Here is a 144,179-nt window from a genome sequence, read left to right as displayed (position 1 = left end):
TGTGGCATAGCTCTCTGAATCTGAGATCTGTGGCATGGCTCTCTGAGTCTGAGATCTGTGGCATGGCTCTCTGAGTCTGAGATCTGTGGCATGGCTCTCTGAGTCTTAGATCTGTGGCATAGCCCTCTGAGTCTGATATCTGTGGCATTGGTCTCTGAGTCTGAGATTTGTGGCATGGCTCTCTGAGTCTGAGATCTGTGACATGGCTCTCTGAGTCTGAGATTTGTGGCATGGCTCTCTGAGTCTGATATCTGTGGCATGGCCCTCTGAGTCTGATATCTGTGCCATGGCTCTCTGAGTCTGAGATCTGTGGCATGGCTCTCTGAGTCTGAGATCTGTGGCATGGCCCTCTGAGTTTGAGATCTGTGGCATGGCCATCTGAGTCTGAGATCTGTGGCATGGCCCTCTGAGTCTAAGATCTGTGCCATGGCCCTCTGAGTCTGAGATCTGTGGCATGGCCCTCTGAGTCTGAGATCTGTGGCATGACCCTCTGAGTCTGAGATCTGTGCCATGGCTCTCTGAGTCTGAGATCTGTGGCATAGCTCTCTGAGTCTGAGATCTGTGGCATGGCTCTCTGAGACTGAGATCTGTGGCATAGCTCTCTGAGTCTGATATCTGTGGCATGGTCCTCTGAGTCTGAGATCTGTGACATGGCCCTCTGAGTCTGATTTCTGTGCCATGGCTCTCTGAGTCTGAGATCTGTGGCATGGCTCTCTGAGTCTGAGATCTGTGGCATGGCCCTCTGAGTCTGAGATCTGTGGCATGGCCCTATGAGTCTGAGATCTGTGCCATGGCCCTCTGAGTCTGAGATCTGTGACATGGCTCTCTGAGTCTGATATCTGTGGCATGGCCCTCTGAGTCTGAGATCTGTGGCATGGCCCTCTGAGTCTGAGATCTGTGACATGGCCCTCTGAGTCTGATATCTGTGCCATGGCTCTCTGAGTGTGAGATCTGTGGCATGGCTCTCTGAGTCTGATATCTGTGGCATGGCACTCTGAGTCTGAAATCTGTGTCATGGCTCTCTGAGTCTGAGATCTGTTGCATAGCTCTCTGAATTTGACATCTGTGGCATGGCTCTCTGAGTCTGAGATCTGTGGCATGGCTCTCTGAGTCTGAGATCTGTGACATGGCGCTCTGAGTCTGAGATTTGTGGCATGGCTCTCTGAGTCTGATATCTGTGGCATGGCCCTCTGAATCTGAGATCTGTGACATGGCCCCTGAGTCTGATATCTGTGCCATGGCTCTCTGAGTCTGAGATCTGTGGCATGGCTCTCTGAGTCTGAGATCTGTGGCATGGCTCTCTGAGTCTGAGATCTGTGGCATTGCTCTCTGAGTCGGAGATCTGTGGCATGGCCCTCTGAGTCTGAGATCTGTGGCATGGCCCTCTGAGTCTGAGATCTGTGACATGGCTCTCTGAGTCTGAGATCTGTGGCATGGCCCTCTGAGTCTGAGATCTGTGGCATGGCCCTCTGAGTCTGAGATCTGTGGCATGGTCCTCTGAGTCTGAGATCTGTGCCATGGCTCTCTGAGTCTGAGATCTGTGGCATAGCTCTCTGAATCTGAGATCTGTGTCATGGCTCTCTGAGTCTGAGATCTGTGGCATGGCTCTCTGAGTCTGAGATCTGTGGCATGGCTCTCTGAGTCTTAGATCTGTGGCATAGCCCTCTGAGTCTGATATCTGTGGCATTGGTCTCTGAGTCTGAGATTTGTGGCATGGCTCTCTGAGTCTGAGATCTGTGACATGGCTCTCTGAGTCTGAGATTTGTGGCATGGCTCTCTGAGTCTGATATCTGTGGCATGGCCCTCTGAGTCTGATATCTGTGCCATGGCTCTCTGAGTCTGAGATCTGTGGCATGGCTCTCTGAGTCTGAGATCTGTGGCATGGCCCTCTGAGTTTGAGATCTGTGGCATGGCCATCTGAGTCTGAGATCTGTGGCATGGCCCTCTGAGTCTAAGATCTGTGCCATGGCCCTCTGAGTCTGAGATCTGTGGCATGGCCCTCTGAGTCTGAGATCTGTGGCATGACCCTCTGAGTCTGAGATCTGTCCCATGGCTCTCTGAGTCTGAGATCTGTGGCATAGCTCTCTGAGTCTGAGATCTGTGGCATGGCTCTCTGAGTCTGAGATCTGTGGCATAGCTCTCTGAGTCTGATATCTGTGGCATGGCCCTCTGAATCTGAGATCTGTGACATGGCCCCTGAGTCTGATATCTGTGCCATGGCTCTCTGAGTCTGAGATCTGTGGCATGGCTCTCTGAGTCTGAGATCTGTGGCATGGCTCTCTGAGTCTGAGATCTGTGGCATGGCTCTCTGAGTCGGAGATCTGTGGCATGGCCCTCTGAGTCTGAGATCTGTGGCATGGCCCTCTGAGTCTGAGATCTGTGACATGGCTCTCTGAGTCTGAGATCTGTGGCATGGCCCTCTGAGTCTGAGATCTGTGGCATGGCCCTCTGAGTCTGAGATCTGTGGCATGGTCCTCTGAGTCTGAGATCTGTGCCATGGCTCTCTGAGTCTGAGATCTGTGGCATAGCTCTCTGAATCTGAGATCTGTGGCATGGCTCTCTGAGTCTGAGATCTGTGGCATGGCTCTCTGAGTCTTAGATCTGTGGCATGGCTCTCTGAGTCTGAGGTCTGTGCCATGGCCCTCTGAGTCTGAGATCTGTGCCATGGCCCTCTGAGTCTGAGATCTGTGGCATGGCCCTCTGAGTCTGAGATCTGTGGCATGGCTCTATGAGTCTGAGATCTTTGGCATGGCTCTCTGAGATCTTTGGCATGGCTCTCTGAGTCTGATATTTGTGGCATGGCCCTCTGAGTCTGAGATCTGTGGCATGGCTCTCTGAGTCTGAGATCTGTGCCATGGCCCTCTGAATCTGAGATCTGTGCCATGGCCCTCTGAGTCTGAGATCTGTGGCATGGCCCTCTGATTCTGAGATCTGTGGCATGGCTCTCTGAGTCTGAGATCTGTGGCATGGCTCTCTGAGTCCGAGATCTGTGGCATGGCTCTCTGAGTCTGAGATCTGTGGCATGGCTCTCTGAGTCTGATATCTGTGGCATGGCCCTCTGAGTCTGAGATCTGTGACATGGCCCTCTGAGTCTGATTTCTGTGCCATGGCTCTCTGAGTCTGAGATCTGTGGCATGGCTCTCTGAGTCTGAGATCTGTGGCATGGCCCTCTGAGTCTGAGATCTGTGGCATGGCCCTATGAGTCTGAGATCTGTGCCATGGCCCTCTGAGTCTGAGATCTGTGACATGGCTCTCTGAGTCTGATATCTGTGGCATGGCCCTCTGAGTCTGAGATCTGTGGCATGGCCCTCTGAGTCTGAGATCTGTGACATGGCCCTCTGAGTCTGATATCTGTGCCATGGCTCTCTGAGTCTGATATCTGTGGCATGGCCCTCTGAGTCTGAAATCTGTGTCATGGCTCTCTGAGTCTGAGATCTGTGGCATAGCTCTCTGAATTTGACATCTGTGGCATGGCCCTCTGAGTCTGAGATCTGTGGCATGGCTCTCTGAGTCTGAGATCTGTGACATGGCTCTCTGAGTCTGAGATTTGTGGCATGGCTCTCTGAGTCTGAGATCTGTGACATGGCTCTCTGAGTCTGAGATTTGTGGCATACCTCTCTGAGTCTGATATCTGTGGCATGGCCCTCTGAGTCTGATATCTGTGCCATGGCTCTCTGAGTCTGAGATCTGTGGCATGGCTCTCTGAGTCTGAGATCTGTGGCATGGCTCTCTGAGTCTGAGATCTGTGGCATGGCTCTCTGAGTCTGATATCTGTGGCATGGCCCTCTGAGTCTGAGATCTGTGACATGGCCCACTGAGTCTGATTTCTGTGCCATGGCTCTCTGAGTCTGAGATCTGTGGCATGGCTCTCTGAGTCTGAGATCTGTGGCATGGCCCTCTGAGTCTGAGATCTGTGGCATGGCCCTATGAGTCTGAGATCTGTGCCATGGCCCTCTGAGTCTGAGATCTGTGACATGGCTCTCTGAGTCTGATATCTGTGGCATGGCCCTCTGAGTCTGAGATCTGTGGCATGGCCCTCTGAGTCTGAGATCTGTGACATGGCCCTCTGAGTCTGATATCTGTGCCATGGCTCTCTGAGTCTGAGGTCTGTGGCATGGCTCTCTGAGTCTGATATCTGTGGCATGGCCCTCTGAGTCTGAAATCTGTGTCATGGCTCTCTGAGTCTGAGATCTGTGGCATAGCTCTCTGAATTTGACATCTGTGGCATGGCTCTCTGAGTCTGAGATCTGTGGCATGGCTCTCTGAGTCTGAGATCTGTGACATGGCTCTCTGAGTCTGAGATTTGTGGCTTGGCTCTCTGAGTCTGATATCTGTGGCATGGCCCTCTGAATCTGAGATCTGTGACATGGCCCCTGAGTCTGATATCTGTGCCATGGCTCTCTGAGTCTGAGATCTGTGGCATGGCTCTCTGAGTCTGAGATCTGTGGCATGGCTCTCTGAGTCTGAGATCTGTGGCATGGCTCTCTGAGTCGGAGATCTGTGGCATGGCCCTCTGAGTCTGAGATCTGTGGCATGGCCCTCTGAGTCTGAGATCTGTGACATGGCTCTCTGAGTCTGAGATCTGTGGCATGGCCCTCTGAGTCTGAGATCTGTGGCATGGCCCTCTGAGTTTGAGATCTGTGGCATGGTCCTCTGAGTCTGAGATCTGTGCCATGGCTGTCTGAGTCTGAGATCTGTGGCATAGCTCTCTGAATCTGAGATCTGTGGCATGGCTCTCTGAGTCTGAGATCTGTGGCATGGCTCTCTGAGTCTGAGATCTGTGGCATGGCTCTCTGAGTCTTAGATCTGTGGCATAGCTCTCTGAGTCTGATATCTGTGGCATGGCTCTCTGAGTCTGAGATCTGTGGCATGGCTCTCTGAGTCTGAGATCTGTGACATGGCTCTCTGAGTCTGAGATTTGTGGCATGGCTCTCTGAGTCTGATATCTGTGGCATGGCCCTCTGAGTCTGATATCTGTGCCATGGCTCTCTGAGTCTGAGATCTGTGGCATGGCTCTCTGAGTCTGAGATCTGTGGCATGGCCCTCTGAGTCTGAGATCTGTGGCATGGCCATCTGAGTCTGAGATCTGTGGCATGGCCCTCTGAGTCTGAGATCTGTGGCATGACCCTCTGAGTCTGAGATCTGTGCCATGGCTCTCTGAGTCTGAGATCTGTGGCATAGCTCTCTGAGTCTGAGATCTGTGGCATGGCTCTCTGAGTCTGAGATCTGTGGCATAGCTCTCTGAGTCTGATATCTGTGGCAAGGCTCTCTGAGTCTGAGATCTGTGGCATGGCTCTCTGAGTCTGAGATCTGTGGCATGGCCCTCTGAGTCTGAGATCTGTGGCATGGCCCTCTGAGTCTGAGATCTGTGGCATGGCCCTCTGAGTCTGAGATCTGTGCCATGGCCCTCTGAGTCTGAGATCTGTGGCATGGCCCTCTGAGTCTGAGATCTGTGGCATGACCCTCTGAGTCTGAGATCTGTGCCATGGCCCTCTGAGTCTGAGATCTGTGGCATGGCTCTCTGAGTCTGAGATCTGTGCCATGGCCCTCTGAGTCTGAGATCTGTGGACTGGTCTCTGAGTCTTAGATCTGTGGCATGGCTCTCTGAGTCTGAGGTCTGTGCCATGGCCCTCTGAGTCTGAGATCTGTGCCATGGCCCTCTGAGTCTGAGATCTGTGGCATGGCCCTCTGAGTCTGAGATCTGTGGCATGGTTCTATGAGTCTGAGATCTTTGGCATGGCTCTCTGAGATCTTTGGCATGGCTCTCTGAGTCTGATATTTGTGGCATGGCCCTCTGAGTCTGAGATCTGTGGCATGGCTCTCTGAGTCTGAGATCTGTGCCATGGCCCTCTGAATCTGAGATCTGTGCCATGGCCCTCTGAGTCTGAGATCTGTGGCATGGCCCTCTGAGTCTGAGATCTGTGGCATGGCTCTCTGAGTCTGAGATCTGTGCCATGGCCCTCTGAGTCTGAGATCTGTGGACTGGCTCTCTGAGTCTTAGATCTGTGGCATGGCTCTCTGAGTCTGAGGTCTGTGGCATGGCCCTCTGAGTCTAAGATCTGTGCCATGGCCCTCTGAGTCTGAGATCTGTGGCATGGCCCTCTGAGTCTGAGATTTGTGGCATGACCCTCTGAGTCTGAGATCTGTGCCATGGCCCTCTGAGTCTGAGATCTGTGGCATGGCTCTCTGAGTCTGAGATCTGTGGCATGGCTCTCTGAGTCTTAGATCTGTGCCATGGCCCTCTGAGTCTGAGATCTGTGGACTGGCTCTCTGAGTCTTAGATCTGTGGCATGGCTCTCTGAGTCTGAGGTCTGTGCCATGGCCCTCTGAGTCTGAGATCTGTGCCATGGCCCTCTGAGTCTGAGATCTGTGGCATGGCCCTCTGAGTCTGAGATCTGTGGCATGGCTCTCTGAGTCTGAGATCTTTGGCATGGCTCTCTGAGTCTGATATCTGTGGCATGGCTCTCTGAGTCTGATATTTGTGGCATGGCCCTCTGAGTCTGAGATCGTTGGCATGGCTCTCTGAGTCTGAGATCTGTGCCATGGCCCTCTGAATCTGAGATCTGTGCCATGGCCCTCTGAGTCTGAGATCTGTGGCATGGCCCTCTGATTCTGAGATCTGTGGCATGGCTCTCTGAGTCTGAGATCTGTGGCATGGCCATCTGAGTCTGAGATCTGTGGCATGGCCCTCTGAGTCTAAGATCTGTGCCATGGCCCTCTGAGTCTGAGATCTGTGGCATGGCCCTCTGAGTCTGAGATCTGTGGCATGGCCATCTGAGTCTGAGATCTGTGGCATGGCCCTCTGAGTCTAAGATCTGTGCCATGGCCCTCTGAGTCTGAGATCTGTGGCATGGCCATCTGAGTCTGAGATCTGTGGCATGGCCCTCTGAGTCTAAGATCTGTGCCATGGCCCTCTGAGTCTGAGATCTGTGGCATGGCCCTCTGAGTCTGAGATCTGTGGCATGACCCTCTGAGTCTGAGATCTGTGCCATGGCTCTCTGAGTCTGAGATCTGTGGCATAGCTCTCTGAGTCTGAGATCTGTGGCATGGCTCTCTGAGTCTGAGATCTGTGGCATAGCTCTCTGAGTCTGATATCTGTGGCAAGGCTCTCTGAGTCTGAGATCTGTGGCATGGCTCTCTGAGTCTGAGATCTGTGGCATGGCCCTCTGAGTCTGAGATCTGTGGCATGGCCCTCTGAGTCTGAGATCTGTGGCATGGCCCTCTGAGTCTGAGATCTGTGCCATGGCCCTCTGAGTCTGAGATCTGTGGCATGGCCCTCTGAGTCTGAGATCTGTGGCATGACCCTCTGAGTCTGAGATCTGTGCCATGGCCCTCTGAGTCTGAGATCTGTGGCATGGCTCTCTGAGTCTGAGATCTGTGCCATGGCCCTCTGAGTCTGAGATCTGTGAACTGGTCTCTGAGTCTTAGATCTGTGGCATGGCTCTCTGAGTCTGAGGTCTGTGCCATGGCCCTCTGAGTCTGAGATCTGTGCCATGGCCCTCTGAGTCTGAGATCTGTGGCATGGCCCTCTGAGTCTGAGATCTGTGGCATGGTTCTATGAGTCTGAGATCTTTGGCATGGCTCTCTGAGATCTTTGGCATGGCTCTCTGAGTCTGATATTTGTGGCATGGCCCTCTGAGTCTGAGATCTGTGGCATGGCTCTCTGAGTCTGAGATCTGTGCCATGGCCCTCTGAGTCTTAGATCTGTGGACTGGCTCTCTGAGTCTTAGATCTGTGGCATGGCTCTCTGAGTCTGAGGTCTGTGGCATGGCCCTCTGAGTCTAAGATCTGTGCCATGGCCCTCTGAGTCTGAGATCTGTGGCATGGCCCTCTGAGTCTGAGATCTGTGGCATGACCCTCTGAGTCTGAGATCTGTGCCATGGCCCTCTGAGTCTGAGATCTGTGGCATGGCTCTCTGAGTCTGAGATCTGTGGCATGGCTCTCTGAGTCTTAGATCTGTGCCATGGCCCTCTGAGTCTGAGATCTGTGGACTGGCTCTCTGAGTCTTAGATCTGTGGCATGGCTCTCTGAGTCTGAGGTCTGTGCCATGGCCCTCTGAGTCTGAGATCTGTGCCATGGCCCTCTGAGTCTGAGATCTGTGGCATGGCCCTCTGAGTCTGAGATCTGTGGCATGGCTCTCTGAGTCTGAGATCTTTGGCATGGCTCTCTGAGTCTGATATCTGTGGCATGGCTCTCTGAGTCTGATATTTGTGGCATGGCCCTCTGAGTCTGAGATCGTTGGCATGGCTCTCTGAGTCTGAGATCTGTGCCATGGCCCTCTGAATCTGAGATCTGTGCCATGGCCCTCTGAGTCTGAGATCTGTGGCATGGCCCTCTGATTCTGAGATCTGTGGCATGGCTCTCTGAGTCTGAGATCTGTGGCATGGCCCTCTGAGTCTGAGATCTGTGGCATGGCCCTCTGAGTCTAAGATCTGTGCCATGGCCCTCTGAGTCTGAGATCTGTGGCATGGCCCTCTGAGTCTGAGATCTGTGGCATGGCCATCTGAGTCTGAGATCTGTGGCATGGCCCTCTGAGTCTAAGATCTGTGCCATGGCCCTCTGAGTCTGAGATCTGTGGCATGGCCATCTGAGTCTGAGATCTGTGGCATGGCCCTCTGAGTCTAAGATCTGTGCCATGGCCCTCTGAGTCTGAGATCTGTGGCATGGCCCTCTGAGTCTGAGATCTGTGGCATGACCCTCTGAGTCTGAGATCTGTGCCATGGCTCTCTGAGTCTGAGATCTGTGGCATAGCTCTCTGAGTCTGAGATCTGTGGCATGGCTCTCTGAGTCTGAGATCTGTGGCATAGCTCTCTGAGTCTGATATCTGTGGCAAGGCTCTCTGAGTCTGAGATCTGTGGCATGGCTCTCTGAGTCTGAGATCTGTGGCATGGCCCTCTGAGTCTGAGATCTGTGGCATGGCCCTCTGAGTCTGAGATCTGTGGCATGGCCCTCTGAGTCTGAGATCTGTGCCATGGCCCTCTGAGTCTGAGATCTGTGGCATGGCCCTCTGAGTCTGAGATCTGTGGCATGACCCTCTGAGTCTGAGATCTGTGCCATGGCCCTCTGAGTCTGAGATCTGTGGCATGGCTCTCTGAGTCTGAGATCTGTGCCATGGCCCTCTGAGTCTGAGATCTGTGGACTGGTCTCTGAGTCTTAGATCTGTGGCATGGCTCTCTGAGTCTGAGGTCTGTGCCATGGCCCTCTGAGTCTGAGATCTGTGCCATGGCCCTCTGAGTCTGAGATCTGTGGCATGGCCCTCTGAGTCTGAGATCTGTGGCATGGTTCTATGAGTCTGAGATCTTTGGCATGGCTCTCTGAGATCTTTGGCATGGCTCTCTGAGTCTGATATTTGTGGCATGGCCCTCTGAGTCTGAGATCTGTGGCATGGCTCTCTGAGTCTGAGATCTGTGCCATGGCCCTCTGAATCTGAGATCTGTGCCATGGCCCTCTGAGTCTGAGATCTGTGGCATGGCCCTCTGAGTCTGAGATCTGTGGCATGGCTCTCTGAGTCTGAGATCTGTGCCATGGCCCTCTGAGTCTGAGATCTGTGGACTGGCTCTCTGAGTCTTAGATCTGTGGCATGGCTCTCTGAGTCTGAGGTCTGTGGCATGGCCCTCTGAGTCTAAGATCTGTGCCATGGCCCTCTGAGTCTGAGATCTGTGGCATGGCCCTCTGAGTCTGAGATCTGTGGCATGACCCTCTGAGTCTGAGATCTGTGCCATGGCCCTCTGAGTCTGAGATCTGTGGCATGGCTCTCTGAGTCTGAGATCTGTGGCATGGCTCTCTGAGTCTTAGATCTGTGCCATGGCCCTCTGAGTCTGAGATCTGTGGACTGGCTCTCTGAGTCTTAGATCTGTGGCATGGCTCTCTGAGTCTGAGGTCTGTGCCATGGCCCTCTGAGTCTGAGATCTGTGCCATGGCCCTCTGAGTCTGAGATCTGTGGCATGGCCCTCTGAGTCTGAGATCTGTGGCATGGCTCTCTGAGTCTGAGATCTTTGGCATGGCTCTCTGAGTCTGATATCTGTGGCATGGCTCTCTGAGTCTGATATTTGTGGCATGGCCCTCTGATTCTGAGATCTGTGGCATGGCTCTCTGAGTCTGAGATCTGTGGCATGGCCCTCTGAGTCTGAGATCTGTCACATGGCTCTCTGAGTCTGAGATCTGTGGCATGGCCCTCTGAGTCTGAGATCTGTGGCATGGCCCTCTGAGTCTGATATCTGTGCCATGGCTCTCTGAGTCTGAGATCTGTGGCATGGCTCTCTGAGTCTGAGATCTGTGGCATGGCCCTCTGAGTCTGAGATCTGTGGCATGGCCATCTGAGTCTGAGATCTGTGGCATGGCCCTCTGAGTCTAAGATCTGTGCCATGGCCCTCTGAGTCTGAGATCTGTGGCATGGCCCTCTGAGTCTGAGATCTGTGACATGACCCTCTGAGTCTGAGATCTGTGCCATGGCCCTCTGAGTCTGAGATCTGTGGCATGGCTCTCTGAGTCTGAGATCTGTGGCATGGCTCTCTGAGTCTGAGATCTGTGCCATGGCCCTCTGAGTCTGAGATCTGTGGACTGGCTCTCTGAGTCTTAGATCTGTGGCATGGCTCTCTGAGTCTGAGGTCTGTGCCATGGCCCTCTGAGTCTGAGATCTGTGCCATGGCCCTCTGAGTCTGAGATCTGTGGCATGGCCCTCTGAGTCTGAGATCTGTGGCATGGCTCTCTGAGTCTGAGATCTTTGGCATGGCTCTCTGAGTCTGATATCTGTGGCATGGCTCTCTGAGTCTGATATTTGTGGCATGGCCCTCTGAGTCTGAGATCGTTGGCATGGCTCTCTGAGTCTGAGATCTGTGCCATGGCCCTCTGAATCTGAGATCTGTGCCATGGCCCTCTGAGTCTGAGATCTGTGGCATGGCCCTCTGATTCTGAGATCTGTGGCATGGCTCTCTGAGTCTGAGATCTGTGGCATGGCCCTCTGAGTCTGAGATCTGTGACATGGCTCTCTGAGTCTGAGATCTGTGGCATGGCCCTCTGAGTCTGAGATCTGTGGCATGGCCCTCTGAGTCTAAGATCTGTGCCATGGCCCTCTGAGTCTGAGATCTGTGGCATGGCCCTCTGAGTCTGAGATCTGTGGCATGACCCTCTGAGTCTGAGATCTGTGCCATGGCCCTCTGAGTCTGAGATCTGTGGCATGGCTCTCTGAGTCTGAGATCTGTGGCATGGCTCTCTGAGTCTGAGATCTGTGCCATGGCCCTCTGAGTCTGAGATCTGTGGACTGGCTCTCTGAGTCTTAGATCTGTGGCATGGCTCTCTGAGTCTGAGGTCTGTGCCATGGCCCTCTGAGTCTGAGATCTGTGCCATGGCCCTCTGAGTCTGAGATCTGTGGCATGGCCCTCTGAGTCTGAGATCTGTGGCATGGCTCTCTGAGTCTGAGATCTTTGGCATGGCTCTCTGAGTCTGATATCTGTGGCATGGCTCTCTGAGTCTGAGATCTGTGGCATGGCTCTCTGAGTCTGAGATCTGTGACATGGCTCTCTGAGTCTGAGATTTGTGGCATGGCTCTCTGAGTCTGATATCTGTGGCATGGCCCTCTGAGTCTGATATCTGTGCCATGGCTCTCTGAGTCTGAGATCTGTGGCATGGCTCTCTGAGTCTGAGATCTGTGGCATGGCCCTCTGAGTCTGAGATCTGTGGCATGGCCATCTGAGTCTGAGATCTGTGGCATGGCCCTCTGAGTCTAAGATCTGTGCCATGGCCCTCTGAGTCTGAGATCTGTGGCATGGCCCTCTGAGTCTGAGATCTGTGGCATGACCCTCTGAGTCTGAGATCTGTGCCATGGCCCTCTGAGTCTGAGATCTGTGGCATGGCTCTCTGAGTCTGAGATCTGTGGCATGGCTCTCTGAGTCTGAGATCTGTGCCATGGCCCTCTGAGTCTGAGATCTGTGGACTGGCTCTCTGAGTCTTAGATCTGTGGCATGGCTCTCTGAGTCTGAGGTCTGTGCCATGGCCCTCTGAGTCTGAGATCTGTGACATGGCTCTCTGAGTCTGAGATCTGTGGCATGGCCCTCTGAGTCTGAGATCTGTGGCATGGCCCTCTGAGTCTAAGATCTGTGCCATGGCCCTCTGAGTCTGAGATCTGTGGCATGGCCCTATGAGTCTGAGATCTGTGGCATGACCCTCTGAGTCTGAGATCTGTGCCATGGCCCTCTGAGTCTGAGATCTGTGGCATGGCTCTCTGAGTCTGAGATCTGTGGCATGGCTCTCTGAGTCTGAGATCTGTGCCATGGCCCTCTGAGTCTGAGATCTGTGGACTGGCTCTCTGAGTCTTAGATCTGTGGCATGGCTCTCTGAGTCTGAGGTCTGTGCCATGGCCCTCTGAGTCTGAGATCTGTGCCATGGCCCTCTGAGTCTGAGATCTGTGGCATGGCCCTCTGAGTCTGAGATCTGTGGCATGGCTCTCTGAGTCTGAGATCTTTGGCATGGCTCTCTGAGTCTGATATCTGTGGCATGGCTCTCTGAGTCTGATATTTGTGGCATGGCCCTCTGAGTCTGAGATCGTTGGCATGGCTCTCTGAGTCTGAGATCTGTGCCATGGCCCTCTGAATCTGAGATCTGTGCCATGGCCCTCTGAGTCTGAGATCTGTGGCATGGCCCTCTGATTCTGAGATCTGTGGCATGGCTCTCTGAGTCTGAGATCTGTGGCATGGCTCTCTTAGTCTGAGATTTGTGGCATACCTCTCTGAGTCTGATATCTGTGGCATGGCCCTCTGAGTCTGATGTCTGTGTCATGGCTCTCTGAGTCTGAGATCTGTGGCATGGCTCTCTGAGTCTGAGATCTGTGGCATGGCCCTCTGAGTCTGAGATCTGTGGCATGGCCCTCTGAGTCTGAGATCTGTGGCATGGCCCTCTGAGTCTGAGATCTGTGCCATGGCCCTCTGGGTCTGAGAACTGTGGCATGGCCCTCTGAGTCTGAGATCTGTGGCATGACCCTCTGAGTCTGAGATCTGTGCCATGGCCCTCTGAGTCTGAGATCTGTGGCATGGCTTTCTGAGTCTGAGATCTGTGGCATGGCTCTCTGAGTCTGAGATCTGTGCCATGGCCCTCTGAGTCTGAGATCTGTGCCATGGCCCTCTGAGTCTGAGATTTGTGGCATGGCCCTCTGAGTCTGAGATCTGTGGCATGGCTCTCTGAGTCTGAGATCTGGGACATGGCCCTCTGAATCTGAGATCTGTGCCATGGCCCTCTGAGTCTGAGATCTGTGGCATGGCCCTCTGATTCTGAGATCTGTGGCATGGCTCTCTGAGTCTGAGATCTGTGGCATGGCTCTCTGAGTCTGAGATCTGTGGCATGGCTCTCTCAGTCTGAGATCTGTGGCATGGTTCTCTGAGTCTGAGATCTGTGACATGGCTCTCTGAGTCTGAGATCTGTGGCATGGCTCTCTGAGTCTGATATCTGTGGCATGGCCCTCTGAGTCTGAGATCTGTGACATGGCCCTCTGAGTCTGATATCCTTGCCATGGCTCTGTGAGTCTGGGATCTGTGGCATGGCTCTCTGAGTCTGAGATCTGTGGCATGGCTCTCTGAGTCTGAGATCTGTGGCATGGCCCTCTGAGTCTGAGATCTGTGGCATGGCCCTCTGAGTCTGAGATCTGTGGCATGGCCCTCTGAGTCTGAGATCTGTGGCATGACCCTCTGAGTCTGAGATCTGTGCCATGGCCCTCTGAGTCTGAGATCTGTGGCATGGCTCTCTGAGTCTGAGATCTTTGGCATGGCTCTCTGAGTCTGATATCTGTGGCATGGCTCTCTGAGTCTGAGATCTGTGGCATGGCTCTCTGAGTCTGAGATCTGTGACATGGCTCTCTGAGTCTGAGATTTGTGGCATGGCTCTCTGAGTCTGATATCTGTGGCATGGCCCTCTGAGTCTGATATCTGTGGCATGGCTCTCTGAGTCTGATATTTGTGGCATGGCCCTCTGATTCTGAGATCTGTGGCATGGCTCTCTGAGTCTGAGATCTGTGGCATGGCCCTCTGAGTCTGAGATCTGTCACATGGCTCTCTGAGTCTGAGATCTGTGGCATGGCCCTCTGAGTCTGAGATCTGTGGCATGGCCCTCTGAGTCTGATATCTGTGCCATGGCTCTCTGAGTCTGAGATCTGTGGCATGGCTCTCTGAGTCTGAGATCTGTGGCATGGCCCTCTGAGTCTGAGATCTGTGGCATGGCCATCTGAGTCTGAGATCTGTGGCATGGCCCTCTGAGTCTAAGATCTGTGCCATGGCCCTCTGAGTCTGAGATCTGTGGCATGGCCCTCTGAGTCTGAGATCTGTGACATGACCCTCTGAGTCTGAGATCTGTGCCATGGCCCTCTGAGTCTGAGATCTGTGGCATGGCTCTCTGAGTCTGAGATCTGTGGCATGGCTCTCTGAGTCTGAGATCTGTGCCATGGCCCTCTGAGTCTGAGATCTGTGGACTGGCTCTCTGAGTCTTAGATCTGTGGCATGGCTCTCTGAGTCTGAGGTCTGTGCCATGGCCCTCTGAGTCTGAGATCTGTGCCATGGCCCTCTGAGTCTGAGATCTGTGGCATGGCCCTCTGAGTCTGAGATCTGTGGCATGGCTCTCTGAGTCTGAGATCTTTGGCATGGCTCTCTGAGTCTGATATCTGTGGCATGGCTCTCTGAGTCTGATATTTGTGGCATGGCCCTCTGAGTCTGAGATCGTTGGCATGGCTCTCTGAGTCTGAGATCTGTGCCATGGCCCTCTGAATCTGAGATCTGTGCCATGGCCCTCTGAGTCTGAGATCTGTGGCATGGCCCTCTGATTCTGAGATCTGTGGCATGGCTCTCTGAGTCTGAGATCTGTGGCATGGCCCTCTGAGTCTGAGATCTGTGACATGGCTCTCTGAGTCTGAGATCTGTGGCATGGCCCTCTGAGTCTGAGATCTGTGGCATGGCCCTCTGAGTCTAAGATCTGTGCCATGGCCCTCTGAGTCTGAGATCTGTGGCATGGCCCTCTGAGTCTGAGATCTGTGGCATGACCCTCTGATTCTGAGATCTGTGCCATGGCCCTCTGAGTCTGAGATCTGTGGCATGGCTCTCTGAGTCTGAGATCTGTGGCATGGCTCTCTGAGTCTGAGATCTGTGCCATGGCCCTCTGAGTCTGAGATCTGTGGACTGGCTCTCTGAGTCTTAGATCTGTGGCATGGCTCTCTGAGTCTGAGGTCTGTGCCATGGCCCTCTGAGTCTGAGATCTGTGCCATGGCCCTCTGAGTCTGAGATCTGTGGCATGGCCCTCTGAGTCTGAGATCTGTGGCATGGCTCTCTGAGTCTGAGATCTTTGGCATGGCTCTCTGAGTCTGATATCTGTGGCATGGCTCTCTGAGTCTGAGATCTGTGGCATGGCTCTCTGAGTCTGAGATCTGTGACATGGCTCTCTGAGTCTGAGATTTGTGGCATAGCTCTCTGAGTCTGATATCTGTGGCATGGCCCTCTGAGTCTGATATCTGTGCCATGGCTCTCTGAGTCTGAGATCTGTGGCATGGCTCTCTGAGTCTGAGATCTGTGGCATGGCCCTCTGAGTCTGAGATCTGTGGCATGGCCATCTGAGTCTGAGATCTGTGGCATGGCCCTCTGAGTCTAAGATCTGTGGCATGGCCCTCTGAGTCTGAGATCTGTGGCATGGCCCTCTGAGTCTGAGATCTGTGGCATGACCCTCTGAGTCTGAGATCTGTGCCATGGCCCTCTGAGTCTGAGATCTGTGGCATGGCTCTCTGAGTCTGAGATCTGTGGCATGGCTCTCTGAGTCTGAGATCTGTGCCATGGCCCTCTGAGTATGAGATCTGTGGACTGGCTCTCTGAGTCTTAGATCTGTGGCATGGCTCTCTGAGTCTGAGGTCTGTGCCATGGCCCTCTGAGTCTGAGATCTGTGCCATGGCCCTCTGAGTCTGAGATCTGTGGCATGGCCCTCTGAGTCTGAGATCTGTGGCATGGCTCTCTGAGTCTGAGATCTTTGGCATGGCTCTCTGAGTCTGAGATCTGTGCCATGGCCCTCTGAGTCTGAGATCTGTGGACTGGCTCTCTGAGTCTTAGATCTGTGGCATGGCTCTCTGAGTCTGAGGTCTGTGCCATGGCCCTCTGAGTCTGAGATCTGTGCCATGGCCCTCTGAGTCTGAGATCTGTGGCATGGCCCTCTGAGTCTGAGATCTGTGGCATGGCTCTCTGAGTCTGAGATCTTTGGCATGGCTCTCTGAGTCTGATATCTGTGGCATGGCTCTCTGAGTCTGATATTTGTGGCATGGCCCTCTGAGTCTGATATCTGTGCCATGGCTCTCTGAGTCTGAGATCTGTGGCATGGCTCTCTGAGTCTGAGATCTGTGGCATGGCCCTCTGAGTCTGAGATCTGTGGCATGGCCATCTGAGTCTGAGATCTGTGGCATGGCCCTCTGAGTCTAAGATCTGTGGCATGGCCCTCTGAGTCTGAGATCTGTGGCATGGCCCTCTGAGTCTGAGATCTGTGGCATGACCCTCTGAGTCTGAGATCTGTGCCATGGCCCTCTGAGTCTGAGATCTGTGGCATGGCTCTCTGAGTCTGAGATCTGTGGCATGGCTCTCTGAGTCTGAGATCTGTGCCATGGCCCTCTGAGTATGAGATCTGTGGACTGGCTCTCTGAGTCTTAGATCTGTGGCATGGCTCTCTGAGTCTGAGGTCTGTGCCATGGCCCTCTGAGTCTGAGATCTGTGCCATGGCCCTCTGAGTCTGAGATCTGTGGCATGGCCCTCTGAGTCTGAGATCTGTGGCATGGCCATCTGAGTCTGAGATCTGTGGCATGGCCCTCTGAGTCTAAGATCTGTGGCATGGCCCTCTGAGTCTGAGATCTGTGGCATGGCCCTCTGAGTCTGAGATCTGTGGCATGACCCTCTGAGTCTGAGATCTGTGCCATGGCCCTCTGAGTCTGAGATCTGTGGCATGGCTCTCTGAGTCTGAGATCTGTGGCATGGCTCTCTGAGTCTGAGATCTGTGCCATGGCCCTCTGAGTATGAGATCTGTGGACTGGCTCTCTGAGTCTTAGATCTGTGGCATGGCTCTCTGAGTCTGAGGTCTGTGCCATGGCCCTCTGAGTCTGAGATCTGTGCCATGGCCCTCTGAGTCTGAGATCTGTGGCATGGCCCTCTGAGTCTGAGATCTGTGGCATGGCTCTCTGAGTCTGAGATCTTTGGCATGGCTCTCTGAGTCTGAGATCTGTGCCATGGCCCTCTGAGTCTGAGATCTGTGGACTGGCTCTCTGAGTCTTAGATCTGTGGCATGGCTCTCTGAGTCTGAGGTCTGTGCCATGGCCCTCTGAGTCTGAGATCTGTGCCATGGCCCTCTGAGTCTGAGATCTGTGGCATGGCCCTCTGAGTCTGAGATCTGTGGCATGGCTCTCTGAGTCTGAGATCTTTGGCATGGCTCTCTGAGTCTGATATCTGTGGCATGGCTCTCTGAGTCTGATATTTGTGGCATGGCCCTCTGAGTCTGATATCTGTGCCATGGCTCTCTGAGTCTGAGATCTGTGGCATGGCTCTCTGAGTCTGAGATCTGTGGCATGGCCCTCTGAGTCTGAGATCTGTGGCATGGCCATCTGAGTCTGAGATCTGTGGCATGGCCCTCTGAGTCTAAGATCTGTGGCATGGCCCTCTGAGTCTGAGATCTGTGGCATGGCCCTCTGAGTCTGAGATCTGTGGCATGACCCTCTGAGTCTGAGATCTGTGCCATGGCCCTCTGAGTCTGAGATCTGTGGCATGGCTCTCTGAGTCTGAGATCTGTGGCATGGCTCTCTGAGTCTGAGATCTGTGCCATGGCCCTCTGAGTATGAGATCTGTGGACTGGCTCTCTGAGTCTTAGATCTGTGGCATGGCTCTCTGAGTCTGAGGTCTGTGCCATGGCCCTCTGAGTCTGAGATCTGTGCCATGGCCCTCTGAGTCTGAGATCTGTGGCATGGCCCTCTGAGTCTGAGATCTGTGGCATGGCTCTCTGAGTCTGAGATCTTTGGCATGGCTCTCTGAGTCTGAGATCTGTGCCATGGCCCTCTGAGTCTGAGATCTGTGGACTGGCTCTCTGAGTCTTAGATCTGTGGCATGGCTCTCTGAGTCTGAGGTCTGTGCCATGGCCCTCTGAGTCTGAGATCTGTGCCATGGCCCTCTGAGTCTGAGATCTGTGGCATGGCCCTCTGAGTCTGAGATCTGTGGCATGGCTCTCTGAGTCTGAGATCTTTGGCATGGCTCTCTGAGTCTGAGATCTGTGGCATGGCTCTCTGAGTCTGAGATCTGTGCCATGGCCCTCTGAGTCTGAGATCTGTGGACTGGCTCTCTGAGTCTTAGATCTGTGGCATGGCTCTCTGAGTCTGAGGTCTGTGCCATGGCCCTCTGAGTCTGAGATCTGTGCCATGGCCCTCTGAGTCTGAGATCTGTGGCATGGCCCTCTGAGTCTGAGATCTGTGGCATGGCTCTCTGAGTCTGAGATCTTTGGCATGGCTCTCTGAGTCTGATATCTGTGGCATGGCTCTCTGAGTCTGATATTTGTGGCATGGCCCTCTGAGTCTGAGATCGTTGGCATGGCTCTCTGAGTCTGAGATCTGTGCCATGGCCCTCTGAATCTGAGATCTGTGCCATGGCCCTCTGAGTCTGAGATCTGTGGCATGGCCCTCTGATTCTGAGATCTGTGGCATGGCTCTCTGAGTCTGAGATCTGTGGCATGGCCCTCTGAGTCTGAGATCTGTGACATGGCTCTCTGAGTCTGAGATCTGTGGCATGGCCCTCTGAGTCTGAGATCTGTGGCATGGCCCTCTGAGTCTAAGATCTGTGCCATGGCCCTCTGAGTCTGAGATCTGTGGCATGGCCCTCTGAGTCTGAGATCTGTGGCATGACCCTCTGATTCTGAGATCTGTGCCATGGCCCTCTGAGTCTGAGATCTGTGGCATGGCTCTCTGAGTCTGAGATCTGTGGCATGGCTCTCTGAGTCTGAGATCTGTGCCATGGCCCTCTGAGTCTGAGATCTGTGGACTGGCTCTCTGAGTCTTAGATCTGTGGCATGGCTCTCTGAGTCTGAGGTCTGTGCCATGGCCCTCTGAGTCTGAGATCTGTGCCATGGCCCTCTGAGTCTGAGATCTGTGGCATGGCCCTCTGAGTCTGAGATCTGTGGCATGGCTCTCTGAGTCTGAGATCTTTGGCATGGCTCTCTGAGTCTGATATCTGTGGCATGGCTCTCTGAGTCTGAGATCTGTGGCATGGCTCTCTGAGTCTGAGATCTGTGACATGGCTCTCTGAGTCTGAGATTTGTGGCATAGCTCTCTGAGTCTGATATCTGTGGCATGGCCCTCTGAGTCTGATATCTGTGCCATGGCTCTCTGAGTCTGAGATCTGTGGCATGGCTCTCTGAGTCTGAGATCTGTGGCATGGCCCTCTGAGTCTGAGATCTGTGGCATGGCCATCTGAGTCTGAGATCTGTGGCATGGCCCTCTGAGTCTAAGATCTGTGGCATGGCCCTCTGAGTCTGAGATCTGTGGCATGGCCCTCTGAGTCTGAGATCTGTGGCATGACCCTCTGAGTCTGAGATCTGTGCCATGGCCCTCTGAGTCTGAGATCTGTGGCATGGCTCTCTGAGTCTGAGATCTGTGGCATGGCTCTCTGAGTCTGAGATCTGTGCCATGGCCCTCTGAGTATGAGATCTGTGGACTGGCTCTCTGAGTCTTAGATCTGTGGCATGGCTCTCTGAGTCTGAGGTCTGTGCCATGGCCCTCTGAGTCTGAGATCTGTGCCATGGCCCTCTGAGTCTGAGATCTGTGGCATGGCCCTCTGAGTCTGAGATCTGTGGCATGGCTCTCTGAGTCTGAGATCTTTGGCATGGCTCTCTGAGTCTGAGATCTGTGCCATGGCCCTCTGAGTCTGAGATCTGTGGACTGGCTCTCTGAGTCTTAGATCTGTGGCATGGCTCTCTGAGTCTGAGGTCTGTGCCATGGCCCTCTGAGTCTGAGATCTGTGCCATGGCCCTCTGAGTCTGAGATCTGTGGCATGGCCCTCTGAGTCTGAGATCTGTGGCATGGCTCTCTGAGTCTGAGATCTTTGGCATGGCTCTCTGAGTCTGATATCTGTGGCATGGCTCTCTGAGTCTGATATTTGTGGCATGGCCCTCTGAGTCTGATATCTGTGCCATGGCTCTCTGAGTCTGAGATCTGTGGCATGGCTCTCTGAGTCTGAGATCTGTGGCATGGCCCTCTGAGTCTGAGATCTGTGGCATGGCCATCTGAGTCTGAGATCTGTGGCATGGCCCTCTGAGTCTAAGATCTGTGGCATGGCCCTCTGAGTCTGAGATCTGTGGCATGGCCCTCTGAGTCTGAGATCTGTGGCATGACCCTCTGAGTCTGAGATCTGTGCCATGGCCCTCTGAGTCTGAGATCTGTGGCATGGCTCTCTGAGTCTGAGATCTGTGGCATGGCTCTCTGAGTCTGAGATCTGTGCCATGGCCCTCTGAGTATGAGATCTGTGGACTGGCTCTCTGAGTCTTAGATCTGTGGCATGGCTCTCTGAGTCTGAGGTCTGTGCCATGGCCCTCTGAGTCTGAGATCTGTGCCATGGCCCTCTGAGTCTGAGATCTGTGGCATGGCCCTCTGAGTCTGAGATCTGTGGCATGGCTCTCTGAGTCTGAGATCTTTGGCATGGCTCTCTGAGTCTGAGATCTGTGCCATGGCCCTCTGAGTCTGAGATCTGTGGACTGGCTCTCTGAGTCTTAGATCTGTGGCATGGCTCTCTGAGTCTGAGGTCTGTGCCATGGCCCTCTGAGTCTGAGATCTGTGCCATGGCCCTCTGAGTCTGAGATCTGTGGCATGGCCCTCTGAGTCTGAGATCTGTGGCATGGCTCTCTGAGTCTGAGATCTTTGGCATGGCTCTCTGAGTCTGATATCTGTGGCATGGCTCTCTGAGTCTGATATTTGTGGCATGGCCCTCTGAGTCTGAGATCGTTGGCATGGCTCTCTGAGTCTGAGATCTGTGCCATGGCCCTCTGAATCTGAGATCTGTGCCATGGCCCTCTGAGTCTGAGATCTGTGGCATGGCCCTCTGATTCTGAGATCTGTGGCATGGCTCTCTGAGTCTGAGATCTGTGGCTTGGCCCTCTGAGTCTGAGATCTGTGACATGGCTCTCTGAGTCTGAGATCTGTGGCATGGCCCTCTGAGTCTGAGATCTGTGGCATGGCCCTCTGAGTCTAAGATCTGTGCCATGGCCCTCTGAGTCTGAGATCTGTGGCATGGCCCTCTGAGTCTGAGATCTGTGGCATGACCCTCTGAGTCTGAGATCTGTGCCATGGCCCTCTGAGTCTGAGATCTGTGGCATGGCTCTCTGAGTCTGAGATCTGTGGCATGGCTCTCTGAGTCTGAGATCTGTGCCATGGCCCTCTGAGTCTGAGATCTGTGGACTGGCTCTCTGAGTCTTAGATCTGTGGCATGGCTCTCTGAGTCTGAGGTCTGTGCCATGGCCCTCTGAGTCTGAGATCTGTGCCATGGCCCTCTGAGTCTGAGATCTGTGGCATGGCCCTCTGAGTCTGAGATCTGTGGCATGGCTCTCTGAGTCTGAGATCTTTGGCATGGCTCTCTGAGTCTGATATCTGTGGCATGGCTCTCTGAGTCTGATATTTGTGGCATGGCCCTCTGAGTCTGAGATCGTTGGCATGGCTCTCTGAGTCTGAGATCTGTGCCATGGCCCTCTGAATCTGAGATCTGTGCCATGGCCCTCTGAGTCTGAGATCTGTGGCATGGCCCTCTGATTCTGAGATCTGTGGCATGGCTCTCTGAGTCTGAGATCTGTGGCATGGCTCTCTTAGTCTGAGATTTGTGGCATACCTCTCTGAGTCTGATATCTGTGGCATGGCCCTCTGAGTCTGATGTCTGTGTCATGGCTCTCTGAGTCTGAGATCTGTGGCATGGCTCTCTGAGTCTGAGATCTGTGGGATGGCCCTCTGAGTCTGAGATCTGTGGCATGGCCCTCTGAGTCTGAGATCTGTGGCATGGCCCTCTGAGTCTGAGATCTGTGCCATGGCCCTCTGGGTCTGAGAACTGTGGCATGGCCCTCTGAGTCTGAGATCTGTGGCATGACCCTCTGAGTCTGAGATCTGTGCCATGGCCCTCTGAGTCTGAGATCTGTGGCATGGCTTTCTGAGTCTGAGATCTGTGGCATGGCTCTCTGAGTCTGAGATCTGTGCCATGGCCCTCTGAGTCTGAGATCTGTGCCATGGCCCTCTGAGTCTGAGATCTGTGGCATGGCCCTCTGAGTCTGAGATCTGTGGCATGGCTCTCTGAGTCTGAGATCTTTGGCATTGCTCACTGAGTATGAGATCTGTGGCATGGCTCTCTGAGTCTGATATTTGTGGCATGGCCCTCTGAGTCTGAGATCTGTGGCATGGCTCTCTGAGTCTGAGATCTGGGACATGGCCCTCTGAATCTGAGATCTGTGCCATGGCCCTCTGAGTCTGAGATCTGTGGCATGGCCCTCTGATTCTGAGATCTGTGGCATGGCTCTCTGAGTCTGAGATCTGTGGCATGGCTCTCTGAGTCTGAGATCTGTGGCATGGCTCTCTCAGTCTGAGATCTGTGGCATGGTTCTCTGAGTCTGAGATCTGTGACATGGCTCTCTGAGTCTGAGATCTGTGGCATGGCTCTCTGAGTCTGATATCTGTGGCATGGCCCTCTGAGTCTGAGATCTGTGACATGGCCCTCTGAGTCTGATATCCTTGCCATGGCTCTGTGAGTCTGGGATCTGTGGCATGGCTCTCTGAGTCTGAGATCTGTGGCATGGCTCTCTGAGTCTGAGATCTGTGGCATGGCCCTCTGAGTCTGAGATCTGTGGCATGGCCCTCTGAGTCTGAGATCTGTGGCATGGCCCTCTGAGTCTGAGATCTGTGGCATGACCCTCTGAGTCTGAGATCTGTGCCATGGCCCTCTGAGTCTGAGATCTGTGGCATGGCTCTCTGAGTCTGAGATCTGTGGCATGGCTCTCTGAGTCTGAGATCTGTGCCATGGCCCTCTGAGTCTGAGATCTGTGGACTGGCTCTCTGAGTCTTAGATCTGTGGCATGGCTCTCTGAGTCTGAGGTCTGTGCCATGGCCCTCTGAGTCTGAGATCTGTGCCATGGCCCTCTGAGTCTGAGATCTGTGGCATGGCCCTCTGAGTCTGAGATCTGTGGCATGGCTCTCTGAGTCTGAGATCTTTGGCATGGCTCTCTGAGTCTGATATCTGTGGCATGGCTCTCTGAGTCTGAGATCTGTGGCATGGCTCTCTGAGTCTGAGATCTGTGACATGGCTCTCTGAGTCTGAGATTTGTGGCATGGCTCTCTGAGTCTGATATCTGTGGCATGGCCCTCTGAGTCTGATATCTGTGCCATGGCTCTCTGAGTCTGAGATCTGTGGCATGGCTCTCTGAGTCTGAGATCTGTGGCATGGCCCTCTGAGTCTGAGATCTGTGGCATGGCCATCTGAGTCTGAGATCTGTGGCATGGCCCTCTGAGTCTAAGATCTGTGCCATGGCCCTCTCAGTCTGAGATCTGTGGCATGGCCCTCTGAGTCTGAGATCTGTGGCATGACCCTCTGAGTCTGAGATCTGTGCCATGGCCCTCTGAGTCTGAGATCTGTGGCATGGCTCTCTGAGTCTGAGATCTGTGGCATGGCTCTCTGAGTCTGAGATCTGTGCCATGGCCCTCTGAGTCTGAGATCTGTGGACTGGCTCTCTGAGTCTTAGATCTGTGGCATGGCTCTCTGAGTCTGAGGTCTGTGCCATGGCCCTCTGAGTCTGAGATCTGTGCCATGGCCCTCTGAGTCTGAGATCTGTGGCATGGCCCTCTGAGTCTGAGATCTGTGGCATGGCTCTCTGAGTCTGAGATCTTTGGCATGGCTCTCTGAGTCTGAGATCTGTGCCATGGCCCTCTGAGTCTGAGATCTGTGGACTGGCTCTCTGAGTCTTAGATCTGTGGCATGGCTCTCTGAGTCTGAGGTCTGTGCCATGGCCCTCTGAGTCTGAGATCTGTGCCATGGCCCTCTGAGTCTGAGATCTGTGGCATGGCCCTCTGAGTCTGAGATCTGTGGCATGGCTCTCTGAGTCTGAGATCTTTGGCATGGCTCTCTGAGTCTGATATCTGTGGCATGGCTCTCTGAGTCTGATATTTGTGGCATGGCCCTCTGAGTCTGAGATCGTTGGCATGGCTCTCTGAGTCTGAGATCTGTGCCATGGCCCTCTGAATCTGAGATCTGTGCCATGGCCCTCTGAGTCTGAGATCTGTGGCATGGCCCTCTGATTCTGAGATCTGTGGCATGGCTCTCTGAGTCTGAGATCTGTGGCTTGGCCCTCTGAGTCTGAGATCTGTGCCATGGCCCTCTGAGTCTGAGATCTGTGGACTGGCTCTCTGAGTCTTAGATCTGTGGCATGGCTCTCTGAGTCTGAGGTCTGTGCCATGGCCCTCTGAGTCTGAGATCTGTGCCATGGCCCTCTGAGTCTGAGATCTGTGGCATGGCCCTCTGAGTCTGAGATCTGTGGCATGGCTCTCTGAGTCTGAGATCTTTGGCATGGCTCTCTGAGTCTGATATCTGTGGCATGGCTCTCTGAGTCTGATATTTGTGGCATGGCCCTCTGAGTCTGAGATCGTTGGCATGGCTCTCTGAGTCTGAGATCTGTGCCATGGCCCTCTGAATCTGAGATCTGTGCCATGGCCCTCTGAGTCTGAGATCTGTGGCATGGCCCTCTGATTCTGAGATCTGTGGCATGGCTCTCTGAGTCTGAGATCTGTGGCATGGCCCTCTGAGTCTGAGATCTGTGACATGGCTCTCTGAGTCTGAGATCTGTGGCATGGCCCTCTGAGTCTGAGATCTGTGGCATGGCCCTCTGAGTCTAAGATCTGTGCCATGGCCCTCTGAGTCTGAGATCTGTGGCATGGCCCTCTGAGTCTGAGATCTGTGGCATGACCCTCTGAGTCTGAGATCTGTGCCATGGCCCTCTGAGTCTGAGATCTGTGGCATGGCTCTCTGAGTCTGAGATCTGTGGCATGGCTCTCTGAGTCTGAGATCTGTGCCATGGCCCTCTGAGTCTGAGATCTGTGGACTGGCTCTCTGAGTCTTAGATCTGTGGCATGGCTCTCTGAGTCTGAGGTCTGTGCCATGGCCCTCTGAGTCTGAGATCTGTGCCATGGCCCTCTGAGTCTGAGATCTGTGGCATGGCCCTCTGAGTCTGAGATCTGTGGCATGGCTCTCTGAGTCTGAGATCTTTGGCATGGCTCTCTGAGTCTGATATCTGTGGCATGGCTCTCTGAGTCTGAGATCTGTGGCATGGCTCTCTGAGTCTGAGATCTGTGACATGGCTCTCTGAGTCTGAGATTTGTGGCATGGCTCTCTGAGTCTGATATCTGTGGCATGGCCCTCTGAGTCTGATATCTGTGCCATGGCTCTCTGAGTCTGAGATCTGTGGCATGGCTCTCTGAGTCTGAGATCTGTGGCATGGCCCTCTGAGTCTGAGATCTGTGGCATGGCTCTCTGAGTCTGATATTTTTGGCATGGCCCTCTGAGTCTGAGATCTGTGACATGGCCCTCTGAGTCTGATATCTGTGCCATGGCTCTCTGAGTCTGAGATCTGTGGCATGGCTCTCTGAGTCTGAGATCTGTGGCATGGCCCTCTGAGTCTGAGATCTGTGGCATGGCCCTCTGAGTCCGAGATATGTGCCATGGCCCTCTGAGTCTGAGATCTGTGACATGGCTCTCTTGAGTCTGATATCTGTGCCATGGCCCTTTGAGTCTGAGATCTGTGACATGGCCCTCTGAGTCTGAGATCGGTGGCATGGCCCTCTGAGTCTGAGATCTGTGGCATGGCTCTCTGAGTCTGAGATCTGTGGCATGGCTCTCTGAGTCTGAGATCTGTGGCATGGCTCTCTGAGTCTGAGATCTGTGGCATGGCTCTCTGAGTCTGAGATCTGTGACATGGCTCTCTGAGTCTGAGATCTGTGGCATGGCTCTCTGAGTCTGATATCTATTGCATGGCCCTCTGAGTCTGAGATCTGTGCCATGGTCCTCTGACTCTGAGATCTGTGACATGGCTCTCTGAGTCTGATATCTGTGGCATGGCCCTCTGAGTCTGAGATCTGTGCCATGGCCCTCTGACTCTGAGATCTGTGACATGGCTCTCTGAGTCTGAGATCTGTGGCATGGCCCTCTGAATCTGAGATCTGTGGCATGGCCCTCTGAGTCTGAGATCTGTGACATGGCCCTCTGAGTCTGATATCTGTGCCATGGCTCTCTGAGTCTGAGATCTGTGCCATGGCCCTCTGAGTCTGAGATCTGTGACATGGCTCTCTGAGTCTGATATCTGTGGCATGGCCCTCTGAGTCTGAGATCTGTGGCATGGCCCTCTGAGTCTGAGATCTGTGACATGGCTCTCTGAGTCTGAGATCTGTGGCATGGCCCTCTGAGTCTGAGATCTGTGCCATGGCTCTCTGAGTCTGAGATCTGTGGCATGGCTCTCTGAGTCTGAGATCTGTGGCATGGCTCTCTGAGTCTTAGATCTGTGGCATGGCTCTCTGAGTCTGAGATCTGTGGCATGGCCCTCTGAGTCTGAGATCTGCGGCATGGCCCTCTGAGTCTAAGATCTGTGGCATGGCTCTCTGAGTCTGAGATATGTGGCATGGCTCTCTGAGTCTGATATCTGTGGCATGGCCCTCTGAGTCTGAGATCTGTGGCATGGCCCTCTGAGTCTGAGATCTGTGGAATGGCTCTCTGAGTCTGAGATCTGTGGCATGGCCCTCTGAGTCTGAGATCTGTGGCATGGCCCTCTGAGTCTGAGATCTGTGGCATGGCTCTCTGAGTCTGAGATCTGTGCCATGGCTCTCTGAGTCTGAGATCTGTGACATGGCCTTCTGAGTATGAGATCTGTGGCATGGCTCTCTGAGTCTGAGATCTGTGGCATGGCCCTCTGAGTCTGAGATCTGTGGCATGGCCCTCTGAGTCTGAGATATGTGGCATGGCCCTCTGAGTCTGAGATCTTTGGCATGGCTCTTTGAGTCTGATATCTGTGGCATGGCCCTCTGAGTCTGAGATCTTTGGCATGGCTCTCTGAGTCTGATATCTGTGGCATGGCCCTCTGAGTCTGAGATCTGTGGCATGGCCCTCTGAGTCTGAGATCTGTGGCATGGCCCTCTGAGTCTGAGATCTGTGGCATGGCCCTCTGAGTCTGAGATCTGTGGCATGGCTCTCTGAGTCTGAGATCTGTGCCATTGCTCTCTGAGTCTGAGATCTGTGACATGGCCTTCTGAGTCTGAGATCTGTGGCATGGCTCTCTGAGTCTGAGATCTGTGGCATGGCCCTCTGAGTCTGAGATCTGTGGCATGGCCCTCTGAGTCTGAGATCTGTAGCATGGCCGTCTGAGTCTGAGATCTGTGGCATGGCCCTCTGAGTCTGAGATCTGTGGCATGGCCGTCTGAGTCTGAGATCTGTGGCATGGCTCTCTGAGTCTGATATCTGTGGCATGGCCCTCTGAGTCTGAGATCTTTGGCATGGCTCTCTGAGTCTGATATCTGTGGCATGGCCCTCTGAGTCTGAGATCTGTGGCATGGCCCTCTGAGTCTGAGATCTGTGGCATGGCCCTCTGAGTCTGAGATCTGTGGCATGGCTCTCTGAGTCTGAGATCTGTGGCATGGCTCTCTGAGTCTGAGATCTGTGCCATGGCCCTCTGAGTCTGAGATCTGTGCCATGGCTCTCTGAGTCTGAGATCTGTGGCATGGCCATCTGTGTCTGAGATCTGTGGCGTTTTACCAAATGAACCCCACTCTCGCAGGTTTGGGCTATTGGAGGGTGTCTTACTCAAACAATACAGCTGTCATTTCAATTTCATCCCCAAGCAAAGCACGTTTTTTTGCCTAACCAAGCAGTTTTGTTTACAGTACACCGAACGCTTGTGTAGTAACACCAGTGTTAATTTAGTTTTTAAATTATTTATCATTTACTTTAAAAAAAAAATCGTAGTCCTCAGTCTTTGTCGAGGTGGCAGGTTTGTGTCAATTGTCAGTTGAAGTATGTGGTTTCACACAGCCATTCTCGTAACCAAATCAAATAAAGCAGTCATAAATGCAATGCACTCTTAGTTAAGTTGCTACCTCTCTTGCCTGTCCGTGTGCCGTGCAGAAGGGCCATTGCCCAACACATCTCTGATTGTACAGGTGTTTTTTTTTTCTTTTTGAGACCACACACAGCGGTGTTTGCATCCACACACCGCTGCCAACGCAGCACGAGCAGCTAAGCAAATGTGTTCACCCTCACACCAATATAACACTATGTAACACAATTTTTCTTCCTGGGTAGTAAGTGTTATTTCGTAATTGCTTATGCCCAAAAACTATATAAAATGGCTATTATTCCCCACAAACTTTGCTTTTGTGACCAGGACAGTGATATTTTGAAATTGAGCTATTTTCAGTGAGAAAACGGGCGAATTTGTGTCTTTTCGTTCACATAAAGTCAGAACAAAACAACGACAAGATATGAATCAAAATGAACATGCATTCATACAAAAAGAACATAAAATGACTACAAAAGATTTAGAAGTTAGTAGTTTTTCGAGATTTATGAAGATACTCTCATCATGTTCTCGTTATACTGTCCTTGGTTGCGGCACCTTGCTCTTCCGAGTACGCTCCCATGTTCTTGAATTTATCAAGATGAGCATCAAGGATATGGACTTTGAGGGACATCCTATAGCCCATTGTGCCGTAGTTCTTCACCAGAGTCTCAACCAGCTCCACGTCGTTTTCGATCTTGTGATTGTCCAGGAAGCCACGAGCCACTGCGACAAAGCTGTCCCAAGCCGCTTTCTCCTTACTAGTGAGCTTCTTGGTGAATTCATTGCACTCGAGGATCTTCTTTATCTGTGGTCCGACGAAGACACCGGCTTTGACCTTTGCCTCAGACAGCTTAGGGAAGAAGTCTAGAAGATACTTGAAGGCTGCCGACTCCTTATCTACAGCTCTGACAAATTGTTTCATGAGGCCCAATTTGATGTGCAGTGGTGGCATCAGCACCTTCTGGGGGTCCACCAGTGGCTCCCACTTGACGTTGTTCCTCCCCACAGAGACCTCGGTCCGCTGTGGCCAGTCCCGCCTGTGGTAGTGCAATGCGCCTTGGTGTATAAATCTTTTTTAGTACATTTTGTATTACTTTAGTATAAATACATGTTCATTTTGATTCATATGTTGTTTTCTGATTTTATGTGAACGAAAAGACACAAATTCGCCCGTTTTCTCATTGAAAATAGGTAAATTTTTAAATATCACTGTCCTGGTCACAAAAGCAAAGTTTGTGGGGAATAATGGCAATTTTATGTACTTTTGAGGCATCAGCAATTAAGAAATAACATTACTACCCAGGAACAAAAACATTTTTATTACACAGTGTAATCAGGTCAACCAATCGGTGAAACGCAATACATATTTTCGATGTCCTTATAAAGGCAATTATTGTGTTTGTTCTTCAGTCGATCACGCTCTCTTCTCTGGTGAGCGGCAGTCTTTAGTCATCATCGTGCTCAATGATTGCATCCGCTCACAGTCACCGCTGACGAAAATAAAATAAGCAAACCCCACTGCTGGCGAATTTGGTGAGTGATTTGTCAACAACATGAACGCTGCTGCATAACAGCAGCGATGTGTTGGGATTCGCGAGACGAGTCCGTTTTGTGACGAAAGCGTTGTTTTGACATTACAAATGTTGAGGAAAGCAGGCGTGGTGAGTTTAATAAAAACAAAAAATAGCATGATATTAAAACGGGTTTTTTTGAAGAATGACACATTTTGTGTTCCCATTTCTATTCTCTATCCTACCCCCAAATGATCGTCAAATGATTTCCACTTACATCATGTCGTCAGTCTCACGGAATCTCCATTCCCAACTCACACAGTGAGCAGGGTAACACGGCGTGATAGAGAAGACGCCTGTGTCATACACACGACTTCTACACTGGCCACAATGAACACACACACACATCGGCACAGCCACCGTTTATATGCCCCACAAAGAGTGTCGGTTGCAGGTACATCAAACCAAATTGTTGTTTTTTTTCTTATTAATCTTGTTTACCCAGGAAAGGCTTACTCAGCTATTTTTCAGTGTGTTCCTGTCAAGTCTTCTGAGCAGAGCGATAAGATTGCTACGTCCATTACAATTGAGTAATTTGAACAAATTGCAGGCAATTGTTTTTAACATTTCTGAAATTTGCACCATTCATGCCAGCACACAATGACCTACTCCTTGCAAATTACATAACGGGATCTTTAACGTCTACTGCTTTTAAAGACAATAAGCCTGTGTTATTAACCAAGGGCGGCTGCTGGAATCGAACCGCGAGCTTCTGCAAACAAGCGGTGCACCCACTACTACGGCTAACCCATGACTCTGCCACAAATTAATTCGCATAACTTTAAATAAGCCGAATTCACTGAAAAGATAACTTTATAACGATTGTGTATTTTTGCAAGCAGTAAATGGTTATCAGTGCTGAGACTATCTACACTTAACAAGTCAAAGCAAGTATATTTTATTTTTGCTTTAACACGTGGCGTCTTCCTGGCACCAACCCGCCACTCAAAGCCTCTTCAATCGCAGGTGGCTGAGACCTGGACGCAAACCCAGGTAACTCAGTCGTGCTGGCACATTGCTCTCTGAATTGGCGTGAGCCACCTGCGGAAGTCGAACAACCGCACCGGCAGGAACCGCAGCGTAATGCCCTCTCTGCGTGTGTACGAAAACATCAAACTGATGGCAAAATATTTGCATATCGGAGCCAGTACAGAAAGCAGGTTTCTGGCCCGTCTTGTACATAGTATGATAATTCTCTCCTCCGATGAGCAGAGAAGGTGTTTTGTTCTCGGATTTCTGTTTTCCTCAAGGAAATCAAATTGAGCCTTACTGGGGGGGGGGGGGGGGGGTTTGTGGGGCATACCCTGGGTAAAAAAAAAATCAGGAATTGTAGAACGTTAACACTATTATAAAATAAATGTGAAAATGGAGGTGGTCATTCTAAAGGAATCATGCAAATTGTACGAGCCTTCACATGTGTGGAGTTTATGTTTGTAAACACAGTTGGCAACGGAAATAAATAATGGTAGTTGCTATAGTTTTGTAACCTGCTGCAGGTTAGTCACCTTTAAACAGCCAGTGGATGAACCTGTAGAGTGGCATAGATGTCGTTTTGATATGGTGTATGGATTATATGAGGGAAGTTTATCAATGTCTCAATCACTCTTACGTATGATTGTTATATATATATGTTTTATTACGAGCAACTCGTGTTGTGTAACTTTGGTGGTGGTGGGATTAAATTGAACCAAATGTTGGAGTGTTGTTTCAAAGCACTCTGGTTATGCAAGGATGCAATGCACACGATGACCTTAATTAAATTCTGCAAAGTGCCCTGTTTGTGCTGAAGTTGAAACCTGTGGAGGTGCACAGGACGATGAATGTCCTCGCATGGATATCAGGGGACACCGACGGTGCTGTCCGTCGCCTCCTGTTCGCTCGAGCGTCCCGTGAATAATGTTCCCATTCGGAAATGGATTGGCTCTCAATATATATGTATGTTTAGTGAGCGACTTCCGAGACACGACGTGCAGAGGGCTCCTTATTTATTTCTTACACTTACAGGCACAATCACTGGGCGACATATATGTATATGGGCTACTCATAGCTGACCCATCCGTACAGCCCCATCGTCGGTGTCCAACTATATAGCTGGCTAACGATGGGAGCCATGTGGAGGATCGGTGATGCGGCTGGACGATGAAGAAGAGATGATGGCGAAGACGGCGACGGCAGGCAGGTCCCAGACCCCACGACAGCGCCGAACCTTCGGTCACGTCCCCCCTATATACTCCTCGGCTTGGCCAGGCCCCGCTTCCGGCCACGCCCCCTTCTAGATCCTTCGAGCAGCTTCCTGGAGCTTCCCGACTGACCCAGCCTTTAACCTTTGGCCCAGTTATGCCCCCCTTATAATTGGTATTACAGTAGAACCTCGGAGATCGAACGCCCCAGAACTCGAACAATTCGGTGATCGAACAAAATTTTCGACCATTTTTTGCCCCGGACATTGAACAAAAATTTGGAGGTCGAACAACTGGAAAGAACCGGTTTGGGTGGGCCGAGACTCGTAGCCAGGACGACCGAGACAAAGGCGAATGACCCAGTTTACGCGTAGCTCTCGTCCTTTATCACTGTAAAGTTCCTGCCCCCCAATACGACTCCTCCCATCCAGCCCATGGACCAACAGGTAATTTACAACTTAAAAAAAAACTCTACACGAAAGCCCTTTTTCAAAGGTGGCAAAATGGGCTGAGTTACACAATTTTGTAGAAAAATATCATCCAGATAAGGCAGTAGCCAGCAGAGCATGCGATTTTTATAATGATAATGCACTGAGTAATTTCAGAAACATCTTAAAGCGGAGGCAAAAACAATCCTCTCTTGATCAGTTTTTAGTAAAAAGGCCCTCAAGTGAATCACAGTTAGTGCTCGAAAAAAGGCAAAGAGAATAAAGAACCCCAGAAGGGCAGTTGCCCAACGTGTTTATGGAGGGGGACTCCCCTTCCAAGCAACACTGACACCTCCTCCTCCCCTCCTCACCACCTTCCACTCAAGCCATCCGCTCTCGTTACTACAGGTAAAGTGAAGTTCAATGTTAATTTATTCTATTAATTATAACTGTGTTTCTTGTTTTTTGCATGCTTTTATATACTGTACTGTATTTTAATATTGTAAACTTTGTGTAAAAATGGCCCATAATAGGAGCTTCCTTGGGTGGGGAACAAATTAATGCTATTTCCATTCATTCTTATGGGGAAAATTGATTCGGTGTTCGAACAAGTCGGTGTTTGAACACGATTTTGGAACGAATTAAGTTTGATCTCCGAGGTACCACTATTATATAACGCACCCATACCCGTGAGTATCCCTCCTTGTCAACAGATGGCACCCTGTCATTACATATGTGTAGTGACGTAAATGAAGTCCCTATAATAGTTAGCGCCAGCTACTGTCATCAGAGTGCAATTGCAAGTCTTGAGCCTCTCTCTGGCACCGGAGCAGCTATGGCATGGAAGCGGGCCCTAGAGGGCATGGTTCGGAGAACGGTCAAAAGAGAGGCATGTGAGGACATGACAATCTGGGTGACCCCGAGAGGGCACGTGACTGGCATAAGGTAGCGAGGGGGGTCAAAGTGGGCCCGAGGGACATGTCATGCTCCCACGAGAACCTTCTGGTGAGTTCCAGAAGGGGCATGCCTGAGGGCGGAGCGAGACCACGCTCGGCAGCTTAAAGCACAGGTCCCGAGAGCAATCGTGGCTGTCTCTTGGAATCAACCCGCCGGGCTACGGCTCTTCGATCTTCAGTCGTCACGTTCTGCATCGTGGGTCAGGCAGGACGTTCCTGTCTGACCCGGTTATGTAGCTACCCTGGTTGGGTCTAGTTAACTCAGTGTGTGTTATGCAGTTACCCTGTTGGGGTGTTATAATAAATGTGTTGCCTCCCAGTTCAAGTGTGTGCCTCCGTGAAACCCACTACATATATGTTGAACTTTTTTCTCACCACAATACAAAATGACATAGCTGTGAATAAATGTTTCCATACATTTTTACACGAAGTCTGTTTTCTTTCCTCCTCTCCATGTCCATTTCCTATTTAAAATTGTATATTTGTTGGTCTCTTTCTACCAAATAGGATTCTGTAAAAACAATGGCAATGTTTTGGTGGAAGGAAACAGAGGCAGGCAGAGGATGACCAAAAAAAAGATGGACTGATGGAGTGTAGGAGGCATTATAGTCTTCCCTCGTTATGCAAGAACTTGCTTTCCGCAATTTGGCGATCCGCAAATCGCATCTGGAACTCTACATGACTGCGTCGAGAGAGAGAGAGATAAAGTGACAAGAGAGATAAAGTGATGAGATATAGTGATGAGAATGTGATGCGAGAGAGTGATGTGAGAAAGTGATGAGATAAAGTGGTGAGCTTAACAGATAAGAACATCTCGAGGCTTTAGAAGTATCGACTACGCGTTCACGATATTCGTAGGCCAATATCATTATCCGCGAAATTTGCTGTTCACGAGCATCTCCGGGACGTAACCCATCGCGATAACGAGGGAATACTGTAGACTGGAGAGGGACTCTATGAAACATCAGCATCTGGTGGTATATGGTTGCCAACAGTCAGGGCTTGATTACGTTTTATGGGCTCCAATGTGTTTTAGTTCTTGAAGTCCCCCTTTATAAATTAACCTCCTTCCCTTCACTGTTTCATCACGACCCATGCAAAACGCTCCATTATCATTCACCTCTGTTATTAACGTTTTTGTTTCTTTAAGTGTTATATATTAACCCGAGAGCAAAATTTAAGTTAAGATGATTTTTTTTGTCACAAAACGGATAGTAGTACACATCGTGACGGTAGGGCTTTGATTACCAAAATGAAGCGATAGGATGTATCGCTTCATGTGGTACTCCCAACCTCTTCCCCCACCAAGGATCGGACTGTCACTGCCAAACGTTGTGTCTCTGTGGCAGTCCCCAGCCATCTGTGATGCCATCCCCGCTGCACATTCACAGCAGCATTTAATCTCTAGAAATTACGGTCACCTACGTCTGTGAAATATTGTGCGCATTACAAATTGCCTGTTTATCATTATTATTATTGCGTGTCACAATTATTAAGCCGCTGTATATTTGTTTTTGGAGGAGGTACCCCTCAAAGTCCGATGTCCTGAGCTGCAGCCCATGAAGCCCCTGCGTTAGTCCAGCCCTTACAACAGTGGAGGGCTTTGCCCATAAGTTATTAGACCCAAAAGCTTCCACGAAGGAGCTGGGTGCGAAGGGCGTGAGGTGTTGATGTCATGGTTCATTCCGTAACTATCACAGGGCACTGCATTCGCCCCTGTTGGTCGGTGATATCACAGAACTAAATGTGAGATTCATTTGACACCTTATTCACTATAGGGTTACTGCACTTACCCTAGAACATGGATTTTATTGATTAATGTTTGGTCCTTTTTCCCAATTGACTTCAAGGGTGCTCTTGATGTTTTGCCATAAGATGAAAAAATCCTTTTGGAAATCACAAATAGATGTGCATTCGAGATTGGCCCGCAGAAAATATATTTGGTAGAATTCCTCCACTTAATAAAAGCCTTCAAGAGACTTTTAATTCTATACACACAAGATTGTTTGTTGCCACAAAACAGCTAATATATTTAATTATCAGAACTAGAATTGAGCTCAATCTAGTGCAAAACCAAATGTAATACGGTGGCTTTTTGTGCAGCATTTGGTGAACGGGCTGTGACCACCATCAACACATTACATTTGAGGGCTCATATTAATCACAGGTGGGTGTCCACGTTCAAACTCAAGATCTCAAGTATTGGCAGTTTCTACAGCAATACTGATTAACACGTGTACAACACATACACACGTTGCACCGTAAAGTCTCGAGTGGCAATAGCCTATACTATAATACACTCATATTATTTAAGTAAGATAAGATGGTAAAAGCATTGACAAGATTATCAACCACATCCCTTCGCAGACACCACGGTCTCTATTCAGAAAAATAAGTGACAGGTGGCCATGTGTCTGAGTGATCAGAACCCTGCTGAACTTCTGGATTTGATACTCTTTGGTTCTATTCGGTAAAGTCACGCAGGTAAAAAAGAAAACAACAAAAATCACGACGTTTCGGCCACAACACAAGTGGCCTTCATCAGGTGAAGGGACCGTACTGTCCAGAGGACAGCGTTGGAGTGAAGACAGCCAAGCCCAGGTCGCGTCCTTAAAGCTGTGTGAGAGGAAACAAACGCCTTGACAAAGGAATTAGTATAAAATGCTGTAGAGGATTGGCTCGGGGGGGGGGGTTACAAATGTTGGTGTGAAGGGAAATAAGCTGCTGTGAGGCCCCTTGACAAAGGAGTTTACATATCAAACAGGATAATTTAGCATTGAAATAGCTGAGGGATTAGCTTGTGACTGGTCACAGAAATAGCTATGTTAAAGTCAAAGCCTACACATCCACAGAGGCACCTAGTACATGGACGCCAAAGGGGCTGCACTACCCAACTATCATACAGTAAACCGATTTCAATCGACTGGGTTTCAGCTGCCAGTGATTTAACCAGGTTCTCGGGTAGAGCAGAGCTAATGGAGCGCCATAGCAGAGAGATGTTGACTATCTCGCCTGGTATACAGGAGGTCGTGGGTCCGATCTCGACCCTGACGCATGTATATTTGGGGTTTGCATGTCTCTCTCTCCCCGTAGTCGCGTGCATTTGTTGCCAGGCCCTCCGGTTTTTACTTCGACATTTAGAATCAACATCACGCGTTTAGAGTTTTTGGCTGCTATAAATTTCCACATGTGATAAGCCACTTTGCTGAGCTTTTATTTGTGGTCAGGCCACTTCTGAAAAATAGTTCTATAGCTCAGTGGGCCTTACCTGGTAAAATGAGAGAAATGTTGTTTAAATAGTTTGGTCTCAGTCTGGTCAGAAATGGCTTTTTAAAAAAACATGCTATGAAGTTAAATTTTGACTTTAAACTTTCGTTACTGCAGGAATTCATAATCTTTGGTTCTTTCGGTAAAGTCATGTAGATCGCAACACAAGCGGTCGTCATCAGGCAGAGAGAAAAGGGGGGTTAAGCCTCTAAATGCAACTGTTTATAAAGGTTTCAAATGGGCATAGCCCAAGTGTCAGAAGGAGTGGGGGACAAGAGCCGCGGAGAAGCATGGATGGACGAGCTCGAGCTGAGCGGCGAGTGGTGTAGCCCAAGTGTGTCAGCAGCATGGGCGGGGCAGCTAATGTCAATGTAGGAGAAGACAACGGGGGCCAGAGAAGGGGTAGATATAGGAGGAGAGAGAGAGTGGGAGAGATAGGGGGGAGATAGATGGGGGGAGAGATAGGGGAGAGAGATAGGGGGAGAGAGATGGGTAAAGATGGGCGGCATTGCGCCTTGCTCCACGCATCATCGCTGCTGATGGTGGAGGTTGACAAGAAATTACAAATCAAGTCATGATCCAAAGTGGTTGATGACATCTTTCCAATGATTGCTGAGTTTATAACCCTCTTCTCGGTTGAAATTGTGTCTGTGCCTGTATATATGGATGGCTTCATGAACGAATCTTTGTTCATCGCCAGTAGGCTGGCAAAGTGCCATCGTCTTGGAGAAATACATTTCGTGTGAGCCAGCCGCATTAAAATAATGGTCAGCTATGACAGAGGTATTGGTCCTACCGTGTTTCAAATCTGCCTTATGTTTATGAACACTGTCCGAGACATGTCGCTGAGTTTCAACCTCCACCGTCAGCAGTGTGGATGCGTGGAGTGAGGTGCAATGCCCCCCATCTCTCCCCCTCCCTCTCACCCCTACCTCTACCCCCTCTCTCCCCCTATTTCTACCCCCCTTCTTTCTCCCCCTATCTACCCCCTCTCTCTCCCCCTATCTCTTCCCTCCCTCTCTCCCCTACCTCTACCCCCTCTCTCCCCCCTATCTCTACCCCCCTTCTCTCTCCCCCTATCTCTACCCCCTCTCTCTCCCCCATCTCTACCCGCTCTCTCTCCCTATCTCTACCCCCTCTCCCCTCCTATCTCTACCCCCCCTCTCTCTCCCCCTATCGCTACCCCCCTCTCTCTCCCCCTATATTTACTCCCACTATATTTACCCCCCTCTCTCTCCCCCTATCTCTACCCCCCCTCTCTCTCCCTATCTCTACCCCCCTCTCTCTCCCTATCTCTACCCCCTATCTCTACCCCCTCTCTCTCCCCCATCTCTACCCCCCTCTCTCTCCCCCATCTCTACCCCCTCTCTCTCTCCCCTATCTCTACCCCCCTCTCTCTCTCCCCTCTCTCTCCCCCATTTCTACCCCCTTATCGCTCCCCTATCTCTTCCCACCCTCTCTCTCCCCCTATCTCTACCCCCCTTCTCTCTCCCCCCATCTCTACCCGCTCTCTCTCCCTATCTCTACCCCATCTCTCTCCCCTATCTCTACCCCCCTCTCTCTCCCCCATCTCTACCCCCTTATCTCTCCCCTATCTCTTCCCACCCTCTCTCTCCCCCTATCTCTACCCCCTTCTCTCTCCCCCCATCTCTACCCGCTCTCTCTCCCTATCTCTACCCCATCTCTCTCCCCTATCTCTACCCCCCTCTCTCTCCCCCTATCTCTACCCCCCTTCTCTCTCCCCCTATCTCCCCCTCTCTCGCTCACCCTTTCTCTACCCCCCTCTCTCTCTCTCTCCTCCTATCTCTACCCCTTCTCTCTCCCCCGTTGTCTTCTCCTACATTGACATTAGCTGCCCCGCCCATGCTGCTGACACACTTGGGCTACACCACTTGGGCTACACCACTCGCCGCTCAGCTCGAGCTCGTCCATCCATGCTGCTCCGCGACTCTTGTCCCCCACTCCTTCTGACACTTGGGCTACGCCCATTTTAAACCTTTATAAACAGTTGCATTTAGAGGCTTAACCCCCCTTTTATCTCTGCCTGATGACGACTGCTTGTGTTGCGATGGAAATGTCGTGAGTTTTTTTTCCTATTTTCTATCTACGAGACTTTACCGAAAGAACCAAAGAATATGCTATGAAGTTAGTTTTTTGTTCCACATAAGCTGGCTAAATTCTACCTCAGAGACGTACTTTCTCGCACTGCAGGTCCTATGGGAGAGTGCATTTCCGAGTGTGTGGATGGAAGACAATCACTTGAACGGATGTCAGGGGTTCTGAGAAATGCGTTTTTTTCTTGTGGGCCGTTCTCTGAAGCACTCACTCACTACTCTGCAAGAGTTCTGATTGAACACTTAATATCACAACATGCAGACTGTAGCACAATTGGAATGCAATTGGGAACAAAGGCACAATGTGTACTTTTTGGCAGGGCATGTTGACAGCACAAACACTTAGGGAATCCAATTGATGTATACAATATCTATTTGATGATAATGGCAACGTGTCAAGGAGTCATGTGATATTCATCATACGGTTGTCACCTTCTCACCAAGCTGCTTGGCAATGGTCTTGTAGCCCATTCCAGCCTTGTGTAGGTCTTCAATCTTGTCCCTGACATCCTTGGAGAGCTCTTTGGTCTTGGCCATGGTGGAGAGTTTGGAATCTGATTGATTGCTTCTGTGGACAGGTGTCTTTTATACAGGTAACAAGCTGAGATTAGGAGCACTCCCTTTAAGAGTGTGCTCCTAATCTCAGCTTGTTACATGTATAAAAGACACCTGGGAGCCAGAAATCTTCCTGATTGAGAGGGGGTCAAATTCTTATTTCCCTCATTAAAATGCAAATCAATTCATAACATTTTGACATGCGTTTTTCTGGATTTTTTTGTTATTATTCTGTCTCTCACTGTTCAAATAAACCTACCATTAAAATTATAGACTGGCCATTTCTTTGTCAATGGGCAAACGTACAAAATCAGCAGGGGATCAAATACTTTTTTTTCCCTCACTCTATATAGATCTCCAATAATTGACAGCAATTTGTTTATCAACTGCTGGATGAAGGCCTCTGCCACTTCTTTTGGTCATGGGGAGGGTTGTCTGATTACCTTTCGCCATGCTGGTCAGTGCAGGTTGATAAGGGGGCGAGTCCAGCTGTGACTCGCCATTGGTGTTAGCCGTGCCCACTTCATCCCCCCCCCCCCCCCCAATACATCGACTTGTGCGTACGTGCACAAATAATGAAAATAAAAACAACGACGATTTGAAAAGCACCAGAACATAGCGAAGCTCTTCCACAAAGTGCAAGGATGGAGTGGTGGTGAAGTGGTGCATGATGTGATGTCGTATGGAGGAATAGCAAAGTATTTTCCCAAACATCATAGAGCCAATTTTTCATATCCGATCAAGAATTTCGAGAGATGCGGAGTGAATTTCCAGAGATGTTTTCGGGAAAAGAGTGCAACAAAATGTGGACAGGTGTTCACTCGGATGCCCCTTTCATGCGACGCTGTTCACCGCATTCGCACTGCGAAGTGGCCTTCAATCTGAGGAGGAAGTTGAAACTTTTTCAAAGGGGGTGGGGGCGATCGTCATATATAAAAAAAATCAAACGTAGTTACATTGGTAAATATCAACAAAATACCAGTGGTTTCCGCACTGCCCTATGAACCCAGTCACCTGAGTTGTGTTCTCTGAACACGGCTGACATCAGTGTGCGAGTGAAGCTCGAACCGGTTCGAGCTGCCCCCCAAACCCCCGACCCCACTTGACGGTACGGCAAAGCGCGGTCAAACAACCCAGCAGTGGATTGACAGTGGGCACGTGTTTAAATGTAGATTTTTTTTTCCCCTCACACAAACAAAGTATGTCCCGGGGGGTAGGGTGTTAATTTATTCTGGAATTCATAAAAAACAGAAGAGCTAATGATTGATTTGCTTAAGTATCATGCCACGACAGCCTGATGCTATAGAACACACCTAAATCTTGATTTAAAGCTTTCGTGACTGCAGTAATTCATATTCTTAGCTCTTTCGGTAAAGTCACGTTGAAGGGAAACAATAAAATAATAAAATTTATATAAAACAATAAAAATTCTCACGACGTTTCGACCATAACACAAACGGTCATCATCAGGTGTGAAAAACCAACGGCAAGAAACACACCTGATGATGACCGTTTGTGTTATGGTCGAAACGTCGTGAGAATTTTCATTGTTTTATATATATATTTTATTATTTTATTGTTTCCCTTCAACGTGACTTTACCGAAAGAGCTAAGAACACACCTAAATCTCTCATTTTCTCGAACGCGTCTCGCTTCTCGTGCCCTTGAAACCCTCCCCTTGCCGTGGCCCCCGGGAAACTCGCAGCTCAGACGGCCCTGCAGCTCGCCGCCTCCAGCCGCAGGAATGCGCTGGGCGCGTGTTTAGGCCAGGACTCGTGGTGGCTGCTGTGACTTTAAAAAAAACACAAGTTAAACACTTGCCTTTTTATCTTGTACAGCGTGCCTGCAAAAGTGCGAAACGACCAACTCTGGGATTCTGAATACGGTATTGTGTGTGTGTGTTATACGCGTGTATATCACAACAACAAGCTGATTAAATGATCGGCATACAGACAACAACACCGTGGATTAGCCATATAAACTGCTATTTGGGCAAGCACTGTTCGCGAACGCCTATTAGGGTCACGACGTCGCACAACCTGTGATGTGGTCAGCACTCCTCCCGACCGCCTTTGTCTCCAAAATTCTCACGTTTACACACTGCACAAGGTGCTCATTTGAAGCTGAGTCAACCCAGAGAACCCCCAGGGACCAGTTTAGGTAACCACCGCTAATGTTATACCCGGGGGAGGAAATAAAATTCGCGCCACCAGGTTTCTCGTGCAGAGCACCAACCACTGCGCTACCATTCCACCCAGACACGCACTTTCACGCATGCATGATGGACCGTGATTAGTGCTGAAATGTATACCGTAGCTCTTCCTATGCTTACCTTTCATATACTTTGCACTCCTATCGTGTGCTGGTATTGTTTGTTGTTCTAACTTTCTGACCCGCCCCTGCTGGACATCTGTAAAAAGGAGCTTTATAGCTCATTAGATTCCTGGAGTATAAATACGTGTTCTGCCTCTGATTTAGTCCAGTAAGCGCCATCTGGCTGCGAGGCTGTGCCATTTTACAGACGTAGGCAGAGGTTGTTTTGTTGTTGAGGACGTAGTGATGAACTGAGCTTGTCATAGCAACAGTGAATTGGCCCCCAAAAGCGATGGGCACCACGTGGTGTTGAAAAAGTAATTGAAGGACTTCTTTTTATCTGATGTCGTGGGCCTACGAATACAATTGCGGGCAATGTGCAGCTTCGGACAGTGCACATCCACACGGTGCATACTGCTGAAGCTGAATAAAACTGCAGTTGTTTCAAATTAACGTCCTCTGGCAAGATGAACGAGGTTGGTAAACGCGGCCAAAACGGTGCACGCTTCAGTTGCATGCCTTAGCATTAGTGGAGCCTTCACGCAATCGAGCAGCCAGTATTTTGCTTTACAAACGTGCCGTTATCTGCGACGTTTAGTTCAACCGTGTGTGGGTGTTTTGATTTAGCAGTAAACGGTGTTCACGTGTCGTCAACAAATCAATCGATGTCTTTATTTCAGCCGGCTGAGTTTCTGTTCAGATAACATGTTTCTATTGCAATGGGGATTGGGATCAATGATATTCAATCAGGAGTTGAACAGATATCCCGAACAGGACGTCTCTCTGATGTGCTTTTTGGGTGGTGCCGTGCATGTTGCTCAGTGATGACGTTCACTTCTCCAATTCCTGAAGGTCTTAGAGGGAGGCCCCGGCCTGCGGAGTAAAACATCGGACATCGTTTCTGAACGACGCGAGTAGTACAATGTAAAACCACATGGGAAAGCTGTACCGTACGATCGTTAAAACGCAGGCGGCAGAACGATACTCTTTCCCCTTCACGTCCCTCCACTCAATGTTCTGGAAGGCATGGGGGGATATTTCCTGCCATGTGACTTTTAAAAAGTTGGAATGATTTGCTGCTTGGGGCTTATAATAAGGGCATGTAGCTGAGCCGAGAAAAACACACACATACTGACAATTGTGCATCACACAGAAAAACAAAACCTTATTGTAAAAAATTCAGATCTTGTACAAGACTATGCATGGCGTACAGAGCAGAGATGGATTATGGTTTACCACCCACTGCATGTGTACATTTTGAGAAACCAATGCTTGGCGGATTTTAGTTTTCACTCTCAAACATTCCAAGATTTTGCGCTATGCCTCTTGCTCTTACATAACTTTACAGTCGGCCAACTGACCCTTGATTTTGGATAGTTAAAAACATAATATATATGTATACTTTGTCGGTGGCATCCATAAGTTGATATTACATAAAACAGCAATGTACAGCTTGTAGCCTTATACAAATAGCAGGGGATCTCTTTATAAATATATGTAAAGAACACTAAATCATATTCTTGGGTCTTTCGGTAAAGTCACGTAGATAAGTTCAAAGTCATAGGAAGATAGGTAAAGTCACGTCGATAGGATCAACCGAAAGACCCAAGCATATGAATTCCTGCAGTCACGAACGCTTTAAGTCAACACTAAACCACACAAACTCACTCGGTGCCAGAACTCTATCATCACCTTCTGGGGCCATGGGGATGGCCAGTTTTCCATTGGGCATCCCTTGAGTATTCCGCCTTGGGATTGTGGAGTAGCAAGCTGCTCTGCCCTTGTGGTTATCACACTGGGACCCGCACTCCGGACAGAGGCCCCTGGTGCGATCTGGGCGGTGTGACAATTGCAACAAGCGGCAAAGTTTCTGAAATCTATCCCTCACCGCTTCCGTCCACCCAGCAGTATCAACGGGGTTCACACACGGGAAGGCGACGGGGCCCAAAGTGGGGGGTTGTCTCCCGCTGCTCGCGAAGGGCTGGACAAAGTCGCTTCGAGAGGGGGCTCTCTCTAAAAGCCCCCTCCAGTGGATGCTTTTCTGTCCAAGGCTAAGGCCTTTAACTTGTTATGTTCCCTTTTCCCGTCGGAGCGGAGTCATGGGCCCCTCGTGGTGCGTCATGTTATCCCCGTACATGCATTTGGGCTGCAGGCAGAGGACAACCACGCGCATGGTGAAATGGTGCTGTACGAGGTTGCATCCTCTTCTCGAATAGACAAGTGTATGCGTGTGCTTGTGTTGATGGCCTGCTGATGAGTACGCTTTGTGGCTGTGGCTACTGTTTATGTGTGTACGTGTGTGTTACATTGGGATTGGAGCGGTCAGTGCACCACGCTACGAACCTTATTCCCTGAGTTCGATTCCCATTAATAATAATTACATTTATCGCTTTTCATCAAGTATCTCAAAGCGCTGTACAGAACACAGCAGCAGCAGCAGACACTCAGCATGACAATAATATCATTTTTAAAATCATTTACTAAAATTACTAAACATTTAATAATCGGAAGCGTATAAATAGGTTTAAAGGCCCATTCTAAAAATGTTTACACTCAGATCCTGATATCTCGTTCCATAGCCAGTGACAATTATCTGCATCGGTCCTGGGCCTCCTCTAGGTCGACTCAGCCTCAAATAAGTACCTGGTGCGATGTGTAAAGATTACTACTATGGAGACCTAGGCTACCAGGCGTGGTGCTGGCCACCCACCCCGTCGTGTGCCGTGCCAGCCTTCATAGGTGCTCGCTAACAGCACTTGCCCCAAGAGTCTGTGAAAGGCTACACTGAGGAGCTTTGTCTTTGTGTGTTATATCCTGAAGCAGAAGATTATTGCTGGATACGGTCACATTTTCAAATGTGACTTGTTACTTTGATCCTTACTTGTGTATCGATCGTTCAATGTGAATGTGCCATTGTATTGAGGGACTCCTACTGGGTGGCGTTATCTTGGTGTGGTCTGGGACTGTGTTTATTGCTTTCGCTGCCTTGCCCCCTCTTGATGAAACTGACTTATATAATGTTTTCATAACTAGCTGTACTACCCGGCTTCGCCCGGGACTTGGATCCACCACGCGCGGCCGTCTTTGTCTCCCCAGTGGCGATGTTCACACACCACACCAGTTACTCGTTTGAGGCTGAGTCGACCTAGGGGAGGCCCAGGGGCGGTTGAAATAATCGTCACCGGTGGTGGCCGTGAGCGGGAATCGAACTCGGGTCGCCGGGTTCGTAGTGCAGCGCGCTAACCGCTACACTACAATGCGTTACGCTTCCACGTGCGCGGGTCACGTGACAGATTTGACGTCACAGCTCACTTGCCGTGCAAAAAATAAATGCATTATTGAGCCCCCCCCCCCCAAAAAAAAAGTGTATTTTTATAATTTGTGCATGGTGTACAGTCTGGAAAGTACCCACATGGCAAATTTCAAGTTAGTTGCATGTCGGGAAGTACGCTAAACATTTTTAACAGACACACATTCACAACTTTGCCTTTTATATATGGAAATGTATTTATATGCAGTGACTTTCTTACCATTTTCTCTATTCTGCACTCCTATCATGTTTTTGTATTGTTTGCTGCTGCTGTAACGCGCTGATCCCGCCCATACTGGAGATCTGTGACAAAGAGCTTTATAGCTCATCCGATTCCTCAAGTCTAAATACAGATTCTGATATTGTTTTTTATTTCTGACAGCAACTTTGGAGTTATACCGCTGCGTAGGTGTACACGGGCGTGCCGCGTGCCTCTCCAAAGCGTTTGCAGGTCGTGCGGCGTTGTTCGGCATGAAGTCCGACGTTTCGCTCCACGTGCTGGGAGCTTCTGTTCAGTTCCTGGACTCATCCGTTACTCAGGTGCCTGCTCCAGATGTGTTCCTTTCAATTAATTGCAAGGCATTTATAAATATATATGCTTCAAGTATACTTTCAATGAATGCCACCCGTTAAGAATGATATAGCCAAAAACAACGGCATCCCTCTCACTCCAATGTCTCGATATGCATACTAAATCCAAACATGGGATAAAAAGGTACATTTGATACACATTTATTCCCATACACGAAAGCACACGTGTTTCAGTGTCAGCCGGTATTTGTCACGTGTTATATAATTGCGCGTCGCTTGCGGAGTCTCTGAAGCCTCGGCAAGTGGTTGTTCTCCATTCGTTTTACTTTTCATACGGCCAATAGAAATTCAGCGTGCAGGGCGAGCCCTCGTATCCGCTGTGATGTGGGGGATCAATGAGGCGGATCATATTCTCCGCCGGGGTTATCCACCCACATTTACTTTACATATCTGCGAGGGGGGAGGGGGAAACCGTGCGGATAATTGCGGCCAATTTGAGTAATTTCCCACGCTTCTGCTCTCTTATCGTGAAAAAAAAAATCCTGGGGAATTGATCCTCACGGCGGTACCCGGGGTACCAAATAATACTAAATGGGCGAGGCAATTCAATATTTTATTTATGGGACACTATTTTTTTCCAGGGTTGTACTAAACTCCGCGACTGGGGTAACCAATCAATCCGACATCAGTGCCACTCCGCGATGTCGAAACGCAGCGAGGACGATGATTCCGCTGAAACCCTGAACGCTCGCTCGCACCGTATTGGTGCATCATCGTGAGTACATCTCGTCCAGGTGAGTCCATTGCCGCATCGCCGACCATCAACAGACTAAAAATGACCGCATCACGGACATTAGGCGAGAGCCGGGGTACTATGGTGACCCGGGGTACCGCCATAAGATGCAAATGTCCGATTTAATTTAAAATAAATAAGTTTGCAGATGATGGAGGGATGATAATTGAACCAATAGTGAGGCCACGAGTTGCTGCTGCTCCCACAGACAATAGACGTGTTCAAGTCACATACAAAACAGTTTCTCCTCTGTTTAACATTACCTTGATATTTCGATTTAAAGCTTTCGTGACTGCAAGGATTCATCTTCTTTGGTTCTTTCGGTAAAGTCACGTAGAATGAGAATAAAATTATAAATTGATAAAATAAAATAACACAATAAAATTCTCACGACGTTTCGGCCACAACACAAGCGGCCTCCAGACAGTCTCGTCCCTTCACCTGATGAAGGCCGCTTGTGTTGTGGCTGAAACGTCGTGAGAATTTTATTGTGTTATTTTATTTTATCAATTTATTATTTTATTCTCATTCTACGTGACGTTACCGAAAGAACCAAAAGAAGATTACCTTGATAATGTTCATTTTTTTCACGTGCGTTATGAGATGTACGTTGAACTTTGTTCGCACCGTACGTAGCCAACCATGCTAATCGGAGGCGCGGGAAGCAGAGATGTGATGTTGTTACATGAATGATGGTGATGATGATGTCACGTGCTCAATAGTCATGTGCTCAAGAATTATCTTACATTTTTTTATCGAACAAAAAATGCAGCAAATGAAACACATTTGTATTCAGCCACAATCAATATGTACAGTTGATATTGTTAACGTCGCAAGCCGAGAAAAACACAACGGGTTTCCAAAGGCTCGCCGCACCTGGTATCAACGAGCGGATCCATACAACAACCTCGCCGTGACCTCAAGGGGGAGAAGAGAAACAAAAAAAGGGGACGGAGAAGATGAAATAATAATTGGGCTAATGAGTGCCGAGCGGGGTGAGGTGACCCAGCCGGCAGCGAGTCAACGCCTCCTCCTCGGCGGCGGGGGGGAGGGGCACAGCGGTGACGCTCACGCCTCGCAGCGGGAAGCCGCCTGGGTTCGATCCCTGCCTCGGGTCACTTTCCTGTGCGTGGAACTTCGCGCGTTCTCCCCCTGGCCTGCTTGGATCACCTCCGTGTTCCGCGGTTTCCTGCCACAGCTGAAACCACACACACAGTATCAGTGGCGTCGGACAACATCCCAATGCAAGACCCCCACCCCCCCCCCCCCCCCGACAAAGAGTCATTGAACGAAGCGTAGTGCGTTTTCATATGTAGAGAGGCAGCAAATCCTCGAGAGCCCCAACATGCTGTTTGGTTCTTTAGGCAAAGTCACGCAGGTAGAAGAAATAATAGATCACGACGTTTCGATCACAACACAAGCAATCGTCATCGGGTGAGACAACTACAGCAAGAAAACTGCCCCAACATGCCTGAGTACGGACACCGACTGCATCCGCATCTCAGGTACTGTGACTTAACGAACACGGATGATGTTTTCGACGTGTCCACTCGGGCAGCGTGTAAACACCATCGATAGGAAAACACAGACGGCCAGGAATTGTTTCTGTCCGCTCCACCATTCCATCGCCGCGTGCACATAAAATAAAACTGAAATGCGCAAGTCGCCCCTCAGACATTAAAACGGGGTATAGTAACACGGCGACTAAGTAACGCACAGGAATAGACATACAGTGAGGGAAAAAAATATTTGATCCCCTGCTGATTTTGTACGTTTGCCCACTGACAAAGAAATGATCAGTCTATAATTTAAACGGTAGGTTTATTTGAACAGTGAGAGACAGAATAACAACAAAATCCAGAAAAACGCATGTCAAAAATGTTATAAATTGATTTGCATTTTAATGAGGGAAATAAGTATTTGACCCCCTCTTAATCAAAAAGATTTCTGGCTCCCAGGTGTCTTTTATACAGGTAACGAGCTGAGATTAGGAGCACACTCTTAAAGGGAGTGCTCCTATTCTCAGCTTGTTACCTGTATAAAAGACACCTGTCCACAGAAGCAATCAATCAATCAGATTACAAACTCTCCACCATGGTCAAGACCAAAGAGCTCTCCAAGGATGCAAGGGACAAGATTGTAGACCTACACAAGGCTGGAATGGGCTACAAGACCATTGCCAAGCAGCTTGGTGAGGTGACAACAGTTGGTGCGATTATTCGCAAATGGAATAAACACAAAAGAACTGTCAAACTCCCTCGGCCTGGGGCTCCATGCAAGATCTCACCTCGTGGAGTTGCAATGATCATGAGAACGGTGAGGAATCAGCCCAGAATTACACAGGAGGATCTTGTCAATGATCTCAAGGCAGCTGGGACCAGTCATCAAGAAAACAATTGGTAACACACTACGCCGTGAAGGACTGAAATCCTGCAGCGCCCGCAAGGTCCCCCTGCTCAAGAAAGCACATATACATGCCCGTCTGAAGTTTGCAATGAACATCTGAATGATTCAGAGGACAACTGGGTGAAAGTGTTGTGGTGAGATGAGACCAAAATGGAGCTCTTTGGGATCAACTCAACTCGCCATGTTTGGAGGAGGATGAATGCTGCCTATGACCCCAAGAACACCATCCCCACCGTCAAACATAGAGGTGGAAACATTATGCTTTGGGGGTGTTTTTCTGCTAAGGGGACAAGACAACTTTACCGCATCAATGGGACGATGGACGGGGCCATGTACCGTCAAATCTTGGGTGAGAACCTCCTTCCCTCAGCCAGGGCATTGAAAATGGGTCGTGGATGGGTATTCCAGCATGACAATGACCCAAAACACACGGCCAAGGCAACAAAGGAGTGGCTCAAGAAGAAGCACATGAAGGTCCTGGAGTGGCCTTGCCAGTCTCTAGACCTTAATCCCATAGAAAATCTGTGGAGGGAGCTGAAGGTTCGAGTTGCCAAACGTCAGCCTCGAAACATTAATGACTTGGAGAAGATCTGCAAAGAGGAGTGGGACAAAATCCCTCCTGAGATGTGTGCAAACCTGGTGGCCAACTACAAGAAACGTCTGACCCCTGTGATTGCCAACAAGGGTTTTACCACCAAGTACTGAGTCATGTTTTGCAGAGGGGTCAAATACGTATTTCCCTCATTAAAATGCAAATCAATTTATCACATTTTTGACATGCGTTTTTCTGGATTTCTTTTGTTATTCTATCTCTCACTGTTCAAATAAACATACCAGTAAAATTATAGACTGATCAATTCTTTGTCAGTGGGCAAACGTACAAAATCAGCAGGGGATTAAATACTTTGTTCGCTCACTGCAGCGTGCCAGTTAGGCTTCATTTCTGACAATAACGCTGCCCACAATAGGATTCGTGGCCACTGGTTGGCCTCCAAGTATGACGTAGGGCGAAAGCGACAACCAGCAATGGTTTGAAGGGGCATAATATACACACCGTGGGTGCTAGCTGATGTGTTGATGCTGGAATTGTATGTGAAGGCACACCTGTAGCCCCTATGCAGTAATGCAATAACTTTGCGATTCGTTCCCGAGATAAGCAGGCGCTTTGAGTGGATTTTCTTAGAAAACCGAACGTTCTAAATGAATATTTAAAGAGTCTGTTGCCAAACCCGAGTTTACACGTACAAAGATGTTTCCTTTAGACGAACGCACCGTTTGGAGGGTGCTGTTAGCGAGCACCTATTAAAGCTCGGCGTGGTATACGACGCAATGGTGTGACCATAACATTTCCCGGGCACCTTTATCTTCCAAATGATGGTGTTTACGCACCGAGTTGAGACCGAGTTGACTCAGGTTATCAGGTTCGTAGTGTAACGTGCTAAATGCTGTGACACCACTCATCATCATCATCAGCCATGGTGATGATGCTCCGCTGGTAGGAAGGCCCCTCACAGGCGACCACCTTCTCTCACGATCTTGAGATGTCATCACAATTCTCTCCTCCGTGTTCCTCTGCCCTCTTCATCTGTCTGCACATTCGTGTTTTAAATCCAGATTGAAAACCACATTTATTTAATATTAGAAAGCCATTGGAGCTATGCACTTTTAAATCTGCATTGAAAACGCACTCGTTCAGAAGTGCGTGTTGACTTTAGTTTGTTCTCCTCGCCCCCGCACCTCCGATTAGCACGGTTGGCTACATACGGTGCGAAAGAAGTTCAACGTACATACGGACGTCGTCAGCATCGCCCTTCTTATCTTTCCTCTTGGTCCTTTCCCAAAGGATCTTCCCTCGCTGACCTCATTCAGCTCATTCCCCCTCACTACTCGACACCCAATCACCCCCGTTTAACACGGAGGCTTTCGCGACCAATATCATCCATCATAATAAAACCAACATTACCATTCGCCTCCGTCAACATCACGGTCCCTCTCACTACTGCGTGCCCCAATCCAGGCATTTCTCCGCTTCCTAAATTGATCGAATACTGTAACCGTCTTCTCCCGCAAGCACCTGGTTGTTTGTTTTTCATTGTTGTCCATCTTATGATGGTAACTCTCCTTCAAGGCCACATGAAGAAGAAAAAAATCTCTTTACAATCACTGTATCTCCCTCTCACAGGCACATGTCGGCACACGTGAAACGTTACTGTTTATTATTCTGTTATTCAAGTTGCCTTCAAAGCGTTTTGTTAAAAGTCCCCTTTTCTTTCTGAAGGCTTCCTTGGCCATTGCGATTCTGGTTCTGATTTCTTCAGAACTCTCTCCATCGGTTAGGACAAGACTACCTCAGCAGCAGAACTTTTTCATATCGCCTACAATGATAAATATTCACCCATCTGCCTTCTTTCCTTGAGCCACTCATTACTTTGGTCTTTCCCATGTTTATTTTCATTCCCAAATCTCCTGCTGCTTCTTGTTTTACTTCGTAAACTGAGACCTGTGAAGCCGTTCTGCTTTATTTCCTAGTCCCGTCCGTCATCTGTACATCAGCTCGACCTCAATGTTTGTCCTCCAATCTTGATTCCTTCCATCAGGATTTGTCAAGCTTCTTCGATCACCATCACTACATAGACATCGAACAATGTCGGCGATAATGAGCGCCCCTGTCCCACACCTCCAGTTTATATCTCGCCACGGTGGCTAGGAGATGTTAACTACCTCGCCTGGTATACAGATGGTCGTGTGATCGATTCCGACCCTAATGCCTGCTGTATATGTGGAGTTTGCGTGTCTCTCTCCCCGTGGTCGTGTGGATTTGCCTCCGGGGCATCCGGTTTATCCCTCCACATTTAGAATCACGCGTTTAGAGTATTTGGCTGCTATAATTTCTACATGACAAGACACTTTGTTGAGCTGTCATTTGTGGCCAGGTCACTTCTGAAAAAAGAGCTACATAGCTCAGTGGGCCTTACCTGGTTAAATGTAAATAGTTTAGTTTATTTTCGAATTGTTGCATCGTCGGATTCGCCTTCGATCATTCGCCCATGTACAAGGCTGCAATCTACATGAATAATTAGCTTTCCCATCGGCTCTCATCATACTGAGCGTGTTGAGCCAGATAATCAAATTCACCCTTTTGAATGCTTTCTCAAAATCAATTAAACAAATGTGTAACTTCTCGGTTAAACGCCAAGATCCTTTGCTAGATTTTTCTCATAACTCCAATTCCCTTGCTCCTTATCCCTTCCGAAAACCAATTTGGTCCATTGCAGTATAAGCCCCTGCTTTGCTGTGGATCCTTGATGAAATCATGTTCAGCATAACCTTCAACGGGTGAGATATCAAACGTATCGTTCTAAAGTCTGAGATGTCAGTTTGTGTTTGGTTTCTTTGGGATCGGTGTCACCATTGAGGTCATTAAATCTTGTCGGCCGGTCTCCCCGCACGTACATCGTGTGGCAGACTCTGTGGTTCAATCGCAACTTCGCTTCTTCATCTTCGTCCTTTCTCGTTTCTCAAGGCATTCCATTGACTCCCTCTGTCTTCCCGGCCTTCCTGCCTGTGTTGCCGTGGCAACGTGTCTTCTTCGTTTGCGTTTCCCTCTCCGCTGTGTTCAGTCTCATTGAGTTTCCTTCCTTCTCTTGGAGAGCGTCTATGCACCCTTTCCACTGTTGGGTAGCTGCGGGAATTTAGCTAACTATTTCGTGTATTTAACACGCAGGCTTTCGTGTATTTAACACGCAGGCTTTCGTGACCAACGCCGTCCAAAATAACCGGTGCTGTGCTGTACTCGTGACGAATTGGCACGTTCTGTTCACGTGACAAAACCTAACTAATTGGCTGTGTCGGGTGGTGGCGGGTTTAACAACACATTTATATTTACCCGATCCAACCCAAGAAAACCTATATTATGGATGTTTCGTGTATCTCTACTTGACTAGGATGTAATCTATCCGGTGTCTTCTCTAATCAGGTGTTTTTTCTTGGTAAATTGTCTAATTTTTCATGTTGGAACCAGGTGTTCGCAAAGCAAAGTTTGCCATTCCAAGGTGGCCCACGGGGAAATCACTTCCCCTTTTCTGCATCGAGTATCCTTCGCATCTGCTCACAGACTGCGTGCTGTATCCTCATCACCGTGATGGGACGTTGAGCGTGTAACCATGACTCCTGGCTCTCTATTTCTATGCACTGGCTGTGCTCCGAGTTAGACAAGTGGCAGTCTGTCGCCTGCTGGGACCACCTTCGATGATGCTCTCCGCTGTCGTTTCGTCGAGGGGACACCGCTTTGTCCACCCATACCTCGCAGCGTCTCGCTACGCTCAGCGGGGCACGTGGCAACCTCCTGCTTGACGTTCAAACAATTCCACCTTCCCAGTGCGTCAGATCATTGGCATTGTTCTAACAATTCCACGTTCCCATCTTCATCGCCGCTCCTTTCTCTTTGCTCGTGCGCGGTATTCCGCCAGGGTGACAGCCAGAAGAGGTCACGACCTCCACCCCTGCCGGATGCAGTTCCACCATAGCCAAGCTCCCGGCAGACGTGCAACGTTGGCCTAACGTTGCGAGTCTGCAGGCTACGCGAGGCTCCATTCACGTCGTTAACTCCAAATGCATCGTTTGATCTGTGCCATAATCGGGGGGGAAATAGCAGTTGACGTGGTTCCGACCTTGTCTTTCTTAAAAGCTGCAGATTAAGAGCATTCCCAGGACTATATACATATATACACATATACAGGGTACATTTAATATGCACACACGTGTGAGGTAACAATCAATTCCCTGGGCCTTTGTTCACCTGACGGTATAAATGGGCACACCGCGTACGCTGAGATAAAGTGTGGGTACCTCCTCTTCGTCTGGAATCGTGTGGAAGAGTAGGCCAAAACATAGCCTCCGACGGGGCTCTCCAGAGCTCCCTCTAGTGGAGGGCCTTCCACCAGCAGTGGCAGTGAGCAAGCAATTGCAAGGCCGCGCCTTTTACCTTGTTATTCTCGAAACGTTTTTGGCTGCCTGTCATACACACGCGTACAGTACAAACATACACAATAAACACACACGCGCACACACGCACGCATTCTTTCACTTTTCCTTCAAACCCTGTGTGGCTGCATTCCCGCACCGCGGGTCGCACGTCGAAAAAGGAAAGTGAGTGGGGAAAAAAAAATCTTACGACCACATATTGTTCCGCGAAATGTCTTTCCATTCTGATAAACAAACACGTCTCTGGGTTTCTCACTTTTGATCTCCACCCTCCGCTCCATCGAAAAGTTTGAAGCCAGCCCGTTTGCAGAAAACGTTGTTTCGACTCGCCGATTAACAAAACGTTATCCGCGAACAGCAGCGGATTTTACCGTTGGATGACGAGGCTGGACCTCCATGAAAGTCGAACAAGTCAGTGGATGTTTTATTGTGGGTAAATAATAACAATAATGATCAACAACAATAACTCACGGCCCTTTGACAATTCATTGCTTAGTTCTTGACGTTATTTGGTGACGGCTGCATTGGCAGTGACGCACAAAGTACCACACACACAAAAACACTTTAAATGTATTAGTCAAGAAGACTGCCTTAAAACGAACAAATAATATATAATCGGTGATGCTTTTGGGCGGCAATGTCCCTTCTCCCGTTTACGATGTGCTTTGAAGACGGCCCATAGCCCAAAACGTCGACTATTATTTATTGTAAAGTGTTGTTAATGAACGTGTTGAGCTTTTCGCTTCTTCTCCGTCCTGGCCCCAGCCCCTTGCCACCGCCTTTGTCTTTCCAGTGCAATGTTGGCCGATCACCTTTCAGCCCTCCAGCTTTCTGTCGCCCCCCAACTACGACCAGGCCTATCGCTACCCCTCGTTATCAGTCCATCTTGCTTTAGCTGCATCAAAACTGCACCATGTCCAAAAACCCAATTCTGTATTTCAAATTATTGTCACGCAATTAACAGTTTTATAATTTCTGTAAATCGCCTTGGTAAAGGCGCTATATGAATCTCATTAAGTTCAATTAAGTACGTTTATAAGGGTTGTTTGACCATACTTCACCACACTGGTCAGTGTGGTTGAGTAAATGACCAGGTGGGGGGGGAGGGGGGGATACAAGACAAAGGTCCCCCGTGTAGCCTTAACATAACTGTTGGGGCAAGTGCTGTTAGCCAGCACCTATGAAGGTCGGCATTGCACACGAGGGGGTGGGTGGCCAGCACCACGCACTGCCGCCTTTGTCTCCCTTGTGGCGATTTTTATTTTTACAAACCACACCAGACACTCATTTGAGGCTGAGTCGACCTAGGGGAGGCCCAGGAGACCGGTTCAGGTAATCGTTATCACTGGTGTTGGCCGTGAGCGGGAATCGAACTCGTGTTGCCGGGGTTCGCAGTGCGCAGTGCTAACCAGGTGAGGCAGGCAGGGGGGGGGTGAGCTACACGACGGCTTCTTGGGTGAGCTGCGTCGACAGGGAGGCAACTGTCACACAAACAACAAATACCTGCAACTGGATAGGCAGGCACGATGGTCACGTTCGCATGGGTGTGGGCGATCATATTGGTAGACTGGGCAAACGAGGTGTGATTATGTTGTATTACTCTTGTTTACCAGGAAAGCCTTGTGAGTCCCAAGACTCTTTACAAAGGAGGGTCCTGCCAAGTGGTTTTGCAGTACGTGGGGCGATGCTGCTGCTGCTGTGTGTGTGTAATCCCAACTGAGTAATTTGCCGATCGTTTTTCAGCGTTGGGATGTTTGTCCAATACTAGTTACATTGTGGCAGGAAACAGGAAAAACCTGGAGGAAGCCCCACGCAGAACAGCAGGGGCAGAACAAACTCCACACAGAGAGGCGCCCAAGTCTGGAATTGAACACAGACACCTCTTGCTGTGAGCCACAGGTGTTACCACTATGCAAGTGCCCGAAATTATGTATGGCTTATGATCCATGTTTTGACGCAGAAGTCAAATCATATAGATGGGAGTTCAGTTTAAGGATGAGGAATTGGGTGGTCGAGGGAGGGGTGCCACTCAACCGGCATGCACCTCGGTCAGTGACACAGGGATTATTATTATTAAACCCTGCCTATGTCCATAATGTAGCACAATAGATGACCAAATACACTCGTTACAAGAGCATGAAGATGTTCGTGAAGGCACTCGCTGTATTCTCACGCTGCCTGTTGTGGCTAATGGTTCGCACACTCGACTTGCGATCCTGAGGTCGCTGTTTCCATATCCTCTGAAAAGCTCCCGTCTCTGCCCATCCAGCAGTAGACATGGGTGCACCACAATTAGTCTATCAGCAGGTCACGTGTGGTTGGGTAAAGTGTGGATACTCCCACCTCATCCAAGACGTATAGCCAACGTGGAAGAGTAGGCCAAATACCCTCAAGCCGTGCTCTGTAGAGCTTGCTCTCGTGGAGGCCCTTCTACCAGCAGTGACCTGAGCAAATCATTTCAGGCCTCCACCTTGACCTTCCATCGATTGCTGGCACCATAAACAGTGATTTATGCATTGTTTTTGCTGTATAACCCTGATAAGCGTATGCAGATGGATGAAGTCCCTCGCATATAAAATGTATGCACTGCATCTGATATATATCTTTATTAAATAAAACATGAAGCGCATACACATCTTTTCTACTGATTTTCCCGAATAGTGTTTACAAACAAGTGAATTGGAAATCCAACATCAATGAGATTTTCGTCGATAAGTGAATGCAATTCTTCATTATCATCGCCATCAGCCATTGCTGTATGCAGACGTCCCCACACTGTCACCATCCTCATAGTCCATCCTCATAGTCCGGAAATACCACACTCCATCTGACTCCCGGGCAGGAACTAATTTCATCGTTCCATCTCCGTGGTGGTCGTTCCCTATTTTGGCTGCCGATTCACCAGTCTCGTCCACAAGCCATAAACCCTTCGAGCAACGATGTGTCCAACTCCCCAAGCCCAGTTTATATCTAGAACAGTCAATATTTGGCTTTACTTCTATGTTTGCATGCCCTCCGTTGTGACTGCTGATTTGGGTTTTGTTTTCCAAGCCGTGCGCTCCTCAATCTGTATCTTGGTGTAATTCCCTGACCATGCATCTCTCGGTACTGCTATGAGAAGTTTTCGTCTTTCACTCCCCCTCCGTATTTGTCAGTGCGTGCTGTTGAACTTTGTTCAACTGTTTCATTCCAGCACTGCAATATAAACATACCACACGCGTACGTATGTCCATCTTCGCTCGCACCGTACGGAGCCAACCCCGCGAATCGGAGGTGTGGGGGTGGGATAACGTGGGGCGCAATTAACAATTCACGCAAACAACCACGGCATGAAAGTAATATTCAACTAATTTTATGTTACCAGATGAGACCCACGGGGCTACAAAGCTATTTTTCAGAAGCAACCTGGCCACAAACGATAGCTCAACGAAGTGGCTTTATCGCTTGGAAATGTATAGCAGCTGAATAGTCAAACGCGTGTTGATGTTGATTCAAAATGTGGAGGGAAAAAACGAAGGACCCGGCGAAAAATCCACGCGACCACGGGGAAAGAGAGACGTGACCACGGCGAAAGAGACACGTGATCACGGGGAAAGAGACACGTGACCACGGAGAAAGAGACACGTGACCACGGGGAAAGAGACACGTGACCACGGGGAAAGAGACACGCGACCACGGGGAAAGAGAGACACGCGACCACGGGGAAAGAGACACGCGACCACGGGGAAAGAGAGACGTGACCACGGGGAAAGAGAGACGCGCAAACTCAAAATTTACAGCAGGCGTCGGGGATCGCGATGGAACCCACGCACTTCTGTATGAGTACAATCTCGCACAGTGGTCAAACAATTAAGCACTTGTTCGTGTTGCAAAGGGATTGCGATCTGGGGAGGCGGCATTCCACAACAGCGCATCCGCCAACACCCTCACGCCTCCCTTTGGCCCCCTTTCTCCACCGCGCCCATGACCATCCGACCCACCTCCCCCTGTGCTTGCCGCTCCTCACATTTCCCATCTTTCCCTTCGGGCGAATGGTGGCTTTAGACCAACAAGGGGCGCTCCTCCGTGTCGATCGTGTGACACGCACTGTGAAACCAGACCCACGTGCACGTCGTTGTGGTGGTGCTATTTTATGTGTACGCACGTTGAACTTCTTTTGCACCGTACGTAGCCAACCGTACTAATCGGAGGCGTGGGGAACAACGACAACACACTAAACACAATAATCAGTCATGAAGAAGTTAGTTTTCTAATTTAAAAAATATACATTGACTGCTAGAGATACATCGAGATACATTTCAGACAGTAGTGTGATTGTGGCCATGCAGCAACCCACACTATGGACCGCATAATACACCCGTGGACCGTATAATAAACCCGTATAGAGACTCGTAGAGATACACGGGAGTTGCTGTTACGTGCACGTGACTGTAGCAGCGACTGTTGTCACGTGCTGGCCCGGGATCACGAAGATTCGGCAGCTGTAGACGCAGCGTTGGACTTCCCCGGACGGAGCCAAATTCTCGCGGGGGGTTACACGATGAGAAGTTCGTGGCCACTACATAGTCCCCCGTGGCACAGTCAGAGCACGGCCCTGCTCATGGACGTGCAGGCTAGGGTTGCCACCTGCCCTCCTTTTCCCAGGAACGCTCTCCTTTTCGGCTAGCTGTCCTGGAAATAATATTTGAATTTTTTATATTGGCCCTGTAATGTACCGCCACCCATGGAGAGTGTAGTTGTCGGGTTTGTTTTCCCCGCGAGGACTCCCGCATGGCACCTTGTCACTGTGCAGCACAAGGTGAGCAAAGCACCCGCCCACAAGTCCGAATGTCTGCCAGTTGGGAGCCACAATTCTATTTGTTAATTTCCCAAAAATATAATGTCATTTTTCAAATTATGGCAAACATTAAAAGTATTATTTTTCTGTCAGGTATGGTGCAGTATATGCAGTTCGCCCCTCTGCTGGTACGATGAGATATTCTTCTACCCACGGAACGGTTTCAGTGTGACAACCCAAAGGTGAGGCAGTGCTGAACCAGATCTTCCGAAATGTGTAGGGACACGCATTGTAACAGACTCTCGTGGGCTGGCAAGTGCACGGCATGTCCTAGTAGCGTGTACCCAACCCTGTGTTCAGCTATGTGGCTGGCCAGCACGTGGTTTAACTGGCACCATTGTTCACGAGCTGTACGTGGCCCAGGTGTCGGGCTACGGAGAGGGAGGGGTTGTGGAGTGAGAATTGGATATTTCATCACGTGTGCAAATAATAATAATGCTTTCAACTTGTAATGCGCCTCACACTATTCGCTCACCCGAGTGGAGAGAGAACGACTGAGAGGTGGCAGATGACGGAGAGCTCTGCATGCAGATCTGAGCTACCCGTCGGAGGCCGTTTGACTGCGAGAAGGGCTGCGTGCAGATGCAGCACTTGTCGTGGTTAAAAAAAAAAGCGAGAGCGAGAGAGAGAATGAGCGAGAGAGAGCGAGAGAGAGCGAGAGCGACATGGAGTAGGAAGAGAGGAGGTAGAGAGAGAGGGAGGGCAGAGAGGGGGATAGAGAAGGAGGGAAGGGGTAAGGAGAGCAGAGCGAGAAATATTTTGTTAAATATTTCATTTAAAAAAGGGGGGGGGGGCGTTACATAAAGTACATAAAGCAAAGCATTAAAAAAACCGAAATGATGAACGAAGCAAAGTGCCGACTACACCGAGCATCTTCTTGTTTCCTCTGATCGTAAAAGAAAAGAGAGGCGTAATGAGTTTTCAGATGTGGGAAGAAACCTGGAGCACCCAGAGAAAACCCACGCGTGCGAGGGGGAAACACTCTATCCCGTACAGGTGTAGCCGGTCTGCCCTGCCCCCTCTCTTCCCGTCGTGAATCCTTCAGGTCGGCTTAACAGACAACAACAATAACAAAGTTCGGAGACGATGAGTAAACGCTGCGTTGTGTTCTGTCCTCCGGAGAAGTGGGCGACTCGACAACGGCTGAGCACCGGGGGGATTTGTGAAACGGCAAAACTTGAAATCAAAAGTCCTCTCAGAAGGGCAATTGTGCATCTGCAATAGCGGTCGGCGATACCCTCCACGTCAGAACACCGCAGCTCAATTCCTCGGTCCAAAAGGTAGCCCCCAAATCTACGTTTTTGTGGTGTGCCTCGTCCTATTCTGTGCACGTGGGAGCTTGGGTCCAATCTCTGATCACCGTCGCCTGGCCTTAAATAGCTATGCAAAATGGTTTCTTAAGTTCCCATATTGCTACAGAGTGCACTATTACACGTGTGATTGACCACAGGTGAGCTCAAAGGCAAGCCAGGGTCTGACACCTCGACACCCTCGGCAAGGGAGTTTCGCAACATTTGTGCCATCCACCGAACCTCGCCACCACGGCGCTGCATGAGCAAGCATGCACCACTGCCGTGCCAATGGGGTTATGCCACTGCCTACGTTCGTATGTTTGTGCGCAGTGTTGATGTTTCAGTGCATGAGTAGCAGGCGTCTGGCAATGCATTTGTGCACTTTGCAGTGTTCCGTACGCAATCGGTCTGATTATGCTGATGATACGCTGTGATTTACATCACGTGCTCTTGTCCTAGACTTGTATACGCATTGAATGGGTAAATTATTGTGGAAATCACTACATGAAAGTATGCGAACCATGTGGATGTACAGTATTTGTTTTTTATTGTAAGAAGAATAAGAATTTTCTTTGATCAGGTGTTTAAATGCCTCAGATTCTCAAAGTGCCTCACATTTCTGCTCAACCATTTCAATGCCCGAAGTCTCGCCGAGGGGGCTCCCAGTGGCACCTGTCCCTATGCGGCACAATGTACAAGCAGCACTGGCTCGCAAATGCGTGGTCTGTCTGTATGCTGAACTGCTTTGGCATCGTACGTAGGCAACCGTGCTAATCGGAGGTGCGGGGGAAGGACAACCAGCTAAACACAAAAGCAGTTATTTTTGAAGAAAATAACTGCCATTAGGAGGTGATCTGTGTGGGTTTACCTCAAGTAATTTGTGGACAATTTTGAAATAAGTCAAATTTGGACGAAGTAACCGGCATAATCATTTGCATTGAGAAAATGACTGTCTGGTCATGTCATAGCATTGTGGAATTTCCTCTCTTGGTGCTCTCTCTCCATAGTCGGGAAAATGAGGCTACAGCACGTGGTGGACAATTAACAATAGTTGTCCTCTGGAAACACGGGCCCTGCGATGGGAATGTGGAGTTTACACCTCTGGGTTAGGGTCACCGGTGAAGATGAGCACCACCCAAAGCTCATTTGAGCAGCTTTTAAGCTTAGAGGCACTTTGATTTACTTATAAATAAAGACACTACCATGCAGGTGAAGAGGTTTTACACGATCTTACCTAAAAACCCCACACATGAGCCTCCTAAATATGACACGGCATCGAGAATGCTTAATAAAGCAAGTGAAATGAGCACTGCCTTCCTTATTGAAATCAAACCCAGATGCCTGTGTGTTGTGCCGAATCCATTGGACTGCAGAAGACCAACGCCTCCACGTAGGCCAACTAACGCGCGTGTGCCGACACGCGAGTTAGTGTCCCACCTGCTTTAACCAACACTGGGGTGGCGCTCATGCCTATCAGCCATTCTGAGCCGGTGATGGAAATTCCACATTCCTATGGTCTCTATCTCCATACGATGAAGACTACTGATAACTTCCTACCACGTGGTGAAACTTCTTAAAATTGTGATATTTTCTCAACCATGGGGAATGGACAGGCTGATTTGAATCTGGCCCCAGATATACACTTTAAATAATAAAAGTCTTGCATGGCAACATTTTATGTTTTGACTGTGTTATCCAATTTTAACCTTCTTTACACGTGGTGTCTTACTTGCTGTGTGTGCTCAGTCACTGCTCGGTGTTCGTGTGGCTTGATGTTTCTTCCATAAGATTAAACGTAGCTAATGTGTAGCGTCTACACATACTCCTGGTTTTAACATGGTTTATAAACCCAAATTATATATATATTTTAATAAGCTAGATCCCATCTATAATATATATGCAACCCTGGGAGTGTACAAAAAAAACACTTTCACCTAAAAATGAACTAAAGATATGGTGAAATGATAATAGCCTGTAATCCCTTGTAGATCCACTGTAGGATGAACCCCAAGCCGTATGGGCAATTGTGGTTATTTGACCAAAGTTCGCAACACTGGTGGAGAATGCGGAGGAAAAGTACCCGGTTCGACATGTCACTCGGGACTCATGTTACCCATGGCCAGTAATCAAACTCAGATCGTCGGGTTATTAGCGCAGTCCCCTAACCACTGGACTACCACTGCACCCACAAATACTAAACTAAAACGACTAAACTATTTTTATTTTACCAGGTAAGGCCCACTGAGCTATATAGCTCTCTTTCAGAAGCGACCTGGCCACAACTGATAACTCAACGAAGTGGCTTATCGTCCGAAAATTTATAGCAGACAAATATTCCAAACTCAAGTTTCTAAACGCCTGGAGGAATGAATGTGGATGTAGAATACGGGTATCTATTTGTGCATACGTGAACAAGTAGAGACTGACTAACACAGAGAGCAAGGCTAGGCCGATGTTGGAGTGCCATGAGGCATAGCAACATCCGAAGGGATGATGTGACGTGAGCCGGGAATCACCAACCTGCACTCCACCCCACAGTACACAGACAGTATCATAATCCGTGTGTGTGTCATTCACCAAAACTACGTATGTGTCGCAAAACCACGCGTCGACACACCCCGCCGTTAAGCCTAGCATAGCCCCGATGAATGGCGATGACTATAACAAAGCAATTAAACAGTTGTAGTCACGGTGTCATCCGCTCGGAATGCCTATACACACGCTCCAGCCACGCGTTCATCTTACCCACGCCTCCGTGAAAATCAGCCGCGCTCGTCCGTCGGCTGGCAGCAGTGGCGACCGTGCCAACTGCAGTGCGTGCAACTCTTGACTACGTGACAAATTGCATTCTCGTCGGCTCGTGCCGATGTTGACTGTCATCACATTGACTTCACATGTGTCAGAAATTAGGAACTGGCCATTGAACGCACACACGTGCTTACAATATACAGTAATTGGACCATTTTACCAAGTTTAATAATCATCATCATCAACAACATCGCCGATCAACTACCGGAAGATTTCCATCTCGACAGTGGCGTTCTCTTGGGTGTGTTCTCTTCTTTTTGCTGTCATTCGTCCTCAATATTGTCCATCAGTCATCACTTATAGCGATGTCCTGCCAAAGCCCACTTTAGATCGCTTATCGGTCAATTTGATATCTCGGATTTGCATTTGTTCCCGGATCCAAGGCCTTCCTTCTCTTTCTGTCTATCAAAATAATCTTGAGCAGTCATCTGACTACGAGTTATTTCTTTCTCGTGTAAGTCTTAACCTGTTCTATTTTCATTTCCTCGGTGAGTATCCAGGCACAATAAAGAGGCTATCAAGACCAGTATGAAGGCTGCCGTTCCAAAAGGCAAAACTACATCTGTGAAGAGCAGCACCATCGGGGCATAGAGACGTGTGCACACAAGGTACCTATTTGGTGTTCTGGACATCTTAATAACTGTTTTTTGTCTTTTTATTTCCAGAAAGGGTAAAACCCCGTTATTATTGTTCATACACTCCAGGATGTAGCCGTCCGATGCGCTTCCCGGGTCGTTCTGCGCGATGTCCGACGTTTTGTGCCACGTGCTGGGAGCTTCTTCAGAAATCACTTTCAGTTACTGCGGAAGCGTGCAGCGCGTGCAGCGAAACCCCCAGACATGGTAACAATAAACAACAACAATAACACACGGTACAAGCCGATAACGCGTCGGAGAGCTGGACGCTACGCCCGCGAAAACGTGCAACAGCAGTCTGTCTCCCCAGGGCGTGCGAGTTTCTCTGCTGAGTATCTTTGCAGCGACTGCAAAACTCTTTTTAGTTGACAGGATATCGTCCAAATGGGAACGAAGGAATACCCAAGTAGACGTGGAAGTTTGGTCCGATGTTGGACGAACGTTCGTCCAACGGTTCCAAACACTCGCCAACCTTGGCCCAACTGGGAGGCCTTCACAGGGCATCTGGCTAAACAACCTACATTTAGAGTTATAATTGTTCCTTTTCAAACACAGCAATATGCAGGTAGATGTCAATGTTAACACTATTTAGTATGTGCCTTTAAAATGTGGATGTTACAAACATCTTATTGCTGTTACATATGGTTACAACTTACTCAAGTATAGGCAAATATACTCACGGATTCTTACTCTTTGCGTCTTTCGGTAAAGTCACGTAGATAGAAAAATAATAGATCACGAAGTTTCGATCGCAACACAAGCAACCGTCTTCAGGTGAGAGGCTTTACCGAAAGACCCAAAGAGTAATAATTCCTGCAGTCACAAAAGCTTTAAATCAAGATTTACTCACGGATTCCAGGTTATTTTTGTTTAAGCAGTGTTTAAATGTTCACTGGATTATCTGTGGAAGAAATCACTGCAATAAATCGCTTAGTTCGGAAAATCAGTTTAGTTCATTTGTTTAAGGTCGTGATGAGTGATTATTGCTGCACTTACAAAATACGTGAACCCATTCATGGTCTTGTAATAATTCACGAAAATATAACCTGGTTAAAATATAATGCAAATTGCCTTCATGTCCATATGCCCTCGAGTGGAATACTGGACATGATTAAGCCTTTTATTTTCATTTTAAATTACTATTCACGTAATTGAATGTGATCTTTCTTTCCGTGACTAGTAACTGTATGCATCGTCGTTTTTGTTGTCAGTTCCTGAGCAGAGGACGCAAAGGCCCAAAACTCCAAGAGGCCAGCGACAAACAGTGCTGTTGAAGTTGTAACCGATGAGGACAACTTGTGGAAAGACGATGGGAGGGAACTCCAAATTCAAACGCTGCAAGGAAACTATCCATCGTTCGCAATTATCATCGTTATCGTGCTTGTCATCTCTCTGGGATGACCATGTTAAGCGTGACCAGGTGAGGCTGCACACGCCTGTTGGAAGCCAAGAGTGGCAAACTCTGGGGGCACTGGAGCGGGGGCACCATTTGTCGCTTCAATCGATTCGTCGACGCAATATTTGAACCGGCAACCGAAGGTGGGAAACCACTTTCAAGATGTCTCGCATGCCTGGAAAGAGGGAGAGCTCCCCCTAGTGGCGACTTTCATGGCAGCAGTGGAGTGATTCATTAATTTCAGGTCCTCGCCCACGGGAAATGTTGATTATTGTCTTAAGACATTGAACCCAGCACAGTGTTTGAGCATGAATACACTGACATTTCGTCTACTTTTAATCATGATTCCTTAACATTGCACGTTACTTTAGTTTATTAGTATAGCCGGCAATAACATAAGTCATCATGTAATTGCAAAAGACGGTTGTGATTATCCACATTGAGCCAGTTGATCTAATTGAGTCGTTATCGTCTCAAAATAATTGAGGCTCGTCGTCTCAATTTGATCTGGCCCGGATATACAAACAGAAAATAAATGTGTGGGGATAATTTTGAACAAAGCCTTGCAAAAAAAACCCCGTAAAAAGCCTTACATATTAACACGATGCAGTGGTGCCCTTTTACTAAGCCAGGATAACGCCTCAAAGAACAAGCCAATTACGTTTACTCAAGCGGGTCCCGCTTGGCACGGCCAGACAATTCCTCCGCGAGAATTTCTCTGCAGCCGTGTACTGTGTACAATTAAATCAAGTGTGAGTGGCGCTGGTGCAGGTGGAGTGACATTTTCTTGCCAATCTTCAAACTCTGTCGCCGTGGCAACGGAGGTCAAGTCGACGTCACTATCCCGTTGCTGCCTTCGGAACCAGCCAGAGCCTAGGATGGAATCTCATTGGTATAAGAGACTGAGCCCTCAGTGCATTACCATTCGAGTTTTATATTTTTTATTATTTGATTGTTTGCCCTCTACATGACTTTACCGAAAGAACCAAGAATATGAATCCCGGCAAGTCACGAAAGCTTTAAATCTAAATTTAAGTCTTGTTTTAGCAAATTATTTACCAATCACTGCTACGTATCCGAGTGAATGTTAAGTATTTCATTTGCAACGAACTTTTTTTTTAGGTTTCGTCAACCTCCTTGTACTTATTAAAAGTCAATTGCAAGAGAATGGTAAAAAATATATATTTGTTTTTGAGACAGCGGCCTTGACGTCAATGGGTCTCGGAGCGATTTACATCGCGTCTCATCTCAACACTTTTGAAAGGGGCACCCCCAGTGGCAGCTGTCCCTGTGCGACCACAAGGTGACTCGGCACCTGGCCTGCAAACGGGCACGAGTCTGCCAGTGGCAGGCGATGATTGCCAATCCAAATTAAGTCGTTTGCGGTGTAATTTTCGCATTTGGAAAATTTGAAAACGATCACCCCCACAACGCGGGGATCGTTTGTACCGGATGTAATTAAATACAAATTGACCTAAATATATATGAAATTAACGTAAAACCAAAATTACAACGTGTAAAATATAAATATACCGTGGAGGAATCATTCGCACGCCGAACTTGCTGAGGTCGCAGCAAATGTAGAGGTCAGTGGTTTATGATGTCAGCGCTGCAGTTGAAGAGATGAACAGCTTCACTCAATCCACCCGCCTGTTCACCCAGCAGTACACCACACCTCCCTAAAGCACGGTTGGCTACGTACGCTGCAAAATACATTCAAGATTTTTAATTTAAAGCTTTCGTGACTGCAGGGATTCATATTCTTGGTTCTTTCGGTAAAGTAACGTAGAAGGGAAACAATACAATAAAAAATATATAAAACAATAAAATTCTCACGACGTTTCGTGATAATTTTATTGTTTTATATTTTTTTTATTCTTTCGGTAAAGTCACGTAGAAGGGAAACAATACAATAATAATACAAATATATAACAATAAAATTCTCACGACGTTTCGTGAGACTTTTATTGTTTCATATTATTTTATTGTTTCCCTTCTACGTGACTTTACCGAAAGAACCAAGAATCTAAAACTTCAAGGAAGTTGATGAAACCTCAATGGCACATGATGCAGACAGAATGTTAAAATTGGAGTGATTTTAAGTAAATTTCTATTGCAGAAGGAAAAAAAATCAGAGAGCCCCAGAAATAAATAAACAAAAATCTAATGAAGAGGAGGACGTTCCAGACTTAAATATCAAGAAGGAAACTGCCCTTCACAAAACCAAAAAAGGGTAAAGTCCCTGGACCAAACGGTAACTCTGTGAACGTTGTAAAATAAGCGGGGCCAGTGGCGTGAACAAACTTTAGTTGATCTATTTACTAAACGGTTTGCACAGAAATTAAATACCTTAATCGTGAAATTATACCTCATTCAAACGGTCGATAGAAAGCATTGACTTAAAAAAAATATACAGAACCGTTCGCCTTATTATTGCCGATATAGAAATTAGTCATGAAAATCATTGAGAACAGAAAATGGCCAACTAAGCACATAAGCCAGCCGGGTTTAGTAAAAGTGTCCCTGCGATTCATAGCATCCATCCTGGCAATCACGTGCCGCAAAAGAGCAATGAATATCAAATACCATTGTGCTTAGAGTTTGTTGAACATGAAAGCAAAGCCGAATAAATTGACGCTGATAGCCACTGGCATGTATTCCTCCTCCAACAAACTACGGCTTTGGTCTTTCTTAACCGGTGCACTCTCAAGTACATCGATGTTTTACACAAAATGCGTAACTCTTCAACATTATTATTGCATCATTTTATCTTTATGACAATTTTTAGCCCGTGTCTGGTGGCTTTTGAGCTTTATTCAGCTCCGACGAAAAGGCATTTCGACAGTCGTCTGGGCTCTCACAACACCAGTGATCTAAAAATGGAATCACAACCGTTTTACCCAAATGGAATAGAAACACGGGGCTTGCGTGACACGTGAATATATATTACGCGTTAGAGTGGGTGAGTGAGTCACACGAGACACGCTTTCGCCAAAGTCATTCACAGCCAAGTTAGAATGTTTTCCAAAAAATGGATTGGAGGAATAAAGGCCTGAATAATTTTTTGAATAATCTTAACCATCTCAGGTTTAGATGACAACATAATCATTGGCAACAATTACATGAAAATGAACTGTAAGAAAGTATTGAAGTCGGTAATGAAGAAGACAATGAAGTACGCTTTAATATGAATAAGTTTGATTCCAGGACAAGGCTAACATTAGTGGGGAGTGGTATCTGAACCGATGGTGACCTCACCACCCGCCACCGACGACGCGCAGTGATGAAGACAGAGCCCGATCATTCCTTCATCCAGCAAAGTCAAAATCAGAATATTTCTCCATACTGGAGGAATCCGATGAGCTATTACGTTCTTTTTCACAGATCTCCAGGAAGATTCGCAAAGGGCTGTAAATTATCATCATTGTTCCAATCTGACTGCAACGCGTACACGTGTTGCTGCTCCTGGACTACAGCGCCACCATGTGAAAGGACTGCTGATCTCAGATTAAACGAACTTATACTGGTAGGAAACGTAGTGGACTGGAAGCCCAACCGGGATTAATTCACAGGAGGCAGGGGATTAATTGTGTATGTCTGTGGATGTCTGTCCACGTGGGAGGGGTGGGGCTGGGTGGAGAGGGGAGGGTAGGGAGGGGCTGGGTGGGGAGGGGCTGGGTGGGGAGGGGAGGGTGGGGAGGGGCTGGGTGGGGAGGGTGGGGCTGGGTGGGAGGGGTGGGGCTGGGTGGGGTGGGGAGGGGCTGGTCACCCAGTGGTGCCCTTATATGGACTGGAAGCCCAACCGGGATTAATTCACAGGAAGCAGGGGATTGTTTGTCTGTGGATGTCTGTCCATGTGTATCCAGACACCCGGATACACTTGTCCCTCACTATAACGCAGTTCACCTTTCGCGGCCTCGCTGTTTCGTGGATTTTTTTAGTGTAATTTTGCATGCTTTTTTTTCCTGCGTACAGTATGAACGCGCATTGTGTCCGGCGTCCTGATTGGCTAAGGGAGAACCGCACATGTGTTCGGCGTCCTGATTAGCTAAAGGAGTACAGAATGCGTTCGGCTAGCCAGATTTACAATGTTTGGGCTTGAAAACAGGTTGTGATCTTTGTTTTAATTTACTAATATTGTACTTATTTTTTAAATATGCGAAAGTTTGAACTTTGAGAGTGTTTAAATAAGAGAGAAATGTGAGAAAATGTTAATGCCTGTCTGAGAAAAGTGTATAAAAGTGTGTGGTTAGGGGTTTTACGGCCTTAAAACATGTATAATAATTGTAAAAAATAAAGCTGATTACTTCGCGGATTTCGTCTATTGCGGATTATTTTTAGAACGTATCCCCCGCGATAAACGAGGGACCACTGTATATAACAAATGCGCTCCTAGTGGGCATTACTGGTAGGAAACGTAGTGGACTGGAAGCCCAACCGGGATTAATTCTCACAGTAGGCAGGGGATTAATTGTGTATGTCTGTGGATGTCTGCCCACGTGTATCCGGACATTCGGATATAAAAAATGGGAGGGGTGGGGCTGGGTGGAGAGGGGAGGGTAGGGAGGGGCTGGATGGGGAGGGGCTGGGTGGGGAGGGTGGGGCTGGGTGGGGGGTGGGAAGGGTGGGGCTGGGTGGGGTGGGGCTGGGTGGGGAGGGGCTGGTCACCCCGTGGTGCCCTTATAAAACTCAACGTCTAACCTACTCACGCCGGCTTGTGCCCGCCCTCACAGTCGGGCATATTTGCGGAATACACCACGTGGTGCCGCCGTTGACCCTGGCCACTGACCGAGCAACCAACGTTCCTACCAGCCCCATCCTCAGGAATGTGTTTCATGTGTCCTGACAGCATAATGTAGAGTACGTGGCACAGTCCTTTGCCAATCCACTGCTGGATGAGGGCCTTTTCCACGCCGTGCATCTCACGGGGGGTTGTTTCACCGTGCGTAGTAGCCTCACCGCGCTTGTCCATGCGGGTCGGTGGAGATAGTGTGAACAATTCTATATTTAAAGCTTTCGTGACTGCTAGGATCCATACTCTTTGGTTCTATTGGGTAAAGTCACGTAGGTGAAAATAAAATAACAAAAAATCACGCCGTGATCTAAGCGTGGCTTCTTCCACTCCAGCGCTGTCCTCCAGACAGTCTCGTCCCTTCACCTGATGAAGGCCGCTTGTGTTGTGGCCGAAACGTCATGATTTTTTGTTATTTTATTTTCACCTACGTGACTTTACCCAATAGACCCAAAGAGTATAGTGTGAACAGTTGGAGGCTGCATCACACGGTGAAACTTGTTTAAAAAAAAATATGAATGTTCATCAGGCCCCCAGATTGTGTAGTGGTCCCCAACTATAATTTGTTATATCTCTCTGGTCTCTCTGTTTGTGTCTTATGAAGGGCTATTGCCTGAAACGCCGCCTATTATGTTTCCCTTTCAAGGCCAGTGTTATTGAGAAATGTGCAATTTTTTGTTTTGTTTTATTATTTGTGCTTATGATCCACTGCCAATGCAGCAGCAGCACCACCACCAAATAATGTTTCACGCACGGAGGTGATCCAACCAAGTACTCTCCAAGATCAAACCTGCTTAGCTTCCGAGATCTGACCAGATCCGGTGATTATTCTGGGTAATTTGGTCAAAGCAGGCCACCCCCACGTTGTGCACAACATTAATAAATGTAAATTCTATGGTTCTTTCGGTAAAGTCACGTAGATATAAAAATAATAATAAAATAAAGTGAATAAAAATATCCCGACGTTTCGATCGCAACACAAGCGGTCGTCATCAGGAACAGGGAGATTAGCCTCTGAGCGCAAGCTGTTTATAAAGGTTTAGAGATGGGCGGGGCAGCTAATGTTAATGTAGGAGAGGGCTCTGACACCGGCAGTAGGTCTATACCAATAAAGTACCATCGTCTTCGATAAATCAATTTTGTGTGAGCCAGCCGCATTAAAATAATGATCATTATTCGTTCATGAAGCCATCCATGTATACAGCAGAGCGCGGTGGGGTCGTGGTTAGAGCACTGTGCTCCGAACCCAGCCAACTGCATTCGTTCCCGGCCATGGCCAAAATCAGTGGCAAATATCTGAACGAGTCCTGGACCTCTTCTAGGTATATCCAGCCTTAAATTAGTACTTGGTGCAGGATGTACACATCAGGGCCGGGGAGACAAAGACGGACAGAGGTGGGTTCTAGCCACACCACCTCCGCGTGTGTTGTTCCAGACGGCCTTAATAGGTGATCGCTAACAGCACTTTCCCCAAGAGTCTGGTAAAGTTGATGCAGTGGTTATATCTGTATTGGTCTGAGACCTGGACCCTATACAGTATAGGCACCAAATCAGGAAGCTACACAGATTCCAACAATACAACTTATATTCTATCCTGCATATCCACTCCGCTGAGAGATTGTCCAACGATGAACTCTGTATGGGGGGGGGGGGGGGGGGGCATGCTGGGACATTGGAATACTAAAACTATTTTTTTTATTTTGCTCGTAAAGCGAAATTTCGTGAAACGATAATAGTTTCCCATTAACTGCCATGTTAAAAGCTGAGTTACGTTTCTGACACGAAATTTCCCACTCTCAAACACATTTTTTCAAACATGAAAAATAAAAATTATAATTTTAAAATAGAAATTCATATTCTTTGGGGTTTTCGGTAAAGTCACGTAGGTAGGTTCAAAGAAAATAAAAAAATACAACAAAACTAGGACGTTTTGATCACAACACAAGCGATCTTCAGCAGCTTTCTCCCTCTTTTTTCCTCCTGATGAAGATCGCTTGTGTTGTGATCGAAACGTCGTAGTTTTTTTTAGGATAAACAGGTGTTAAGACGCTAAAACACCAAACTGAAACCTTTTACAAGGAATCATGTCTGCATTAACCACAATACTTGAGATCAGAATGCAAACAAAAAACATACTCTGATAGTATTTGCATTGTCTTTGGAACTGATTGGTCCACCAGAGTTTCGAGCCTAGTCTCAAACGGTGTTAAGAAGCCTTTTGGCGTCCTCTGGTCTAACACTTTTTGAGACGAGGCTTGAAAGAAAGCTGTCTCTGGTGTGGGCCAATCAGTTTCAAAGACAATGCATCATCATATATTATCAGAGTGTTTTGTTTGCATTCTGACAAAAGTATTATAGTTAATGCAGACAACGCTTACTAGTTGGGCTGTGTCGGGTGGGGGCGGGTTTTAAAGATATATTTACGCGATCTAACCCAGAAAAAACCTCTATAATGGATGATAAATGATCTGATGGTGCATTGTCCTTGCACTGTTCGCCTTTTGACGTTGTTTTCTGGTCTGACACTGGTAGTGAGAGACCAGGCCCTAAAGAAGGCTGTTGTCTCTGGTGTAGGCCAATCAGTTTAAAAAAAACAATGCATCATATAAATACCAGTCCATGTTTTCTGCAAGTTCACCACAAGTACTGTGTGTGGTTAATGCAGACTTGATTCCTTGCAAAAGGTTCATATTTGGTGTTTGAACATCTTAACACAACTGTTTTATTGGCAGAAATGGTAAAACCTGTTCTTATTTTTTCATACTTTGATACTGGCAAAAAGGTCCCATGTTAATGTATATTTATGATTTACCATACCTCTGCTGAGTACAATGCTAAGTTATGATTTAGCTGCAGGGTCGTTATGCCTGCCCATTTTATACAGCTGAAGTGAATCCACTGCTGGATGAAGGCGTCCCCCTGCGGTGTGTCGGTCATGAATACTCTTTGATCATACGACATCACGTTGGTCAGGGCACGTGGGTGAATGGGGAGGTGCCCAGATTGGTTCATATAGAATTCGTGAACTTACTGATGTTAGCCGTGGCCGGATATCTAAATTCTGGTCGTGAGATTCCAAGCGGAGTGCGCTAACCACTGTACCACCGCTTCTGCTTTTTCTCCCTTCAAACCAAGAACTTTCATGAAAAACGAAATCCTGATTTCGGTATAGTCTTCACCATACTTCACCACGCTGATCAGCTCGAGTTTAGTCAAGGGGTGAGGAGTAAACGAGGGGCAGGACTGGTTCAATTATTACTTACCACTGATGTTAGCTGTGGCTAGGAATCGAACTCGACTCGGCCGGGGACTGTGCGCAAACCCCTGCACGACCACTTACACGCAGGTGGCGTCTGGAAATACCAAAAGTACATCCACCATGAGCCTAGCCTAGGATTTCATGAATACAAAATTACGTGCCAGCTCTCGACTAAACCCACCCACCCCCACCCTTATCATGATTGTCTTTAAATGTATGTCATCACCTAGATGCGTGCAGAAATGGTATGTACAATGGGCAATCCTAAAGTGGTGTGTTTAAACAAATTGTGCTCAGAGTATCAATTGTTTTATCGAGAGGCAGCAGTGAGTGATGGGGGTGTGCACGCTGGTGAATCGCGCGCGTGTTTGGCATTGCGCTGTGCGTGTTTAGAGATTTGGAATACGCGGAACGCAGGGCAACGTAAAGACGGCCACTTAACATTCTAACCTCGCTCACCAGTGCACTCGGGGCTTCAGCTGAGCTGACCTTTAGGACACACACAGAAGAAAAATCAATCAAGACTCAAAAGAGTGTAAGTTTTTTTTGTAAATAAAATCAAACATTCGTGAGAACGTGCTTAACCAACACCATTGAGTAATAAAGTCAGATATTAACTCAGGCTTCACGTGAAGCCAAATAATATACAATAATATTTATATACAATATATTTTATATGAACGACAAAGGTGCAGCCCGGCTCACGGAACTCGTGGTGGAAGGGTCTCCGCCAGAATAAGATCTAAACAGCCTGTGTAGAGGGTATTTTGGTCGACTCATCCATGCAGCGCCAGGCATTTTGGAAGATAAGTAATTACACCTACGCCTGCACCCATTGAGCAGGGTGGAGAGAGGCGTGGGATTATAACATCTTGCACATGGTTTCAGCCGCCAAGCTGGGAAATGGACTACAAGTCAAGTTTGATAACGATTTACACCACAGCATCTCTTTTAATAAAAAGTAATGTTCCATTAACGTAACAGCAAGACCCACAAAATTACCTTTTTGCACCGATAGCCAAGTGAAGAACGAACGAAAATGTTGGCAAAAATAGACCATGGTGGCAAGAGAATTATGGGTTGAGAGAGGATGTTGTGAATACTACTGTTGGCTGGTCGTGGCTTTCTCTATGAGAGAAGCGAGAGGCATTAGCTGATTCTAATGGGACATGGCTGGCTATTGAAGGGTGAACATCCGACACCAACGTATTTAAGTAATTAAACGAGATAAAACTGATGTAAAAACAGCACAAAATACAGCAATATCGATACAATGAATGAACACTGCAGCATCATAACATTGTCTTAGATAACATGAATCTCAACAATAGGTCCTGGATGCACCAGACACCTACATTAGCACTGAATAGCTATACAACAAGAGAATAAGCTACCTTGTTAAATAAGGTCACTTGTGGTGCCACCGTCGTGGAGCAATTCTGCCAGCGCCGCGACTTCCCCCTGGCCCAACCCTGAGCACACGCATCGCACACACATTGTGTCCTGGCGGGGGATCGCCTGGCGCAAGGGGTTTTAATCCGAAGGGTCCCTAGGAGGAAAGTCCCACAGTTTCCCGGTGCCAGGAGATTGGCCGACCCCCGCAGGACAGGTCACATTGCGGTGCCCCTGAGTTGGCTTAAAATTGTATTGGCGCAAAAAGAAAAGGTTCACTGGGCCAGCCGCAATGAGTTACTCACGACATCGGGTGGAACTTAGGGTGGCATGTTAAGCAAGAAGAGCATGAGGTCAGGAGAATCGCAGCGCCACTGCCCACGCCATCTCGGCCCCCATACCGAACACACCCTCGCAGGGTGTGTGTTCGCCAGCCGGGCGCCCTTCCAGACAAAGAGCAACGAGGGACAAGAGGTGATCGGCACCGCCACCGTGGCACTCCACGAATGACACAGTAACAGGGGCCGGTAACCACAGGTAGGTGCACGATTGGCCGCGTGGTACGACGTCACCCCGGGCTTTTGAAGTTAAGGGAATAAAAAGAGTAGCCTGAGACGATTTTCGGGTTCTTATCTTCAACCTCTGGGCTCGCGGCATCCGTGTGATGCCAGCGAGTGCCGCTATGAGGCAGTGATAGGTAAAGTTTTCTCTCGTTATTCTCCCTCCCGACTCTCACAGCGTCTGTGTGACGCCATGAGTACAGCTTCGAGGTACGTGGTAGGACGTTTGAGCGACTGGGCACTTAGGCAGCAGTAGGCTAGGCTCTTCTCACAAAATATTCCCCCAGGTCGTGTGTATTTGCGCCACGAATAAAAGTAAGCACAGAGCATCGGTGTGGTGTCTGTGATTTGTGTGTGGAGCCACTGCGTGGGAAAACGCGTTGCGAGAAGAGTGAACGCGGAGCCGCAGCGTGTGCACGTGTGTTGAGAGTTAATCGCTCGTAGGGGTGGGTGCAGTCGTATCGCTGTGCGCCACATTAGTGTGAGTGGTGGTGGGCGCAGGAGAGAGAACGCGGAGCCGCAGTGTGCACGTGCGTGCTAAGAGATAATCACCCGCAGGTGCGAGCGCGGTCGCGACCCTGCGTTAGCGTTGGCTGTGGTGTGTCCGGGTGAGTGTGGGTTAACTGCGTGCAGCGGTGAGCCAGCAGTTTAGCCATGTCCCTCAGAGAGGGCGCTAGCGTGCGGAGACTGATCACCGAGTCAGCGGGGGCCCAGCGGGAGCTGATCGATGCGGTGGAGGGAGTGGAAGGGGCGGACGTCGTGCCCCACCTGCCCAGTGAGGGCGGTGGGGTGGACGTCAGCCCCAACACACTTTGTGTAATCACCGTACTGCAGCCTATATGTACAGTGCTGCATATAACATTGAACTGTGGATGAGATACTTCTTCATCCTTGCTCTCAAGAATGCATTAAAGTTACATGGGCACAAGTCTGGCTCGATTTAGCAAACTACAAATAACATTCACAATAATGCAAGTGGCAGGCCTCGTTGTTAACTAGGCCTCTTATTCATCATAACAATTTAACAGCATTATAAAGGCATTTACAGCATTATAACGGCAATTCTAACATAACAGCATTACCAGTATTGTAAGAACGTAAACGAACTTACAGACAATGCTTATTAAAGTCCCGCCATGAACAGATGCACCCGTCTTCACTGAGACGCTAATTGTGCCTCCATTTTATTCTCTATGTCATGGCTGACACACCTGCCTCGCCTCGTGGCTTAGAGGCCATTTACTCGTAACTTCCTGGTCACGTGACCAAACTCAACACCATCGTGTCAGGAAGTTCCTGTGTAAACACACCCCCATATCTGCCGTGGGGCAGAACGCGCGCGCGCCGGGGGAATAGTTCGTACATTTTGCATTAGGGGCCGTCCATAAATGACGTCACGCACCTAGGGGGGTGGGGGGGGGGTCAGACATTTGTGACGATGTGTGACGAGGGGGGGGGGTGAGAAATGTGACGTCACATCAAAATGCGCAACTTTACATAAATATAGACAACACGTTCTACTTAATTAAATAGACTTTTTTAAATAAATATTTTCTCCTATAACATCAGAGTGCAGCGCCACATTAAATACGCACTACAATGACAATAGTTTAAAGCGATTTGAAGCGTGTTTTATATTTTTTTTGGGGGGGGGGGGCAGAGCTTTGTGACGTCATATTTGAGGGGGGGGGTCTCGCTTTTTGTGACGCCGTGTGACGAGGGGGGGGTCAAAAGTCGTCAAAAATTGCGTGACGTCATTTATGGACGTCCCCTTACGGGGCTAGCGCCCTTCTTCCCATTCCAGGCTTGCTCATGCGTACACACAAATACAAAGATCCCCCGTATAGGCTGAACAGACTGTTGGGGCAAGTGCCGTTAGCGAGCACCTATATAGGTCAGCAAGGCACACGAGGGGGTGGGTGGTCAGCACCACGCCCGGCCGCCTTTGTCTCCCCAGTGGTGATGTTCACACACCGCACAAGGTATTCATTTGAGGCAGAGTCGACCTAGGGGAGGCCCACGACCGAATCAAATAATCGTCACTGGTGTTGGCTGTGAGCGGGAATCGAACCCGGGTCGCCGGGTTCGTAGCGCAAACACACACACAGACACACATACATACAACCACTACACACCTGAACGTGTTGCAGGCTATCTGCACTCCCACGCACGAGCCTACACTTCATTTCGCCTCAGAGCAACACTCAATTCTCTTGCCGTATATGAACTCGTGATGCATTCATGCGCAGATGGTTATTGGGCTCTCCATTTATGTGTGCAGCATTTATTTCGTCGATACAATCTTCAGAAGATACCACAATAATAAGTAGCAGCCTGCATGTCCTGGGGATGTGACCGTCCATGCGTCCGTTCGCGGCAGGCAGACTTAAAAAATAGAATAATGTAGTCCTGTATAATAATTTCAACCACAGAGAAGCTGGAAGGCAGCAGCCAGAGCCAACAATTTCCCAAGCTCTGCGGTCCTCAATGTGTGTAGGTGTTATCGGCCCATTGATGAGTGTGCACACGTGGCGGTAAACCGGAGAAACCCGTCGCGTGCGAGGAGGAAAAACTCTGTCCCGTGCAGACGGAACAGGCGGGAGTCCACGTTGCTTGCTGTACCGCCATCTGCTGGCGAGCCAGGGTTATGACACGTGGTCGACGCCCCACGGGACGGGAGTTTCACGACATTTGTGCGGTGATCCACCAACCCTCGCTGCTGCCTCCACAGTGCTGGGTTACAGACCACGTGGGTATTCACGACCGCCCGGCTAAATGTCACGTTCATTAACTTTGGTGATAGCTTATCTCCTTGCCTGACTCATCTTCGCATACGGTAATCATGTTGCTTTCTTCATACAATTCTAACCCTTGCGGTTTCGTCTCTACAAATGGTTTCAATCATTTCCATATTCGTGTTTCTAAACAATAAACCGATAACCATTTCCATAATTATAATTGATTGCCACGTCCGAATTTCGGTAACGATTAATCGTTTTAAATGGAATTCAATGACAAATGCGCTTCTTATAATTTCGTATGGCTGATGATGTCGATGCAGAGCGACAACTTTACAATTTCACATGTAGGTGGCCAAGCCATATCACCGCGTCCGGGAGCAGTGGATTGGCATCACTGTGAAGTCTCCTTCGTATTTGTGGATGGGGACATCGCGTCATTCTGTCTTGTATGGTCTGTTCTGGATTACTGCAGTCGCACACTGCAGAGTTTTAATTTTTTATTTGTGCATTAGGAATCCGCAACTGCCATGGTTTGTGCGGATACGGTTTAGGGTGGTCCATGAGCTTCGTTGAAGATACAACTCAGGGTGGGTCTTTTACATTATTAGACCTTCTTTGCCAGTACCAAAATGTAATAATAGGGGTTTTCCCCTTTTTTCTGGCAACAACACTGAAACCTTTTTACAAGGATTCCTGTCTGCATTAACCACAATACCTGCAGTCAAAATGCAAACAAAAAACATACTATGATAATATATGCATTGTCCTTGAAACTGATTGGTCCACACCAAGGGACGGCTTTCTTTTGAGCCTCGACCCAATTGGTGCTCGACCAGATGACGCCAAAAAGCGTCACACAGCTCAAAGACAATGCACTATCAAAGTAATGAGGGCTCGGTGTGAGCATCTTCATCATTAGACCTCCTTTGCTAGTACCAAAATGTAATAATAGGGGTTTTCCCCTTTTTTCTGGCAACAAAACTGAAACCTTTTGGTTAATGCAGACATGAATCCTTGTAAAAAGGTTTCAGTTTTGTTGCCAGAAAAAAAAGGGGGAAAACCCCTATTATAACAAGGTGTTTGTTTGTGAGTTCTTTTGAACTCGTGCTCAGGTGAAGGGTAAAGGCGCAGCCCTGAAATCTCTCGCTAACGCCCCTGCAGGCATAAGGGCCTCAACGAGAGGGGGCTCTCAAGGGGTTTTGTTTTCTATTTCCACGCTGACCAGACGTCTTGCAGCTGAACATACCCACACCTTTACCCCACTACACGCGACCATCCACTCACTGTGGATGGACGGAAGGGGAGGGGGGATTAAAAAACCGGTTTGAACTGCCGCGCGGAGAGATCAAATCAAGAAGGCGACCTCTGAATTTCAAGCCCGATGTGCTAAACAATGACTAGGCCACTGTGACAGATCCCTTTGGTTCTCGGTTCAACATGTTAGAATGCTATATTTTGTTTACGAGGCGTGTGTTTACGTACGACAAACCGGGTTCTTCTTGCGGTTACCTGGAATGCAACAACACAACTATTTAAATAACCCTTATTTTACACGTGTATATGTCAGCCTTAAATGCATGAATTCCACCGAGTCAAATGCCATTTTGTGGTCTACAAGGGAGGCACATGATTGTATTTTACATTATGTTTTATTTATTTTTGGGAACATTGTCGATGTTATTAATGGGGTGGATGGTATTATAAAAAAATCCCGCTCGGAATCCAAATTTCTTGCTTTGTTCGGTTCGCCTCCAAATTGTCCATTATCTGCGTGTGTTTAACAAAAAAAAAACATTTGCAATTTCACAGGGAGACTTGACGCCGTAATTAATCCTTGATATTTGACACATTTTGCTCATTAGCGCGCCTAAATTGCCTGCATATTTCAATATTAATGCCGCACGTGCTTCTGATTATAATCTCAATTAGCAGCGTGCCGCTTGTATGGGTGACAGATGCGTCCCACGCATTACTGGACTTTAAATAACCGAGAGAGAGACCACATCGCAAATTAGAACTCTTTAGATTGTGACATGGCCCAGGTGACATCGCCGAGCGGGATTGTTGCAGAGTTTTATGGTTCGAATCCTAGCGGCCGCCCTGGTTATAATGACTGTGCGTTAAAGATCCCGTGACGTCATTCGCAAGAGTATGCCATTGCGTGGCGGCGTCACGATCCACATTTTCCTAATTTCAGCTTTGGCGTCCTCTGGTCTAAAACCGTTTGAGACTTGGCTCGAAAGAAAGTTGTCTCTGGTGTGGACCAATCAGAGTATGTGTTTTTGTTTGCAGACATGATTCCTTGTAAAAGGTTTCCGTTTTGTGTTTTAACATCTTAACACCTGTTTTGTTATTATATTCTTGGTTCTTTCGGCAAAGTCACGTAGAAGGGAAACAATACAATAATAAAAATATAAAACAATAAAATTATCACGACGTTTCGACTGCAACACAAGCAATCATCATCAGGTGTGAAAACCACAGCAAGAAAATTATTAGTTTTAGTATTTTATTGTTTCCCTTCTACGTGACTTTACCGAAAGAACCAAGAATATGAATCCCTGCAGTCACGAAAGCTTTAAATCAAAACCTGTTTTGTTGCCAGAAAAAAGGGGAAAACCTATTCTTAGAACAAAATAACTTAGCCAAAAAATTATTAATTTGGAAAATACATCACCAATCATCGCAACTTGGCTGGCAGGGACCCTCCAAGCAAAAAAAAACAGACATGAGACTCTTCGATGGGGCTTTGAAAGTGTCCCGTACCAACCCTGGTCACCGTTGCGGCGTGCATGCGTGCGTGGTGAGTGGACGTACGCGCGCGTATTCTAGGAGCTCGCTGGCACGTCAACTACGCAGCCACTCTGCGTGCTTCGGTGTGCGTGGCTGCTATATAAAGGGAGAGCGTGGACGGCGAGGTTAGAGGTACAGCAGGCGAACAAGGCGGCGGAGGGAGTCCAAATTCTTAAGCCCTGAAGCGGATCAGCTCCGTCTCTCGCTCTCTTTGCGTGTCGCGTCGACGCTTCATTCATCATTCACCATCCACCCAACCGTCCCCTTCGGTTGCATTGCCAAGTAAAAAAAAACACGCACGTGCTGTAGCCAGAGTATCTTCGGAACGTGGAATGAATCACCGAATAGTGATGATAATTATTGTTAAATCTGCATATATAATATAAGCGTGCAATATTTATGTGCATATTAAGTAATTGTAATGTTAAAGGTTGAATTTGTATTTTGCGTAAAACCTAATGAGACGTGAGACAAAAAAATCAACACTTTGCAAGGAACACTTCGGCAAATAATAATGTTCGTATTTGGAATAATTCGCCGTCTGTTTCGTGAGTCTTTGGCTTAGCAATTGCGTGTGGGACGAGGGTGGAGGTGTTTCGCCTAATTGTGTACTCCATAAAATAGGTCGGAGTCGTCATTGCAGTCTGTATTCTAGCTACAACACACATTGTGTGTGCGTCCCGGCTACCACGGGTTTCATCATCTTAATAAACATGTACAATGCAAACTATCGGATATACAGATATTTAAACAAAAGACTACAATAGCATTCGATATATGATAAAAAAAACACGCGTGTTACAAATAGCCATTTCATTAAGTAACACGACAACAATCTAATGCAACAATCATCTCAGAAAAAAAACACAGACGGAAACACATCAATCGCTCTCGGCAGCACATCAATTTATTCACCACGGAAGCGAGCGGCAGTCCGTTTGTCTGGCAGCGATCCGACATCAACGATGAACGTCAGCAAAGTTGTGGCTCCACGAGATCAGAGCATGACGCCTCCTCAACACCTCTCTCAGGAGCAGGAGCACTTCGAGGGATTCCTCGTGCTCCTGTCCCTCAAACAGATCTTCATCCCCCTCTACGCCCTGCTCACGCTGGTCGGCGTGTCGGGCAACCTTCTCCTCATCTTGGTCATCGCCAGAACCAAGCGGCTTCACAACGCCACCAACTTCTTGCTGGGCAACCTCGCGCTCTCGGACCTGCTGGTGTGCCTCACCTGCGTGCCCATCTCCGCCGCCTTCGCCTTCGAGCCCCGGGGCTGGGTCTACGGGGCCCTGCTGTGCTACCTGGTGGCCCTGCTGCAGCCGGCCACGGTCCACGTGTCCGTGCTGTCGCTCACGGCCATCGCGTTGGACCGCTACGTGGTGGTGGCCTACCCCATCCGGAGGCGCGTGGCCGTGCGGTCGTGCGCGCTCACTGCGGGCTTCATCTGGATCGCTTCGGCCGCGCTTGCCTGCCCCGCGGCCCTCAACACGGTCTACATCGACTTTCGCACCGAAGAACCGCAGGTGGGCAAATCCCGGGCTCAGCCGCCTTCGTCACCTGTCACCTGCACGACGCGATGTAAATTGTGACGACACGATATCGCGATATCGCGTTCTGTTCGCTGTGTTCACGATAGTTACAGTTTGATGGTGACGATGTATCCAAGAAAGTCGCATTCGGTTGTAGAACTATTTTTTTCAGGTTAAGGCCCTGCATTGGGTTTTTTTATTTTTCAGATTTGTGGAGCCAATTAATGCTGGGTAGCGTACTAAACGAGTGGGAGCAAACCCGAAGGGAACCCTCGCCTTGCGCTAGGGGGTTACACTCTGGGCTGCACTCTACCCCCATACAGATGGATAGCAGATGGCAATTAGCTCACTTGCTCTACTGCCTTCTCCGGGCGAGCGAGGGTATGGGATCTCGGCGCTCACGCGCAAAGAGAGTTTCACAACAGGGGTAGAATCCACCAACCCTCGCTGCCGCCTCCACACCGCTGGGTTAGCACGGGCAGCAAAGCCACCGTGTGTGGCTGTGAGCACGAGATGAGGACCAATGCCGCAATGCAAATTCGAGAAGCGGAATCACTTGAGACTTTAGAATAGTATCCGTTTATTTATGTCGGTGTCTTGTTTGGCCCTTTGACGCACTATGCCGTCACGCGCTTCAGGTAGGGGTATATATTAGAGCTTGGAGGCGCGCATTCGACCGCACTACACACTCACAACCGGAGCCTGCCACAAGTTTGCGCTATCAATGTGCTGTGTCGGCCTCGAACCATGCGTATGGCGCGCGCGCGCTCGCTGACGTCAGGAAACAAAGACGTCGCTTTCATTGCACCGCAGTCATTTACTCCGGAGAACGTTTTACGCACCGCCAACGTAATGGGGCAGAGCTTGTGTTAATCACCGCAATTACGATTGTCGTCTTCCATTGTTATTTCATGATCACTCTGTGAAGAAGTGAGACTTTTCAGAAACAAACATGGCACTGCGCACTTGCACACCACACGAATACGCACTAAAGGCAAAGATCCCCGTGCAGCCTACACGGGCTGTTGGGCCAGGTGCTGCTAGTAAGGACCTGGGCAGGCCAGCTGGGTACGCGAGCGGGTGGTAGCAAGGACCAGCACCAAGCCCCGCCACCTTTGTCTCCCCAGTGCTAGTGTTTACACACCATATCAGGTGCTCATTTTAGGTTGAATTCACCTCGGGGAGATTCAGCACCGCTTCAGATGTTCGCCACTAAGCGATGTTCACGTCGTCACAGCGTTTGTAACAGGCTAGGTGCACTTCGAAGCCCCGTCAAATTGTGGAAGGCTCGCTGGCAGGAGGTTATGTGTTGACTGAGATCACTGGCAGGTGCACAACAACATTCTGTCTGTTTGTTTATGCGCCCTGCGTTCTGCCCATTGTTGTGAGCGTCTCTCCTCCCTCTTTCAAGTGCCCAGTCGAGTACACAAAGACAAAGACCCCCCGTATAGCCTGAGCCTACTTTTAGAGCAAGTGCTATCGAAAAGCGCCGATGAAGGCCGGCACGGCACACCAAGGGGTGGGCGGCCAGCACCACGCCAGGCCGCCTTTGCCTAGTGGCGATGTGTACACACAACCCCAGGGACAGTACTCATTGGAGGCTGAGTCGACCTAAGGGAGGCCCAGGACCGCCTCAGATAATCGTCACCGGTGTTGGTGACCGTAAGCAGGAATCGAACTCGCGTCACTTGGGTCGTGAGCCAGCGCGCGGATCGCCGCACGCTGCTGCGCGTGCTGTCCATGCGCAGCAGCGTGGACTCCTTGCGCAGCAGTGTGGACAGCACGCTGCTGCGCGCGGACAGCACGCGCACGCGTTCAGGACGCGCGCGCGTTCACGCACAGAATGAACATCTCGCGCTGGACGTGAGCATTGACGGATGAGGCGGAGATTTGTAAAACTGTCAATTCGTCGTCAGTCAAAACGTCATCAGTGGCCGTGCGGTGACGAACAGAGGGCAAAACGGCAACACGTGAGTCCTGAACTAAACGCTCGCGTGGTTATTGAGTGAATGCACGATCGGTTTCTTGTTGAGGTTGAGACCATCCATCAGGTGTTTAGCAAAGAGCCTCTAGGCCTCGCGTGAACGCGCTGCCTGATCTGGGGCCGCCCCAAGTCGGCTCGATGACATCATCAGGACAGCCACGCAGGCGAACCCAGTGAACAATTGGCGGTTGATCAATATTTACTTCCTTGTAATTTACCGGGTTAAAATAGTGGTGAAACCAACAAGATCCTTCAGATCACTCAGATCCTCTGGTACTGGTATTTTAGTCGTCCCAAAGGCCAGGAGCCAAACCGAGGGAGAAGCAGCTGTTAGTGTGTATAGTCCGCACCTGTGGCACAGCACGACAGGGGATCTGAGGCCTTTAGAATCATTAGGCATTATTAAAATAAATAAATGTACCTTTTTTAACTTGCTTTTAATTCGTATCTTCTTAACGTGTTCTTTTTTTTATTGCGTCTTTGCTAGAGATTTGTTGAGTGATTTTATTTCGTCTACAATTTCACTTTTATTGTTGATGCCTGTAAAGCACTATGTATTGCACTTTTTTCACGAATAGTGCTATAGAAAGACAGTTTGATTGATTGAAACATATGCTCTCCTTCATTATATTAAGGTGTATTGTGTTACAGAGTAATTAATATCAGTTGCTGAAAAGTTTAGTTGTGTATAAAACATTCACCTAAGGGGGGTATGGCAGAAGATGTAATTTAGTGTAATTGTATCAGTTGTTGTTTGTCGCAATATTGGAGTAACGGCGCTTAGAGATATAGCTGCTGGGGTGAAGCTGATTGACCGGGTCGGATCGAACCGGTGGTGGCTGTGCACGCGGCTGCATGCAATCCAGCACTGTGGTGGAGACCGCAGCGAGGGATGATGGATCACCAGACAAATGTTGCGAAGATGTGATTCCGGACATACAGTACCCTGGTGTCTACAAACTAAGTTGCCTCTGTGGTAGTAGTTACATTGGAGAAACCAAACGCCATGTCTCGGACCGCATTCGCGAACACAAAGCAGACCTTAAACACGGTAGGACCAACACCTCGGCCGTGGCAGATCATTGTTATAATTCAGTAGGCTCACATGACATTGACTTCTCCAAGACAGAGGTTCTTTGTAAGCCATCTGGCTACCATGAGAGATTCGTTCATGAGGCTATCCACATATACAAGCACAGAGACAATTTCAACCGAGAAGATGGATTCTGGCTTAGCAATCATTGGAAAGATTTGATAAACCATTTCAGGTCTTAATTGATTGTTAACGCTTACAGTGGCTTTCAGACAGCATACATTAAAAAAAATAGTCTCCCCCCTCCTCTTTTCAGAATATAGATGGACTAGTGTTTCTAAATAAACTGCCAAATCGCTGTGTGTGGCGCTGATGGTTTTTTTTATAAATAAATAAATACACCGTTTAAAAATAAATACATTTATGCAAACCGACACACCTGATGACGACCGTTTGTGTTATGGTCGAAACGTCGTGAGAATTTTTATTGTTTTATATCTATTTTATTATTTTGTTTCCCTTCAACGTGACTTTATCGAAAGAGCTAAGAATATAACTCCTGTCCAGTGGGCGTCGAGGTGCCATGTAAATTATTTAAACCATTTGTAGAGACGAAACCGCAAGGCTGAGATTTGTATGAAGAAAGCACCATGATTACCGTATGAGAAGATGAGTCAGGCAAGGAGATAAGCTATCACCAAAGTTAATCAACGTGACATTTAGCCGGGCGGTCGTGAATACCCACGTGGTCTGTAACCCAGCACTGTGGAGGCAGCAGCGAGGGTTGGTGGATCACCGCACAAATGTCGTGAAACTCTCGTACCGTGGGGCGTCGACCACGTGTCATAACCCTGGCTCGCCAGCAGATGGCGGTACAGCAAGCAACGTGGACTCCCACCTGTTCCGTCTGCACGGGACGCGACGGGTTTCTCCGGTTTACCGCCACGTGTGCACACTCATCAATTGGCCGATAACACCTGCACATATTGAGGACCGCAGAACGTGGGCAATTGTGGATAGCGTCGCCTAATCGCCTGTCCCCCTTCTCGTCTGCCCATGGTTCCTCCGCGCTCCTCTGATTACTCCTCTGTCTACGAGAGCGAGCGAACACCGCGGCGGCAGCGATTCACAAGCGGAAATCATCATCATCATCATCCTCATCATCATCATTGTTAGCATCATTGTTCTTTTCAGAACACCAACGAGTCGGAGCTGGCGATCGTGGTGTGCGAGGAGCTGTGGACCGGCCTGGAGGACCAGCGTCTCGCCTACTCGTGCGCGATGATGATCGTGTCCTACTTGCTGCCACTGCTGGCCGTGTCGGCCTCCTACTGCGCCATCTCGCTGACCCTGCGAGGCCGGGTGCCTCCCGGCGGCGCGCACTGCACCGTCAACGCGCGCCGCACCTGGCACCAGAAGCGACGCAAGACGTTCCGCTTGCTCGTCATGTCCGTGGGCACATTTGCACTCTGCTGGCTACCTTTGCAGGTACAATATTTGTTTTAAACACACGTGTACATTATTCCCTGGTTGTTCACGAACTTAATGAACGCGAATTTGGCTATCCGAACTGAATTGCATCTGGAACTTTACACGACTTTTGCCATTTTTTATTATAACATTTCTTTGGGTCTCTTTCTACCAAACAGGATTCTGTAAAACAATGGCAACGCTTTGGTGGAAGGAAGCAGAGGCAGGCAGAGGATGACCAACAAAAAGATGGACTGATCGAGTGTAGGAGGCATTATAGTTTTCCCTTGTTATTCAAGAACTTGCTTTCCGCGATTTTGGCTATCCGCGAATCGCATCTGGAACTCCACACGACTGCGTCGAGAGAGAGATAAAGTGATGAGATAGAGTGATGAGGGATAATGTGATGGGAGAAAGTGATGAGGTGCAGCGATGGGAGAGAAAGTGATGAGATAAAGGTAATTTCATGTATGAACTATGATATTTATTTCATGTTTATTATAACTAACAATGTTTTTGGGTGTTATGATAATTTTCATGATTTAATAGCTGGTGTATTTATTTCGGCTAATTTGCTGTTCACGAGCATCTCCAGAAACGTATCCCTCGCGAGTAACGAGGAAATAATGTATACCATAACACCATCATGTCCAAAGGACATGCGGGTTTATGGTATACATGATTCGCGAGGGAATCCAAGCGACATGTCTCAGACCGTATTCGTGAACACAAGGCAGATCTGAAACACGGTAGGACTAATACCTCTGCTGTGGCTGATCATTGTTTTAATGCTGTGGGCACACATGATATTGCTTTCTCCAAGATGAAGGTACTATGCAAACCCACTGGCTATCAACATTGATTTGTTCATGAAGCCATCCAGATATATAAAAACACAGACAATTTCAACCGTGAAGATGGGTACAAACTGAGCAATCATTGGAAGGATGTAATTAACCAGGTAAAGTCATACCTGGCTGTGATGCTTCCATCCTACCTGTCGATGTTAACAGTTATTTCAGACTCTCTGAGTTACAGCACCTTGTTAAATGTCTTTACATTAACAGGCTAAATGTCTCACTAACATAGCCACTGCTTCTCTTTTCCTCAATGCGGTGGTGGTGCTCGTTGTTTAATAGGCTGAATGTCTCTCTCATTAACACAGCCGCTGCTGCGGGAGCTGTCTCACATTGACACGCTAATCTCTAATCTCGAGCAATACAATGGCTTCTTCAGCACCGTAGTCGTGGGGTTACATTAACAGATTGACATGCTAATCTCTAGCAATACAATGGCCGAGGTATATTATTGTAAATTCCATCTCTAGTCCCGCCCACGTACCCTTGGGTTGAACCCATCTCAAACCTACAGTCAGGGAAAAAAGTATTTGATCCCCTGCTGAATTTGTACGTTTGCCCACTGACAAAGAAATGATCAGTCTATAATTTTAATGGTAGGTTTATTTGAACAGTGAGAGACAGAATAACAACAACAAAATCCAGAAAAACGCATGTAAAAAATGTTATAAATTGATTTGCATTTTAATGAGGGAAATAAGTATTTTATTTTTTATTGTTTTATATATATTTTATTATTTTATTGTTTCCCTTCAACGTGACTTTACCGAAAGAGCTAAGAATATAAGTATTTGACCCCTTCTCAATCAGAAAGATTTCAGGCTCTCAGCTTGTTACCTGTATAAAAGACACCTGTCCATACGTGCTCCTGCATGTCTTCCCTCACATCGCACCATCATACCCCGCTCCCGTTTTCTGAAATTGTAAGCACTCACCCAGACACCTCTCTAACCACGCTCAAGCCGGTGTCTTCAAAATACATTTTATTTTTGATTCAATCGCTTCACACGAAGTCATCTCCACTCGACGTCCTCCCAGGTTCCTTGTTCAAGCAATGTGCTCCGGAACTCGCCATCATGATCAGGAACATCGCAGACGCCTCATTCTCTACGGGGTGTTTTCCATCCAACCTCAAATCTGGCCTGGTTACACCCCTGTTAAAGAAACCAAGTCTCGACCCTGATGACCCGTCTTGTTATCGTCCCATCACTAATCTCTAGAACCTCTATAAACTCCTCGAAAGACTCAGCCCTCGCCCAGCTAAAACCCCACATCACCTCCTCCCCAAACTCCTGCTCCTTCCAGTCAGCTTACCGTCAAAACTACTCCACAGAAACAGCACTCACCAGAGTGCTTGATGACATTTTAATGATTATTGACTCCGGCTCCATCGTTGCACTTGAAAGTCTGGGCATTTTATCAGCCTTTGACACCGTCAACGACTCGCTCCTTACTTCCCTCCTGAAATCCGACTTCGGTATATGTCGTACCTTTCTGATCGGCAATCCTCAGTCAGGGTGGGCTCGTCCACATCTGCTGAAACAAAAGTGTTATGTGGTGTCCCCAGGGCTCCGTCCTCAGTCCCCTGCCCTTCACAGCCGACACCTCCCCGATCGGCCGCCTCATCGCAAGCTTCGGTGTTAAGCACCACTCATGCGGACGACACTATTCTGTTCACCGCCATCAATTCTACCAATGCGTCTGGATTTGAGAGTCTCTCGGAATGCACCACCGCCCTGCAACAGTGGTTCTCTGCACACAACCATGCCCTTAATCCGTCAAAGTCAGTGGCCTTCGTGTTAGGTACCAGGCAACGTCTCAACCCATCCGCACTCCCAGCACACAGATACATGTTTGGTCGCAGCATCAGGTTCACCGATCACTTCAGCTACCTCGGTGTCATCCTAGATTCAACTTTATCCTTGGACCGTCAAACCAATCACATCATCAGTTCATGTAACTTTCACCTGAAGCTCTCAGACACCTACGTCCTCTCATCTCCACTTATCAGTGCCAACACATTGGCATGTGGCATAGTTGGGTCTCGCCTCGACTATTGCAACTCCGTACTAGTCCAGTCATCCTCTGGCAACCTCAAAAACTTCAAAGACTACAAAACAACCGGGCACGCGTCATCATTGGCCGCACTCATCCCCGTCTCGACTCACTTGGCCTCTCTCCGCGCCCTCCACTGGCTACCCATCGCCAGCAGGGTCACATACAAGATCGCCTGCCTCTGCCACCGCGCCTTCACATCTGCCTGCCCCCCGTACCTCTCTTCATTATTGACGACTTGCAGCACAGCACACGACAGATGCCTTCACAGTGAGAGACTCACGACCTCCTCTCGATACCAAGATCCAGGACGGTCACGGCTATGCGCCGCTTCTCGGTGGCTGCCCCAACAGTCTGGAACGCCATCACCCCTCTGCACATTCGCAGCATCACCTCAATTGTCTCCTTCAAGAGACACTCACCTCTACGACCACGCTTTCCAGTGATTCGGAGCTTGGCTCCGCGCCTCTGAGTTGCGGCCTTCACCTGATGAAGGCCGCTTGTGTTGTGGCCGAAACGTCGTGAGAATTTTATTGTGTTATTTTATTTTATCAATTTATTATTTTATTCTCATTCTACGTGACTTTACCGAAAGAACCAAAGAAGATGAATCCTTGGAGTCACGAAAGCTTTAAATCGAAAATTATTATTATTATGAAACCATACATGCGGAACACACCGTCTGCTTCACAGTGGACATTAAAGATCCCCCTCATGTCATTTGAAACGAGTTAAAGACCCAACGCAAAAGACCCCTGGGTTTGATCTCTCACGAAGCTCATGGTCCACCCTAAACCGCATCCACTGCACAAACCATGGCAGTAGATGCGGCTACCTGACGCACAAATTAAAAAAATAAAAACTCTCCAGCGGTAGTGTGCGACTGCGGTCATCCAGAGCAGACGGTGCGACGTATGATGACGCGATGTACCATCCACAGATGTGAAGGAGACATCGCAGCGATACCACTCCGCTGCTTTTGATGCGGTTATCTGTCTTTACCACCTGAATGTGAAATTGTAGTTTTTGTTCTCTGTCATACGAGAGACGAAGACGATTCGAAAGGCGTAGTCCATCCTTTTGCCGGTGTCATGGTAGAAATGTCAACATTAAAAAAACAAATCGACTCATTAATTAATTGGCATGAGAAGGAAGCAATTATCTTCCCCGACTGGCAGACGAATGCGCACTTGTAGGCGGCTGATGAGTCACCCTGTGTAGAACAATAACAGCTGCCACTCAGGGTGCCCCATCAGATGTCTGAGATGAGAGGTGATGAAAGGCAAGCGCCTTATACATATTCAATAGTATATAATTATTTTAAAACATGTACGGACGCATCTTTCTGGGTTTAAGTATTACATTCTCTCTCAATATATAAAAGCACAAAAGTTGAGCTGATGATGAATTCGGTGGTTTTGCTCACAAGCCAATCAATTGCAGTGAGGGAAAAAAAGTATTTTATCCCCTGCTAATTTTGTACGTTTGCCCACTGACAAAGAAATGATCAGTCTATAATTTTAATGGTAGGTTTATTTGAATAGTGAGAGACAGAATAACAACAACAAAATCCAGAAAAACGCATGTCAAAAATGTTATAAATTGATTTGCATTTTAATGAGGGAAATAAGTATTTGACCCCTCTGCAAAACATGACTTAGTACTTGGTGGCAAAACCCTTGTTGGCAATCACAGAGGTCAGACGTTTCTTGTAGTTGGCCACCAGGTTTGCACACATTTCAGGAGGGATTTTGTCCCACTCCTCTTTGCAGATCTTCTCCAAGTCATTAAGGTTTCGAGGCTGACGTTTGGCAACTCGAACCTTCAGCTCCCTCCACAGATTTTCTATGGGATTAAGGTCTGGAGACTGGCTAGGCCACTCCAGGACCTTAATGTGCTTCTTCTTGAGCCACTCCTTTGTTGCCTTGGCCGTGTGTTTTGGGTCATTGTCATGCTGGAATACCTATCCACGACCCATTTTCAATGCCCTGGCTGAGGAAAGGAGGTTCTCACCCAATATTTGACGGTACATGGCCCCGTCCATCGTCCCTTTGATGCGGTGAAGTTGTCGTGTCCCCTTAGCAGAAAAATACCCCCAAAGCATAATGTTTCCACCTCCATGTTTGACGGTGGGGATGGTGTTCTTGGGGTCATAGGCAGAATTCCTCCTCCTCCAAACACGGCGAGTTGAGTTGATGCCAAAGATCTCCATTTTGGTCTTATCTGACCACAACACTTTCACCCAGTTGTCCTCTGAATCATTCAGATGTTCAATGGCAAACTTCAGAGGGCATGTATAAGTGCTTTCTTGAGCAGGGGGACCTTGTGGGCACTGCAGGATTTCAGTCCTTCACGGCGTAGTGTGTTACCAATTGTTTTCTTGGTGACTATGGTCCCAGCTGCCTTGAGATCATTGACAAGATCCTCTCGTGTAGTTCTGGGCTGATTCCTCACCGTTCTCATGATCATTGCAACTCCACGAGGTGAGATCTTGCATGGAGCCCCAGGCCGAGGCGAGATTTACAGTTCTTTTGTGTTTCTTCCATTTGCGAATAATCGCACCAACTGTTGTCACTTTCTCACCAAGCTGCTTGGCAATGGTCTTATAGCCCATTCCAGCCTTGTGTAGGTCTACAATCTTGTCCCTGACATCCTTGGAGAGCTCTTTGTTCTTGGCCATGGTGGACAGTTTGGAATCTGATTGATTGCTTCTGTGGACAGATGTCTTTTATACAGGTAACAAGCTGAGATTAGGAGCACTGCCTTTAAGAGTGTGCTCCTAATCTCAGCTCATTACCTGTATAAAAGACACCTGGGAGCCAGAAATCTTTCTGATTGAGAGGGGGTCAAATACTTATTTCCCTCATTAAAATGCAAATCAATTTATAACATTTTTGACATGCGTTTTTCTGGATTATTTTGTTGTTATTCTGTCTCTCACTGTTCAAATAAAACTACGATTAAAATTATAGACTGATCATTTCTCTGTCAGTGGTCAAACGTACAAAATCAGCAGGGGATTAAATACTTTTTTCCCTCACTGTACATCTTCCTTTGATCTAATTGCACAGTTGGGGTGAAGGCTGTGTATGTGCAAAGTGTGTTGCGCGCGTGCATGTGAACGATTAGCGCACTGTGCTATTAACCCGGTGACTCGATTTACGCTCACGGCCAAAAAGTGACGATCATTTGAACCGGTCCTGGGCGTCACCTAGGTCGACTCAGCCTCAAATGAGTACTTGGTGTGGTGTGTAAACATCGCCATGGGGAGACAAAGGTGGCCGGGAGCGATGTTGGCCACCCACCCACTCGTTTATCCGTGCCGGCCTTTATAGGTGCTCGCTAACAGCCCCTACAGTCTATTAAGGCTACACGGGGGATCTTTGTCTTTGCTTAAGAAACAAGTTTAACATATGTATATACACCACTGCTGGTGGAAGGTTCCTCAACTGGAGGGGAGATCATAGAGAAATCACATGGTTGATGTTTCTGAGGCTGGTATGCACAATGGTTGCTCCCTGTCTAGGTTTGACCCACAGTCTGGGAATTGGCACGCGTGTAGTTGGGGAATCTACCGAGATCTGGTACTGGTGTTGTGCTGCATGCAAGTGTAATGGCAGGGTGACACCTGCCGCCCTGTAAGGGTAATTACGGTTATAGCTGCATTACATAACGCCTTATTATGAAGGGGCGTATCTGGGGTTAAGGTCAAGGGCGGAGTCAGTCGAGAACCTCCGGGAACCAACCCGAAGCTTCTGGAAAGGGGGCGTGGCCTGAGGTGTTGCTTGGCCGCCTCTGGTTCGGGGCGGTTAGTGTGGGATCTGGGTCCTGGTTGCGTCGCTGCTGCCGTCACCCCTTCGTCTTCGACCACGTGGCTGTACTGCTGCAAGACCAGCTCCATCGACGCCGCTACGCTTGTCAACCAGCCAGCATAGCGCAGGAACGGAGATGGGCTGCGTGTTTGGACAGCCTGGGTGTAGCAGTGTTACGAAGTGTATCGCCCTGTGTGCTCTTAATAAATAAGAAGCCTTCTACTAGACGTCTGTCAGAAGTCGCTCACTCCACATGTATGTTAAACTTCTTTCGCACCATGCGTAGCCAACCGTGCTAATCAGAGGTGTGGTGGAAGGACAACAAACTAAACACAAAAGCAGTTATCAAGAAATTATTTTTCAATCTAGATGATTTAACAGTGCATAGCTGTGTTCAACTTTATGACATTGTGAGACAGTTTCGATAGGTCGAGTGCTGACTGACGAACACGTCTGGGCTCAGTCAGTCTTAACGGTGGCATCCCTAGCAGACGATGCTCTTGTACCTCGCTCTGGCCGATAAAGTGCAACACTCATCAAGTGCTCGCTTTGAGTTCGCTTCGCCGCCGAGTTAATGCCTCGCCAGTTGCAACACTGAACCCCCCCCCAAAAAAAAAAAACGCGACATTACAAAAGGACGACTCTTGCCCCGTGGGCGCGGTGCAGGTGTTCAACCTCATTCGGGACCTCGACCCGGAGGTGACTCTCGTCAGCAAGCACTACTTCAACGTCATCCAGCTGTGCTGCCACTGGGTCGCCATGAGCTCCACGTGCTGGAACCCGTTCATCTACGCGTCGCTGCACCACAAGTTCGCGCGTGCCGTCCGCAACCGCTGCTGGGGCGGCCTCTGCCTGGCACGCCCCCAGAGTGCCGCGCTGGCGCGGGCCGCCGCGGCCTGCCGCGGCGGCGGCGGCGGCGGCCGCTCGACTTCGCGCAGCCCCGTGGGCACGAGCTCGCTGTCCAGTAAGTCGTCGCGCTTCCACGCGCCGCAGCCAAGCCACGGCGTCGTCTACAGCCTGTCGGTGGGCTCGTCGTGCGCGGCGGCGAGACTGGCCGCGGCCTCGGCCTCGGCGGCCGCCGTGCTCGAAGACAGCCCCGGGAGCGGCGGCGGGCGGGCTGAGGCCCCCCGAGAGTGGCGGCCACGTGGGGCGGACGAGCTGCCCGAATTCACCCCGCCCGGACCAGGGCCAGCACGCGAACTTCAATCCCCATCGCTCTGCGGGGATAAGTTCCCGTGAGGTCTCGGGCAGGCTGCGTCAGGGATGTCCGATGGGTCGTTGTTTTGTTGTTTGCTGTTGTCACCATCACGACCGTCGAGATCACTATTATTATTATCATCATCATCTTTTTTGTGATCATTGACTTCAAAATATTGTCATCATATGAACATTATCGTCGTGATTATTATATTCGTCAGTACAGTATTATGATTGTCATGTTAACACCATAACCGTTTTCAATACTTTATTATCTTTTTTATAATCAGTCAAGATTATATTGCAATAAGCATGTTCAATAACATGTTAGCATCATTCATATCTCATTACAAGTTAAAAATACATCTCTGAATGTACCAGTCTTGTGATTTTGAAGAGTATGCATTTACTAACGTTTAGTATGTTAAGTACACGTGAACTCTCATTTGACATAAATGTGCACATTTCAAATGGCATTGCCGTGTTCACTATATACACGGTGTATCCGTTAGGCATTTAATGTTTCACCCTCCGAGTGACTCGACGAATCGTCACAATTCAGGTCATTATAATATTTTGGCTCATTTGTTACCCTCGTTTTCACATAATATCTCGGCCTGTCTTGTTCCGTTAGCCTGAAGGTCACATTCTTTTGAATTGTAAACAGTCGCGTATGCTCTCGCCGACCAATGCTGTTCATGAGTAAAAATGTTTGGCTTGGATGTGTGTCGTACAACCACCTCCATCCGACAGCCAATTTGTAAGGATTATCACGTGGACAATCAATGGCGGAGCCAGGATTTTCAGGTAGGGGCGGCAACCCCTCCAGCAATGACAAATGATAGAGGAGTTGTTAGTAAGTAAGGAGTTGTTAGTAAGTAAGGAGTTGTTAGTAAGTAAGGACTTGTCCCTTGCTTTTTATTCGACGCGTGTGCGGCGATGGCGCAGCCATTGATCGAGGGTCGAATTTGAACCGCGGTGTGTGATCGGCATCGCGCTCGCTGAAGGTGTCCATGCCTTCAGGGTAGTCGTGTCCTGTATACGCAACTGCACACAATTCTGTGAGTCACTTATAACTGCTTTGCCGTTACTTATTACCAATTATGGACTCAGAATATTGTCCTATCATCTCACAGAGTCCCTGGCACGTAATAATATGCTACACAGGTGGCAGTGGGGGTCGCAAAATGCCGATTTATCTATCTATATATAAGAGTCAAAAATTGCGTGTGGGTTTGGGGCGGGGTTTGTGTGTGGGTTTGTGTGCTCGTGCGCTTGGCTTTCCAACGGTGGGGCTTGCGTATGCCCCGCGGTGAGCAAGCGCTATTCCTTTTTCACATCCGTCAACTTTAAATTAGTTGAATTAGCGATTGATTGCGATGTTTGTGAGCTTCCCTTTTATTTATTTATGACGCATGCACGGCCATACCAACTCACGCACCTTTGGTGGGGGGGACGGCCCATGCCAAGTCGCACCCCTTCGGTGGGAGTGAGGGGGATATTTTCTTTCGCGTTAAAAATGCTTTCAAAATACACTAAACGCTGACGTTTATTCTTCAGTGTGTGATGTTCCCCCCACCCCGATATGTGCAGTTATTACTACTATACAGACGCTAGATGCTACCACTATAGGCCGCAGATATTACTGCAGAGCGGCCGGGGAGATCGTGGCTGGGGGGGGGGGTCAGGGGGGTAGCAACCCAGCCCCAGCCTGCCATCTCGGCCGGCTGGACAATCTAGGCAAGGCCGGAGTCTCAGCATGAGACTAGGCCTCACCACGCCACTCTGTCAGGTGAGCACTTTGTGCTATAGAGTCGATAAATACTCCTATTAGAGTCAGCATGTACTACTGTAGTGATAGCAGGTACCACCACAGTCGGTATGCACTGCTGTTAGATTTTTAAGAGTAGGTTTGAAATATAAATTTGACCCGGTCAACGCCGGGTACTTCCCGCTGGTTACTAATAAACCCCAGTGATCTGATCGAAATGAGGGATTTCGATCGGATCATTGGGGGGGCACGTGCCACCCCACCCTCCACTGGCTACTCCAGTGTGCACAATACGTACCATTTTGTTACTACTTCAGCACACCGGTTGTGTGTATTGGAGAGCAAACCCACAATTGAGTACTCAACTTCAATTTACAGTTGACGATTGAGTGCGTGGCAGATTTAATGCATATATCGTATGCGTAAGAATCGATTTTAATCGATGGGCTGAGGAATCGTCAAGCTCGGGGTAGATCTTTTCCACCCATGTGCGCAACAAACTATGACATGCTCTGCATGTGCTGAGAGAACACAGTTTGTGATTAATATTGACAACCGGACTGTGAGACACACTAGCCAATTTAATTAATATGTGAAATTAAAAGTAATTACTGCGGTTGTTTGATGCTCGATTTTGATGGAAATATTGAGAGGATAGTGATATTAGCAGACATTGGAGATATCACGGCTACTCTTAAATGTGAACAACATTAAAAAAAAATACGATTAATCAACACGAATGAGTGGCAATTCCATGCCAACTGTGCGCACTTCAGCATGAATTTAGGAATTCTGCCAATTGTTACCCATCTGGTCACCAAATAAAGAAAAGCGATTGAGCTGCAACGCTTTAGTTAGTGGAGCACTCTGCTGTAAGCTACCATCTGGATTGATGATGCATTTATCAGGAGGAGGTTCGTTTGTTTATGTCTCAATCCGCTTGTCCTGGTTCGGGTCACGGCAGCAGCGCGTTGAGAAGGGCGGTCTGGACCTCCCTTCCCCTGGCGACAGACTCTAGCTCCATATTACGATACACTACTACACTATACACTGCTATACACTGCACTACTATACACTACACCACTATACACTACACTATACACTACACATACACTACACTACTATATACAGACTCCAGCTCTTGCTGGGGAATTCCCAAGCGTTCCCAGGCCAGCCGAGCGACATCGTCCCACCGCCAGCGTGCCGTGGGCCGGCCCCGGGATCTTCGGCCAGTGGGACGTGCTGCCCGGTAGAGTTCCAGGGGGAGTCTACCCGAGGGGCATTCCTACCAGGTGCCCGAATCACCTCAACTGGCTCCTCTCGATTCGCAGGAGCATCGGTTCGACTCTGAGGCTCTCCCGGTTTCCCGAGCTCCTTGCCCAACCACAGAGGACCCTCAGTTTGGTTCCTTGTACCTCATCCTTTCGGTCATTACCCAAAGCTCATGCCCATAGGTGAGGGTGGGAACGTAGATGGAGCTGTAAACGGCGAGCTTTGTTCGAGAGCTCAGCTCCCGCTTCACTCCCACGGAACGTCACAGCGCCCGCAACACCGCGGACGCCGCACCGATCCGCTGGCCGATCTCCCGCTCCCACTGACCGTCACTCGCGAAAGAGACCCCGAGGTACTTAAACTCCTCCACTCAGGGCAGCTTTTCCCCCAATACAATAAGGTGACTATTACAGAGAACACAATAGGGTGACTATTACAGAGAACACCATAGGGTGACTATTACAGAGAACACCATAGGGTGACTATGACAGAGAACACAATAGGGTGACTATTACAGAGAACACAATAGTGAGACTATTACAGAGAATGCAATAGGGTGACTATTACAGAGAACACCATAGGGTGACTTATAGAGAACACAATAGGGTGACTTACAGAGAACACAATAGGGTGACTATTACAGAGAACACCATAGGGTGACTATTACAGAGAACACCATAGGGTGACTATTATAGAGAACACAATAGGGTGACTTACAGAGAACACAATAGGGTGACTATTACAGAGAACACAATAGGGTGACTATTACAGAGAACACAATAGGGTGACTTACAGAGAATGCAATAGGGTGACTATTACAGAGAACACCATAGGGTGACTATTACAGAGAACACAATAGGGTGACTTACAGAGAACACAATAGGGTGACTATTAAAGAGAACACCATAGGGTGACTTACAGAGAACACCATAGGGTGACTATTCAGAGAACACAATAGGGTGACTATTACAGAGAACACCATAGGGTGACTATTACAGAGAACACAATAGGGTGACTTACAGAGAACACAATAGGGTGACTATTACAGAGAACACAATAGGGAGACTTACAGAGAATACAATAGGGTGACTATTACAGAGAACACAATAGGGTGACTATTACAGAGAACACCATAGGGTGACTATTACAGATAACACAATAGGGTGACTATTACAGAGAACACCATAGGGTGACTATTCAGAGAACACAATAGGGTGACTATTACAGAGAACACCATAGGGTGACTATGACAGAGAACACAATAGGGTGACTATTACAGAGAACACAATAGGGTGACTATTACAGAGAACACAATAGGGTGACTTACAGAGAACACAATAGGGTGACTATTCAGAGAACACAATAGGGTGACTATTACAGAGAACACATGGTTTGTTTTTCTCCTCAAAGCCTCTACACGTCTCACACCAATATCATTTACAACGCACACACATATATACATCGTATAACTCTCTCCTATTTAAAGATAAGGAGCCATCGCATTTGCACTATTCAACCCGCCTGTTTTGGGAATAAAAGTACAGAGAGGGTCATTATAAACTGGTAGAGTGCATCTATTATTGGGTCGATGCTGTATCAAAATGTCAGAATTAGAAGTGATTTACATTCTACAGCACAACGTGTGCATTGTCTTGATACAGGGTCAGTGTCGGTAATTATTTGAGATGTTGTTTACAGAAAGGCCTCATTCATACCTCACTGTGGGCCTTTTAAAGCAGTGAGGGTATTTTTTTTATATTCACCGTTTTAAATTGATGTTTGATACAGGGTATTGCCACTTAAATGCCCAAGCTTGCTTGCAGGTCAGCCCTTACACATGCAGAGTGGCTGAGCCATCGTGGGTAAAACTCGATGCCACTTTTGGCTGCAATTGATGATACCGTTACTTCTGCGTAGATTTTTTTGCGGTTGTGCCGTGTATTTCCCCGATGTGTTTCCGGCTTGTGTCGCTTGTTCGGCAATGTCAGACGTTTCGCCGCGCGCGCTTGGAGCTTCTGCAGGAGCCGAATCGTTCCTGAAGAAGCTCCCGGCACGCAGAGCGAAACGCCGGACATCGTGCTGAACAATACAGGGGTGCAGCCGGAAAACAACACAACCAGAGGCAACCTGAAACGCAATTGACCCGTACAATCTCCTACGACGATGTGATGTGATTCCGGACATACAGTACCCTGGTGTCTACAAACTAAGTTTCCTCTGTGGTAGTAGTTACATTGGAGAAACCAAACGCCATGTCTCGGACCGCATTCGTGAACACAAAGCAGACCTTAAACACGGTAGGACCAACACCTCGGCCGTGGCAGATCATTGTTATAATTCAGTAGGCTCACATGACATTGACTTTTCCAAGACAGAGGTTCTTTGTAAGCCATCTGGCTACCATGAGAGATTCGTTCATGAGGCTATCCACATATACAAACACAGAGACAATTTCAACCGAGAAGATGGATTCTGGCTTAGCAATCATTGGAAGGATTTGATAAACCATTTCAGGTCTTAATTGATTGTTCACGCTTACGGTGGCTTTCAGACAGCATACATTAATTTTTCGTCTCCCCCCTCCTCTTTTCAGAACATAGATGGACTCGTCCTTCTAAATAAACGGTCAAATCGCTGCGCGTGGCGCTGACGTTTTTAAAATAAATAAATAAATACTCCGTTTAAAAATAAATGAATTAATGCAAACCGACACTTCTTTCAAATATTTCTTGCTGTTGTTTTTTTTCACACCTGATGACGACTGTTTGTGTTATGGTCGAAACGTCGTGAGAATTTTTATTGTTTTATATATATTTTATTATTTTATTGTTTCCCTTCAACGTGACTTTACCGAAAGAGCTAAGAATATGAATTACTGCAGTCACGAAAGCTTTAAATCAAAATTTTTACACTAAATATGTTTGTCTTAGTGTCAAATAGCATGAGGCCGTGGGAGTCGTTGCTAGCCGTTGCTTGAGGTTCTTGTTTTTAAACGCGCAACAGAACGTTTTACATGTAGAACACGTTCCAGTAATCGTAGATTTCCACTGCAAGTGATGAGGACAGGGTATTGGGTAAAACAAGAGAGTGGGCTTATGTCACACAGCTGTTATGTCTTGCATCGTTAATACGCTACGAGACAGAGATTCTGTATTATATTTACTTATTAAAATGTTAAACCTGGAAAGTCCCTGGAGATGGAAAAAAACCTCACTTGCAATGGTTATCCAAGGTGTTAAGTGACATGTACATGACAACCACGTAATAACGTGACCAAAGAGGTTTGGGTCAAGAGATTGAATTTTTATTCTGAATGTTACATTTCTCAAATTGAGCATAGTGGTTGTCATGACTACTCCAGTCTATAGGCAAGTCAAAGTTTGTCGAGTTAAAACTCCCAAATTTCGATAGTCTAAGAGCCTTGTGATCTGTGGTCTTCAAGACAGGATACAAAGACAACGATCCTCTGTATTGCCTTCGACAGACTGTTTGGGGAAGTGATGTTAGCTAGCACCTATTAAGGCCGAAGTGGGACAACAAGAGGGTGGGATGACCAGCACCACTCCCTGCCACCTTTATATTTCCAGTGACAATGTTTACACACCGCACCAAGTACTCATTTGAGGTTGAGTACACCTAGGGGAGGCCCAGGACCGGTTCAGATAATCATCACCGGTGTTGACCGTGAGCGTGAATCGAACCCGGGTCGCCTGGTTCGTCATGCAGTGCGCAAACTGCTGCACTCTCGCTCCCCACAGGACAGGATACCTACAGTACATACATAGACATGCATGTATTATTATCAGTGGACATGCATGTATTATTATCACTGGACATGCATGTATTTTTATCAGTTGGTGGCCCGTTTGACAAATTGGTGGGACACGGAAGCCAGTTGAGGTGGGGCGTTATGATTTTCTTTTAAGGCTGCAGTGTTATTTACGAATGTGCTGAGTGGTCTGTTAATAGTAGCTTGTGCCACTGCCAATGCAGCAGCAACAGAATGAGCAACGCCAAGCGATTCATTGGCCAGGTGAGTAATGTCAGTGGCCATGTGAGTCATTATCGAGGGTTCTATTTCCCTTTGTCACGAGTGGGTCCTGGCGCTGCTGGGCCCTAATGATGAGCCACCACCGAATATATAACACGGACAGCAATTCAAATACAATTTTTAGGCTTACGTACGAGCTTTATATGGCTCGCGTAATCTACATGTGAGAAAATTGCCTTAAATATGTGATTACGGATGTGTTCAACATTCGCAATTCTACACAGACAAGAAGCCTTTAAAAACAGAGCCAGGATATACGGTTACGTCACACGCGTACGTGTCATTTAAAAGTTGTGAAATGGACACGCAGAACGTCGTGATAATAAAAATAATGAATGGTCGCTTTGTGATCCTGACTGATTTAATTAAGCAAAGCAGCAATTTGGCTCTGCTCATGGGAACATGGTACTTTGTATACAATGGCAATTTACACACGGATGAACATTGCCAGCCAACTATTCGCGTACGCCTACGCTGGTTTGTACTCCAGCTGGAGAATCCGCCGTCGTTTTGCCATTGCAAGCAAGGTGCCACTTCACGCAAGCGCCTCAATGGAACGTTTTGTTGTTACTATCACCGTTCCTTCTGCCGATTATATCTGAGCCTGCTGGACAAAGCGAGTGACTACGACCAAATCATCTGGGACTGCACCACGTCTGATCACATCTTACAAAATCTGGGCACGGTTGAGCCTGGATAGTGTGCTGAATGGGGCGACTCATGCACAACAGGTGTGATATTGAATCTTTACGATTCTAATGTACCAACCATAGCCTTTTCCCCCCCTCGCAATTCAATTGTCGCGATTTGATTCACGAATTTTAAAAAAATTGCCGAATGAACGTAGTGGTCACCATCGGGCAGTGCAGCAGTTGTACTGACAAACAAACACATCCCTGCGGAGGGAGCTGGTAGGAACGTTGGGTTGCTCGGTCAATGGCCAGGGTCACACGGCACCACGTGGTGTATTCCGCAAATATGCCCCACTGTGAGGGCGGGCACAAGCCGGCGTGAGTAGGTTAAACGTTGAGTTTTATAAGGGCACCACGGGGTGACCATCCCCTCCCGACCCAGCCCCACCCCACCCAGCCCCACCCCTCCCACCCCCCACCCAGCCCCACCCTCCCCACCCAGCCCCTCCCCACCCTCCCCTTTCCACCCAACCCCACCCCTCCCATTTTTGGATGCACGACGGACGGACACACTAATCCCCTGTGGGCTGGTGTAACCAGAGGTTCCTACCAGTATAAGTGTATACCTCGACTGATTGTTGGTGTTGCAAGAATATGCATGCTGTGTAATGTTTATTGTAAAGCGACAGCACTGCCTGTGATACTGGTTTATCATCGCTACGAATACACAATTCACTTATGTGTAAGTATTTAAGCAGCTGTTGCTCATCATCATCATCATCAGCGGTTGATAAATATTTGTGAACGTGGAACACGACTGCGTAGCTTGTCACGGTTGTGCTGTGGCGCTCTCTCCGATTTGTTTTTAGAGCTGCACCACGTGTTGTCCTGCACCATTGCCGACGTTTCCCTCCAAGCCTGCGGTGCCCCCAGCCCGTGGAGCGAAACGTCTGACATTGTGACAAAGTGGAAAGTATGTAAGGATGTAAGGATGCACTATGTGGCTGGAAAACCTCCTTTCAGATTTTCCTAAACTCTGTTTACTGCAACCCAGGCGAGACGGAATTCCATTGCTTGTGTTGTTAATATATCATGACTTAATTTCAATATAAATGTGAATAATCAATGCATTCTATACACGAGATATGTAACGATGCACACCCCACACCGCCACCGCTGATTCAGGGTCCTGAATTTGAGATGTTTTTATCGTCCCATTGTTGACGCTTTCTAGCACTCCGGTTACAAGCGTCAAAGGAATAGATCCATGCACCGTGTTCATCTGTGTCTCCCGTGGGGTCACGATGGCGTTCGCAAAGACCATCCAACATGAGTTATATGTTAGCTTAAAGTTTTACATTGACATGCTAATCTCTCACAATACAATGGCCACCTCCACAGCTGCGTCGTCGACGTGGAGGTACATCACCGATCTTACATTGACATGCAAATTCCACCTCTAGCCCCGCCCACTTGCCCTTGGGCTACACCCATCTCAAGCCGGTATAACTTGGTGTCTCAGCAGCTCTCCAATCTTACATTGACACGCAAATTCCACCTCTAGCCCCGCCCACTTGCCCTTGGGCTACACCCATCTCAAGCTGGTATAACTTGGTGTCTCAGCAGCTCTCCGATCTTACATTGACATGCAAATTCCACCTCTAGCCCCGCCCACTTACCCTTGGGCTACGCCCATCTCAAGCCGGTATAACTTGGTGTCTCAGCAGCTCTCCGATCTTACATTGACATGCAAATTCCACCTCTAGCCCCGCCTACTTACCCTTGGGCTACGCCCATCTCAAGCCGGTATAACTTGGTGTCTCAGCAGCTCTCTCGCGATATTTTCTCACCTGATGATGATCGCTCATGTTGCCATCGAAACGTCATGATAATTTTATTATTTTTCTATCTACGTGGCATTTACCGAAAGACCCAAAGTATGAATTCCTGCATTCACGAAAGCTTTAAGTCAAGATTTATCTTAAAGTTGTTTTTTGCTACTTACCCCGTAGAAACACGGCCAAAATCAATCGATGCATTGCCTAACTAGCGCTAGAATGACAATTTGCAAATATGGAAATGTATTTTGCCTTTGACAGCTACCCCGTCAGCTTCCGTGCTGCTAATCAAATACTCTCGAGGTAGAATGCATATTGCAAAGCATTGTAGAAAGCATGCGGATGGATAATTTCTCCTCCTTGTTGCAGTTTAATTTGTCGAGGTCTTGTTGGTGTTGTTTATTCCGCATCCATCGTCCAGTCTCAAATGTATGTATGCTGCAATGCGCCTACCTCACACTTCGTCCAATGCCTCCCTGCAGAGATATATGATATCTACACACACTGAACTTTGGCAGAGCATCTGCAATGAATAGTGGTTGAGAAACGTTGCTGTAGTGATTACTGATTGTCTGGCGTCAAATCAATTTTCAGAAGGTCAATGAGTTATGGTTGTCCAATCAAGCTTGCTTTAAAAATGTACTGATTGCACATTTATACATTTGGACTAGTTGTGCTTGATGTTTGTACGCTGCTAGACACAATGTAGTCAGCTTGCTTAATTGGAAATAAACGATGTAATTGTATGATGTCTTGATTATTTTACGTGTACCACAATTCACTTACCCAAGTACAAAACACTTTCCGTTAGGTTTCGCTTTTTATTTCTCTTGCTCATTACATTTTACTCGAGGAATAGCGACAATAGACGAGACGCTGCCATTGGACACTCTCGCGGTCAGCATTTCGTCACTTTGTTTGAAAGAAATGTCTCATGGAAGATGACTCGTGCCTCGGGCCGTGCATGGGGGGGGCGGAGCAACTCCCACCGTGTGACCCCCCCCCCCCCCTTCAAACTAAACCGGCTGTCTTAACATCTGACACCGTGACGTAGAAGCCGCGGGGCCCCCCGCAGCGCGGGGCCCTGGGCAGTCGCCCCGATTCGCCGTACCCCTAGGGAGGGGGGCTCTGCGTCTGGCACACATTTGATCGTTCTCGGCTATCGAGGGGGTTTAAAAAATAAAATTAATAATTGTTTGACAGTCTCTGAGCAGAGACCGGAAAGGCCCACACCGTGTCGAGCCGCAAGCAACACAGCACACTCTCAAAGTTGTAGCAGGCATGAGGGAACACGTCTGACTGAGCAAGGTTTTTAATAGCGTGTGCGCAGAGTGAGTGAGTGTTGTGATCAGCAGTGCGCCGAGTGAGTGAGTGTTGTGATCAGCAGTGTGCAGAGTGAGTGAGTATTGTGATCAGCAGTGTGCAGAGTGAGTGAGTATTGTGATCAGCAGTGTGCAGAGTGAGTGAGTGTTGTGATCAGCAGTGTGCAGAGTGAGTGTTGTGATCAGCAGCGTGCAGAGTGAGTGTTGTGATCAGCAGCGTGCAGAGTGAGCGAGTGTTGTGATCAGCAGTGTGCAGAGTGAGTGAGTGTTGTGATCAGCAGTGTGCAGAGTGAGTGAGTGTTGTGATCAGCAGTGTGCAGAGTGAGTGAGTGTTGTGATCAACAGTGTGCAGAGTGAGTGAGTGTTATCAGCAGTGTGCAGAGTGAGTGAGTGTTGTGATCAGCAGTGTGCAGAGTGAGTGAGTGTTGTGATCAGCAGTGTGCAGAGTGAGTGTTGTGATCAGCAGTGTGCAGAGTGAGTGAGTGTTGAGATCAGCAGTGTGCAGAGTGAGTGAGTGTTGTGATCAGCAGTGTGCCGAGTGAGTGTTGTGATCAGCAGTGTGCAGAGTGAGTGAGTGTTGTGATCAGCAGTGTGCAGAGTGAGTGAGTGTTGTGATCAGCAGTGTGCAGAGTGAGTGAGTGTTGTGATCAGCAGTGTGCAGAGTGAGTGAGTGTTGTGATCAGCAGTGTGCAGAGTGTTAAGATCAGCAGTGTGCAGAGTGAGTGAGTGTTGTGATCAGCAGTGTGCAGAGTGAGTGAGTGTTGTGATCAGCAGTGTGCAGGGTGAGTGTTGTTGTTGTGTGGCGGTTGAAGACTGGTGGATGAGACGAATCGGCCAGTCTCAACTTGGGTGTCGGAATTAATAAGTGAAGTTAATGGGAGCGATCACCGTGGTCGTAAGAGATGGAGGAGTGATACAGAGGAGTGATACAGAGTAGTAATCAAACCACACTAACAATGCCCAGAGCTGGATGAAGCCAATTTCAGTAACTTGATCGCTTTAGAAGCCAGTTTAATCAAACAATTATTTGGTGTTCTATGAAGAATGGCAAATTTGCCCCAAGAATGTCACCAATTATAACCACACAGTGACATTGAAAACGTGTGAGTTTTGGGTTTAATTGCACGTGGCCGATATCTCTCAATCGTTAGCCAGAACCTTGACAATGCTGGATTAGTGCTATTCATCTCCTTTCATATCGCTTAAGTAGAGTAGCCCTTTAGATATTCGGTCGTAATTTATTGGGCCATTCAGTTGCTTTGTCTGAGAGCTGGAAAATGTCGGATGTACCCGCCACCCACCGCCTTCACGTGAATATTTGTGCCAGTGCGAAGTGTTATGGAGCACTCGCGAGAGGAGACAGTTCATTGTGTCGGCGTCACTACACTTGCATTGTGGAGGTGAAAATTAATTGCAGAGTAGGACCACCAAGCTCTGTGCGTCTCATAGTAAACAAAACTTTTGAAAAACCGTAATGTAGTAATGCTTCAATCTTACTTCACTGCAATGTTGCAGTGTCACAAAGTCACCCATTCTTACACATTCAAGGGTGAACGATGCAATAGGCAACGTTGGGGAGGCATTCTCTCGCACATTTGCTGCCTCCGCTTTATCGTTGACTTGTCAGTCAGGGAACGACGCCAAGGAGATGGGAACGGCGACTGAATAGGTCGTGAAAATAAATTTCGATACGGTGTGGCTGCTATTCGTTCGCCAAAGATCCCATAAATATTGTTTTTTTTACTTTATTTATAAGTTAGTCTACAATTTTGCGGTAAGGACTCTCTTGATGTAAACATTTATTGGGCTTCTTTTCACCCCTGAACAAAGTTATGATGATACCCAGACGCAAATACAAAGATACCCTGTGTAGCCTACATAGTATGTTGGAGCAAGTGCTCTCACTTATGCCTTTGTCTCCCCAGTGCTGGCCAGGAATCGATCCAAAGACAAAGATCCCATATTGCCTTTGAGGAATTGTTGGGGCAAGTGCTGTTATTGAACCTGCATCTACTACATACTGCATTAGGTACTAATTTAAGTCAAGGAGGACCAGAACCGGGTCAGATAATCGTCATTGGTGTTGGCTCTGAGCGTAAATCGAATTCTGGTCACCGGGTTTATAGCATAGTGCACTAGCCACTAACATTCTGCTCCCTATTACAGGCACAAACACCCACACACTCAATTCGAGTGTGACCTGAAGAGATAATGGGGGCCAATGGGTGTATGAAGTTGGATTGTTTTTATATATCTTTATTATTCTTTTTGGTTCTTTCGGTAAAGTCACGAAGAAGGGAAACAAAATAATAAAAAGTATAAAACAATATTATATCTTTTTATTATTTTATTGTTTCCCTTCTACGTGACTTTACCGAAAGAACCACGAATATGAATCCCTGCAGTCACGAAAGCTTTAAATAAAAAAAAAATCATTATTATTATTTACCTAGGAAAGTCGCATTGGGCCTCAAGATTTTCGTTGAGGGAGGATCCTGCCAGGTTTTGGAATCCACATTTTCAATGCTTTTATGTCCTGCCTCGAAATGTTTTTCTTCTAAAAAAATGCAAATTTTCATTTTCATGTCAGTGACTTTTGCAAGATGGAACACAGCGACGTGTGTGAAAGTGTGTGTAGGCGAAGTTTAATAACACAAAAAACACAATAGCTGAGCTAATTCATGGAATCGTTTTGGGTTATTAGGGATGCCACAGTGGTGAGATCTTAAATACCCCAGGACTTGGTCCTGAGTTTTTTTTATTGGTTCAGAAAATCATAAAATCAGCGGAGGTACGGAATTTAAAATTCTTTGAAGGTAATTGTTTTAGTGGGGGGGGTTATCTGAAAATATGACACACCAGCAGCATTGTGTGATATGGAAATGATTTCATTGTGATATGATTGTTGTTAATACGTGGCAGACGTGTGTGTGCGTGTGTGACATAAAATGTGAGTGATATTTGGACCAGTCCTGGGCCTCCCCTAGTTTTTAATATGCATTAAATGGGTATCTGGAATGGTAAGCTGTAAACTTTAGGCCTGAGCACACTACGTTTGCACAGGAACGAAACCCCAACAAAGAAAGTGTGCAATCAATGCATATGACCAGACGTCACACGTGGACGAGGAACACGAAGGCAAACTCAACAATGTAAAGAAACACGGAGGGGCAAAATTCTGGGAATTACGTTGAGCAACAGACAGGGGAGCACGTGGATCAGGACACGAATGTAGGGTAGATGGTATCGCATTGACCGTTGAGACAAGTGGACTTGGAGACCGATGGTCAAGGCTGCTGATGGAATGGCAGCCAAAGAAGAAATCGCCAGTGAGGAAGGACCACTGTAGAGATGGAGCGGTGAGATCAGCTCATGCGAAGGAGTGAAATAGATCGTGGCAACGAGGAACCATATTGGGTGCTGACGATGTGGGGAGCCCTTCGTCCAGCTGTGGATTGACCATGGCTGATGGAGATGATGCTGCATAATATCTGATTTACAAACAACATTAGGTGCTATCAAGAACTACCCCGGTGTGTATGAATTTTTTTAAAAAATTATTTCGTGCAGCTCCTGTTACATAACCATCGATTACATTGAAACCGCCGAAGTGCGTCTGAGTGTCATTTGCAGTCCAAGAATAGAGTGGCTGTGAGAGCGAGTGTGAGACGAACATGTGAAGAGTGAAGCACCCCACAGTTGTCCTGAAATACAAATTGACAGCCATAGTTCGTATCAAGGGACGCTGCCGTTGCGGAACGGTTAGTACTTGCACTTCAGAGGTCACAGGTTCGAGTCGATCTCCCGAAGCGGCAGCTGAACCAACGGTACAAGCTCCCGCCTACTCAACGCCTCTGTCCGTCCAGCAGTTATGCACGGGTGCGTAACAGTTCCTCGACAGGCAGGTCGCGGTGGTCGGGTAAGCCCACTCGTTCCAAAACGTCCAGCCAGCATGGAGGAGTACATTCACAAATGCCTCAATAGGAGGGGCTCTGTTGAACCGAGGTCCTTTTACCAGCAGTGGCGTGAGAAAATGAATGCAGTCCTTTGCCTTTATAATTCCACGTCAGCACTATTTCTTGGATTTATGGTTTCTAAAGGATTATGTGCTTGGTAAGTGGGGCACATAAAAGGTTGGCTTAGCTGAGAGGTTGACAGCTCTAGATAGTAATAATGAACTTTTTGGAGTGGAGATTATTAAAGTGGAATATCAATATTTAGAGCCTCTATGATGATCCAGATTCAACTCGCACTTCATACTTTAACGTATAATGGCTTTTATGATATGCTAATTGTGTCAGCGATTCACACTTTGGGTTGTTACACATCGATAGTTCAAACTAACTATGGCAAATTGTCAGACTTTGTTGATCCACTGCTTGATGAAGGCTTCAACATGCCACGTCGTCTGTGGGGGTTGTTTTGACCGAACTTGGCTCTGGTCGGCACGAGCTGATGAAGGAGCGGCCCAGGATTAGTTCAAATATTCTCACACCACTAGTGCCCCATTCCACTTGTTGTATATATTGAGCCCCTTTTCATCCTGGTGCTGGACACACAAGAATATTCAGAGGGAGGCTTCCTGGTGTATGCTGCTTACAGCATTGTGCTATGCGGTGAAAGCAAAGGGGTAGTGGAAGATGATTTGACCATCTGGGTGTTAAAGATTTATGGGAATGGGTTGAGGATCAGTTGCACAAAGACTGAGTATATGGCGGCAAATTTGAGTTGAAATAATGCAGAAGGAATATTGGAAATTGGAAGTGACCAGTTAATGAAGACGAACGAGTTTCAGTAGCTAGGTGCAACGATGTGGCGCTGATGGGTCACTAGAATGAGAGATGAGGACAAGAATATTGGCTGGGTGGCTGACGAGAGATGACTGGTGTGGTGTGCGTTAAGAGGGTCCCAGTTTGGTTGAAGGGAAAGTTGTGTAGTGTATAGTGTAGTGTATAGTGTAGTGTATAGTAGTGTAGTGTATAGTGTAGTGTATAGTGTAGTGTATAGTAGTGTATAGTGTAGTGTATAGTGTAATGTATAGTAGTGTAGTGTATAGTGTAATGTATAGTAGTGCAGTGTATAGTGTAGTGTATACTGTAGTGTATAGTGTAGTGTATAGTGTAGTGTATAGTGTAGTGTATAGTGTAGTGTATAGTACACGACGGTGGTGAGACCGGTGCTGTTGTATGGGGCTGAGTGCTGGGGCACGAGAAAGATATAAATATCACACTGAGACGTTGAGCCAGAAGCAGATTCATACAAAAAAATGGTATCTGACTCGGGGCCAAGCAGGGCCATGGAGAGGGGTTATTGACGCATTCATTGCACGTGGTGCCAGTTACTACACTGTGAGGGAAACGTTGCACGGTGGCAAAATAGATAGCGCCCGTGGTCAGGTCCCTGGGTTGGTAATACTGCATCACTGTCCCTTCAAGTTATTAGAAACTTAAAAGTGTTTTAAAAGGATATGGTACAAATCAAAAATGTTTTATGTCATATTTTGTCGAAGTAGTTATTTAGTCAATTTTCCATGTTGACCATAGACATGCTTAACTTGTAGCTCAAAATATCATGCATGAATTATAAAATATCTTCAAATATTTCTCACTATCTGGTCAAAGTTACTTCACAATCGAATGCAGCCAGAGGAATCACTTAAGATTATAATATCTGCACCTACAACTTTTATATACTCTCAAAACTATATTTTAGCAAACAAGTTGTGCCAATTTTAGTCTCAGACAAATCCTGTGTATGGAGCTGAATTTGCTCAAATTTGGCACAAAATTCCAAATGAACAAGACCAAATGTTATTGTAATCGCTGTTATTGGCAAACAATTGTGGAAAATTGTCATTCAATAAAAGAAAGCATCTATAACACGAAGCTGAGTTCTGGGTTAGTTTGCATGCATGCGGCAATGTATGTCACGGAATTATATTTCTCATATCAAATATGAATCATCTTCACCGCATCCTACTTGAAGGGAACATTGTATGTATATTGAACTTCTTTCACACCGTACGTAGCCAACTGTGCTAATTGGAGGTGCGGGGGAAGGAAATCGGAGGAGTAAGCATTGTTTGTTGTGGAACAATGCACCTAATGCACCTACAACAATGCACCTACTACGTGCAACGTCACATACCTGCCTTGACCAATGAAGCAAGCACACCCCCAGTGCAGTATTCGTTCGTCATTGTGCAACTCTCATTTCCTGTGGACATTCACAACTGTGACCACTGCACATGCCAAACTATATCCCAGGCCCCAGCGAGGTCGACATGTGATGTTGTGCTGTATTACAGAAATATGTTAAGGCCAAATGTATGCTTATCGTTTCACAGCAAGGACAAATATCCTTAATTTGCTTCAGATCTCCTTTAGAAATTAAGCTTAGAAATTAAAAATACCCATAATTATGGAACTTGGCAGCAATGCGAAGTGGATTTCGATAATAAACAACACACACTTCCTTTGTGATGCATAATGTCAGGGTAACAATCACTGCAGATTGCCAGAGATGAAAGATCACTTACTCCCGAATGCGTTTTCACTGCTTAATTGGCGCGTTACATTTCGTTGTGTTATTCATGATAACACCCACATTGTGGACGCTGATGTAGATTAGTATGTCCGCTGTATATCACTCCATGTTTTCACAAGCACACATCGACAAATTCGTACTGGCCGCAAAACCTCTGGTAGACGCACACCTAATTAATTCCTCACCCCGACGCCACGTGTGTGTGCCCGTTGTCTTTTCGCCGTTTGCCGTGCTCACAGACCCGCGTATCTGCCTCGTAGAGTAGCCGGGGAAACTGGCCGATGCTTCATGCGTGTATTAGAGTGGACCTTGAGGCTCGTGGACGATAAAACACAGGGATCTTCTGCTTTGGGACTTTCACAAGTTTTTTTTTTTTTTGTTATTTTGAATTCTATTCAGCTCTCCAAGCGTCATCGGGGTTGAAGGTTAAGCGCATGGCTCCAAAAGGGCTTGCGATGTGACTTCGAGCGATGACGAGTGACTACATTGTCAGCATTGGTTTTTGCCATGCTGTTAACATTTTATTCTTTAGCTTTAAAATTACATCTATTTGAGATATTTTGGTATCCTTTTCAGCTAGTCCCCATTTCCTTTTCATTCTTTCAAGAATGGCTTGGAGAGGTTTTAACATATGGTAATTTCAATCAAATTCTGTGAAATACTAATAGATTAAAAATTCAGCTGAGCTCATATGCCAAGCTCTCACAAACCAAGACTTCAATGAAACATATGCGTCAAAAATAAAACACCACAACACAAAAAAACAGCTACACGAGATTACACAAAGAAAGTGGCTCACATCATGTCACCCACTCGATATGTTCAGACACTTTTAGCAAACGCAACTTTAGGAAGCAAAGTTGAGTGAAAAAACAAAACTGGTGAATGGGCTGTGACCATCAATATTGCTACACTTGAGAACGTGGTTTATTTTCTAGATTTAAAGCTTTCGTGACTGCAAGGATCCATACTCTTTGGTTCTATTCGGTAAAGTCAAGTAGGTAAAAAAGAAAACAACAAAAATCACGACGTTTCGGCCACAACACAAGCGGCCTTCATCAGGTGAAGGGATCAGGCTGTCTCGAGGACAGCGCTGGAGTGAAACACAGCCACGCGCAGACCGCGGCCCTTAAGCTGTGTGCGAGGAAACAAGGTGCCGTGGTTTCTAACTATGTTGTGGCCGGTTCGCGTTCAAACTAATAATCACAGTATTCGAGGGCCCGTTTTGAAACTTCATGGATTTTGTACAATTTTAATTGCAGGCAACTACACAGTTTTGGAGCGACATTGGGAAGCCAAATAATCTCATGTAATTTAAAACAATTCCCGGTTCAACTGACTAAAGTAGCAATAATATGAATACTGCCCAGGGCATATTATTGGCGCCAATAATGTGAAATTATGTTTAGTTCGATTATAGGTTAGGTTCTATATCATGGGTATACTGCGACGGCACAGATGGTATTTATGACACAATGTGAATGGACGATGATAGATATTAAAAAAAAACTACTTAATGATGTCTTTCTCTTTTCATTTGAAACCGACGATGACGACTCTCGTGATGAAAGCTGACCGCTGCTCACCGAGTGAGTGCGACGGGGAGTGGGTGCATCTGCAGACCCTGGGATAAATGCCGGAAAGCCTGTGTCAATTGGGAGGACCACAGCCACACACATGACATTGAAGGAACATCAAAGAATAAAAACCCATTGCACAAAGTGTTCACTTCATATGCGCTAACATGAAACTTGAGTGTTATCGACCCATGGGAATAATATCCTTTCATCTGCCATGTAGATGGTTCCACAGCGTTGTCAGCAAAGCTAGACCACATCGAAGCCAGATATGATGTTGACCTGCTTAAAACAATAAACCATTTTCGTGAAGCTTACAGAGGCTGCTTTGGCCAGTGCTTTTAGCGAGCACCTATTTCGGTTGGCAACACGCACGTAGCGATTGAGGCGGTGTGCACAGCACCACTCCCGGCAACCTTCGTCTTCCCAGTGATAATGCTGACAGAGTGCACGAGGTATTCATTTAAGGCCGAGTAGACCTAAGGGAGGCCCGGCACTTGTATTGTATTCACCTTTCTGGTCAGCCCGATTTGGTTAAGGGCATGTCCAAGGAGCGATGCAAACGTCACTCATCATTTACGTTAACCAGGAATAAAACCTAGCTCACTGGGTATGTGGCGCAGTGCATCAATCACCACTAAGAGTGCTCTATTTGACACCTCGAGTATTAATGAGAAAGTACAAGATTAACTATTTGTCAAAACACCTTGTGCACTCACGAACATAATAATGTTACTGTACAATGCTTGCACGCGTGGTTTCGCAAAAGGGAGGTATGCAAATGCTCCACACAAAACGTTTTGTTTGTGCGCAAACCAAGGGTGCAATCAGCCGTTGGGAGAAAGAAGTGCCCACTCACTTTTCTGGGATGGGAATATTCCGATTACTATTTTTCTTGGAAACCGAGAGCCTTGTCGGGTGAGGACAAAATAATTTCCATGGTAACGCAACGTGTCCGACTGAATGGCACTCCTTGAGTAAGCACGCACCTGTACTTGGCCACCCGGCGTGGATGTGTTTATCATTGGACAGAGCACTTGTAGCCTCGTGCCCCTTGGCTGTGCGTCTCGACCTGTCCGTTAGAACACGCAACGTCGCACACCCGACCGACACTCATCCGCCCCGACCTTTAAGTCGATCAATTGTTCATTCATGCTCTCATTCATTGCGAATATTTTCATGCAACGTTTGTCCGACCGATGCGTTCACGCAATCGATCCCAGTTAAACTATTAAAATAATTCCATTAATTCATTTAATTCATGCAGGGTGTCACTGTAATTTTCGATAGATGTTCACGCATCCGACACCTCCACACATCCGGCTGCACCTTTCGGTCCCCATGCAGCCAGGTGGCTCAGCTCTACAGCGAGCGGCTCGCAATGGAAAGGTTGTCAGATCATATCCTGGTTGGGATCCACTCAGCCCATTATCCCTCCAGTGTCAATAAGGCAAGTGCTGCTTTACCACTTGCGCGGACGTCTACAGCACTTATCCTATGGATAGACTCACCCCCGTCGTAGGAATGTGGAAATTATAACACTGGTTCAGGCCTGCAAGCGTGAGATGAGCACTACGTAAATGCTCATCTGAGGAGTGAGCCAGATATGCGACGTTGTAAATGATACTGCAACTATACAATCATTAGATAGACCACTTCTACAATGTCAAGGAATACATTTTTACTCCGCAGATGTGTTAGGGCATGTCAGACTGATAAAATAAAGACAATTGCATGGTAGCTAACTGATAATTGAGTGAAAAGACAGAGAGATAATTATGCACACAGGAAGGTAATCACCAACGCAATTGGATGTTAATGATAATAGTATTGGACATGCTTTCCATACATCATCAGCCATGGTTAATTCACTGCTGGATGAAGGCCTTCCCCAAGCTGAACCCGCGATGTAATACTGCATCCAGCACCTGCACACGAGCTGGTTTCATCGCTTTACAACCTTGCTGAACCTCCTCTCAAAAGCATTCCATTCCTTGGCAATCACTTCGTCTTGTACCTGACCATGGGCCGCCATTCCCCTTACAGAGACGCGTCCTGGTCAAGCGGTGCTCTCGATGTCATTGTAAGAGATGCGTCTCGCGATGTCATTGTAAGAAATGCGTCTCTCGATGTCATTGTAAGAGATGCGTCTCTCGATGTCATTGTAAGAAATGCGTCTCTCGATGTCATTGTAAGAGATGCGTCTCTCGATGTCATTGTAAGAGATGCGTCTCTCCATGTTATTGTAAGAAATGCGACTCTCGATATAATTGTAAGAAATGCGTCTCGCGATGTCATTGTACGAAATGCGTCTCTCGTTGTCATTGTAATAAATGCGTCTCGCGATGTCATTGTATGAGATGCGTCTCTCGATGTCATTGTAAGAAATGCGTCTCTCGATGTCATTGTTAGAGATGCGTCTCGCGATGTCATTGTAAGAAATGCGTCTCTCGATGTCATTGTAAGAAATGCGTCTCTCGATGTCATTGTAAGAGATGCGTCTCTCGATGTCATTGTAAGAAATGCGGCTCTCGATATAACTGTAAGAAATGCGTCTCGCGATGTCATTGTAAGAAATGCGTCTCTCGATGTCATTGTAAGAAATGAGTAAAAGGAAAGCAAGTCACGAAAAATAAACAAGTTAAGTAAATAAAGTATAAGTTAGAAAATTAATACTTAAACACAAAGAGTGTCAAACGTAGAAGTAATAGAAAGGCTGAACAGAACAGAATATTTGATGGAAGTGGCAATGAGAAGGAAGGTGAGTTTATTTGGGCCACATATGCAGGATGGAGAAGAACAGGAAAATAAAAAAAATACTGTAATGATGGGAAAAATGGAGGGAACTGGAAGGAGAGGAAGAGCCTGTAGAGAATGGCTGGGTGACATGAGAGATTTGTGCCAGCGAGATGTGGCATAGCCTCAGCATGTTGGCACAGGGTAGAGGGAAGTGGAAACAGGTGACAAGAAATGCAGTGGACACTTCGGGTCTCTTTGCCCATGGAGTTTGATGATGATGATTACAATGATGATGAACAAAATACAATAAAATAGAAGTATCTTCTTTGGTTCTTTCGGTAAAGTCACGTAGAATGAGAATAAAATAATAAATTGTGTTATTTTATTTTATCAATTTATTATTTTATTCTCATTCTACGTGACTTTACCGAAAGAACCAAAGAAGATGAATCCTTGCAGTCACGAAAGCTTTAAATCGAAATAAAAATAGAAGTAACTAAATAAATTATATAAGTACAATATGACACAAGTAAAAATGGTATATGTATGCACGTTCCTGACGATTTTTCAACGCTAAACGCAAGCTTGGGCAAGACAACAAAAGAAAAACGGTCCCAGACCACACCCAGACAATGACACCCGGTCCGTCTATGACATTGGCTGCACATTTTTCTCTCCTTTGTTTTCAACTCAAATTAATGTGTGCCAGAATTGTCTCGGTTTTTTTTCGAATGGTTTGATGACAGCACATGAACATTCCTTGTTTTTGTTACTTTCCGAGTACATCTATTTCTTAGTATTCTATAGGTGATCCAATCAGAGAGTATATTTGATGTTTTTTTGCATTACTCGAGGCTATATCTCTAGTTTTCATTAATTCAGAAATGTTCGGATCAAACCACGGTGAACGATCACCCTTTAGTCTGAACCTTTTTAAGGGAGCAAGTTTGCCAATGTGCTTCAGGAATTGGTTCTTAAAATATGTCCCAAGCACTTTCAAAAACTGGAATTTTGCTCGCTGTATCCCAGTCAAAATGGAGAGTGTCATGTATACAGGTGTAGTGGCATAGAATTATAATAATGTAGCAGCATAGCGCTGGCTGCTGGCAGTGAAGGGGATCTGCGACTTCGGCAGGCCTGACGTCAGCAGGCCACGTGATACACCAGAGGGGGATTTCAGGGAAAGGTCACAGACGGGGCACACCGAGAACCCGCTGGTAGGTTCTAGAAAGGGGGCGTGGCCGGGGGCGGAGCCAGGTCACGCTGACAGTATAAGAGGGGCCCCTGTAGGGAGTGGGATCCCCGCTGTTTTGCTGAAGTCTTCGCCACCATTTTTATCATCGTCTTCACCATCCTTCTCATCGTCTTCACCATCCTTCTTGTTGTCGTCTCCGTCTTCACCAGTCAGGCAGCCTATCAACTGTCCTGGCTGAGGAACATCGCCCACAATAGACGGACTTGTTATAAAAGTGTTAACTCCGATGGTGCTCGTTAATAAAGAAGTGCCTCCAACTCTTAGTGTCTTCGAGCTAGTCACGACACATGCTTGAATGTCAACATTTATAAATTATCTTTTTATAATGATTTTATGGGGTGTTTTCGTTCTTCTTGAATGCCAAAGCTAATGGCATGGTCACTGTGATAGTTACCTAAGAATACGTTGTATATGTGGGTTATGAAATTTCGGATAATTATGCAAATTTAAAATTTCATTTAAATTGTATTATTTTCATCAAAATTTCATAACCCACATATGCAACAACTCCCACTTTTGAAAATTTACTGGGTCCAAAATTATTTGCAGAATATCAAGTATGAATGAGAAATATGTTTTTTTTATATATTGGGCCTAGTGGTTGAAGTAATCAGTTGATTCAGATTGTGTGTGATGTGGTAGGTTTAGCCAATTGTGATTTAGGTTACCTATGATCAATAGTTCACCTTTTGGAATGGGAGACATTTTATCCAGAGATTAATTTGATATTTTGGTATTTGGTGGTCTATGGCAACACATCAGACTAACATCTTGTTTCCTGGAGAAGAAATTATGAGCGTCATACATTCAACAGAGCCCGGGTTGGATACAATAGTGAGCTCTATGCAAGGTAGGTAATTTTGCACAAACACTGCCACACCTCCTACTCTTGATTGTCTGTGTAATCGGAATTAACTACTATAATGAGCCAAGAATGTATGTGTGTCCCGCGCGTGACATCACTCCACGTCGACCAGTCCCCCTCATTAATAATCATGAACAGGGTATTCCTCCACATGGATCTCCCCCCCCCCTCATTAATAATCATGAGCGGGTGACATCACTCCACATCGAACATCCCCCCTTCATTAATAATCATGAACAGTCTTCTGGGTTCTTTCGGTAAAGTCATGAACAGGTGACGTTTTCCAAATGGACACCCCCTCCATTAAAAATTAATTAGCGGGTGACGTCACTCCACATGGGGGGGGGGCGAGGCGCCTCCTCCTCCCTCCTCAGTATCAACTGACAACCCTCACTACAAAGGCAGAACCCTCACGTCATCACGTGATCTCCGTCACGCTGTTGTTGAGACATCGAAGTAAAAAGGACGTCGTGATGAACAAGGGATTATAACCTTCAAATGAAATAGGTCTGTGTCACCGCGCCCTTACAAATTGCACACGCATTAATGCAATGAATATCACGTCACGCTCTGATTTTCGCTTGCAAGTTTCAGATTTGCTGCAACACACCCGTCTTTGGACGGGCAAAAGGCTAGTATAATTATATCCTTCAATTTATATTAGGCTAGGAAGTATATGCAATGCACACTGCACTGAAAATATAATTGGTATTACAGTCGTGCTAAAGTATACACTCGTGCTACGTCACATTAGCATACGTGCAGGGAGTGTGACCGCAATGGGTACAAATGACAGCACTACTTTACAAATAATGATGAAATGTCAAAGCAATGTAGTTTCTGTTCTGAGAGCATCTCGGCATAAATGCAACCGTGGTCAATTGCGTGTTTGTGTGTGTGCATGTGAAAGTGTATGCAACATCGGTGGAGAGCGGTGGCACAGTACTTAGCACACTGCATTCCACACTCAGTCGTCTCCGTTTATTTCTGGCTCATGGCCAACACCAGTGGCCAATATTTTAACTGGTGCTGGATCTTCCTTAGGTCGACTCAGCCTCAAATGCATGTAGTACTGTACATACTTGGTGCAGTGTGTAAACATGAGCTCTGGGGGAGACCAAGGCGGCCGGGCATGGTTCTGGCCACACCACCCACTGGGTGCACCGTTGCAGCCCTCATAATGTGTTCGCTAACAGCACTTGCCACGTTTTTGAGCAAGTGCTGTTGATGACCCGCACAGCTACAGGTCAAGCTCTTTTTTGCACAGCCTGCAAGCTACTGGAGTGAGTACTGCTAGCTCGACTCTCTCCTCCCTTGGAATCCAACATACCACCTGAGCAGGCAGGTTTTCAGCCACAACGAAGCTGTTGTGACCAGGTCCTCACCTTGACATTATACATCGAAGCCGGCTTTCAGCATGAACATAAAACAGGGGCTGCTTCCATAGACTTGTCCTCTATGAACTCGCCAACAACGCCAAGTGCGAGAAAACGGGTCGCCTCATCGCCAGTATGCTCAGAGACCGACAATTTCGCGTCCATCTCGGAAACCAGGTCAGCCGCCCATGAACTCTACTAAATGGCCTACCGCAGGGGTCGGTATTAGCACCGGCCCTGTTTAATCTTTACACCAGTGATATGCCGACCACATTAAGCTGCAAATGAATTTACGCATTCGATCTAGCACTGGCCAGCCAAGCGACGACACTCAGCGCAGCTCAAAACATCTTGAACACCGAGCTAAATAAATTGAAAGATTATTTCTACTCCTGGCGACTTAAGCCAAATCCAACCAAGACAGTGTCCTCAGCGTTCCATCTCAACAAAGCTGAAGCAAAAAGTACCCTGAAGATCGAGTTTTGTGGTAAAACATTACCCATGACCCACTCCCAAAATACCTAGGAGTGGAGCATGATCCAAGTCTCACTTTCAGGCAACACAGTGAGCAGTTGAGCAACAAGATAAAAAACCCGCACGAACATTATCCATAAACTGGGGGGAACTAGTTGGGCCTGTGATGTGCAAACACTACGAACTGCCACGCTCGCCATCGTGTATTCGACAGGAGAGCATTGCTCACCTGTGTGGGGACGCAGCGAGCATTGCTCACCTGTGTGGGGACGCAGCGAGCATTGCTCACCTGTGTGGGGACGCAGCGAGCATTGCTCACCTGTGTGGGGACACAGAGAGCATTGCTCACCTGTGTGGGGACGCAGCGAGCATTGCTCACCTGTGTGGGGACGCAGCGAGCATTGCTCACCTGTGTGGGGACGCAGAGAGCATTGCTCACCTGTGTGGGGACGCAGCGAGCATTGCTCACCTGTGTGGGGACGCAGCGAGCATTGCTCACCTGTGTGGGGACGCAGCGCTCACACTCGAGTTATCGACACGCAACTGAACATGGCAATGCGTGGCCATCCCCAGGTGCGCTGAAGTCGACGCCGACCCCCCAGTGGCTCCCGGTGCTCACCCACATCGCTCCGCCACAAATCCATCGTGAAACAGCGGCCAACCGGGACAACCAAAAAATCCTCGTCAACCCGCACCTTCCCATACATCGAGATATAAACCCAGTGCCGCCTGTTTTCCTGAAATCACGCCACCCCTTCTGGATCCCAGCAGCCTCACTCCACGCCACAAATGCAAATGAAGGTGAGAAATGGAAGCAAGTCTGGACTGTGGCCGGCGTCAAAGATCAACATCTCATACAGGACCCTACCTTCGAACCTCTCCGTTTCAAACTTCCATGCCACCAATGGCCGACCATCAACCGAATCGGGACTGGGCCATGTGGCCGATGCGGCCACCTGATGCACAAATGGCGCATTAAATATTCGGTAGCCTGCAAGTGTGGCCACCAATCCCAAACAATCGACCACTTTGTAAACAGCTGCCGTCTTCACTCCTTTAAAGGAAGAATGGATGAGATCCACTTTGCGTCTGAACAGAGAATTGAGTGGATAACAAATGTAAAATTACATCTTTAATCTGCTGCTATTATACCATACAAAAGAAGAAGAAGTGAGGATGGCTGTACGGGGTTATTTTGTCTTTGTACGTGCACCTTCTAATTGTATTGCCGCGAAAGCACAAGTCAGACAATAACTCTAAGGTGATATGACCTTTCCTCCTCCCTGCCCCTTCCCTCTCCTTCCCATCCCCTAAAACTACCACGTTCCCGATCGTTGCCCCCACATGAGTCAGGCAATAAGCCCAATCGCTCTTCCCTTCCCATACCTCGTGGGCACCTGGCCTCGGGCTCGTCGTCCGCAGAATATTTGTACCCCGCTCTCCCCTATCGCTCATGCTTTGTAATAGGCTCTTGTCCATCAAAAAACTATTTACACAAAAAGAGAAGATGATATAACGGAACTAGTTGTGTAGTCTCTTGGTAGTACTCTGATCCACTCTTTTGAGAGTGTGGTTATTGGCTGTAGTTTATTCGTGTGCAATTTGTAAGGACGCGGTGACACATACTTATTTCATTTTAAGGTTATAATCCCTTGTTCATCATGACGTCCTTTTTACTTCGATGTCTCAATAGCGTGACGGAGATCACGTGATGACGTGAGGGTTCTGCCTTTGTAGTGAGGGTTGTCAGTTGACGCTGAGGAGGGGGGAGGAGGCGTCTCGCCCCCCCCCCATGTGGAAATGACGTCATCCGCTAATTATTATGAAAAGGGGGTGTCCATTTGGAAGACGTCACCTGTTCATGATTATTAATGAGGGGGGCTGGTCGATGTGGATTGACGTCACGCACAGGACACAGACATTCTTGGCTCATTCTAGTAGTAAATTATGGACATACAAAATGCCACGTATGTAATTTTTTTGTGGTTACATTTCTGTAATTTCAAATCCTGAGTTGAAATATGGCAAGTGACAAAATCACCTTTAAACGATTGGGCGTGAGAGCCCAATGCGACCTCCTGTTTCAAGAGAGGAGCGGATTGAAACAAGCATGACAAAACAAATGAGCTCAAACATTACAAAGCAGAGGAGTACAATAATGATGAGGAACAATTTAAAGTTCGAAATTAAGTAAATAAAAAAATGTAACCACAAGATAATTACATACGTGGCATTTTGTATGCCCATAATTTACTACTATATTGAGCCAAGAATGCCTGTGTCCCGCGCGTGACGTTACTCCACGTCGACCAGCCCCCCTCATTAATAATCATGAACAGGTGACGTCCTCCAAATGGACACCACCCACCCCCCCCCCCATTAATAATAATTAGCGGATGACGTCATTTCCACATGGGGGGGGGGGCGAGGCGCCTCCTCCCCCCTCCTCAGCATCAATGTATAACCCTCACTACAAAGGTAGAACCCTCACGTCACGCGATCTCCATAAAGCTATTGAGACATACATAGCAGGGGTTAGCAAAAAGATTTCCAAAATCTTAAATAAACACAGGATCCAGGTTCATTTCAACACAGTACACAAAATCCGCGATTGAATCCCAGCTGTAAAGGATGTGATTCCTGACATGCAATACCCTGGTGTCTACAAACTGAGTTGTGGTTGTGGCAGCAGTTACATTGGGGAAACGAAAGGACATGTCTCGGACCGCGTTCGTGAACACAAGGCGGATTTGAAACACGGTAGGACCAATACCTCTGCCGTTGCTGATCATTGTTTTAACGCTGTGGGCTCGCACAAAATTGATTTTTCCAAAACGGAGGTACTCTGCAAACCTACCAGCTACCTTCAGAGATTTGTTCATGAAGCCATCCAGATATAAAAACACAGACACAACTTCAACCGAGAAGATGGATACAAATTGAGCAATCATTGGAAGGACGTTATTAACCAGGTAAAGTCTTAACTGACTGTGATGTTTTCATCCTACCTGCCTATGTCAGCTGTTATTTCCGACTCTCTGTGTCTCTCTCTCTATGCCTCTCTCTTAGATTTCTCACATGTCCTTTGGATTGCACTCTCATGCTCACATGTCCTTTGGATTGCACTCTCATGCTCACATGTCCTTTGGATTGCACTCTCATGCTCACATGTCCTTTGGATTGCACTCTCATGCTCACATGTCCTTTGGATTGCACTCTCATGCTCACATGTCCTTTGGATTACACGCTCATGCTCACATGCCCTTTGGATTGCACTCTCATGCTCACATGTCCTTTGGATTGCACTCTCATGCTCACATGTCCTTTGGATTGCACTCTCATGCTCACATGTCCTTTGGATTGCACTCTCATGCTCACATGTCCTTTGGATTACACGCTCATGCTCACATGCCCTTTGGATTGCACTCTCATGCTCACATGTCCTTTGGATTGTACTCTCATGGTGCTAATCTTTCATTAACACTGCTGTTGTGCGCATATGCGGGTATGATACTCTTAAGCGGCGACAGAAGCTCATTCATGCTAATTTCCCTCCCTAATCCCTCTCTCCCTAATCCCCCATGAACACAACTGAGGTGCTTGCGTCCGGGGGTGGAATTCCTTTCCAGCTCAGACCCCTCTTGCGTGCCCATCGCCACATCTATAGCCTCCTTGTTGTAGCTGCTCTCTCGTTAGTTCAGCAGTTCCACTGCCGGATTATATTTTTTTCCGCCTGAGGACGACTGCTTTAGTTGCGATCGAAACGTCGTGATTTATTTTATTTTATACCTACGTGACTTTACCGGAAGAACCAAAGAGTAAGAGATTATAACCTTAAAATGAAATAAGTCCGTGTCTTCACGGCCTTACAAATTGCACACGAATGGATGCAATGAATATCACGTTGTGGTCTGGTTTTTGCTTGCAAGTTTCATATTTACTGGAATACACCCGCCCTTGGACGGGCAAGATACTAGTGTGACAATAAAACTCCTAATTTCTGTAATTTCAATTCCTGATTTGAAATATGGCAAGTGACAACGTCAACTTTAAATGATTGCGCTCTTTGACTTTGTCATCAGTCACTCGACTTTAGCCAAAGACTCACCACATTTTAGAACCAGTTTTTTTTTAAATCACATTTGATTGCCAAGTTTCAAACCAGCCCGGTATAATAACCTTCTTGTTTTAAAGAGGCAGGGGGGGGGGTATTGGGGGCAGGGGGTAGGGGCATGGGTGCATACGAAGACTCAGGGTGGGGGCACGATACAGTCCACGTTAAGGTTTGATCCAAGGGTTGGCAACCAAGATAACAAGAGACATTTGTTTTTTATTCGGTCAAAAAAAATAACTCAATATTTCAAGAGCCGCAATGCACTGTGTGGTGAATACGAGACGGTGGTGGTCCTTAATGAACAACGTCACACGAAGCACTCCCTAAAGAGCCACAGCATTCGGATCCGGAACCGCAGGTTGACAACACCTGGTTAAAACGAATAGTAAACGAATAGTAAACGAATAGTAAACGCTTATGTAAGTATGCATGTTGAGCCTCTTTCTCACCATACGTGGCCAACCGTGCTAATCGGAGGTGCGGTGCAAGAACAACAAACTAGACACAAAACAAAAGGAATGACTAACAGTACGCGGTGGTTTTGTCATCTAGGGTGCACTGCGCTTTAGCTCTCAACGTTTCTTGACTTGGCGAATAATTCAGAAAGGCCAGGGGACTGAGCCTTCGGCTGTGCGGGTGAGCGGGGGGTTAACCCCTAGGGCACTGATTCAAGCCCAAGATTCCAGTGGCTCAGGTCCTATTGCCAAGGGCTAGCTGAGTCACCAGCTCACACGGTATTTGCTTTTTTTTCAATTAAGTTCAAGAATCTGGCAAATGCCAATGCAGAAGTCCTCCTTGCCAAAACACACATTCCTTTAAAAATGGCAACAGGACAAATTGCACCAGGGCATTATTCACAATGCCTTGTGACATATATAAATGTTTCATGAAAATTGTTTTATATTAAAATAGATATGGGCGGAAAGCATTGCACTGGTTTATGAAATGAAATTTTGGAGAAATGATGACACAGCATGGCGGCTTAAGTAGACCTTCATCCAGCAGTGGATTAACGAATGTCGATGATGATGATGTAGGACCTTCATTCTCATGTGTTATTGTTCAGAGGCCAGATAAACAAATATCAATTCTACATCTTACTTCTGTACGGCATTTGCAAAAAGCACCAGGCTACAACTGTATGTTGAACTTTTTAAGCCATTCCACGGCATCCGGGGAGGTGACTCAGTAGGGTAGTCAGCTTGTTCCACCGGCATATGCGAGTTGTATTGAACAGTAATCCGTAACATGCGCCTGATGATTTGCATCTCACCACATTTGCCGATTGGTTGAGTCCTTGGTCTCCCAGTTATGGAAGAAATATCAACACCTCCCATGTGTTGACCATACTTGGTTGAAGGCGATTCCCACTGTCAAAAATATCCTCGGATGCTTTAAAGCATTCAACATTAACAGCGGTGGGGGTGGGAGTACGTTGTTTCATGCAACCAGCCGTAGGATCTGATACAACTGCCCAACCCAAGCTATTAATACTTTAATGCTTACATTGGCTTTTTATTGTTCGCCTTTTAGCGTTCTCTGGTCTCACACTAGCCAATCATTTTCAAAGACAATGCATATATTATCAGAGCATCTTTGTTTGCATGTTTTGCCACAAGTATGCCTGATTAATGCAGACTTGCTGCCTTGCAATATGCATTAATTTGGTGTTCAGACATCTTAACACCTCCTGTTTTATTTCCAGAAAGTCTATTAACATTGTTTTTTTCAAATCTCCTGATTTTGATACTGGCAAAGAGGTCCCATAGATAGGACCTGAATTGCCTCTTTGTGACTAAGGCAATCGTAGCTCATGCCATGATTGAAATCGTTTCAAATTCTCTCCAGAAGACCCAACTTCTTAAGCATTCACTTCTCCAATGATTGGGCTCCTGATAAAATATCTAATATGACCGGTCCTCACAACAAATCACAAACCTGACACTGAGAACAAAGCCATAGCAAACTGAGGTTTTTGGCATTTGAATTCCAGGATGATGATTAAAACGGATGCATTCATCCTCTGGGCATGAACACTCCCATACAACTGATGATTCATATGTACATTATTACTATTTGTATGTATGTTGAACTTCTTTCGCACCGTACAGTGAGGGAAAAAACGTATTTGATCCCCTGCTGATTTTGTACGTTTGCCCACTGACAAAGAAATAATCAGTCTATAATTTTAATGGAATGGTGATTTGAACAGTGAGAGACAGAATAACAACAACAACAACAAAATCCAGAAAAACGCATGTCAAAAATGTTATAAATTGATTTGCATTTTAATGAGGGTAATAAGTATTTGACCCCCTTTCAATCAGAAAGATTTCTCGCTCCCAGGTGTCTTTTATACAGGTAACGAGCTGAGATGAGAAGCACACTCTTAAAGGGAGTGCTCCTAATCTCAGCTTGTTACCTGTATAAAAGACACCTGTCCACAGAAGTAATCAATCAATCAGATTCCAAACTCTCCACCATGGCCAAGACTAAAGAGCTCTCCAAGGATGTCAGGGACAAGATTGTAGACCTACACAAGGCTGGAATGGGCTACAAGACCATTGCCAAGCAGCTTGGTGAGAAGGTGACAACAGTTGGTGCGATTATTCGCAAATGGAAGAAACACAAAAAAACTGTCAATCTCCCTCGGCCTGGGGCTCCATGCAAGATCTCACCTCGTGGAGTTGCAATGATCATGAGAACGGTGAGGAATCAGCCCACAACTACACGGGAGGATCTTGTCAATGATCTCAAGGCAGCTGGGACCATAGTCACCAAGACAACAATTGGTAACACACTACGATGTGAAGGACTGAAATCTTGCAGCGCCCGCAAGGTCCCCCTGCTCAAGAAAGCACATATACATGCCGTCTGAAGTTTGCCAATGAACATCTGAATGATTCTGAGGACAACTGGGTGAAAGTGTTGTGGTCAGATGAGACCAAAATTGAGCTCTTTGGCATCAACTTAACTCGCCGTGTTTGGAGGAGGAGGAATGCTGCCTATGACCCCAAGAACACCATCCCCACCGTCAAACATGGAGGTGGAAACATTATGCTTTGGGGGTGTTTTTTCTGCTAAGGGGACACGACAACTTCACCGCATCAAAGGGAAGATGGACGGGGCCATGTACCGTCAAATCTTGGGTGATAACCTCCTTCCCTCAGCCAGGGCATTGAAAATGGGTCGTGGATGGGTATTCCAGCATGACAATGACCCAAAACACACGGCCAAGGCAACAAAGGAGTGGCTCAAGAAGAAGCACATTAAGGTCCTGGAGTGGCCTAGCCAGTCTCCAGACCTTAATCCCATAGAAAATCTGTGGAGGGAGCTGAAGGTTCGAGTTTCCAAACGTCAGCCTCGAAATCTTAATGACTTGGAGAAGATCTGCAAAGAGGAGTGGGATAAAATACCTCCTGAGATGTGTGCAAACATGGTGGCCAACTACAAGAAACGTCTGACCTCTGTGATTGCCAACAAGGGTTTTGCTACCAATTACTAAGTCATGTTTTGCAGTGGGGTCAAATACTTATTTCCCTCATTAAAATGCAAATCAATTTATAACATTTTTGACATGCGTTTTTCTGTATTTTGTTGTTGTTATTCTATCTCTCACTGTTCAAATAAACTTGCCATTAAAATTATAGACTGATCATTTCTTTGTCAGGGGCCAAACGTTCAAAATCAGCTGGGGATCAAATAATTTTCCCCTCACTGTATGTAGCCAATCGAGCTAATCAGAGGTGCGATATTACTAACATACCGATAACAGTAAATAGTCCCCTATTGAAAATGTATAATAATAATAAAAGCTCTTTGTCAATCCTCTGCTCGATGAACGCCTCATGTCATTCACAAGAGCAAGTTTGACCATTCTTCTGTTTGACTTCCCGTGCTGGGTGCTGTGGGATGGTGCAGGGAGGGGAGGCCCAGGACCTCTTCGTAACTCGCTCCCCACCCATGGTAGCCGTTTCTATTAATTAACTCCGATCACCAGGTTAACAGTGTGATTATTAAATTACATAAACTTAGCATGTAATAATGTAGTCACTGATTGCGACTGATATTTGGCCACTCACTACATGAGAAACTTTGCGACTAACAACCCATTATATAAAACGTATGCACATTTTTTTTTAATTACATGTTGTGCCTTTTGATTAACAGTCACAAAACAAAGACAGTCTTTTGGGCAGATATTACAAATGGTACAACGGTAGAACGTATAAAACGATAGATTTTTGTAATTAATCGTGACTCCAAATCATGATCATTTGAAATTGCAGGAGGTAGGTGACCTGTTGAATACCTCATGTAAATGATGAGAAATAATACAGGTTATCCTCAAATTTCACAGACACACAGAGGACATATACAGAAGAGATATTCTGTTATCACAGTAATGTGGGGGAACCATATCCCAAATCCACACAAAAATATATATTTATAAATATATATTGTTCCTGGGTACTAAGTGTTATTCTCTAATTGCTTATACCTTAAAAGTACAGATAATGGCTATTATTCCCCACAAACTTTGCTTTTGTGACCAGGACATTGATATTTTGTAAGTTTTCTATTTTCAATGAGAAAACGTGTGCATTTGTGTCATTCCTTCACATAAAGTCCTGGTCAAGACATCTGATAGCCAGATGTCTTGCAGAGAACCTCTGTCTTGGAGAAGTCAATGTCATGTGAGCCTACTGAATTATAACAGTGATCTGCCACGGCCGAGGTGTTGGTCCTACCGTGTTTTAGGTTTGCTTTGTGTTCACAAATGCGGTCCGAGACATGTCGTTTGGTTCCTCCAATGTAACAACTACCACAGAGGCAACTTAGTTTGTAGACACTTACTACCCAGGAACAAAAATCGTGTTACATAGTGTTATCTGCCGTGGTTTATCCGCAAATGTACTCCACTTAGCCATGGGGAAAATGTGGATAAGAGGAAGAATAGGGATGCGAACAACAGTTTTTTTTCGCGAACCAAAAAGCTATTGCGGTAAATATAGTTATGAGTTTGAGGAGTTCTGTATATCGCCACAAATTTACAACTCTTTGTCAATCCACTGATGGGTGAAGGAAGGCCTTTTCCCCAGGCTGTTTCCATCGTGGGAATTGTTTGACAAGGGCTTCACCACGCCGGTCGGGGTAGGCAGCTGAAGGGGTGAGAGGAGAGCCATGACCGACTCAGACATCGCTGATCACCTCCGTTTCTCCTGACTGGGAATGGAACCTAGCTTGCCGAGTTTTCAGCATAGTGCGCTAATACCTGTGACAATGCTCCCACCAGACAGACACTGCAGGCCGTGGCATATAGATTACATGAATAGAAGTCGATAGCCTCACAATTAGGGGCGTTGTAAATTTACAGCGCGCTATATCGGAAAATAAGAGACATCCCCCAGAAGTGTACGCAATCAGTCCTGACCACGACGCATTCACCGGGGTGAGTCACGGGCGGGTACTCAAGTTAGTGAAATAGTTGTAACGTGATCCATCTCCCTTAATGCACATGTATTATCTCCACGGAATTAATCAGCTTTACCGAAAGCAAGAACACATGCTCAATATATAAGTGTAAGGACAGTACGGGGGGATGTAGGGATAGTACGGCTCCCCGTGGCCATGGTTACTAATTAACATGACGTGAACAAACAGGGTCACGTTAGGGTAATGTGGGACCTAAGTGGTCGTTAATGATGATGATTGATGCGACGGGCACTGACACGGTCGCGTGAGGAGAAGCACGGGACCTAAACGGTCGCAAATTGTAGCTAAGACAGAGACAGACAGGGCCAGGTGCAGTGAGAGAGGGTTCGAGAAGAGGGGCGTGGCCGGGTCGGGAGGGGGATAAAAGCCAGCGTGGAACAGGGCTCTGGGCTGCTGCTGTTGTGGGGGAACCGAGGATCTGCCGTTGCTGTCGTCAGCTTGGAGCGGGTCGTCATCATCGTCCTGGAACGGGCACCTCGTAGTCTTGGAAGGTTAGAGTTATATTGTCTCCGTGACTGCTACGCGTCCACTCACGTATCGCTAGCCAACTTCACAGGGCAGCGTTGCGTAGAGTCACATAAGTTACCCAAGTGTATATAGTCACTCATGGTTACTCGTTAAGTTACCAGTAAGTCGGTGGACTTTATTCATAATAAATATACATATAACTGATCAAGAAAGTATCTCTGAGAGCTACATTACACAAGTATAGCATCATTATTTGTTATCGACTTCCAGTGCTTTGACATGATAAATACCGTAATGCCCCACTTATATGGAATAGTTTAAGCATAATTATCAATCTACTGCAGGATGAAGGCTTCCCCCTGCTATGTTGGTTACTGATGGAGGTTTTATGACCATACTTAACAACACTGGTCAGTACAGATTTGTGATGGGGGTTGCCCAGGATCAATATAGATATATCACTTTCCACCAGTTTTAATCATGGCTGGGAATTGAACTCGGCTAGCGGAGTTCATAGTGCATGCCTTAACCATTACGTCACTGATCCATCCCCAGATAATGTGAGATGTACTAAATACAACATGCATGCTGCCAATAGCTTTTATAATCAGGGGGCATCCTAATACACGTGGTTGTCAAACTCAGTTATTCATGTCCCACCATGGTGGAGGCTTGTAGTGTTACACACATTACTCTCAATTCGTGTAGAATTAGGTTTCACGCTGTTTGCGGATTTCGATGATGAGGCGCAAATGCCAAAGTGGAATACCTCTTCGTGATCCTCAAAAGGCTAGGCCCAACGATATGTGAAGCCCATTCGTCTTTTCCACAAGTTCAAGGAGAGAATGTACGTGATCAATGGCCAGCTAATTTAGTTCCACCAACTGATCCCACGTCTTGATGTCCACAGTAGCCTAACTCTGCTGATAATACACAGAATGTAAAAACCAGTCCAGAGATTTTTTTTTTATACCAATCAAATGTTTCTGAAAGTATACACTCCCAGAAGGCCCTGTGGCTGATGGGATGTGTAAAACATACTTTTGCCTATATATGTGGATGGACAGATATGGGAAGGAAAGGTATTGTCTGATCATTTATTTTGTTCCTACACAATCTGGTTTAGGAGCTTTCCCTACCAAGATGGAATCTTGAAATTAATGAGGAATTTTATGCAGTTCCCGAAAACAAAATAATATATTCCAGACTCTGTGTCGCAAGACGTTAGAGATGTCAAGATTTGATGACTTGTGCTTAGCACTTCACATAATGCAAAAACATGTGTGGCTCTATTCACAAAATCATTACACGAAAATAAAACACCTCCAGATGTGGATTGACATCTCAGTCATTCTAACCTTCAAAATGTGAGATGAAACTGATTTCAAGAAATGCAGAGCCATGACACTTTCATTACATGCATATACTCTGTTCAATAAGACGATGAAGAACCAAATTATTATTATTTTAAGAGAGCCACTCATTACAGCAAGTCTGTTATTGCAAAGGCTTTCTTGCATTGACCATATACATGCTATCAGAGCACATGAAAGACAATTGAATATCCAATTGTGCCCAACTTGTGAAGAATCTGCGAAGACACTTCAATTGTATTGAAGTGGTCAACTATGCTTTCACAAATTCGGACCTTAATAAATAATAAAAGCACATGTAGAAATTTTTGGGAAAAAAACAGTCATACAGTTGAAGTGGCTACATTGACATTGCAAGGAGACAGAAACATAAACGTATAAATACATATACAGTACTTATACAATACATATCCAATACATATGCAGTACATATACAATACATATAACACGGTAGAGGAATCAAAGGTTTCAAGGCTACTCATTCAGTGACACAATGCGGTATTTTATGAAAAGTAGATTGGAGAAATAAAAAACATGGATAAATGGTGAAAGCATTCGCCATCTCAAATTTGCAGATGATGTTATTCATTCTAATGACCCATTTTAATATACGTATGTTGATCTTATTCCGCATCGTACGTAGCCAACCATGCTCATCGGAGGTGCAGGGGAAGGACAACAAACTAAACACGAAAAGCAGATCAAAATAAATTAGTTTTAAATCTAGATTTAAAAGTGCATAGCCGGTGGGTTTCTAATATCGGAAGGAAGAGCGTTCCAGACGGCCGCAGAAGCGCATCTGAAAGCGCGCGATGCAGTGACCGTCTGTTCCATGACCGGTCGAAAGCCGCTGTGGGGATGACCGGAGTTCGTAAGATGCGTTATGCTCCGTCGCGAGGTCAGCGAGGTATTATGGTTCATTTGTGGCAAGAACTTTGCGTGTAATGAGTGCGAATTATTATTTCACAAGATGTGATTGAAGAATCTACATCATGGAACCTCCTTTGCCAGTACTTTATTTTGAGATGAGGCTCAAAATGAAAGCTGTCTCTGGTGTGGACCAATCAGTTTCAAGGATAATGCATATATTATCAGAGTATGTTTTTTTGTTTAAATTCTGACCACAAGCATTGTGGTTAATGCAGACATGATTCCTTGTAAAAGGTTTAAGTTTGGTGTTTCAACATCTTAACACCTGTTTTGTTGCCAGAAAGAAGGGGAAAACCCTATTATCATCGTGATTGAAGAGCTTAAAGAAGATAGACATACGATAAACAAAAGTCACGTTCAATAAGTTCACTAAAATTCAAGAAAAGATCAATGTTGGATGGAGAACTGGAACATAAAAACAGAGTACGAATATCTGGGGAAATTATTGAGGATGCAAAAGGATAAAAAAATATTAAATAAAAGAGGCAGACAAGAGAATGGGGTACATTTTGAAAATAAAACTAGTCGAAAGCAAGACATCAATGTGCCTACGAATCAGTAGTAGCAGTGGATTAGTAGACTCTTCGTGATTCTTTGTCACGTGCAAAATCAGTGGATGACACATGGATCGAAAACATATGCTGAAGAACAATATGGAACGAAAAAAATAAAATACACAAGGAGCATGGATAGACGCAACCTGGGAATAACACTGAGAGATCAACGCAAATCAGAGACTTTTTTACTTTCGAGCAGTGGGCTTGGACAGGACACATTGTTGGTAGAAGAGATGATAAAAGGTGAACAGGACCAGTAACGGAGTGGCTGCCGATGAATTTAATGCATCCGAGAGCACGCCCACTGAGGAAATGGAATGATGAAGTGGACTTACAGGTGTGGATGCTGGTTTACTGCTGCATCGCGGGATTGCTCAAGACGGCTATGACATGGGGGAAGTCTTTATGCAGAAGTGGATTAATCACGGCTGATGATGATGATTGCAATATGTCTCTGCAAGGTAATAGACACTTACTTGTGAATCAGTCCACATTGGTCAAAATTGTTCTCACGTTCCTTGCAGTGCCAGCCGTTTTCTTTCTTTCTTACTCACGCGTGCGTCATTCTGCAGAAATTCTTAATTCCCAGGCAGACATTGCTCGGAGATATGTTCCTACTAAAGCTGCTGTTGTGGAACAGTTGAATGATAATTATGCAAAACAGATCATGCAGCTCGTTATAAAACATAACCGCCAAAGTTGATTGTGAAACACGACTGCTCAAGGCGCTTCTCTTCCTATCTCAGCAGACAACTATCCACTCTCTTGTTATATTTGAGGAGCGCCTTCCCTCAAGGCACTGGACGTAGTTTAAGAGACGGTGACATAAATGTGTTAGTGAGATGGCAGGAGCGTGGACGGATTGAGGATTGAGTGACCACGATAGAGGGGTACTTGGGGAATACGAAATGATAGGGGGTTGGGGGGGGGGAGTGAATGGGCAATAGAGAAGAGGTTGGAACTTTAAGAAAGGAAGGAAAGGAGGCTCAGGAGGGGAACTGCTTCATGGAGAAGGGAAGTTGGTTCCAAGGGGGGGGGGGGGGGTGCATGGATGGAGAAGGAGCGAAAACGGGATTGGGCACAGGGAGAAGGAGGGACAGAGAGAGAGAGAGAGATGGGGGAAAAGATTGGGAATCAAGAGGATGAGAGGGGACATGGAAGGAGACGGGAGGAGCGAGGGCAGGTGGGACTGTATATTCAGTGGCAAGAAGGGGCTCAGCTGCCATAGCAACCCTGTCGTCACGAGGTGAGGGGCTAGGCGAGAGGAAGGGATGTGGGGGGGGGACAAGGTGACGGAGGGGTACGGGAGAAAGCCCGGGAACCTTCTAAGGGCTTTTAGAAGGGGGGCGTAGCCGGGGGCGGGCGAGGCTGCGCTGGGGGGATAAAAGGGGGAACCCGGGGAGGACTCGGGGCCGTTGTTGGAGTGTACCCATGCAGCCCGTCAAGTCTTCGTCATCACCTACAACATCGTCTTCCCCTCGTCTTCAGCGTTGTGGGTCAGGCAGCCTGTCGCTGTCCAGCCCCAAGTAGAGTAATCCTTGTGCCTGAGAAGGCCTCCTACCACAGCGTCTCTGAAGTGCATCTCTACACTAGTACAGCACACAGGTGTGTTGGAGAGCTAAGTTACAACATTTACAATCTGAGTACGACGTTTCGCAAGTAATTAGAACACGCAATAGGCAGGAGGTACATTTTTTTGTGTGCATGCCTAATGTTCGTTGATTACCATATAATAACCCAACCGTCAATGGATACCCAGTGCCATGTATTTACATTCATTAATCCCCCCCTCCCACTTCGCTCAAGAAGAGCACACAAGTGACGTCATCACATCTACCCCACTATTTAAGGAACGAAACAGGAGGAGGATTTCTCCACAAATCTGGCTGTCGCCTGATGAAGCTAGTTGTGATTACTGGCGAAACGTCGTACTCAGATTGTAAATCTTCTGGCTTTGCTCTCCAGCACACTGGTGTGCTGTACTAGTGACGAATTGGCCACGTTCTGTTTACGTGACAAACATTACTAACTGTGTCGGGTGGTGGAGGGTTACGACGCATTTATACTTACACGATCTAACCCAAAAACCTCTATTATAAAGTTCAAAGAGGTTTTTTGCGAAACGCAAAATCACTAATTAGCATTTCGATGTCCTGCGAGGATAATCGTCGCTTTTTTCCCCCGTAATGAAATCTGGAACAGGCCGTTCCCGCTACAGTACTTTATTTAAGTGTTTAGCGCACGTATTATTTGAATTTAATTCGACAATTTACATGCATTTCACAGCCTGTTCAAGGAACAGGCACCTTATGACATTTCTTAAATTACCTGTGAATTATATTGCCAAGGCAGAACTTAATTTGACATTAAATCAGCAAAATTCCATTATTATGTTTTACTTGACTTCGTAGCATTTTAAAACATCTGTAGTGAATCTTGCTCGTCAAAAAACCCGCCATGGTCTAACGGTTAGCACAGTGGCCTGGCAAAGCGGAGGTCGCCGGATAGATAACATGCCCTCTCGAAGGGCTCTCTAAAGCCCCCTCTAGTGGACACCCTTCTGTCAGCACGGGAATAAGTAAACAATTGCAGCGCTGCATCTTTACGTCGATATCATTCATATGGTTATATTATGTGTGACTTTACACGCTAGTCATGTTGTTGAGGAGGTTTTTTTCCCATTACGATTAACGTGAAATCTAACTTGTTAATTAGCATTAAAATACCGTGAAATTAAGCCAGAATTGGAGCAATGTGCCCGAGGGAGTATCAATCAGGAAACTGCTTTGTCAAAGGATAGCAGTCAAGATTGTCACTTTCTATATATTTTTACTTTCACTCCAATTGTGTTTGACATTCTTCACGCGTGGGCTTTCTTAGCTCGCTTACACGTCTTAATTCGTAATTGAAAATGCCATTATCAATTTGGAAGATTCAAAAGCAACATTCAGAGACGCAGACGTTCATGCCCGTGTGGAGAGGTGGTAAAGACAAGGCCTCTCTGCATACAGCATGGAGCATTTTAACACACTCGTCCACGCTTGGAAGAGGTGGGCGTACCCACACTTTACCCCACCAAACATGCCCTGCCGAACTGTGGTGTAGCCATTTGTTCCGCTGCGTGGACGGATGTAGGTTGGGGGTTAAGAAACTTGCTCTAACCAGTTCCCTCTGGATTGAAAGTCCACTGTGCAATATTTTGACTTACGTCAATATAGGCTATCATAGGTGATGTAGATGGGAGACGTAATTGTCGAGATGAACTCCGTAACCTGAGTTTGATTCTCGGCTATGGCTAACATCTGTGGTGAGTGACATCGGAACCGGTCCAGGCCCTCCGCCTTCACCAACGCGCTTTGACCAACGATAAGGGTGTCGGTCCAGGCTTGCTGCCTTAGATCATCACGTGTATCGTTAGTGCATTTACGTGGAGGAGGAGGAGGAGGCTCGTGAAGGATGCTCCTGGGCATTTGGAGGCACAACAGTGGAGGGCGGAGGAGCGATGCTCACAGCAACGGAGGACCGGGTGGCGAGAACGTAGTAAGTTTGCACAGTAGGGAGCACAAGTGGTGCACCTGCCAGTCATCTCAGTCAGTCAACGCATGGCACCTGGGTCTGTCACGTGACCTTTTGTCAGCGAGCCTCTGGCACTTCACGTGATGTCGTGCACATCTGGTAAACAGTACAGAACTTCGGAGGCAAGGGATTGGTGGATTGCTCTGTTGATAACAACGAGAAAGGTTTTTTTTATATTGCGCCCTGAGGTGTCCCAAGTCACGAGAGTAATATTTGTGTTATTGTCGTCTATGAATTACAGGCGAAACAGCGTAACGGAGGTTTCTGTAGAACTTTCTGAGCTCCGACCACTGAGAAACGCAGTTTTGTTTGGTATTCCCTAAAAAATATTGGAATATAATATTCTGATTGGCTGTTAAGCAGCAAACGGCTGATAGTTAAAATTTCCGCGACCTCTAAGTTTATACAATAAAAGGAGGAATCTGGCATTATTCAGTTATTTTTATCTGCAACTCTTGGAGGTGAGATTAAAATCTGGGTCACTCCACCCACTTGACCTGTATTGTTACCAGTGTTAGATAATGTTAAATTAAGTGTAATGTGTAATAAATGGCAAAGTAACGTAGCTGTAATCTTAAATAATGTTCCATAATAGAAGCTTCTTTGAGGCAAATAATGTTATTTTAAATTATTGCGGTTGTGAATATGCCAGAGGACGCGTTACCTTCAATCAAATGTTAAGAAAGTGTTGAATGCAGCGGACAGAGTTAAATTTTAAAAAATGCAGAGCGCTCAACGCAGCGGACATTATTTAGTATTACACTCATTGTGGGAGCGCGGGGATCTGTAGTGGTCACATCGTAACCACAGGTGCATCGCCATCACTGGAACACGGTGGGTTGCTGGCATGTCATCTGAAGAGAGCGCGGGGCAGCGTTCCAGCGTGAAGGGGAAAGCTGGAACACTACAATTCACCATCTCCACAGGTTCTCCGTGTGCTCCTTTTGACACATGCTGCTGCTGTTGTTGTTGTACGGTAGCGTCACGCGTGGCCGCGCGGAGGAGGGCGATGGTCGTGCCCCCAGAAGCCGCCGCTGACACTTCACACGCGACAAGCGACTTGCATAAACATCTCAAGTGGCAGCTGTGGGCACTAATCAGCACCTGGCCTGCAATTGGGGGGCACTACTCTGCCAGTACGATGCAATGATTGCTATATGAAAACCCAATTGAGTGGTTTTCGGATATATATTTTTTATTTTGTAAATGCGGACCATGACCCCGGGCACCGCAATGGTCTACCCGTTTCGAGTGACGTTTGCTCAATGCACACCGCAGTATTAACCGGGGGTGGCCCTCGGGCTCAAACCGTGAGACACTGCAATGAGCAGCGGTGACAGCACTCCCTCTGCTGGACAATGTCCTCGCACTTCTCTTCAGCTCCTTGTCAGAGTGCACAGTCACTCAAACACACCTGGGTGGACGGAAAATTGTAAATGTTTTGATTGACGCCATGACCTCTGCCTGCCTAATTTAGTCACTTTCCTTTGTTAAAGTTGTATTTTATAGATATATGTATAATGTTAAATTCAATATATCTTTAATTGAGCCTTGTTGACATCGTGTGGATGTGGGGAGTTCGAATATACGGCTACAGAGGGAGACTTTGCAGCAGTGAGCGATTGTGATGCCACTGTGCCCATCAGGACAGACTGAATTCTAGATTTGAAGCTTTCGTGACTGCAAGGATCCATACTCTTTGGTTCTATTCGGTAAAGTCACGTAGGTAAAAAATAAAACAACAAAAATCACGACGTTTCGGCCACAACACAAGCGGCCTTCATCAGGTGAAGGGACCAGACTGTCTCGAGGACAGCGCTGGAGTGAACACAGCCAAGCTCAGACCGCGACCTTTAAGCTGTGTGAGAGGAAACAGAGCGCCTTGACAAAGGAATTAGCATAAAAATTAGCATTTAATTGGCGGACTTAGCATGATGAACGGTGTAGAGGGGGTGAACATGTGCAGGTTGGCGAGGGGGGGAGGGGAGGGGGGAGTTTACATATTGATAGTGTGAAAAGAGAATTTAAGCAGCTGCGAAAGTTTGGGATACCACATCCCAAACAGACTGAACCGGTCCGCAAGTTGAGAATCACCGCTGCTGTCAGTCGGTCACGTTAACTCAAACACAAAGTTGATGGTGATCTCAGACCAAGGGACCACAATACAATTCTTCAATGCTTATTGTGTTTTTGTATATGTTGCAAATTACTGAGTGCTTTATTTTTTTTACTAATGTTAGCGCCTCGTGTGAAACCTATTCAAATGTAAAAAAATATATATATGGTGTTCTTAAATTGTTCATGATATAACCCAGATCATCCGTGCGAAAGAGGTGATGCTGTTTCATGGGTCTCAATGGGTTTATTTCATCTCATTGTAAAATAAATTATACCATAACTCAAAAGAGTGTGTGTGTGGTGTACAGAGCCTAATTGATTTGCTCAGTCTGTCAACGCCGTGAGCATGCTGATATTGGCATGCTCAGCCGCGATGGCTGTATTATTCCTTGATTTTAGTCATTGGTGTTATAATGTAAGCATTCATTGTAAGATTTAATTTTTTTTATATTACATTGCTCAGGGAAAATTCTATCGGTATAGTAAACTATTTGTCTTTTTGGTGTTACATTCTAAGTGTTGGGCATTTGTGCACATTTCATTGTGTATAAGAGAGCGTTCTTGATATGTCTTTATTGATGTAACATGCGGAATATAAATTAAGATGTATTTATTTATGCAACCAGTTATCTCGTGAAATTGATAGAAAGATATTGCTTTGTTAAAAAATACATTAAAAAATCATTAATTTAAAGTGTAGCCATTTTATTCAAAGGAAGTGAAGTGAACATGTCCAGCAATTAAAATTAGTTGAGTTTAATTATGTTAAAATTACATACGTAAAATGGCGTTTACCACTTTAGCAAATCCAGCGATAGATCGAATGTGTTTTTTAACATTTGTTTCATATTTAAAATGTAATTTCCATATTTGACAGGATGCAGAAGCCAAGTACAATTTTAATTGTGATTAGTCAATTAAAACCATAATACTGTTAAGGTGGACCTTATTTATATCCCTTTTTCGTCAACATCATTTTGTGACGGAAGAGGTAAGTGGATATGTCTAGTTACGCATGGATTTAGACGCATTAGCCTCATTACACATTCATTAAGATCAATGGGAATCAAACAACAGACAAATTACAGGGCCAATTGACCATGTGAACAAAGCTAAATTTGGGAAAGCATTGGCATTCTAGGAAATATATCTATTTTAAACACTGCGATACCTTGCATTTGCAGATTATTCAATGTAATTTTATTCAGTGGAAACTGATAGTCACCCAAGCTCTGCACGAAATATAATCCAGAAGGTCAGGCATGAAGATACAGACGCACAAAGAGACTCATAGTTCAACCATTCAACTATTTTTTTTATTTTACCAGGTAAAGCCATCTAAGCGATAGAAACGACAAATAATATATCAACGAAGTGGCGTATCACGTGTACATTTATAGCAGCTGAATAGCTCTCAATGCGCAATGTTGATTCTACACGTGGAGGGAAAAATCGGAGGACCCGGATAAAAATCCACGTGACCACGGGGAGAACATGCAAACTGCATTTATAGAGCAGGCGTCAGGGTCGGGATCGAACCCATGACCTCCTGTATACCAGGCGAGGTAGTTAACGTCTCGCCCCCTGTGGGAGACCCACAGACTCAGTTTAAGTTTTCATTTATTTGGTATAGCCCTGTGAGCCATTCGGCTCTTGAATCGGGTGCAACCGCAACAAACAAAAAACAAAAACATGAACAAGAAAACATCTTAAAGTGACTATGTGACTGTGCAAACAGAAAATCCAGGAAAAAACAGGAAAATATTCCAGAAAAAGCACCGTACACCAACGCTGTGTGCAAAAATCCCAGTGGGATGCAAGTCAAACAACAACAACCACAAGACAACTTAGATTAAGGCAATCAGTCTAACTCCTTACTACAACAAACAAACATGGCCAAACCAAAAAACGTTTTCGAAATCACCAAAATAAAACCATAAAAGCAATGTAACAGTGATCATAGGAACTGTGACCGAATTTTCACAATAAACTACATAAATAACATGTAACACCAAACCCTGCAGCCATAGCTGGCTGCACGAGTCACTCCACAACAGCAGGAGCATCAGTCGGAGTATCAACATTTTTCAATGCGCCTTTAAGATCAGCACACTAGATAAAAATACAGATAATACTCACGCAGAGACCCGTAGGTTCACATGACGCACAGACTCACACAGAGGAACTGAGACAAACAGAATCCCACAGACTCACACAAAAGCCATGAAATCACAGAGACCCAGTGTGGTGAATTTTCCCAGGGTTCTCCACTCTCGTATAAAAACAAGCCAGATGCATATATACAGGGTGCTGAAACAAATGCTAACACTTATATGTGACTCTCGTTTTTAATGGAAAAAGAACGGATACTGCACTGTAACGTGATAACAAATGTAATGTTAAAAGCTTCAAAAAGTCATCATTGTCAACACGTGCCTGGAATCTTCTGTAGGTGTTCTCCAGAGCTTGGAGGCAGCAGCACATTTCTTGTTGTCTTGTTGCAAATTCTCAGAAGGGTTAACATTGTTTTGAAGCACCCTGCATATAATTGGCCAATCATCCCAATGTATCAAGGTCCTCCTGAAAAGAGTATTGATAAATAAATAAATTACCAGTGAACCACGGTTTCAAAAGAATATATTTTCCAAAGAGAATGAATTGGAGGAATAAAGACGTAGAGGAATAAAGACGCAAGTAAAATAAAGTATTTTCCATTTGGTATTCGTTGACGAAAGTCGTAACAGTAACCAAAAAATAATTAAAGATTGGAAATGATCAAATAACTTAATAAATAAGGTTGCAAAGGTTGGCTAAATATAAATATTAATAACAGTCACGCGCAAACAAGTTCAATGAACAAACGAAAACGAACATATGTATGTTGAACTTCTTTCGCACCGTACCTATATAAATACAGACAATGCAGGAGCCATTTCCCATGTTCTTCTATAGACACTTCGCATGGAAAGGCTTTAGCCTCCCATATTATGTTGTTTTCGCATGACAGCAACAAGGTGCGTACGTTAATGTATTATCTAAAGATTCTTATTGTGCTCAAGGGGAGCGGTGTAGGAGGAAGAGGAGTGGTCACGTGTCTTTTTTATCGAGATTCTCTCAAATATGCAATTTAGGGTGCTTAGCGGCTCCCAGGTGGAGGATGGAGTGGGAGCTCGGGTGAGCAGAGGAAAGGGTGCGCCGCCGCTTTAATCAATGCCTCTTCCCCACTGCTTAGCAGCATTCTGTAACACACCACGCACACAGACTTGGAAAAGTGCCTTGTGTGGCATCTAGCTCCGACGACGAGTCCGGTGAGAGGTAGCAATTTGCATTTGCTGGGGACTTCAATGCCCTCAGCATCACAAAGTACCACGAATAATCTCCATCATTCCAATGCACGACATAGCCGTAAAACTAGCTTAAGGATCGTTTTTGATTTGCAGATGACTATAGCCAACACTAATATGTTCAGATATATCAAGAAAGGAGATATTGTTTAGAGATCTAAAGGAGGAGGCTTCAGAAGTCGAATTTACTTAACACGCGAGCATAGAAAGTTGTGCAAGAGATACATTTAGGCAAAATAAATGGGCATCACACGTGAACACACTGACAAAACTGAATTAAAGCTGAAATGCGCACCACAGGGAAGCATGGATAACTGCATGCTTATGATTACACTGACAGCCATAAACAATAACACGTGGATCAGACGGCGAACTCAAATGAGAGAAAGCACATTGATATCTCGTGAAGGAAAAGCGAGTGGACTTGAGTAGCACGCGTTGCTAGATAGGACGAGAGGGGATACACGAGACGGGTGACAGAATGTCGGCCATGAGTTAACAAGCAGATGAGTGAGTGCTTCTCCTCAAATCTTCTGAATAAAAAAATAACAATCCTTGATAAAAAAAAATATATATATATTAGTTGTCTATTTATTGCTGAGTAGGCAGAGGTAATTGAACTCCCCTCTGAGAACCAGTTCCAACGTTTGTTTTGCTTACCATTCAGTAGGGGCTTGAACCCAAGATATCGATGACGTTGTCAGCAGACAGTTTTACATTGGAGACCACGCGACACGACAATACCACGACACATCGTATGAGTCCACAATACTTGCATCGTCCGCTTTGTGAAGCATAATTTTTATTATGTACTAGCTGTACTACCCGGCTTCGCCCGGGACTTAGATTCACCACGCCCGGCCGCCTTTGTCTCCCCACTGGTGATGTTGACACACCACAGCAGTTACTCGTTTGAGGCTGAGTCGACCTAGGGGAGGCCCAGGACCGGTTCAAATAATCGTCACCGGTGGTGGCCGTGAGCGGGAATCGAACTTGGGTCGCCGGGCTCATAGCGCAGCGTAGCGCTAACCACTACACTACAATGCGTTACGCTTCCACATGCGCGGGTCACGTGACAGATTTGACGTCACAGCTCACTTGCCATGCAATACAAAAACATTATTGAGCTACCCCCCACCAAAAAAACACAAAAGTGTATTTTGATAATTTTTTACATGGTGTAAGGTCTGGAAAGTACCCACATGGCAAATTTCAAGTCTTTTGCATGTCGGAAAGCACGCTAAACATTTTGAACAGACACACATAATCACAAACTTTGCCTTTTATATATATGGCGATGGATGGATGTTGAACTTCTTTCGCACCGTATGTAGCCATCTGTATCAATCGGAGGTGTGGGGGTAGGACAACAAACTAAATACAAAAAGCAGAGCTAAAGAAATGCGTTTTCAATAAAGGTTTAAAACTGCATAGCCTCAAATGAGTACATGCTGCGGTATATACTGTAAAATATCGCAGCCACAAGGGAGACAAAGGCGGTCAGGCGTGGTGCTGGCCACCCACCCTCTTGTGTGCCATGCCGGCCTTCCTTAGGTGCTACTGGCTAACAGCACTTGCCCCAATAGTACGTTAATGCTATACGGGGGATCTTCGTGTGTGCGTGTGAAAGTGTAAGAGCTTACTGATAATTATCAAGTAGCGCTCTGCTCTCGTCAAAAAATTGCTCGCGGAAGTTCTGCGGGTACCTGCCAGTGCAATGGTAATGCCAAACGAATTCACAAAGTTAAACGTAAATCGCGGCGGTGCTATATTGTGAAAATCGGTGTTGTATCGTCTTGAGATGAATGGTATCACGGCTGCCTCAATGTCAACACACGTTTGCCATAGCCATATGCATTCGCGGTGTTGTTAACACTGTACAACTTGCTGAGGAAAGGAATATTATTTATTACGAATTATTTTTGAGGATATCAGAGACATTAAGATAATATTAACGTGTAATTAATTGTAAGGTACTGTATGTCTTTTTTTAATTTAAGAGGGATTATATGTCCCGTGAAGCAAATGCTATTTTTTATATTAATGACGCATTTAAGTTAGCGAATTGCTAACATATATTTAAAATCAGCCTTGGCAAATCACTGCTAAGATAGTGCCATTATAGGAAACAACATCTGCATCATTTTGTTACGTGAAAAAATATTTCCCAACACAGGTAAATTGCCATGTTGATAAACATTGCTCTGTGCATTTACCTGCAATTAGCACTGTAGGAATGAATTAGCATGATTGAATGCCTAGCCGTGCAATTGCATAGCTATTTAACATTACCGTTCGAGTACATGCTAAGCTCTACAGAGAGACCAAACATTCGTTTATACACCTCATATTATGTTATTTATGTTCATGATAATTTTTGCTATCCATTGCTAATACGGTATATTCGTCTTTGTTGTTGGCAGTCGTTAAGTGCATTTTAATGTTGTGTAAGCTGTTTCCGCATTCGTCTGAATTTAAATCCCAACATTTTTTCACACTATTTAAAAAAATACGTCTTACAATCCGGGAAATGCATCGTGTGTT

At 47.1% G+C, this 144,179-nt stretch overlaps 1 protein-coding gene and 1 long non-coding RNA gene across 2 annotated transcripts; one reads left to right on the top strand and one right to left on the bottom strand.

Annotated features, from left to right (window-relative positions):
• Nucleotides 1-42,128: 42,128 nt before the first annotated feature.
• On the bottom strand, nucleotides 42,129-62,459 carry LOC142929708 (uncharacterized). Its single transcript, XR_012945861.1, has 3 exons — nucleotides 62,374-62,459; nucleotides 43,169-47,308; nucleotides 42,129-42,349 (listed from the first exon to the last, which is right to left on the bottom strand). It is a non-coding gene; the product is annotated as an uncharacterized LOC142929708 (long non-coding RNA).
• Nucleotides 62,460-79,169: 16,710 nt separating this feature from the next.
• LOC116948287 (prolactin-releasing peptide receptor) lies at nucleotides 79,170-104,251 on the top strand. The gene is made up of 3 exons (XM_032964809.2): nucleotides 79,170-81,527; nucleotides 85,745-86,038; nucleotides 93,411-104,251. The coding sequence occupies exons 1-3, from the start codon at nucleotides 80,844-80,846 to the stop codon at nucleotides 93,981-93,983; spliced, it is 1,551 nt and encodes a 516-aa protein (XP_032820700.1). The 5' UTR covers nucleotides 79,170-80,843; the 3' UTR covers nucleotides 93,984-104,251.
• The last annotated feature ends 39,928 nt before the right edge of the window (nucleotides 104,252-144,179 follow it).

Source organism: Petromyzon marinus, chromosome 33, assembly GCF_048934315.1.
Source record: "Petromyzon marinus isolate PM22_M1 ecotype Great Lakes invasive population chromosome 33, UKy_Petmar_22M1.pri1.0, whole genome shotgun sequence".
Classification (NCBI taxonomy): domain Eukaryota; kingdom Metazoa; phylum Chordata; class Hyperoartia; order Petromyzontiformes; family Petromyzontidae; genus Petromyzon; species Petromyzon marinus.
This window is presented reverse-complemented; position numbering and strand designations above follow the sequence as displayed.

What these genes read in the sequence shown, in the direction of transcription:
- LOC116948287 (XM_032964809.2), top strand. Translation starts at nt 80,844, where the DNA reads ATGCAACAATCATCTCAGAAAAAAAACACAGACGGAAACACATCAATC. An exon ending in TTCGCACCGAAGAACCGCAG is followed by an intron (nt 81,528 to 85,744) that starts GTGGGCAAATCC and finishes TGTTCTTTTCAG; the next exon opens with AACACCAACGAGTCGGAGCT. An exon ending in TCTGCTGGCTACCTTTGCAG is followed by an intron (nt 86,039 to 93,410) that starts GTACAATATTTG and finishes GGCGCGGTGCAG; the next exon opens with GTGTTCAACCTCATTCGGGA.